The following is a 116,044-nucleotide window of genomic DNA, read 5'->3' as shown; positions in this document are numbered from 1 at the left end:
ACGGAAACTAAACTTTCGGTTTTTATTTGTCAAGTGTTGGATAGCGTTTGCAAATATATTGGTAAACAAATACATAACGAATATAAATTGATTGATTTTAAGCCATTTGATCCGGGTCTTCAAATCAAATAGCACCACCCACTATTTTTGGCAAATTCCATATCCCTCATTGGAATTCGAGAGTTTTGGATGAAACTCTTAGTAGGGTATGGGAGACTCACTACTACCAAGCCCACCTCACAATGATATGATGTTGGCTAGCATTAATAATAATGAGAGAGTACGCTTACTCATTTGCATCACTTGCAAGTACCCATCTTATTTGGCCTCTAGAGAATGTCACCTCACAATGATATGATGTTGGCTCTATTGCACTTAGTTAAGTCATTCCCACCATGCTTAGTTCATGAAGGGGTTCAAGAATAGCCTCACGATGATACGATGTCGGCCATCCTCGTTGCCTACACTCACCTCATCAAGTATGTATATAGACTTCTCCTGAGTATAAGCATGCACTTTGCACTCCCCCATGATAGGGTGAAGGCGGTGTACAAGTCATAAACGATTGGAGCCTACCATGGTGGAAGGCCACGAAAGAGTGTTCAAAGCACTCTCACGCTTATCAACTTAATAATGGTTTGGTTGAGGGTTTTAGGTCTCATCACATATAAACATACATTTTAATCTCTATTAAAACAATTTTGGTCCTATTAAAACTATTGGTCCATATGATTGTTTTTAGTTGTATTTAATACTCCCTCTATGCTTATAAAACGGTTTTTAAAGCAAGAGTATATGATACTACTAACATAACCTTTGCATTCATTTGATGGACTATATAGTTGCCTTAGCGCCTTAGGATGACTATGAACCTTTGTTTAGATTCAACACGAGCCTTGTGTTGAATCTCGGTCTAGGGATGGTGATTGATTTTAGTTACGCGTTTAATCACATTAAGGCATGTTGTCTTAGGGGCGTTGGACCCAACTACTTCATTTTCATGCATATCAAATAAAGCAAGAAAGAAGTACTTCAAAGTAAAGGTGAGCTTATGCTCATTACAACATTTGCATAAAACAAATTACTTTAAAGTAAAGAAGGGCTTATGCCCTTTTACAACATTTGATCAAATCAAATTACAACCAAAATCTAATCTACACATTCCCATGGTTCAAACAAATTTGAAACGGCCTTTCACATAGCTCAATTATATTAGGCTTAGGTTCATAATCACCCTTTAATTAATTAACACTTTAACTAATTAAATTGAATAAAACATTTTCATTTGGTTTTTGTATCCATAAAATTGATTTAAATGGAGCTAAATGAAATGAAAATCCAATTCTCATTTAAAGAGACAAAACAATTTTGTTCTCAACCTAATTTGGGCCAAAATGCAATTACCACAACCTTTGGGCAATATTGAAAAAACATAAACTTTTGGGGTCACTTTGTAAGAACACAAAAGTCCACTACTTCATGTAATTACACTAGAACCCAAAATTTAAACAATGCAAAAACTTCATTAAAGGAGCAAAACAATTTGTCCTTTAGCGTTTTTGGACCTAAACGTAAAAACGTAAACTTTTGGGCCAAAGTGCAAATACACAAAAGTATCAAAACTTTATGTAATTGCATAAAAGCCCTAAAAGTATTCCCACTTAAGGGAGGGCCGGTTTTGGATAGGAGAAATGAGTGATGTGTGTGTTGATTGCTAAGTTAGACATAAAGCATGCAAGTGGTGCAAGTGTGTGAAAGGGAATTAATCCTTTCACACGCACCATAATATCTCTTACATCTCTTACACCATTTAAACAAATATCTAAAACATTTAAACATTTGAAAAACATAAAACATAAACTTTATGAAATAAATCAAAACTTTGAATCAAAACACAAAACTTTTTGTTCTTGGCAAAAATGTCAAGAACAATGAAGAATATTCATGAAAAACTCAAAAATTTTCCATAACCATTTTTCACCCAAAAACATTCCAAAACCATTCAAACTTTAGGGAAATAACATATAACCAAACTAGGGTACATAGGGGTTCCAAAAATCACTTGAAAACACTTTTAACAAGTCAAACAAGAACCCAAAAATCCACCCTTTGGATTTGGCCGAAAATTCCCAAAAACATGGCACCAAATTTTAGCTCCAATATTCATGCTCATATGAACTACATCTACAACATTTGAGATGGCAAATTTTCTAACAAAATTTACATTCAAAGAAACAAGAATAAAGCTTGTAACATATTACAACTTTTAAATCACAAACTATGAACTACAAAACCCAAAAGGATTCACCAACTACTAGACCTAGGCTCTGATACCACTTGAAGGATGATTTTGTGAAAACATGTTCATTTGAATAACATCTATAGCATGCATTTAACAATTAAAAGGCGGAATCATGCTTGCATGCATTCAAAAACAAAACATTAACCATGAAATTCAAAGCCTAGTAGATTGGTGAACCAAGACTCAACTCAAAATCAAAGTGAGTTGAAATTTACCTTTGTAGATTCCTCTTTACCTTCATTCTTTGCATCTAAAATCTATGGATTTGGATGGATGAAAAGGTTTCTCCAAGTTCCCAAAATTGAGAACCTCTAAGTCTCCACACCAAGGAGAGATTGGAGAAGAAAAATGAGTGACCTTGGAGTAGTGGGATTGCTAGATGCACCCTCCAAGGGGGCCGGCCTCCTAGAGAGAAAAGGAGAGACAAGTTCTCACCAATTTTCTCCAAAAGAAACCCTTAATGAATTTAGGCTATAAAGTCCTTTATATAGTCACTTCAAATAAGTGATCTAAAGAACTAAAAGGCCATTCTCTCTAACATGGCCGGCCATAAGGGTTTTATTGGGCTTTTGGGCCTTTGAGAATTAAGTTGTCATACAACTTAAGTCACTGGGCTTGACGTTCGAAGCCCATTGGGCCTTGAGGCCCAAAACTAACCCGTGGTCTTTTAACGAACTTTCTTCGTTTGATTAATTAACATATTAATTAATCCTTGCCATAAATAATTAAACCATTTAATTATTCTTACTCATCTCCATTGTTTCTTCAATCTTCACCTTACACGGTGTACGATCCATTAGGTTCCTTTTAGCAAGGCAGTGGGCGATTAAAACCATTTCACATCAATTGTGAATTGAAACTTACTTTCAATTCTCCCTTTAGTGATTACACACGTTTAGGGCTTCCACAAACCATGAGTGACACCTAGCAGCATATCATGGTTACCCAAGCTAATCAGAAGAGGTGGAGAATCTATTCAGTTTAGGATTACAAATGCAATACGGTCTTTCTCTAATACAATACTCTTGACCACATTGTTTGGTTTGATAGTTTATTTATTCATGTCTACTATCCAATGTGATTCGTGTACTTTTATGATTTCCTTGAATGTGATTTGGAACGACTTCCTAAATCACATTCATACTCTGGCCAGAGATTCTAAATCATATCATAGAGTATTCTCCCCCAAACGGTTTGAAGGTTAGAGATCCCTTGTTGCACATTAACTTGCCTCCATAGCTAAGTGGCTTAACCCAAATGATGCCGTGGACACCCGCGGATAGGGTGACTTTGACATAATCAAAGATCAAGGACTTAACCACAAGACAGCTGTGATGCCTCAGGTCAAATGACTACTTTGCATTATCCAAACCATGAGTTCTCATGTGACATGAATATGAGAACTCTTCGTTGATCGTGTTCAGTGAACTCATTCTTTATTGAGCACCTACGTACTTGTCTTGATGTCACACACACCAATGACTCGAGACTAGTCACTCTCCCTGAGAGAAGACACAGCACGTACTGATCTTAACGGACTGTCAATGCCTAATTGGCAATCCTATGATCAGGAACGTTTAGGATGTGTCTACGAAAGAATGGTCTCATGAATCTAACTTCTTTAGATTGCATTCTCCCAATCACATATTCCTTGGACTTATCGTTTAAGCATATAACATTTATATGAGACGGCTCAAACAATAATCTTTGCCCTTTATATTTAAACTAGATTAGTTTAACATGTGAAATGTCCGTAAAGTATCATCATATGATTGGCTTTAGGGCACATTTCCAACAGAGTGGACATCTTCTTTGTTGTTGATCTATTTGTAAAGATGTAGCACCGCGCCTACATGCAGCCATTGAATTGGTATTAAAGACGTATTTTCGTTACCCTGAAAAAGTACTATGAATTTGGGCTAATCCCAATGCATCCCAAACGGGTCCGACCCCCTTGATCCTCAAAATGATGATTGCCTTATTGTTATGCTAACGCTGGTTACTTATCAAACCCGCACAAAACACATCCCCGAATAGTTATGTCTTTAGCCTTAGAGACAACGCAATATCTTGGAGGTCCACGATATGACCTTAGTTGCGAAATCTTTGAATCGTTCCAAGACTCACCTTACTTCACTATGCCACATGTGAGATGTGGTTGAGAGCTCTCGTTGAGCATATTTGAAGTACTTGTTGTTTTCATCAATCGCTGAGTCCCAACGACAATGCATAAAGATTATGTTGCATGGATCAACTAGTCCATGACATGAAACATCGACAAAGTTAACGCCAAGACATATTGCATCTACATCACATCAACAAAGTATCAGGAGATTGAAGTCATGCAAGCCGATCCTAGACAACCTTGTCGACCTTTACATGACGTCTCTACCGAAGTCAACCTTCTAGAAGCTTGACCGAGGAATTGGTATACCTAACTATTCATATGCAATGCTTGTAGTTCTTATTTGGAAGTTCTGTCAAACTCATGGGGAGTATCCAAAAGTACACTCACTTGATCTTAATGTATTTTTTTCACTAAGATTAGGAACATTTTTCCCATTGCGTTTTTGCTACCTAACTAGGTTTTGATGAGGCACCCATCCTAGGCTAGTCATACCCTTATGAGCTCTTCTACTTGCGTCCATAAGACGTATATTTTTTAATTAATGCAACTTCTCACTTTTCTCCTTAGTCTATGGATTTTTATCCCACCTTGGGTTTTACCATAGCGAGGTTTTGTGAGTTTTACCTTTTATGCATTATTCCGTTGATTTAAGACTCACATTCGCTCATTATGCCGACGACTTCATCAACTGAACTTACTTCATCGCTGAAGACCTGATGTGCTATTTATTTGACACACTCAAGAGGGAGTGTTACAGTCCTATTAGATTAGAAATGTTATTATGTAAATTCTAGTATATTTGGGATATCTTTAGAAGATTCTCTAGGGTTATATATTATCTTATTAAAGTTGTAATCCTATTGGGGTAAAGAATTTACCTTCCCTACTACTATAAATAAAGGCACAATTGGGTGAGATAATACATCTCACAATTACTCATCTCTCTCTTTCTCTTTACTGTGCCGCACCCCCTATCTCTGTCATTATTATAGTTCAGTAAATTAGGCCTACAACAAATAATAGATATTTTAATATACAATATATACGTATACACTATGGCTATTGTATTTTATAGTAATTTTTTTTGGTAGTCTAAAAATTAAAATCATCAAAATAACTTTTTCTTAATATGTCGAAATGAATTACCCGCGTGTCACTCTCGTGTAAACCTGTTAAGGACTCGTTATTAACGGGTTCTTATAGTGTGACCTGATAACGACCCGATTAGTTATCATGTCGATTTGAAACCTGTTATTTTCATGTTGTTTATGTATCGTATTAACGGGTCGTGTAAGAAATGGAAAACTACAACTTTCATTGATGATGGTGTTGATTCTAAAAACTACCAAGCCTACGTGGCGCGCAGGCCGAGTAATTAATAAGCTAACTATGTCCTTCGGTTGTATTCGTGGTGTGCCAACTCGACGACTGAGCTCGGTCGGTGAGTAAAATTTGTTGATGTTACGTTGGGCGCGCTATTGACTTCTGAATCTCGCGACTGCGACCGAGGAAGGAACACGTCTCGGCCTTCGGGTTCTAGAGCCTGAAGACAAAGGTGCTAGTTCTGCGAAGTTCAATATCAAATTCGGCTCCTAGGGTGCCGAATGTAGTAACCTAGTAACACCTTACTTCGCAGAGAAGGCTGATGATATGACCTCTGCCAATAAGGATTCGAAAATCCTTCTCGATCGAGACTTGGATAGATAACCATTCGGCCTCGTTGCAGTGTTGTTTATCCAAACTAAAGGTGTTTCGCAGTCGGCTGATTCTACGGCAACAGTACTGTTTATCCAAACTGAAGATGTTCTCCGGTTGCCTTCATAATGCTGTTTATCCAAAATGAAGATGTCTTGGTGAAAAAGACAATAAAAATCTCAAGGTTGTTGAGAGGTTTCGCGTAGAGCGAGAGTTTGCGCAGGCAGTTTGTGTGCTAAGTTGGAGGGGATTTTCCGTTATCTGCAACTTTGTATTTATAGCCAAGCCTACGTGATCACCAATCCAATAAAGCCTTTTTCCCAGATATACTCCAAAAAACAATATCAAAACAACTGATATTATCTTTAATATATTCTGCCTTAAATCTCGCCAACCTCCTTGCGTTACGTCCAGACTTTCACAAAGAGATTTTGAAAATTCAAAGCATCCTTATGATTTCAAACCCATCTGTCACATCCATCACCAAGCAAAACAAAAAGCCTAGTCTACCTAGGTTTCCTATGCCATCATTATCCATGAATATTATTTTCTTTAGATGATATCAAATCCCTCGTGTTGATCTCCTATCAATCAACACGTCTACAGCTAGCAGACCCAAGTTAATCTAAACTTTGTTGTTACTGCTTCCCATTAAAGATAATGAGAATCCCACTTATTTTGTACAAGAAAACCAAGATAAAGATAATTATTATGATTAAAAACCATAATATTATCTTTTAACAATACCAAAATATCTTAACTTCCTTATCCGACGGTCAAGAATCAAGCTCACTCAACGACCTCAATCGCTTGGGCCGATGGTGTAAATCGAGTCCAAACATTGCCCTCCAGTTTTCTTGAACTTCGGCTCGTAAGCCGAATGGTTAAGGAAATTAAGTTTCTGTGCCCAGCAAAATCTCGAGGTATGGCCGAAGAATACAAAAATTTCTTGGCAAAAGAAAAGCACACCATGCTATTAAGAACCCATAGTTGAACTCAACAGAAGATGCCAATTTGCATCTCGGCCAACTCGTCGACCTCGGTCCGATCTCAATTTTTATCTTGGCTTGGCATGATAATCAAACTTTGACCGAGCTAGGCCTGCCTATATATATAAACACTCTGATAGTCTTCCAATCCCCCACTTTCCTTCTTTTAAAAATTGGCCCAACTTGGCAGCATGGCATTTGTTTTTTATTTTTTTATTTTATATATAGATACTCCACCTCATGGCCGACTCTTATATATATATAAACCAATCTTGGGAAAACCAACCTCTGAACAATTTACTCCATCCAAAGCATGAGGCATCCAAATCAATATTTTAAAAGTACAGACTCCAAAACTACTATCAAATTTGCGGTCTTTATTCGGCCCATCTTTCTTGTGGAAAAACTAAACTCCCTCGGCCAACAGGTTCTAGAACCTGAAGACAAGGCTGCTAGTCCTGCGAAGTTCAATATCAAATTTGGCTCCCAGGGTGCCGAATGTAGTAAATTGGTAACACCTTACTTTGCTGAGAAGGCTGATGAGATGTCCTCTACCAATAAGGATTCGAAAATCCTTCTCGACCGAGACTTGGATAGATAACCAGTTGGCCTTGTCGCAGTGCTGTTTATCCAAACTGAAGATGTGTTGGCGAAAAAGAAAACAAAAAAACTCAAGGTTGTTGAGAGGTTTCGCGTAGAGCGAGAGTTTACGCAGGGCAATTTGTGTGTTGAGTTGGAGGGGCTTTTCCGTTATCTACAGCTTTGTATTTATAGCCAAGTCTACGTGATCACCAATCCAATAAAGCCTTTTCCCAGATATACTCCAAAAAACAATATCAAAACAACCGATATTATCTTTAATATATTCTGCCAAAAATCTTGCCAACCTCCTTGCGTTGCGTCCAGACTTTCACAAAGAGACTTTGAAAATTCAAAGCATCTTTATCATTTCAAACCCATCTGTCACATCCATCACCAAGCAAAACAAAAAGCCTAGTCTACCTAGGTTTCCTATGCCATCATTATCCATGAATATTATTTTCTTTAGATGATATCAAATCCCTCGTGATGATCTCCTATCAATCAACACGTCTACAACCAGCAGACCCAAGTTAATCTGAACTCTGTTGTTACTGCTTCCCATTAAAGATAATGAGAATCCCACTTATTTTGTACAAGAAAACCGAGATAAAGATAATTATTATGATTAAAAACCATAATATTATCTCTTAACAATAACAAAATATCTTAACTTCCTTATCCGACGGTCAAGAACCAAGTTCACTCAACGGCCTCAATCGCTTGGGCCGATGGTGTAAAATCGAGTCCAAACATTGCCTCCCAGTTTCCTTGAACTTCGGCTCGTAAACCAAATGGTTAAGGAAATTAAGTGTCTGTGCCTAGCAAAATATCGTGGTATAGCCAAAGAAGACAAAAATTTCCTAGCAAGAGAAAAGCACACCATGCTATTAAGAACCCATAGTTGAACTCGCACAAGATGCCAATTTGCATCTCGGCCAACTCGTTGACCTCGGTCCGATCTCAATTTTTATCTTGTCTTGGTATGATAATCAAACTTCGACCGAGTTCGGCCTACCTATATATATAAACCCTCTGATAGTATTCCAATCCCCCACTTTCCATGTCTTAAAAATTGGGCCGACTTGGCAGCATGGCATTTGTTTTCTTTTATATATATATTATATATATATACACTCCACCTCATGGCTGACTCTTATATATATATATATATATATATATATATATATAAACCAATCTTGGGAAAACCAACCTCTGAACAGTCAACTCCATCCAAAGCATGAGGCATCCAAATCAATATTTCAAAGGTACAGACTCCAAAGCTACTATCAAATTCGTGGTCTTTATTCGGCCAATCTTTCTTGTGGAAAAACTAAACTCCCATGGCTGAAATGTTGGTAAGGAAGAATGGCCGAGTATGGGTAGGTGTAGAGCATGTTGTAAATATTCTTTTTAACTGCCGAGGATACCTAATTTTATCAGTCGTCCGTGTTGTGGGCTTCGACCGAAATAGTCTACCAAAGACTTTAATTTTTAAGCCGAACACACCATCTTTTGAATTGCCGCACCACCTTGTGATGATCTCCTATCACTCAACACGTCTACAGCCAGCAGACCCAAGTTAATCTGAACTCTGTTATTACTATTTCCCGTTAAAGATAATGAGAATCCCACTTATTTTGTACAAGAAAATCGAGATAAAGATAATTATTATGATTAAAAATCATAATATTATCTCTTAACAATAACAAAATATCTTAACTTCCTTATCTGACGGTCAAGAACCATGCTCACTCAACGACCTCAATCGCTTGGGCCGATGGTGTAAAATCGGGTCCAAATAGATGGCTATAAAGCTTTTCTACCGACTCATTCAACCGATTCACAACAAACAACTAACCATGGTTTACAATAACTCAACTAACAACTAACCAAGGTTATAATATCGACAAACTATTAACCCAAATTAAAGAAAATACAAGAAACTAATATTAATAGACCAATAGAGGATTACCATCTGGCTTCATAACACTTACCCCCTCCTATGAAATCAGCCTTGTCCCCTAGGCGTAAAAGTTGGATATTGAGTAGTGAAATCTCGAAGATTTTCCCAAGTAGCATATGCAACAGAATGTCCTTTCCCCTAAACCAACAATTATGGCACTAGTGCACTGCCATGCTTCGTCACTCTTTTATCTAAAACAGTCAATGGGGTTGCCTCTACCAACTATTCATCTTCAACTACTAGTAAAGGCATAGTAAGAACCACAAATTTCTCAATTGCTTTTTAAGGCAAGATACATAGAAAACTAGATGAATCTTTGAATTGGAAGGTAATTTCAATCTATAAGCAACATAACCAACCTTCGCAAGTATTTCAAAAGGGCCATAATACCTTGGTTGCAATTTATTAAAAGGGTGGGAAGCTAAAGATCGTTGTTGATAAGGCACCAACCTATTCATTTTGGATTGTGCAACTTCAAATTGACTTTAAAAGAGACAACACTCGATTTCTGTCTTGCAAGCTTTTATCAACCAAATCAACTTTAGTTGTCCTCGCTTCGTAAACTAGAATATGTGGTGGTGATTGCCCATAAACAGCTTCATCAGGAGCTATCTTAGAGGTAGAGTAATAGGTTGTGTTATAGCTCTACTCATCGCAAGAAAGCAATTTAACCATTGTTTTGGCTGTAAACTGCATAAACATCTCAAATAAGTCTCTACACATCTGTTTACAACTTTAGTCTGCCCATCCGTCTGAAGATAATAGTCGAAACTATATGTTAACTCTAAAAACTACCAAGCCTACGTGGCGCGCATGCCGAGTAATCTATGAACTAACTATGTCATTCGGTGAATGCAGGGCGTGCCAACTCGTCGGCCGAGCTCGGTCGAGGAGTAAAATTTGTTGATGTTACATTGGGTAGCGCTATTGACTTCTGCGTCTTTCGATTGTGGTCGAGAAAGGAACACGTCTTGGCCTCTTAGGTTCTCGAGCCTGAAGATAAGTCTACTATTCTTACGAAGTTCACGAATCGCCATCGTCGGATTCGATCACAATGATGGTATTTGTCAGAGTAAACTCATGCCGAATCGACACCAAAGTATAAGGGCACAAATACTCAAAGAAGATATAAGTCTTAATAGTGAACGTGGTTTGGCTGTCAGAATGTCGAACTCTAAATCCCACTTGAGAGTATCCAATCAAAAAACAACTCGGGGTGCAATGCGCTGAGCTCAGTAAGCTGGAACACCTCACTTCGCCGAGAAGGCTAATGAGATGACCTCGATCAATAAAGATTCGAAAACCTTTCTCGATCGAGACTTGGATAGGTAACCAACCTTCCTCACCGCAGTGCTGTTAATGCCAACGGAAGATGCTGCGAGATCGGTTGATTTTATGGCGATAGAGCTATCTATGCCAACTGAAGATATCACCGGTTGCTTTCATACTGCTGTTGATGCCAACGAAAGATGTGTCAGGGAAAAGAGAAAATAAAAAATCTCAAGTTGTTGAGAGAGTTTGCGCAGGGCAGTTGTGTGTTGAATTCGAGAGAGTTTTGAACGATGCACAACCTCTTCTATTTATAGCACCAGATACCTTCAAGATCGAGTTAAAAACCTACCCGGATTAGGACTTCTTTTCCTAATCAAACTCCAACTCGACCAGTCCTGTTTTCACTATAATTTTGAACCAGTCCTTTATCGAGTCGGATTCACTTCCGGGTTATTAATCTCGCCGAGACTCCTTATTGCGCTAGGATTTGACTAGTCTTGCAGCTTAATCGACCTAGGTTTGGAAGCCCACGACTTAAACGATCCAGAACTAAATGGTGCATGATAACCTTTTCGTAAGGCCTTCTGGGCCGAGAATGATTCTATACTCGGCCCAAACTAATATTTTGGGCCCAAATGTTTCCCCTTGCTTTTGAGGTCCTCGGCCTAAATTCTCTGGTCGAACTCCGACCTTGAAGAAGCGAATATTAATACTCAGAATCCAAATACTCTATTTCCAAGGTGCATTTATTAAGCATGATTGCACGATATTGATCCTGCTAACCAAAACACCACGTGGCAACCTTTAATACAGCTAATCCCTAATAATGACGTTTAAAGCGTGCGGCTCCCTGAACCGTCATACCATCATGACCTTGTTGCTGAGCACAACCATGCCACCTTGATCCGCGAACCATTCAGCATCGTGCAGATGCCAAAACGTCTTTCTTCATAAACCTCGCCGCCACACGCAATCGTGCGCCCCCAAAACACGAAACCCTCGATCTTCTCAACTGGATTATCTAAATGTTCATAATGATTAGCGAATTCTTCGGTCGATTTTACCCTTCATTTTGAATTTCAAACGATTGCCCTTCCTTCCGTAATTCTATAAATACCGAAATTCTCTCATTTGTACTTTACGCTTTCAAATTTTCTGAAATTTCTTGCCATTGTTCTCCTGTGAATCCTCTTCTTCCAGATCTTCGTCTTCAAACCCCCAACCTAAAAAAGCTCCTCTCGGGTCGCATTTTCAACCCACTTACAATCGCCTCATTCATCTCCAAGCTTTCCAAAGAATGTGACCAATGCCAGAAAATTATCGATCGAAGTTCGATCAAAACCATATGTTTTGAAAGTGACATGAGCACCCCTCATCAAATCCTGGGTCCTCTCTTCAAAGCGGCAGTACCACCAACCATCATTGGACTTCTCAAGGAGCACTGCCTATCACCCTTGCTGCAAGGGTTTGAATGGGCGAAGTAGGACTTGGCGAAGCCTCAAGGTTCTTGGCCTTCGACCATTACAATTTGGGTAGCTTGGGTCGTACGAATGGAAAAACTCTTCGGTGAGCAATGGAAAGCCCTAGGCATCTACGACGCCATTCACCTCTCATCCATGAAAGTTATCTTGGACAAGAAGCTCATCCAGCGGCCTTATGCTTCTGGTGTTCGGCCACCAACAACATGGTCCTCCCTCTCGGCCCCATAGGTCCTACCATCCTTGACGTTACTGCCATTTTAGGGACTTCCCCGACTGGAATCCTAATCGACGTCGCCCTCTGGGTACCCGTCGAACCTCGACCTGAGGGTGCTTTTCGATAAATGAGCCCTTGAGACGTTGAGCAGTGAAGGCCAAGCACCCTCGAAAGAAGAGGTTCACAAACTTTACAAGAATTTCTTCAACTATAACACCCTCTATCTCCATTTTACTGGCCAAGGAGAAGAGGCTCTGCGAGAAGGGGAACATGAGGCTTTCCTCTTCTATTGGTACAACAAATTTATCTGTTGTACCAAATCCAATAAGTGTCTGGTCGAGAACATGCTAGTGGCCGAAGCCCTAGCTAGCGGTCACACTCTGGCACTCAGCCTGGTCATTCTCGCCCATCTCCTATGCTGCTTGGCCAAAACGACACTAGATAAGGTCGACCCGTACCAGACTGGTCCCCTCTGGGTCTTCCAACTCTGGCTGCAGGTCTACTTTGCCTCTCTTCGGCCGGAGATTGCTGATTTCTTGCCTACGGAAGCGTTCGACCTTCAGCTAGCTTCTCGACCAGCACCCCCTCACCAAGCTAAAGAAGTGTTCAAATACTTTTTTGCTCTTGACGATCTTTCTAATGACGAGTTCTTGATCTGTCGTCGTCGAGAATACCCTTCGTCGATCAGGCTTCCTGCCTCAGTGTGGGGCACGGATGAAGATGCTGACCTTCGTCAATCCTAAGGGTCTTTCATGCTTACAAGTGACCTGCCTCTTGGCTGTGATGGTCGCCGAATGGGTTGGGAAGTGTATCATCCCAATTTCCTTACTCGGTAGCTTGGCTACCTCCAAGGCTGCCCGGTCCCCCTTCTCTCCTCACGATCCGTCCTAAGCCGCGGACGCGAACCTGGTTCCTCAGAGAAGGAATGCCATGACTCCAAAAAGAAGTTCCAGGAGCGATGCCAAAAATTCCACCTTCGACCGGTCACTCCAGAATCTCTTAGCACCGATACCTTCGGCGATTGGTGGGAAGAATACACTCATAGCTTATTCAGTGCACCGGTCGAAGATGTCATTAACAAGGTTTTCAGCGATCATCCCCACAAGGCTCCTGCTCCCCAGCCGAAAGAGGCTACCCATGGTATATAGCTTTCCTTATATATTTAGATATATACACCCTTATTGTTATTAACTTGGCTTTCAATTCTCAGGTAGCCGAGATTCGAAAAAGGTTGCAGCCAAGAAAAAAATAATCCCCTCTTCCAAGCTTAGCAAACGACCCCGACATGAGACTGAGACGGCCGCTGCAGTCCCTCGTTTTACAAAACGCGTCAAGAAATCGGTAAATAAGGGCAACGAGAAATTCATGTCATCTCTAGCCAAACGACGGGAACAGCCACTCCCGATGATTCTCCTTCCACCCTAGCCGTATGCATCCAGACGGTCATGCAGTCGGCTCCGACAGGTCAGGCACTCGAAGCTCGTCCTGACCCTTCAATTGTGACCAGGCCAAGGACTGCTTCGCTGGTCGAGCCACTGTATTTTCGGGGTCGGTTGCTGCACCTGTCGTGGAAGAGGCAGTCTCCCTGGTCGAGAAAACTCCCACTGAAAATCCAAAACACGCGGCAGTCGTTCTATAAGAGAGCAACGGGAGCGATAAGACTCTACTGGCGGGTCGCCTTCAACCACACCATCAACCTCCCCCTGCGTTCGAGGTAGTTGTCCAAGTCAGCTCTTCTACAACCGACCGTGGCAAATGACCTGTCGTAGAGCCAGAAGACAGCGATGGGAGCGACGAGATTTCGTTGGCGGGTCGCCTTCAACCCCGCCATCAACCTCCCCCTGCGTCCAAGGTCGCTGTCCGAGTCAGCCCTTCGGTGGCCGATCATGGCAAATGACTTGTCGTAGAGCCAGAAGCGACGACGAAAATGCCCGTTCACCCGCAGGACCATGACTTCAACATTCCTCCCCAAGAAGCCACTTTGGCATTCGTAAGTACCCCTACCGTTTTTCCTTGGTTATTTTCCTGTCTTAGAGCTCTAAACTAGGAAAATATTAAATATCAGATGCTTGCCCACTCTTTTCATCGAAATTTCTATGCGCCGAAGGGTGTTATCTATATTTCTTGGCTGCCTCAGTGGCCATCGAACGTAGATAACCTCCATCAGCCGCGTGAATTAAGAAGCAGTCTAAGATACTGGGTTCGGCCATTGAGTTCTTTAGGTTCGAGCAACGAACCTGAAGACATGGCCGAAGTCTCTTCTTGGTAGGTTTAAAGCAAAACCTTCTTACTATCTTTTTCATGATTTCCTTGAGCTTAAACTGATTTTTATGTGCAGTCTTCATGGGAAGTCGAGTTTAAAGCTCTCTTGTCAAGCACTACCGGAGCGGCTGGCCCTTCGACCACCACAACTGAACCCGCTGATTCGACTGCTCTGGCTCGATTGTAAGAAGTTTTATCTCTTTCGGCGTCTCAAGTTCTTGAGCGAAAAGGTCTTGATTTGTTGGGTGCATGCCTAAACGACCTCGGAGCCGATGGTTAAATGAACGCCGAGGCTATCGTTCAAGCATCGTCCACCTTGGAGTGCGTTTGGGAAACCTTTAGTGTTTTCGAAAAGGCTCTGAGGGCTGAACAAGACCTCAAAGCTGCCGTGGCTGTCCAAGACGCTTTTCGACTGAAGATCGATGCCTTAAAGGCGAAAGAAGAAGCCTTGGCCGACCTCGACCGTCAAATAGCTGAATTAGCAAAACGAAGGTTGGCTATTGCTTTTGAGCTTGCGAAGGACTTCGAGTCGGGCGACAAAGATTGTTTGATCGAGTATGCGGTGAGCGTGAAACGAACCGAGTAATTGAAGATGGACAAGAATAACTAGCAGGCAGAGGTCGTAATGGGCGAGGTGCGGTGGTTGGAGCTGAAGGCCCTTCTCGGCACTCTTCCTCCTTCTTCGCTCTGAATTTATTTAAATGTAAACTGATCGACCTATTCAATTTGTGTATTCTTTTGTCGATCTTAATGAAATGAATTTCTATTCCCGCATTTACCATGTGACCGGATAGTACTTCTTGAAAAACCTCCCATTGATTGGTAATTTGTGAACTAAACCGGTCCGGTCTCTAAAATGATATGCGCCTTTGCCGAGAGCCTTATGTATGACAAATGGCCCTTCCCAATTTGGCGACCATTTGCCGAACCTGGGGTCTTTAATTCCTACGGGCAACACCGTTTGCCAAACTAATTCTCTTTCGCCAAATGTTTTCTGTCTAACCTTTTGATTATAGGCTCGCTCGGTAATCTGTTTCTGTGCCACCAGCAGTTATAAGCGTCAAGTCACGCTTGTTCTAAATCTTCTAACTCCTGTCTCATGGACTGATTATATTCGGCACTGGACAGACTACTTTGTTCAATCATTCGCAACGAATTTATGCTTAACTCGACTGGTAACATTGCATCGTGTTCGTATGTTAGTGCATACGGGGTTGTCCTGGTCGCTAATCAGAGTGATGTTCGATATGCCCATAAAGCCTCATTCAACTTTAAGTGCCACATGCCAGGCCTTTCCTTTATTATTTTCTTGAGAATACCGATCAACATTTTGTTACTCACCTCGGCCTGCCCATTTGCTTGTGGGTAATATGGTGTAGACTGTTCAAGCCTGATTTTCAGACTTGCCGTATATTCTTTAAACCTCTTGATAGGAGCATATTTATGCGACTTAGTTAGCTTGTTCTTGTGCATTTACGTTGTATTTCCTTAGTTATTTTAGTGTTCAAAGTTATTTTTGTGTGTTTTCAGACTCTAAGTACAAAGTATGCAAGAAAATGCATTTTGGAGGCCTTTGGAGCATGTTTTGGGCTTGGAATGGATAACAAATGCATGGGCCAAGTGGATGGACTAATTTGAGAACTAAAGAGGCCAAGAATATGAAGAATTATGGTCCAAAAGATGAAGAAAACATCCCAAAAATCTGTCACCCCAACTTGCATTCTTTGCCATGCAAACCACATAGAATTCCCTTTGGATTCCATGCCATGCTTGATCACTCTTGTCCCCTACATAATTTCTAATTTCATGCTTCAATTCATTTAATTATTACACTCAATTGCTTGATACCTCTTGTTCCCTTCACTCATTAGATTTTAGACAACATTTACATCCATTACATGCACCAATTGATGCTCCATCATTCACATTTGGAAACCAATGCCATGTGCAACACATGTTGTTGCACCTTTGACCCATTTGTTGACACATTTCACCTCCCTTTCCATCTCTATGCAATGTACACAATCATTCATGCTCCCTAGCTACAACACCACTCCATTTTACCCTTCACACTATGCATCATTACTTCATTTTCACCCTTGGACCATTGCACACCACACACACAAATTGCCATGCATTTCATCCTTAACCTAACCTGATTTTCTAAGGTTTTTGGGGCCTATAAATACATGTTTACACCCCTTGGCCAAAGGACAATCCCCCATATTCATCATTTTATCACAAAAATTCGTCCATACACACCCTAGGAAGCAAAACACCCCAAAAACACCATTCTAGTGCCTAGAAAACATAACAGCCACTGCACCTTCTTCCACCCTCTTTGCCTAGTTCTCCACCACCCTCCAACCATCAAACACTCCTCCACACTCACCCTAAACCCTTCCATACCATTCCCCATCCATTCTACATCATAAAACTACCCAAAATCTGTCCATAACCCAATCTGCCGCAAGCATAGGGAAAGGAGGAATCTTGGATGCACTTGCTACCAAGTTGGAGCATTTTAGGTGTTTTCTTTCCTTTGATTTTAATGTCTAATTTTATGTATCTTTGCTTTGTGAGTATGAGGAACTAAACCCCTCTTAGTTAGGGGGTGATTCGAAACTATGTTCATACTTGCAATATGATTTGATTACATCCAGTTGTGATTCATAAGTTGTGAATTCAATTTACTTATCCGTTCATATAAAAACTAATTTGTGTATGTTGGTTAAGAGTGCACGCTAAATTTTCATGCATGAATTTGACGCTAGAATATAAGGGAGTTTCACCTAATCGTTATAAACTTATATTCACAAGTAGTGAAGGTTGCTAGTCACAATCACGTTAAGTAAACTCTTGGCATAAGTTTCATGCAAATCATAGTAACGAGTGCCTCGTCAATGCTTATGTTTTTCATAGAACTTAATGATTCTTGCTTGTATCTCTATTATGCAATTCATGTAGGGAACTTGTAGGGAATGTTTTGGGTTGTCGTATGCAATCATCCAATCCAATAACTTGTGGAAAAACTGAGGGTTAATTAGTGCAATTCACGGTTAATTTGGGGCGTTGAGTATTCATAGCTTATCGAAAAGCAACTGGAAATCGTTTTGTATGCAAGTGTGACATGTGTGGAGAAGAACCTCCTAGCTAGCCTTCCATCCATAAGTTTCATTCAAATTCACTTACAATCTGTTTTGTTTTACAAAGTTTGTTTTGTTTTCAAATTCATTAAAACCAAAATCCCCCTTTTACTTTATTGTTTCAAAGTGGTTAATTTCTGTTTTGGTTGTGTGTTAGAGTGTTTTGATTCACCCAAATTTGTCTAAGAATTTGTTTACTTTGTTCTTGTCTTAATTTAATTATTTTCGTCAAAAATCAACCCCATCTTATTTCTTTGAGTCATATTAATTAGAACTTGTCTTAGATTATGTTTTTAAGTGTTTTAGTTCATTAGAAAACCAAAATTTTTCCAAGTTTGTGTGAGAGTCCCAAAATTGCCCAGATTGTGTTTTTAAGGTAGTTTTGAGTGTTTAGGGGCTGTTTTGAGTCTTTTGGTTTGTTTTAGTGTTTTAAAGTATAGTTTTGCATTCTTTGAGTCTAGTTAGTGTTTTAAACTTTGTTTTCACGTTTTCAAGTTAGTTTCCAAGTGATTTAGCAATCCCTCCTAATCCCCGGCCTAGAACGATCCCTACTTACATACTTTACTACAATTGATAAAAAGAGGGTTTAATTTGTGTGTTTAGTTATTTTACGCATCACCTCTCGGCTGTAAAAATTGTGCCATTGTCAGTTATGATCATTTGTGGCACATCGAATTTGGTCACGATGTGTTCTTCCACAAAGTCACAAGCATCTTTCGACGTTAACTCGGCATACGATTTCGCTTCGACCCACTTAGTGAAGTAGTCGGTTGCTACCAGTATCCACGCATGCTTGGCAGCCCCAGAAGATGGTGTGATTTTGTCGATTACGTCCATAGCCCATCCTCTAAACGGCCATGGTTTAGTGACTGAGTGTAATGACTCGGCCGGGACCCTTTGTATAGAATCATGAATTTGACACTGTATGCACCCTCGTGCAAGCTCGATACAATCCTTTAGTATACTTGGCCAAAAGTAGCCGTGCCGTCGGAGCAACCATCGTATTTTACATCCGGACTGATGAGCTCCGCAAATCCCTTCATGGACCTCTGTGATTGCCTGAGCAACCTCTTGGGGGCCGAGGCATAACAGTAATAAACCATCTTCACCTTTTTGGTATAACTCGTTTTGGTACACGACATAGTTTGTAGCATGAACTCTTATCTTGTGATCGTGTTTGCCATTGGGGTTGTCAAGATACCGCATAATGGGCATTCGCCAGTCATCTGTTATCACTTTGATAGCGCAAACATCAATAAGGTCTTGTCGGTCTAACAACGAAGGTAAGGACATGACTCTTGTGCGTATCACGTTATCGCGTCGGAGGACTTGCTGGTTAACCAAAGTCGGGTATAGCTGTCGTAGCATGTGTATTTCTCGGCCTAGCTTGCCCCCCAGGAGTTGTGCACCGAAGGCGATTTGGGCCAACTCATCTGTAGTGGTATTATGAATATGGGAAATATGTTTAAATGTAATACCGTCGAAGGATTCGGCCAAATAGCTAGCAACCATGTGGTAGGGTGCTAGGGTACAACTCATGCATCGAAAAGAACCATTAAGTTGGTTAATCACAAGTTCGGAGTCGCCGAGAATGAGGGCACGGGTCGCTCGCAAGTCGTGAAGGATTCCAAGGTCGATGATAAGGGCTTCATATTCGGCCTGATTATTTGTGCAATCAAAATCCAGCTTGAGCGAAAAATACCAACGATCATGGTTTGGGGATTGAATGACAACTCCCACGCCAGCCGAGGATGAAGTACTGGAGCTGTCAAAGTACATCGTCCAGTAGTTATCGCGCATTTTAACCATGCTGATTTTGACGTCGTTGCCCCCAAAACCATATGGGGAAGGGTGTTGAGCAAGGAAATTAGCCAGTGCCTGGTCTTTGACAGCTTTCTGAGGCACGTATTGCAAGCTGAATTCGGACAGCGCCATTGTCCATTTCCCAATTCGGCCTTTTACTATTGGCCGAGTGAGCATGTAGCGGATGACGTCGGTCTGGGCAATAACCTGGGTGACCGACGGGAGCATGTAATGCCTAAGTTTTGAGGCGGAGAAAAATAAAGCGAGGCAAAGATTCTCGACGGCAGAATAATTGATCTCTGGTTGGTTGAGATTTTGACTAAGATAAAAAATAGCCTGCTCTCGTCCGGCGTCGTTGTCTTGCGCGAGGAGGCAGCCGATGGACTTTTCGGCCACCGAAATATATAGCTTAAGAGGCTTACCGCGCCTAGGTGGGACGATGACAGGTAGTGTTGTGAGGGAGACTTTGATTTGTGTAAACGCCGCCTGATGCTCGTCTTTCCACTCAAATTTATCTAAGTCCTTAAGTTTCAAAAGCGTAGAGAACCCTTTCATTTTACCCGTCGAGTTAGCTATAAATCGACGGAGAAAATTTATCTTACTAAGTAAGGACTGCAGTTATTTCTTCATCGTGGGGGGTGGGGCATTGATGATTGCGCGTGCTTTATTTTCATCCACTTCAATCCCACGGTGATGCACGAGGAAACCAAGAAAATTACCGGCTGACACACCGAAGGCACATTTGGCAGGATTTATTTTGAGGTTGTGTTGACGTATACGGAGGAAAGCCTGTCGAAGATCATCCAGATGTGTGTGTCGGCGTTTAGACTTGATTACAACATCGTCGATGTAGACTTCGATGATGGTTCCAATTAAATCATGAAATATGGTGTTCATTGCCCGTTGGTATATGGCATCGGCGTTCTTGAGGCCGAAAGGCATGACAACCCATTCGTATGTGCCGAGTGCCCTCGGGCAACGAAAAGCAGTCTTGTGCACATCGGCTTCAGTAATGAAAATTTGATTGTACCCGGCATGTCCATCCATAAAAGATAAGATCGCATGATTCGCTGTGGCATCGATTAATAAATCCAAAATCGGCATTGTATACTCATCTTTAGGAGTTGCCAGATTCAGATTTCGGAAGTCGATACAAATGCGCAATGCACCACTTTTCTTTAATACAGGAACGATATTTGCTAACCATTCAACGTATCAAGCTGTCCGAATGAACCTTGCTTTCAAGAAACGAACAAGTTCATCCTTGATGCCGAGTTGCACTTCGGTCGAGAATCGTCGAGGTGGTTGACGAAAAGGTTTACACCCAGGTTTAATACGTAACTCATGTTTGACAAGAGTGCGATCTAAGCTAGGCATCTCGTGGTAACTCCAAGCAAAACAATCTTTGAATTCTTCAAGCAGAGCACAAAGTTCGATTTTCATAGGTTTGGGGAGCAAAACACTAATAAATAAAGGTCGTGGGTCAGCGGCCCTCCCAAGATTAATTTCTTCTAATGGGTCATTGACTTAGGGCTGATTGTCTTTGAGTTCGGCCGGGGCGACTTGAATTTTGTCAAGAGATAAGACATGACCATTATCTCTTTCGGTGAGGAACTCTACGAGGTTAACGCTTGAATTTGGTTGCTTAGAGATAGTATACCAATGAGCCAGCAGTCGTTCCATAGTAGATGAAACCGCGGCCCTACGTTTTTCCTGATCGGTGTCAGACATCTGGATCGGGGATGAAGTCAGCTAACCCGAGTCTCGCCGAATCCTAGTGGACAGTTTCGACGCTAACCTCGATAGCTTTTTGAACAGAAATCTGAGTCGACCGTCCTTCATCATTGAAACCTTGTAGGATGATGTAGCTGACGTGGTCATCATAATACCGTGCTTGGATCATGTTAGCTTCGAAGGGCTGATTATCGGCCGGGTAAACAATAACCGATTTATCGTCCTAAAAAACGAGCACTTGATATAATGACGAAGGAATACAGCTAGTTTGATGAATCCAGTCTTGACCGAGCAGTGCATTATACTCGGTCTTGGAGTTGACGATGAAAAAGGCGGTCATGTGATTACGTCCGGCGATGTTTACCGCTAAAGGAAGCACCCCTTTGGTTTGAGATTTATCTCCGACGAAACTGCTCATTGTGATCCCAGAAGGGATAAGTTTGTCGTTAGAGCAACGTAACACTTTCATGATGTTGATAGGCATGATATTGACGGTGGCTCCACAGTCGACAAAAACTTTGGAAACTGGATACCCTTCAATATGGGCCGTTACATACAATGGCTTCAAATAATGAAGTTTGGCCGATGATGAGCGAGGGAATAATTCGGCTAAAGCTGCCTTGAGGTTGTCCTCTTTTGTTGTTGACTCGTCTTCGACAACAGTTACAAAATCAATGTGACCGGCTTCCTCGGCAATTACGTCGCCGTCGAGGAAATTCGGTTGAGATGTGCCTGGCTGAAAATCAGTAGGCAAAACATGGACTATACTAATTTCCATGTTATCCAAGACCGACGGGCCCATCGTGTTACGATCCTCCTCTTCAGGCTCTTCTCTTTCCTGGTCACCAACTGTGGCATCTGCTTCCGTCAGGGTTGTACTAAGAGACTCCTTTACTCCTTCTTCGATGGTTTGTTCATGCGGTGTCTCTTCGGAAGTCTGTTGGTTCTGTGTAGATGCCTTAGGCTCGTCTGAAATCGTAATTGTGCCTGGGATTGGTGCCAGGATACGAGTTTGCTCTTGGTACATTATACGGGCATCCCTAGTGTCGAGATAGGCATCCAACCGTGCGACTCGTGTTATTTCATCGGTCGTAAAGCCTTCGAAGTGGTATCGTAAATACTAAAGGTCCTCAAATGAGAAAGGAATGTATGCCGTATCGATATCAGTGTATGGGTCGACTTCAAAGCCAAGTACTCGAGCTTCTCGTATGTGCTGGAACCTAGCTTTCAACCCTGGGTCTGAGGTATTTTGAACAATTCGCTCGGCATCCGGGCAAGATAGGATGAGATCAATTGTATCTTGACATGCTTTCGGTAAACCATATAGATCGTTAGCCGAATGAGATCAATTGTCTCGAGGTTCGGGAGGTTTGAAAGTTTTCTGGCTCTGTGATGATTCCGAGCCGCTAGAATTATGTATGTAATAATCTTTGTCATAAAACGGAGCATCAAAGTCGAGGCGCCGCCTGACTGAAGGTTTCTCTTCAACTCGCATCTTAGGGCCGAGCCTATCAAAAACCCCTTGATGTTGACCTGCGTCGAGCACCTTCCGTTGTGTTACGGCTGTAGGTTGTTCCATCATAGCTGGAGATGACTCTTCCTTCGGCTCGGCACTGGCATTTTCTTTACACTTTCTGCATAAAACCGCTGATCCACCTTCTTCATCAGTGCTGTAATCTGTCATAGGCTTGACAATAGCAGGTCCCGTGAGAGCAGTAGGTGGTTTGTTTGAACGGAAATCAGCAATGAAACGTGGCCGAGAATTCTGATTCAGAAAGCGTTGCGTTGTAACGACCTCTGCCTTCTTTTTTCCTTTGTCCCCAGGTAGACGAGCATCTACCATATTTACTGTTGCCATGGGAAATGGGTCGGTATCAACACTCATTTTATTCTCTGGAAATCTGAGTTTACCGTTATCAATCCAGCTTTGGACGTTATCTCGGAACACGACGCAATTATTTGTCGTATGTTTGCTTGAATTATGGTACTTGCAATATATCTTTCCTTTAAACTCTTCGACCTTGGGAATGTTATGCACAGGCCGAAGTTTGATGATCCTCGCTGATAACAATTGATCAAAAATTACGTCGGCCTTTGTAATATCAAAAGTATAAACTTTTGATGTTTTCGTTATTTCTTCAATGGCCGAGCGGGTTTTGACATCCTTAGAGTCAATTTGAGTCGGCGCCTTGCAAACGTATGGCTTATTTATTACTATCTCAGCTGCGTCCACGCTGACGCATTGAGACTCCCCACCTTCGGTCGATGCGTAACTGACAGTAGGATTTTTGTAGATCGTCCCCCGGGATGGAGCTTTCGAGATATTCTCTTCGCGGAGAAAATAATCATATTGCTCGACATGCTGGGCTAGTTCATACATATCCCGAAAGTTTGCCCCCAAGAATTTCTTTTTGTATTCTACGTCAAGACCGTTCAGAGCAAGTCTAACAAATTCGACTTCGGGGAGAGGTACTTAGCACCAATTCCTAGCCGATTTAAGTCTAGTAAGATAATCCATTGGTGATTCATCAGATGAGGACACTGACATTTCCATCCCTGGCCGATAAAACTGCTCGTGAAATTTCTCGACCAACTCCCCCCAGCTCTGGACGGAATTCGGGGGAAGGTTGATATACCACGCAAATGCTGAGCCGGTCAACGAAAAGTTGAAAAGTCGCAGCTTGTGAAAGTCACTATTAACATCTCCGCATTGCATGGTGAAACGAGCCACATGTTCTAACGAGGATAAGGATGATTCCCCGGCGAACATGCTAAAATCTGGAATTTTGAAACCTTTAGGATATTCGAATTTTTCCACATAAGCTGGATATGGATGGATAAATTTAGGGAACTTCAACCCTTTTTTCATGGCTGAATCGATCATCCGTTGCACCTCGGTCATATCAACGGGTGTTGCTTCTACTCTATGGTCGGATCCGTCTGACTTACTATTCGATCCTCCTCATTTTTCCAAGTTAATTGGTTTGAGCTGAGCAGGGATTGACTCAGCCTGTACAATCGGCAACAGATTATTTCTCGATGGCAAGTGCTGGGAAAGATCGAAAAACCTGCCGTCGCTGACTTTACTAACCAGTATTTCGAGCAATCTGGTTTGTGTCTCATTGGTACTGCGTATCACGTCATGCAGTTTATCGATTCCTCGACTAAGCGTATGTTCAACCGTCCGAGATTGCTCGTCAAGTCGTTTTCGAAGAAACGACCTTGTTGGTGGATCAGATCCTTCACCACCATCCTCGTCACAATCCTCTATTATCCCTTCATTGAGAACGCATGTGTTTCTGTTAAGGATTTCTAGACCGCGAAGCTGACCGTCGAGATTAACTTTTTTTTCTCAACGAGTCGTGCTTGTGGACTCAAGTGTTGCGGCCTTAAGGGGATTCTGCGCCTGTGGCACACTTTGTCCTATGTTCTGAATTGGCAAATCGGTTGTTGATTTTCCCATAGTTGTTTTCTTTTTTACCGATCGCATTTCAATTGGCATGAACTTCGGAGTTTAGCACTAGGTCCCACTGGGCGTGCCAAAATGTTGACCCAAAAAACTACCAAGCCTTCGTGGCACGCGTGCCGAGTAATCTATGAGCTAACTACGTCATTCGGTGAATGCGGGGTGTGTCAACTCGTCGGCCGAGAAGTAAAATTTGTTGATGTTGCGTTGGGTCGCGCTACTAACTTCTGCGTCTTGTGATTGTGGTCGAGAAAGGAACACGTCTTGGCCTCTTGGGTTCTCGAGCCTGAAGACAAAGCTACTATTCTTACAAAGTTCACGAATCGTCGTCGTCGGATTTGGTCACAGTGATGGTATTCGTCATAGTAAACTCATGCCGAATCGACACCAAAGTATAAGGGTACAAATACTCAAAGCAGATATAAGTCTTAATAGTGAACGTGGTTCGGCCGTCAGAATGCCGAACTCTAAATCCCACTTGAGAGTATCCAATCATAAAACAACTCAGCGTGCAATGCACCGAGCTCAGTAAGCTGTAACACCTCACTTCGCCGAGAAGGCTAATGAGATGACCTCGATCAATAAGGATTCGGAAACCTTTCTCGACTGAGACTTGGATAGGTAACCAACCGTCATCGCCGAAGTGCTGTTGATGCCAACGGAAGATGCTGCGAGATCGGCTGATTCTACGGCGACAGAGCTATCTATGCTAACTGAAGATATCACCGGTTGCTTTCACAGTGCTATTGATGCCAACGAAAGATGTGTCAGCGAAAAGAGAAAATAAAAAATCTCAAGTTGTTGAGAGAGTTTGCGCAGGGCAGTTGTGTGTTGAATTCGAGAGAGTTCTGAACGATGTACATCCTCCTCTATTTATAGCACCGGATACCTTCAAGATCGAGTTAAAAATCTACCCGGATTAGGACTTCTTCTCCTAATCAAACTCCAACTCGACCAGTCCTATTTTCACTATAATTTTGAACCCAGTCCTTTATCGAGCCGGATTCACTTCCGGGTTATTAATCTCGCCGAGACTCCTTATTGCGCTAGGATTCGACTCGTCTTGCAGCTTAACCGACCTAGGTTTGGAAGCCCACGACTTAAACGATCCAGAACTAAATGGTCCATGATAACCTTGTCATAAGGCCTTATGGGCCGAGAATGATTCTATACTCGGCCCAAACTAATATTTTGGGCCCAAACACTATAACAAAGATTGGATTCTTGTACTTTGAAAAACTCCTTCCCAAAAGCACTGAGAAAAAAAGGATCTCTATCACTTATTATTGAAGTGGGCATTCCATGTAGTTTGAAGACATTGTCCGCAAAAGTTTGAGCCACTGCCAATGTTGTGTAAGGGTGAGAAAGATGCATAAAATGGGCATATTTCGAAAGCATATCAACCACCACAAATATGACAGTTTTGCCTTTACAAGGGAGCAACCCTACAATAAAATCCATTTAGATGTCTGACCATACCCTTTGTGGAATTAGAAGAAGATTCAAGAATCCTGCAGGAGCAAGTGTTTCATATTTATTTTGTTGATATGGACCACAAACAGCCTCCATTTCCTTGATATCATTTTTCACGCCTTGCCAATAAAAAGACCGAAAAATTCTTTTATAAGTCTTTTAAAAACTCAGTATGACCTGCAAAAGGTGTACTCTAATGCTCATGGAAGATTTTTTTTTCTCTCCAAAGACTAATAAGGCTAAGAACTATCATTCCTTTATATTTCAAAAACCCATTATCAATTTGATATTGCAAATTAGCAAGGGGGATATACTCTGATTCATTTAGTTTTCTCAACAATCCATTCATCATTTTCAACGTGTCTGCGAAATTCATCCAACCAAAGAAGTAAGGATAAGAGATGCTACAAATTTCACCTTCCATTGAGTAATGTTCCTAGATGATAGAGGGAAGTAGGTGGGATAGCAGAAAAATGGATTCTTGAAAGAGCATCTGCCCCTTGATTTTCAGATCTTTTTTATACACAATCTCATAATCAAAACCCAGCAACTTGGACACCCACTTTTGTTGAAAAGGTGTATAGGCTCTATTTTGGAGGAAATACTTCAAACTGTGATGACCTATCTTGATTATGAAATGGTTTCTAGCCAAATATGATTATCATTTCTTCACAGCATGTAAAACAACCATCATTACATGTGTTTTCACAATTTGGCTTGGCTAAAGATACGTTTTTGGATTTTCAATTTTTTTTAATGTATTTTCATTTTTGTAGTTAGATAATTAATTAAATGACAAATGCAACAAACATAAAAAAAAAAAAAAAAAAAAACGGAAGATAGAAAAAAAATAATTCAACCAGAACTAATTTGAGACTCCACTGATTGAAAACACATGCCATGCCAATTTGAATCAGGCAAAAAAAAAAAAAAAAGAAAAAAAGTATGGGCTTAAAATTCGGAAGCATTTCACAATTTCAAAATGTTTGATGTTGCTCCTCTTTGTGACTCCGTACAACACAACAAAATGTTCACTCCCAAATAAAATCACATATTGTTCTCAATTGCAGGAAACGCAAACGATAAACAATACAAAAAAGAAAAAAAAAAGTACAAACTCAAAGACAATGGTACTTCCTGGGTTTAAAGGAGATGGCCAAGCGAAGATATAGATAGCAATCCACCTCCAAACTTGAATTTTGTATTGGCAACAAGGTAAAGTGGCTCCACTTATGTGCAAAAACACAAAACAATGGGTAAGCTAAACAAGAGACTTAGGAAATGATTTATTATTAAAAAAAAAAAAAAACTAACAATTGACATTAAAGCTAAACCAATAGAAAAATGTAACAATCCAATGAGTAACAGAATCAAACTTGATCCCCGACAACGGTGCCATAAACATGTGGCGAAAATTAGATGCCCAAAATTAACTTCATCAAGTCTCAAATTTTAGTGCTCACAAGTATACGTATCATATGATAATATAGCAAATAAGCATGGATATCGTCCCAAAGAGATCGAAGTGATTCTAAAAATCTTATTAATGAAATTGGAACAAATTATAATGTAGAACCTTTAACGGAAAAGATATGATATTTCGAAATAAGCTGAAATTAAATAAAACTAAAAACTAAAATGTAGTAATAATAAATGGAAAACATAAGAAAAGAAGACCTAGGCATCCGAATTCACCAAAACCAATTTTACTTAATTCCCTTACTATCTTATACTCAAACAGTTCCCCAATCTTGATGATTGATTTTCCCTAAATTATTGAACGGCCATGACATCTGGTTGTATCAAAACTATCCTGCATCTATGGCATCTAGATGAATCTAAACAAGTAAGAACCCATTAAGCTCTATGGAAATCGTTGGAAAATCACATAAACCCTAATTGCATGGCATCAACAAATAGGTGTTTATGGTACCAAGTGCAAGAAGCTAAACCCAAATTAAGTATGGCATCTACTCTAACTTGCATCAACTCAACTTAACTAAAATTTAGATGGTGATCAAGTACCGAATAAAAATCAAGCGCAATACTAATAGCAAAAGATACTCAATAAAGAAGTGAAACATAATAATAACAATGCCACAAGACAATTAAGAATTCATGATTAGGCTACATCGTAGCCCTAGAAAAGAAAAAAGAATCGAGCTTTCTTTCTCCTTCCCGCAACCTTCTCCTCCAATATATGATGATTTTTGGTTTTGGTGGCCGACTAACTCCCATAAATCAAACATAAGAAAACCTTACAACCCACGGCAAGGCTTAGAAATCCAACCAAAACCTACTAAATTACAACGAAAAATCCATTAAAAGACTAACACATGGACTTTAAGTCCTTATTAAATAAAAGATAGAAATTAAGTTCTCTCCTAAAATCCATTGAATAGCATTCCCATGTCACTTTAATATCCAAAACTATTGCAATCTCAAGTTCTTGTTGTAATGCACATGTCTTGGCACAATTAGTTAGACTCTAGCTCCACTGGAATTACTCTAGCACCCGGAAAGCTCGTTTTCCATTTATTTGTCATGTAACTCTGGTATTGAATGCCTATAAAATAAAACAATAAAATTTAGCATTTAACCCTTTCGAATATACAAAATCCAAAGAAAATATATGAATATATGACCACATCAAAATGCCTAAGGGAGGAGTTTAATCATGTTTTGATCTCAGAGGAAATTATTTAGGCTCAAAGAGCTAAGGAAAATTGGCTTCAGCTTGGAGACAAAACTCTTGCTTCTTTCAAACTATGGCATCTATTCGAAAGAAAAGGAATGAAATTTCAAAGGTTAAAGACGGGAATGGCTTTTGGTGGTCTGTTGGAGAGGGGTTACAGGAGGTTTTTGTCCTTGATTTAAAAAACGGTTCTCCTGCGATAGCCCCCTTCCACTGATGAGCACTGTGACCTAGCAGATATTATACAACCTTGTATTTTCAGTGATCAAAATGCTAGTCTGATGAGCCCTGTTTTAGATGATGTAATCTGGGAGGCTATTGATGGTATTAGTGCTCTTAAAGCTCCGGGTCCTGACAGCCTCAATGCTAGTTTCTTCCGAGAGTGTTGGGAATTAATTAAGGATTTAGTTATGTGCATAATTAAAAAAATTTCCAAAATGAATCTACGTTACGTCTAATAAATCATACTAATATAGCCTTAGTTCCAATGATCTACGTTATGTCTTATAAATCATACTAATATAGCCTTAATTCCAAAAATTGATAACCCGGAGCTGGTTTGTAATTATAGACCTATTAGTTTGTATAATGTTAGTTATAAAATTATCACTAAGATCATCATTAAACGGTTAAAACCATTGTTGCATTTTTGCATTTCTCAAAACCAAGGGGCTTTTGCTCCCTGTAGGGCTATACAGGACAACATTATTATTGCTCATGAAATGATTACAATGTTTAACAAAATGAAAGGACAGACTGGAGCTATAGGGGTCAAACTGGATTTGGAGAAAGTGTAAGATTTTCTAAATTGGGATTATATTAGGTACATCGTTCTTGGATTTGTCTTTGATAACAAGTGGGTCTCTTTAATTATGGAATGCATCATCTCTACCTCTTTTTTCGATTTTAATTAATGGACATGCTCATGATTATTTTTCCCCCAAAAGAGGTATTAGGCAAGGAGATCTCTCTCGCCTTACATTTTCATCATTTGCATGGAACCTTAATTACACATCTTAATGTGATGGCTAATAGCACTAAATCCCACGTTGGTAACTTATCGTCTCCCTAAGGCCCGAGACGGTTGTTTGCTTTTTGCTAAGGCTACCCCCAAGGGAGCAAGAAATATTCTCTCTATTCTGAACCTTTTTGCTAAGGCGATTGGACAAAATATTAACTTTCACAAGTCATCCCTATATTTTTCCAATAATACTAACTCACAAAACAGAAAACATATTGTTAATATTTTACAAATCCAACACAAAACTAATGTCGGTAAGTACCTTGGTATTCATAGCATTGTATTTTGGAAAGATCAAATTAATGGGAATGAGTTGTTAAAATGGTCAAGCAGAAGCTAGTAGACTGGAAGGTCAACACCTTTTCTAAGGCAGGTAGACTTACTCTCATTAACTCAAATCTTACAGGTATTCCTAACCATGTTATGCCTTGCTTTAAATGCCCGAATAAAATTTTGAATAAGCTAAATAAGGAGTGTAGGGGTTATTCTTTTAGGGTAGGGATAGGAAGATTTTTCCTGTTGCTTGGGATAGAGTGTGTACTCCCAAGAAATTGGATGGCCTTGGAGTTAAGCGTTGGGATCAATTTAATAATGCTTGTCTAGCTAAGTTGGGTTGGAAGTTCTAACGGAAAAGAATAATTTGTGGGTAAGGTTGGTCAAGAGTAAGTACCTTCAAGAGGAGGATTTTTTTGGAAAATAAAGTTCGACAAAATTATTCTCTGGCTTTGAAGAGCATTTTGAATAGCAGAGATATCATTTTTAAGGGTATTAAGTGGAGAGTGGGTAATGGCCAGGATATATTGTTATGGACCCACAATTGGGTTTTTTCCTTATCTTCTCTTCCATTTCTTACTTGATATTGATTCTTGAAATATTGATTGGAACTTGAGAGTGACTGATTTCATTGTTAAACTGTTGGGACATGGAGAAACTAGTCCAAGTAGTCTGTAAATGACATGATGAAAAAAAAATTGCAATATTCCAATTTCTATTCTTCACACCAAAGATAAGATCATTTGGGGTCCTACCATTAACGGTAAATGTTTCACTAAATAAGCAACTTGGATCCAGAATGGCTCTTTGGTGCAGTTAATTAGACATAAGATGATCAATAAAATGTGGAAGCTCAATATCCCTCTCAAAGTTAAAATGTTTGCTTGGTTGTTTATTGGATAAAGACTACAAACAAGGAAAAGACTAAGTCGTTTTCTGTCTAATAATGAAAGTGTGTGTCCTTTTTGCAATATGGATGAAGAGAACCAAATGCATTTATTTGTTAAATGTAGTGTTTCTGTCTCGTTTGGAACTTGGTTTCCGATGCTCCTAATGTTGTTATTAACTTTGCTTCTGTTGTTGAGTGGATGGATTCTCTAAATCATGTGAATAAGGAAGGTCTTGAGCGCAATTTGTTTTTATTGTTATGTTGGCAAATTTGGAATGATAGAAATACTAAGATTTTCAGAGGAGTTATGCCCACTACATGGAGATCTAAATTCTTAGCTCTGTCTTTGTATGAAAGATTTTTTAATTACAACAAGAAGTTTACTAAGAAGAGTTCTTATGATGAATCGACAATTTTTAAATGGCATCCGCCAGATAAAGATTTTGTTAAGTTAAATTTTAATAGTTCCATAGTAGGGGCAATGCGGTGGCTGGCTTTGCCATAAGGGTCCATAATGGAATTCTTATTGCTAGTGGGGCTTTAAATCTTTACAAATCCACTATCTCCAAAGTCAAAGCTAAAGGTCCAAGAGAAGCCTAATGTTTTCCTTAGAAAGCATGTGTTGAAGATCATGGTGGAAGACGATTCCAAGCTGGTCATCTAGGCTGTGCAAGGAGTGTGCTCGATGTCGTGGAATTTGAAGCATACCATTGAAGATATTAAATGGACGGCGACCAAATTTAGCATTATCTCTTGGAACCATATCTTTAGAGAGGCAAACTTTGTTGCTGATGCATTTGATCATCAAGGTCTTTTAATAACTGGTTGCCATTTGTGGAAGCATCATGTTCCTCCTTTTGCTTTAGATGCTCTTCGTTTTGATTATGTTGGGAATGGTTGTATCAGAGGGTTCTCTCTTTTAATATATGGTTATTTGGGCTCATAAAAAAGAAGATATTGTGTAGAGAGAGAAATTGGAGATATTTATCATTTCTTGGAAATGTCTCTATCACTTTTTTACTATGGAAACTAGAAGCTTTGGTCCCTCACTAATATAGTCGGAAATGTTGAATAAATAAACTAATGTCATTTGATGACGAATATAAGTACTACACATAATCTATATAACTTCATGAACCACCTTAGAATTCAAAACCCAACCACACAAAACCAGTCTACAAATTTTGGTATCGCTTAGCACCCACAATGAGCCTCCTTAAAGGCCTTTTAGTTTTCTCCATCCTATGTGCCATTCTCTTCTTTGCATCAACCAATGCAGCTCAATTCCACATTTAAAAAATTGTGCCTACATTGTTTGGGCGTCTGTTGTACCAGGCAGTGGCCGCCAACTCGACAAGCAAATCCTAAGCCTTAAATGTGAGTGCCAATACCACAAGGGCTCGCATTAGGGGCTGGACGAGATGCAGCTTCGATGGAGCAGGACATGGCAAATGTCAAAAGGTGATTGTCGATGTGTCCTCCAATGCCAAAGCTATGGTTAACCACCAAACGCCCTAGCTGAATATGCCCAACGTAGCGTCATGGATTTCTTTGAAATCTCTCTTGTTGATGGGTTTAATGTACCTATGCACTTTACGTCTAGTGTGTGTACTAGGGAGATTAGGTGCACAACTAATATTAACGGGCAATGTCCTGACCAATTGAAGGCTCCAGCAGGGTGCAACAACTCTTGCACCATGTTCAAGACTGATCAATATTGTGGATGCAAATTTCTGCCGTCTTCTCCTTTAATGAAAATGCACCTGTAAAATAATAACACCTAAGATTAAGATCGAAAGTCTCACGAGCCCACAATGAATGAGGGGCTTAGGCCGATGAATCTCTTATGCCAAAGTTAGAATTCTGAAAAGAATGTGTTTAGGAGTTTGTGGGTAGCAAATGGCTTAACATTTTTAAGTGGGATAATAGGGATATTTATAGAGGAGTGGCCAACCCTATTTGGAGAATAGTGTCCGGCCATATATGGTGTAATTGGGTGAATAATTGCAAGATAATATGTGAAATAATATCTTACAATTAACATGGCAATTAATCTTAAATTAAATATGAAATTTGGGAGTTATCTTTTGAATAAGGATTTTATGAGGAGTGATGAGAGGGATTTGAATAAATACCTTTTTGATCACCTTTGACTCTTCCTTAATTGAGCCATCATTGTCCGTTGCATGTGCGTGGGAATCCAGTGTGCTTTGAGGGTAATTTTGTCATTTTTATCCAAAAGTTCACATGTCACCTCCATAATTTTCTTGATTATTTTTTGCTCCATAAATGCTCCCACACCTATTGGGCTGCTTGCAGGAAAAGGTATCAGGTGTAGAGATCTTCCCTTGCTTTAGGAAACATAAGATTGTTTCCTATTTTGATGTAGATTCCCACTTTAATTGGAAATTATATCCTTTTAGGAAAGGTAAGTAAATTACTTCCAAAGTTTATTTTAAGTCTACCTTAAGTAGATGATTAAATAAACTTCAGAGACCAATTTATTTTGATGTAGATTCCCACTTTAATTGGAAATTAGATCTTTTTAGGAAAGTTAAGTAAATTACTTCCAAAGTTTATTTTAAGTCTACCTTAAGTAGATGATTAAATCAACTTCAGAGAGCAATTTATTCTACCCTACAGTAGAGAGAAAGCTAGAAGATATTTGTTCCCCATTCTCTAGCAATCTTCCTATGCTGCCCGTGAGGGTCCGTCTGCAGCCGAGAGGCTTGTAATTGACTTGACTTCTTTCAAGGGAAAGAAAGATAAGGTTGCTAGATTTGAGGCTGTGACATATGCCATGTCGAAGATAGTTAGTACGATTGTTGACATGATTGCTCAGCGTAAAGGTTATGTCGTGCTCACAGAGCCGAAGTTTGTGCCAAGACGTCAGTTTGGAGCTAAGTCTAGTTCACCTTTGGAGAGGCTTGCTACTATGAAAAGCGATAAGGTGGACTCTACTGCTAAAATGGTGCCAAGGCCTATTCTTCTTGCTACTGAGATTGGTTCCCCTGCTGAGAAAGATGAGACTAATCGCGTAAGCAGTTGTTAGAAATCCACCAAGCCTGTTTGTAGAGAGTCTGCTGAAATCTATGCGCTTTTGAAACCAGATCTGCTTGAAGACATGGGCGCGTGTGCCAAGCTTGTTGATGGTGTTAGAGGGGTTGTTTGACCAAGTTCATTTGCGAAGTATACAACCCAATATAGGAGAACTTCTCTGCTTGCCATGATGCAAAAAACAATGATTCTGGCAGCTGAGTCTATGCTTATTGACCAAGAGGATACCAAGGCTACCAAGGAGATAACAACGACTATGGCGGCTGAGGCTTATTCTTCTGTTGAGAGGATCAAAAAGTTGGAGTCTAAGCTTGTCGCTTTGAAGGGGTCTAGAATCTCTACACTCCAAGTGATCCACTTCAAGAAGATCGTCGATAGGCTTGAAACCTATGTGTTGGAACTCCAAGGTGCGCTGAAGATCAATGAAAATCTAAAGAAGGAAGTTGATAAGTTGCAGCACGTCCATGTTGGTTTGCTCGAGGAGAACAAGCAGCTGAAGGGTGAGAAGGTTAGACTCGAGGCTTCGCTTGTTCAAAGTCAGGCCAATTTTTACAAGTTGGGTTATGTAGATAATCTCTTTGGTAAACTGTCTGACTTTAAGTTTGCTAGGAAAGACTTCGAGACCTTTTGTATTTCTTCGGAAGACTTTCTTGCCTTTACTTTTGAGGCTTCCATTGGTGAAATGGTCGGAGAAGTTAGTGCTCAAGCTAGGGTAGCCAGGGGTGAAGTGATGGATGATGCCGCTATTGATAATGTGGAGGCTATTGAAGGTGTGGCGACTGAGTAGTCAAGGGATGTCCAAGCTCTTGAAGAGTAGTCTTCTAGATAGCCTTTAGGATTTTCCTTGTTTTCCTTGTTGCTTTTTTTTTCTTTTCTTGAACTTCATCTGCCTTTGGTATTTGTTTATCAATTTACTAGAAAATTTAATAAACTTGCTTTCTTCGCTTTTTTTTTATCTTTGCTTATTTTGTTTTTACCCAACCTTTGACCTTTAGACCAACTGCAAACATAATGCTTTTCTATAAGAAAACAGGCCCACGTAGCCTATATAGTCGTAGGTTTTAGTGTATAACATTTGCAAAGTTGTTAGCCATAAGGTCGGCAGCAGGATGCCTTACTTGCAGAACTAGACGAGTTCGTGTAGCCACTTGACTGTTAACTTCAACTTTCTTCAATCCTTTGAGTTGTGTGGCCTGCATCACAACATACTAAAGATTTCTGGAGCATGAAATTCGCTATCCTTTCGAATCAAAAGTACGTGGTTGTATGAAATTTCATAGGCAAAGGTTTGAGAGAACTCTTTGCTCTTTATGTAACCAATCTCATGGGTTGCATAGCAAGTGTCACAACACTTTAGGAATTAGTGAAGATCAGAACGATCATTCCACACTTGGCATAGATGAAGCTTATCAACTGTGTAGCATGTCGGTAGTGGATAGAGCTTTGTATATGCACGCTAACTGTTTAACCTTTCACAAAAATGTGTGATTGTATAAGTTTAGCATGGTTTACTACTAGAAAGGCAAGTTGTAGGCTACCTTAGTGTACTTGGTAGCAGCTTTAAGATTCCAGGGCAGCCGTCCATAGGGCGTACTGCGTAATGTGTTTCCTTAATCGCTGAGGCTCAGTTCCCCGTGAATTAGACCAAAGACCAAAAATCCTTCAGTTGGCTAAGCCTTGAAAAAGACTATGGTGACTACTTCTAGGAATCCCGACGTAAGCCATCGTGTACCTAGTTACACCAAGGCAGCCTGACTCATCCACGTTTGGATATTCAGAGTGTATAGTTTATCCTTTCGCATTGGATAGTGGACCCATGTGGGTGTCGGGGGATTAGTTTACCCTTTCACACTGGAGAGCATGGTTGGTCCCCATATAGGTGCAATTCTCGTGATAAGTCCCTAAAAAAAACACGATCTGTTTTTTAAGTGCAGAGTGATCAGTTGTTGTAAGCATATAGCCTAGCCAAGTTGTGAATAACTTTTGAATTCCTCATTGAAAAACAAGCAAAACGAATGAGAACTTAGCTGTAAGGTATGAACTACATAACAACTGGATAGTCTTCGGCTTGCAAGGTGGTGCCCGTCGAGCTGCTTGAGTTTTCGGTCTTTAATGTAACGGGAGGTCACGAATACTACTTCCTCAGATTGTAGGTGTTCCACTGCTTTCCGATCTCTTTGTCATTCATGGTAGCGAGGGTGTAACTACCCTTGTCGCCTACTTTGTTGACCTTCCCATATAAGATCTATTTTTTTGGAGCCTTCTCTACGAGCAGTGATGAAGGCTTTTCTTAGGACTAGATCTCCGGGCTGCAACAGCTGGATTTTGGCCCATTTGTTGTAGCTGGAGATGAGCTGCTGCTGGTAGACAGAGATGCGGGTGATGATCTTCTCGCGTTCTTCCTCTACCAAATGTAAGTTTGTGGCCATCTCATTTCTGTTATGCTCGATGTTTGGCAGTAGAGTGTTGATACTTGGTACGATGGCATTGGGAGGAATGATTGCTTATAAAAAATGTAAATAACTAATTGGGGTTTGAATATGCAATCAGGGTGTATAATTATATACCTCAAAATGCCAAGAAACTAGCTTTTTCTTGCCACGATCAGAATTTCTGAAATTTCCAAAGAAAATAAATCCATTAGCAATTAAGAGACTTTCAGATTCGAGGACCAAATTTAACGAAACTTCTGTTAAATAACCAAAGCTACGCTAAAAAAATGAGATTTCAAAAACATTTCGAATCTAGCCACTTAATACTACGGTCTGGTGGCATTAGTTAGATGTCTTAGGTTTGAATCTCGTGGATGGCGAATTCGATACCAAATTAGGTTGTCTATTGTGTAGCTTAGTCGAACTCCCCCTCGCCCTAGTGTAAAAATATCGATGTACTAAAAAAAAAAAACATTTCGAATAGAAGACTCCTAAGACAAAATGTATTCATTGAATTTTGTCAAGTTTTCACCAGATTAATTGTAGCATGTGATTTTTAAGGGAATATCAAATGTATGCATTCAGATTATGCCAAATTTCCAAAATGGACAAGGGGCACAATCGAGATTTCAATGTGCAATCCAGATTAACAGTCTTGTGACGTAACAACATAGATTAATAGCGAGAGAACATTTGCACAAATCAGGCCATTTACTTATCTTTGTAACAATACTCTCTACTTAACAAGTTATGAAACTTTGATAGTGACCTGTGTGTTTAATTTTGATGATACAAATTCGATGGAAGTAGTTTCTTATCGGTATATAAAGGGCACAACATCCTGTTTTTCGGGGACTCATTGAGTTTAAACCAATGACAGTCACTTACTTGCATACTTTATATAGCTATCCCAGGAACCAAATACACATTGGTCACGAAAGGACTACTCTTGCGGTTTATTGCTTGAAGACATAAAAAGAGAAAGAAGACTATCCAATTTCCTTTAGGACTAGATTAAACCTTGTGGAGTAGGATTTTACTACTCTATTTTGGATTAGGATTTCTTTCCTAGGATAAGTTTATTTTCCTATTTAGATTTAAGGCTCTAGAAAAACCCTTCCTTGTACCTCATAGTGGACAAATGAGTTATGAATAAAAGTTGAGTTAAATTGGCTGTGATAGGAGCTTATTTATGTTGGTTTGATTACCAGTACTTAAGAACCCTAGCAATGCTCTTAAGTATGAAAAATTCACGTCAAATATTGAATTGTTCTTCTCATTAAATCTGTTAAAGGAATATTACAGTTTTTAAAGGAAAAATACTGAAAAACAAATAACAACTACTCTTCCATGATCACATGTTGATTTCGTGGAGATTTTAACCCTAAGCAATGGAAGCAATCCTAACTGTGGTGAACATGCTCAACCACGACTCCTACAAACTAGGACTTAAGCTTGACTAGGTCTCTATATAGCCAGTCAGCATTATTTAATTAAAAAAAACTTAATTAAACTTAACTAAAAACTCTTAACACCCTCCCTTAAACTGATTTCTACTGAAAATAGTTTAGGGTTTAGATACGAACACGAAAGCTTCATCAGCTTCTTCAACCATCACATATCCTGCTAGGTTTTCAACCCACTCATTCTCAAGATGTTTGAGTGAATACACTCCAAGTTGCTTTTCAGTTTCTCGAATAGAGGTTGCTTGAGTGACTTTGTGAGTATATCAGCCAATTGATTTCCACTCTTGCAATACCCGAGCTCAACTACACCATCATTGCACAGATTCCGCAGAAAATGGAAACGAACATCAATATGATTACTTCTTCCATGCATTATAGGATTTCTTGACAACTTTATGGCAGAAATATTATCACAGAAAATGGTTGTTGAACCCTCTTGTTTGTCACCGAGTGCTTCCAACATCTTTCTCAGCCAAATACCTTGACATGCACATGATTCAGCTGCTACAAACTCTGCCTCAGTAGTGGATAAGGTCATAATTTTCTACTTCTTTGAGGACCATGTAATTGCTCCACAGTTTACCATGAAAACATGTCTTGAAGTATTCTTCCTATCATGAATATCCCCAGCGTAGTCACTGTCAGTGAAGCCAACAAAATCTGAACCTTCTTGACTATTGTAGAACACTTCATAATCAATTGTTCACTTTACATATCTCAGAATTCATTTTGCTGCATTCAAATGCATTTCAGTTGGTATCTCTATGTACTTGCTGATGACACTCACTCCATACATTAAATCAGGTCATGTGAAAGTCAAATACATAAAAATTCCCGCGAGTTACTTGTAGAATGAACTATCCATTACTGCTCCACTGATACATTTACACAACTTCAGTCCAAGCTCTAATGGTGTTCCAATCTCTTTGCAATCAACCATTTTAAACTTCTCAATGATTTCCTGTGCATATTTCTTCTGACAAATAAAGTTCCCAGCAGCCTTTTGAATGACTTCAACACCCAGAAAATAACTCATGAGGCTGAGATCAGTCATCTCGAACTCCTTCATCATAGACCTCTTGAACTCTTCCATCATTTTAACATTGTTACCAGTATATGTCAAATCATCGACATATAAGCAAAGAATTAACATCTTACCTCCAGTTTCACTCTTAACATATAGTGAGTGATCATAGGGACATTTTTGAAACCTTAGCTTTCCAAAATGGTCATCAATTCGACTGTACCAAGCACGGGGTGCTTGTTTTATTCCATAAAGCGACTTCTTCAGTTTATACACTTTTCCTTTTTCTCCCTTTTTCTCATATCCTTGTGGTTGATCGACATACACCTCCTTATGCAATTCTTCATGCAAGAACGCTGACTTTACGTCCAAGTGATAAATCAACCATGAATGTTTAGCTGCAAGCGAGATTACCAACCTTATTGAATCTTGTTTAGCCACGGGAGTAAACACTTCCTTGTAATCAATGCCATGTTTTTGCTTGTATCCCTTTGCCGCCAAACGAGCCTTGTGCTTGTCTATTTCTCCTTTCTCATTAACTTTGGTTCTGAAGACCCATTTTACACCAATAGTCTTGTGTCCCTTAGGCAAATGTGTCAGCTCCCATGTCTACCCATTTCAATGGACCTTATTTCACTTTCCATCTCCTCTTTCCACTTCATCTCCTTTGAAGCTTCTTTAAAAGTGATCGAATCAGTGTCTACAAACAGTGCAAAGTGAGCACTGTCATCATCTGAGCTTGTGTAGCTTGTATCGTAGTCCATCATCCAAGCTGACATCTTTCTTGAACCTTCACCCCTTAAATTATATCTCTATTCTTGAACCTTCACCTCTTCTTCAGTTTGAGGTGGGGTTGGAGCCATGGTGTTTTCTTCATCAAACTCATCATCAACTTGTATCTGTTGGTTGTTTTTCTTATTTGCAAACCAACTCCATGTTGTATTCTCTTCAAACACCACATCTCGACTGATAATGATCTTCTCAATTTCAAGATTTGTATAACCTGTAAGCTTTAGACACATCATTTACACCAAGAAACACATACTTTTCACCTTTGTTGTCCAGTTTCTTCCTTTTCTCATCAGGAATGTGTGTATATGCTATGCACACAAATACCTTGAAATGCTCTACGGAGGGCTTTTTCTCATTCCAAGCCTCTTGGGGTGTCATATTTTTAAAAGAAAAGGTGGGACTTCTGTTAAGAACATGAACTACCCAAAGAACTGCTTCAGGCCAAAACTATTTTGGAACTTCTCTCTTTGCTAGCAGGGTTCAAACCATGTTGAGTATGGTTCTATTTTTCCTCTCCGAGACCCCATTTTGCCACTGTGTGTAAGCGCAGTGAGCTGCCTTTTTATTCCACTTTCATCACACAAAGCTTCAAATGCTTTCGAATAAAACTCTCCTCCATGGTCAGTGCGCAACCACTTGATTTTCTTCTCAGATTCATTCTCAACAAAAGCCTTGAAGCTCTTGAATGCATCAAATGCCTCTGACTTCTCATGCAAGAAATACACTCATGTTTTTCTACTGAAATCATCATTAAATGAGATGAAATACCTCTTCCTTCTGTTTGAACTTGGATTAATTGGTCCACATAGGTCCAAGTGAACCAATTCCAAAACCGAGTGAGCCCTTGTTACTTTCCCACTTGGAAATGTTTCTCTTGGCTACTTTGCTATGACACACTCCTCACAAAACTTGGTCTAGTTCGTGATCTTAGGCAAACTAGTCACTATCTTTTTATGATAGAGTGTTCTTAGTCCATTGAAGTGCAAGTGCCCAAACCTGTGATGCCACAGCCATGTTTCATCATCTTCCTTTTGCAACCAAACAAGTATTTTCACTCTTAAGCTTCAACGGGAACAACTTGTTTGGTGACATCTTCACCATAGCTATGGAGCCTCTCTTTGGATCATATATTTCACATTCTCCTTGAAATATAGTGATCATATACCCCTTATCTTGAAGTTGTCCAGCACTTAGAAGGTTTGTTTTCAAATCAGGAATGAAGAAGACATTTGAAATTGTCTCAATGAAGTCATTTTTGGTCCTGATTTGACTCTCTCCTTTTCCCATCACATTCACTATGACTTGTCTCCAAAACTTACAGTGGTACGAAAGCTTTCATCCATATTAACAAATGATGCTTTACACCCGCTCATGTGGTTGCGACAACCAGTGTCCACATACTAAGTCTCTTGGTCAAAGTTCTCCATAACATGAAATGCCATCAGTAGTGTTTCTTCCTCATTTTTCTCAATAAAATTTGACTTCTCTCCCTTCTCTTTAGGAAGCTTGGTGTAGCACTCATGTCTGTAGTGGCCATAGTTACCACATCTGTAACATTCAACCTGTGATTTGCCAAACTGCTCTTTGCCTTTGCCTTGACGATCATCATCTTTCTTGGAAACATAAGATGATTTGCTATCATCTCTATTCCCAAACTGTCCACCATCTCGATTTCCTCGACCTCTTCCACGTCCTCTTCCTTCTCTTGAACTTGAAGATTCAGTGAAGGTGGAAGTGTTCAAAGCTTGCTCTTGGGAGCCTCCATGATTGAGCTTCTGCTAAAAAACTAACAAGGAGCTTTGTAGCTCATCAGTTGACATATCCTCTATGTCATTTGACTCCTCAATGCAGCAAACCACGTAGTCGAACTTAGGAGCCATTGATCTTAAGATTTTCTCCACGACTTCATTATCTTCAATCTTGTGACCATGGATTCTCATCTTGTTAGCCATTGACATAGCCTTTCCAATATACTCATTCACAGATTCTCCATTCTTCATTTGAAAAGTCTCAAAGTCTCTTCTTATAGCTTAAAGTTGTGCTCGCTTCACCTTTCTGGATCCTTGGTACTTCTTCTTCATTGACTTTCATATTTGGTGGGAGGTATCATTCTCGAGAATGGATCTATCAATCGCTTGAAATAGGTAATTCTTTACCTTTAAATCTTTTAGCTTTAGTTCATCGACCTTCTTTTGTTGTGCCGTTGTCAAGATACCTTCAGGTATTTCAATTCCCGTTTCAACAAGGTCAAAGTACTCTTTAGACCTTAGGAAGTTTTCCATCAGCATGCTCCAATGGTCGTAATGACCATCAAACTTTCAGTTGCCTTCTCACTCGACATTGTTTCTTTCTCAGACCCCTAAAAACTGGCCCGTATACCAAATGTTGGTTTGATTACCAGAACTTAAGAACCCTAGCAATGCTCTTAAGTATGAAAAACTCACGTAAAATATTGAACTGTTCTTCTCATTAAATCTGTCGAAGGAAGATTACAGTTTTTTAAAGGAAAAATACTGAAAAACAAATAACAACTACTCTCCCACGATCACATGCTGATTTCATAGAGATTTTAACCCTAAGCAACGGAAGCAATCCTAACCGTGGTGAACATGCTCAACTAGGGGTGGGCAAACGGGTCCTGGACCCGCGGGTCGGGGCGGGTCTTTGCGGTTCGGGGCGGGTCTAAGAATTACAAATACAAAACGGGGCGGGGCGGGCCGGTTCCAGATAAATAACGGGGCGGGCCGGTTCTAAAGATTGGAGAAAACGGGCCCCCGGCCCGGACCGTTGGTCTACTGTGATTACGGTCTCTTTTATTATTAGAATTCGACCCTCACTGTCACTCACCCTTTTATTATCAGGATTCAGACCTAATTCGATCTCTCCGCTCGATCTCTCCGCCTCCCTCGATCTCTCTCAATCTCATCCCTCTCGATCTCCTCTCTCTCGATCTCTTCCCTCTCGATCTCCTTCTTCTCGATCTCTCTCTCTCACAGTCTTTCTTTCTCTCTCTCTCTCCCATCTCACCTACCCTAAACCTTCACAAGCCGCCGTAAACCAGGCATATACCCAGCTCACCCGCCGTAAACCATCTGCGCCAGCCACAAGCCGCCATCCACAAAGCATCACCAGCTGCGACTTTGTCTCTGATCTGTTTAAATTTTCAGGTAACTATTTAAATTTTCAGGGTTCCAAACGCCGTTGTCTCTGATCTGTGTGTGAGTGGGTTGATGTTTTCTCTATTGTTTTCGGCAAAGATGATCTGGTTTCTCTATTTTTAGTATAATAAAGAGTTCTAGCTCCAATCTATGGTTATTGATATGTTTCTCTTAAAGCTTCCTCATTTTATTTTCCTTCTCGGATTCTCGATCGTTAAAAAGTTCACTGCTTTTTGGCGTTTTTGGAGCTCCGGTAGTCTGATAGATGACTCTCTGGTTTCCATTTCCGACTTCGTTTGGTTCCGATTGTTTTGTAGTCGTCTTCTTTCCTGTTAATTTTAATTTTTTATATTTGGAGCTGAGTAGTGGTTTCGGATGAGTTATCGGATTAAAATTTTTTATTTTGGAATTCTCACATTCATATTTGATAGGTACTTCTGATGATCTCATCCATCTTGTTACCATGGAGGCGGGTTTAATTCTTCAATTAGAGGTGCTCGTTAAAATGCTTAGATGTGTTGTTAATGTCAGCCAACAATTGGGAAAAACAGCTTCTGCTATATTTTATGAATCATTAGTTAGTGCACCACTCGTTATCTCAGCTGAGGAAATTACTCATCGCCTTTTGAAGAATTTAGAATCTGGATATGGTTCAACGGTAGCAATGCTTCATGTATCAGAGCATGGACCTGATGTTGCTTTGGAGAGAAACCTGGCTGATAAAAAAAAATTGAGGAAATTTTCTATTGGCATGCTGTTATCTCTTCATTCCTTGCACATGAATCGTACTGTTATTTCTTTCTAATGCAGTGTCACTGTGATTGTGCAGTTGCAAATTGCAATCTGTGCAGTTTGCAAACTGTGCAGTTTTCAAACTGTGCAGTGCAGTTAAAAAAAAAAAAAAAAAAAAGGGTACCCGTGGACCCGGCCCGAACCGGCCCGTTTTAACCGGGCCGGGTAATGTCCGGTTCCTATACAAGAAAATCCAATCCCCGTCCCGGCCCGTTTCGGGTAATGTCAGGTTCCTACAAACTTAGGTTCGGCCCGGCTCGGCCCGGCCCGTGCCCAGCCCTATGCTCAACCACAACTCCTACAAACTAGGACTTGAGCTTGACTAGGTCTCTACATAGCCAGTCAACATTATTTAATTAAAAACAACTTAATTAAACTTAACTAAAAACTCTTAACAATTTGGAGTGATTCCAAATTCCAAGTCTTGGTGCGAGGCCAAGAACAGGTGAGAGGTGCCTGGAGTGATTCCAGTTATCCTTTATTGTTGTTTCAATTTAAATTTTATGTGTTTACGCTTCCGTTAATACAATCAGGCCCGGCCCAGGCGCAGTGCAACAGGGGCAATTGTCCAGGGCCCAAAGTTGAATGGGGCACCCAAAAAACAAAATCCAAATAATTAGGTATAAAAAAAAATTTGTCCAAACCCAAAATAAAGGCTATAGGCGATAACTTGTCCAGGTTTTGGGGATTAAAAATCAATATAACATAAAGGGTATCTGAAGGGGACAAGTCGTCCAGGTTTTGGGCATGGAGGAGAGGCATAAGATTCAAGTTTTTCAAAGGGAGCTCCCTCTCTGCTTGGAGCTTGTCACCCAACTGCCCAAGCCCAAGGTACTACGGAGAACACAAACCCTTCTCAAATTTCAGCTTAATTTTTGTGTTCTAAGTCGGAAGCTTCGTTTCTTTTGCTTGAATTGTTCTGGTTTCTGTTTTCAAAATTGGGGTTTTTTTTGTAGCTATTGAGAGGTGCAAGTAGCAGATTTCAGATGCAACCGCAAATTACCTGCATGGACAATCTAAGTGTTCTGAGCAGACTTCAAGTGAGGGGCATGTTTTTGAGGAATTCATTCCATTAACACGGATTTCATACAACTCCAGATGCACCACTCGAAGAGGTATAAAAAAAAGACTCCACCTTCATCAATTTTAGTAAATTTTGTGACTGCCCCTTTTGTTTGGTTGCTTATAAAATTTGAGGTGAAGAAGTGGAAAGTATTGATTTTTAGGTGTAGGGTAATGGCAGGAGGAGCAAGTTAAAGGCTATAGTGATGGAGATGAAGAGAAATGGGGTGCTTTTCAGCCTTTCCAAAGGAAAAAAAAAAGCATTGGAAAGACAAATGGACCGGTGGCTAAAGAACCTTCTTCGGCTCCGGCTACTAGTTCCACCACGGACACCGTGAGTGGAGACAGTGGTGGGAACAACAAGAACAAAGAGAAAGATGGACAGGGAAACGAAGGCGAAACTGGTCACCGGAGTTGCACCGCCAGTTCTTGCATGCTCTTCTCTTCAACAACTTGGTGGTTCACATGGTATGCAGTTGAGGTTAATTTAGTGGGATATGTTATTTTATATGATTGGATGAATATGTGATTGGATTGTGATGTATTGGATGTGTTTAATGCGTTCTGCGTATATGTGATTTTCCATATGTTTTTAATCATAATTTGGTTGATGTGAAAAATTTTGCACATACATGATAGAAATTGGAAGGCATTTTGCATGCTACTAGTGATGATTTTTTTACACATGCATGTGATTAACCTCGCAAAATATTTATTTTAAACATATGTTTCTGTACTAAAAAGGGCACATTTTGAACTTTCGCACTGGGCACCAAAAAACTCAGGACCGGCCCTGAATACAATCTAATTTCCGCTTCCCCACTCTATTATCCTACATCATAGAATGAAAGAAAAAATGAAGGTTACCTAAGGATTCATGCATTCATCTTCTACAACATGCAACAGAAAAGCACTCATGCATAGAAAAAGGTAGAAAAGGGTGCATGGAAAATAAATAGATCAACTTAAGTGCTTAACAATCAATCAACAAATTGAACATAATTTGAAGTTTTAGTAGAATGAGCTAAGAAAAAAAGAAGTTTGGTTCGCATGAAAGAAAAAATCCACTTGAAATGGTAGTCTTTCAAGATGTTTTATGGTATTTATGCGAGTTCCAAAATGCTATAAATGTAAAAGTTGCCTCAAGAGCCTTTTCTGCGTTGGTAAGAGCCTAACCCCTTAAAAGTTATCTCAAACAATAAATCATTATTAAGAGTATAACCCCTTAATTTCAACAATAAATCTTTATTAAGAGTCTAAGACCGAGTTGTATCCCGCGTGCTTAATTAACAACAAACATAGAAAACAGTTATCATATATCATAAAAATCAAAGTCTTAACTTGTAATATTTCAAGTGCTCAACAAATTTCATACAACAAATTTTTATTAAGAGTCTAAGACCGAGTTGTAATTGTAATTACATCCTTGTGTCTTCGATTTAGCAGTTAGTTTTAGACACTAATGCATGCATTATTTTTTAAATTTGCTTGCATTAAGGAACTGTTTATCCGAAAGTCAACCTAAAACGGCACGAAAAGGTAAATTAACTGTGGAAAGTTGCAAGATGTTGAACTAAAGAGAGTGGAAGCTGAAAGAGCTTCAACTAAAGCTAAGGGGTAATTTGATTGCCTCCTACTTCTTCTAAGTTTGGATTCTGTCTTTTTAAAACAACCAAAAACAAATTGGTAAGTCAGTATTTAATTCTCAAATCACAACCATACAAACTCTGAACTGTATCTCTAATAGTGTAAGTCATGAGGAGAAACATGCATGCAAAAGTGTATCTCTAATTCTCTAAATCGCTAGAGAGATTATTTTCGTACTCCAAATTACTTCTCTCATATTTTTTTAATATTTTTTTACAGATCTCTAACACTTTATAAAAAAATATTAAAAAATTAAAAGAATGTGAAGGAAGTAATTTGGGATGTGTGAATATAATCTCCGTATCACTAAATAGTAAAACAAAACCAGAATCTAAAGGAAAAATTTTAAACGCCAAATAAGCAATAGCTTTGTTACCTTTTCTCAGAAGTAGAAATCCAATATGATCCAATTCTCAATTACCTTAATCAATCTGCAAGTAGCACAAGAAAGCTATGGAAGAAGAGGGAAGGAGAGATGAAGGAGCAGAGCTCCAAATATATTTGTATTTAATTTCTTTCTTGTAAATTCTGATCTGTTTTCAAACCAAAGAGCAAGTGCTCGTATACACAAAGTGTGACTACTGCTAGCTGGTACTTCTAGCAAATTCCCCTAATAACAAGTAAAACCCTCAATTACAACTAACTTGACTCTTAATTTGTGATTGCATTCAATTGGGATTTTGATTCTTTTAATGAATCTAGGGATATTCAATCAGGATTTTAAGTGATTATCTGAAATTCAAGGTGTATTCAATTAAAATTTTAAGATAGTTTATTAAAATCCTTAGAAATCTGAGTGTGTTCAATTAGAATTTTAAAGAAGTTTATAATATTTTAGGTGTATTCAATTAGAAATTGATTTTAAAGAATTTGAGAAAGTTGAGAAATTAGAGGGAATTGGAGAGATTTCGTAATGTATTTTAAGCACCCACAAATCTCACTTCTTCTTATGAGATTTCGAATAAATTGAATCAAAATTTTATACGGAATATCTACAAATCAATTAAACTTTATAAAAATTTATGGATTTATAAATCCATTAAAGTCTCTTAAATTCTCAATTAAATACACCCCCTACGATAATCACAATCCTAAGTTGATAACAAAATGGAAGAAAGTAAGCCAGAGATAAAAACAAAACAGAATCCTAATCCCTCTCCCTCTGCGGGATCTCCTCACCCAAACTGAATCCCTCGAACACATCGAACGAACAACTCCCAACATACCGAAGTTCAAAATTACAAAATGGCCACAATGGTGGCCGTTGGATTTGGAGATAAGAGGGCATACTAGTCATTTGCTCCATTGAAGCCCACTTTCATTGGCAAGATGGATAGTTTTCTTCCCCTACTTTATGCTATGGTAATTTGTATCCTCTATCGTGCAGTCTAATAACTTAACTTTTGTATTCAATTGATAACTTTGAAAACACGCTTTTTGACATCATTTTGTTGAATCCACACTGTTGTTTAAGAAAACTCACTTGGTCACGTCATTTGACAAAGTTTCAGTTATGCCTTGTTCCTATTAATTAAATCGAAAGAAAAAAAAACTACTTCAATGAATAAAAACGGAATAAAGAAACTATCTATCCTTGTGTGGTTGTGAAAGGTAGCACCTTAATTGTCATCACTAATACATAATTTTCCCCACAAAAAAACCAATGACAGATGGTACAAGTCTGATGCTTACAACTTCTCTTCCGCTCGTTGATACCATTGTTCTGTAACTAGTTGGATAGTGTTTCCATCAAAAATGTTATCTGCCCTTTTTTTGGTCAATGCCCAATGCCCTCTTAGTCAGTCAACATTTGGGTTTTCTTTGGCACAAATCAGGGCTGGCAATTTAATTCAACCCTCAAAGTTTTACCATTTAGTAGAAAAGTTTGTCTCATTTTATCTTGTGGAAAATAGTGGAAAGAAGAAATATTGGTCCTCCTATTGCCATAGGTGGAAATGAACAAGCTTAGAAAATGGTGTCGTTTGGTGACCATGTGTAAGTTCATGTACAACAAAATATAACCTCATGAACCTCCTCAGGATTTAAAATTCATAGCCACACCAAAAAACCAATATATTAAATCTAGTGTTGCTTAGCTTCCACAATTTCCACAATGTGACTCCTTAGTTTTTTCTCCATCCTAAGTGCGGCTCTGTTCTTTGTATCGACCAATGCAGCTCGATTCAACACACAAAAAAAAATAATAATAACTGTCCCAATACATTGTTTGGTCTCTAGCTCAGCAAAGGCCAAACTTGGGTCTTAGATGTGCGTCCCGGCACCAAAGGGGCTAGTAGATGGGCTTGGACTGGATACAACTTTGATAGAGCAGGATGTGGCCGATGCCAAACAGGTGATTGTGGGGGTGTCCTCCGATGCCAAGGATATGGTTGACCTCCAAACACCCTAGCTGAGTATGCCCTTAATCAATATAATAATTTGGATTGTTGTGGCATCTCTCTTGTAGATGGGTTTAATGTACGTATGGACTTTAGTCCAACGTCTAAGGGGGGCTCCAAGAGGGTGCAACAACCCCTTGTACTGTTGTTCAAAACCGATCAATGTGGATGAAAACTTTCGCCATCTCTAGCTTTGACGAAAATGCACCTGCAAAACAATCAACACCTTTGATCAAGGACCTAAGCCTCACGCACCCACGAGGTTTGTTTTTTTTTTTGGGGGGGGGGGGGGGAGGGGTTTACGCCAATGGATCTTTGATGCCTAAGTTAGTTTCTCCGAGAAGAGCAAAATGTTTAGGGATTTTAGGGGTAGCAAAAGCTTACCAAAAATTGGTACAATTGGGGTATATATTGGGGAATGGCCGGCCATGGTGTTATGGTTTTACCCTACACATGACGGCATCCTATTGGCCAAGGTTTATGGGGAAATATTCTCAAGATATTAAATAGGAAATAATATCTTGAGATTATGGAGAAATATTCTCAAAATATTAAATAGGAAATAATATCTTGAGATAATGGAGTAATTATTCCTAATTGATTTAAATTGGGATTACTTACTTGAATGGAGTCATATCTTGAGATAATGGAGTAATTATTCCTAATTGATTTAAATTGGGATTACTTACTTGAATTGAGTCAATCTTCAATTGGTAATGTATTAAAGATAGGATTTGGGTAATTAATCCTTATCTTTAACGCTTTGACTTTTCTTTGCCAAGGGCAGGTCAATTGTGGGCAGTCGTATTCAGCTGCTGGGACCTTCAGGGGTGTGAGCTACGAGTGGGAGTATCTGAGGAGCATGCCCATTTATTGAGGGCAATCTTGTCTTTCTTGGGCAAAAGTCCACGTGTCGCCTCTAGAGTTGTTTCCAAATTTGAACTTGATCTCCTTCCTTGATTTAGAGATAAACTTCTTCCAGGAAAAGAAACCAATTACCCTCAATACCTATTTAATTCTGCCTTAAGCAGGGGATGAAATAAATTTTGGAGAACAATCATCATTCCAACAAGGAAGAGAGAAGCCAAAGGAAATTTGTTCCCCCTCCTCTAGCTTTCTTATTCTCTTGCCCTTGATAAGAGTCGTCTCTTGTTGTTGTTCTTCTTCACCGTGCCGCACCAAGGTAAGAAAATTTTGAATTTTCTTCTTTTTGATTTTTTGGGAGCCTTGGTACTTGGAAAATTGGCTCAGCAAGGCCGAGGTGGCGTGAAGGACGTGGCAAGAGTGCCATGGGGCTGCTATGCACAGGTGATGCAGATGCGGAGCTCGGTTGGCGTGGGCTAGGTGCTCGGCTCGGCTTGGACCGAGGTGACAGGTGCGCTGGGGCTCGGAGTTAGGCGAACAGTGAGGCTCTAGCCCATCTGGTTGGGATTGGCACAGGCCAAGCATCAAGCAGCAGGCTCGGGCCTGCTATGGAAGAAAAAAGAGAGATCGGCATAGGCTGGGTCTCTGTTGTTGGTAGATTGGGTTAAGGGGCCTTGGGCCTTGTTGAGCGCAAGAGAGAGAATATGAGGGAGGCGTGGGCCTCCTTTTGTGCTAGGCTAGAGCGACTTGGGCTTCATGTAGGAGAGAAAGTGTGTGAGCTGGGCCCTTGTGGCCTAGTCGAGCTTAGCAAGTTGGGCTGTAAGGCCAAGCATTAGGGCGTTGGGCTCTATGGTCCTCCTTTAATTTTTTTATTCTTTTATTACAAACTACCTTGTAAATATTTTTCTTCATACTTTTTGCAGGGATTTTGAGATGTCTTCCTATGATCGTAAAAGTGACGAATAACCTCCACCTTTGTATCGTCAAGGTGGTTCTTCTAGCAAGGTAGGCTACTTCAAGACAGCACATGTCAAGATTAATTCTAATTAGCTGTTTCAAGATTTTCTTGAGACATACAAGCATGCGATTCTGTCAGGGGTTCGCGTCAAGCGGGTGAATGATGATAGCAGTCATGAACCGTGCGATAAAAGTGCCACTGCTAGGAAGATTGCTATCAAATTCCATCCGTATTACTTTGTGTTGGGATTTACTTTTCTCATGTCGCATCTTTTTTAGGAGGTGTTCTGTCCCATGACATGCGCACCTACTGAGTGCTCCCCAAATGTAGTTTATGCGATGGTGGGGTTTGAGCAGGTTCTTTGATATTGGCTTGTCCATAAATGAGTTTTAGTACCAAAAGGAAGGCGTGGGGCAGCTGAGGTCTCTCCATAATCTGCTTAATGCTTCTTGCAAAGGTGATAATGAGTTGGTAAGAGATACCTTGGAGGTAAGTGGAGAGTGGGAGTCTGACTCCTCTCTTGAGTTGAATATTCCGACTATCTTTATCAATGGTAAGTGAACTGCTTCATTCTCAGCCTGCTTGAATTTTTGTTGAGCTGATCCATGACTTCAGTTTATAGATCGTCTTTCTTACTTTGTGTAGATTTGAAATTTGGTTAAACTCCAAGAACTTCGACAGATATGAAGAAAGTACACATCACCTTGGGCATTCTTGCTAAGTACCATGAGTGGTGCTGGTTGCTCAGTCCACTTCATCTAGAGAAAAGAGGGCTGCTTCCTAAGGAATATATCAAGCAAATAAAGGATGAGGAGTTTGCTCATCCGATCGCTGCTGTAGAGCCTGCTGCCAATGAGGGTGGAAATAAGAGATCTTTCTCACCTGCTTGTGAGCCTTCAGCCAAGAAGAAGCCAAAAGGATGAAAAAAGACTGTTGAGTCTAAGCCTATGAAACCTGTTGCTCCGAAGGTAACCACGACCATTGCTGAGAGGATTGCCCAGCAGAAAGGTTCGATGGTGCCTGAGGTGTCTAGGTTTGTGCTAAAACGCACGTTGGGAGCTAAGTCCGATTCGACTTTTGAGAGGCTCGCTGCTATGAAAAGTAGGAAGGTGGATTCTACTGCTAAGGCGGCACTTAGGCCTGTTCCTCCTTTCGTTGCGATTGATTCGCCTGCTGAGAAAAGGAAGTTTGCTCGCACGGGCAGTTGTGAAAGATCCACCAAGTCTGAGGTTGGGGAGTTTCCCGAGGTTTGTGTGCTACTGAAGGTTGTCCTGCTTGAGGACGTTGATGCATGCTCCAAGTTTATTGATAGCAGGGCTGGGCACAGGCCGGGTCCAATTTTGAAGGAATCGGACCAGACTGAAGTTTAAAAGAAATGGTTCAGTCCGGTGCAGGTACAACATATTTTAAAATAGGAACCAAACTGAACCTGGACCATTTGAAATGGGTCGGTTCGGTTTGGATACATGGGAAAAAAAGACACTTAATTTTTACAAATTTTATTGTTTTACCATTTGCATTTACATATTTAAATACATATTTTACAGTTTGCGCAACACATCTAAACATTACAAAGTTCAACATCCAACTCCATAGAGCAACATTACATCCAAAAAAGTGTAAGAATATAAATATTACTTTATGGTGTAAAAGCAGAATAAGAAGAAAGGTCATAAGACATTAAAAACCCATAATTTCTTATAAATCAGAACCTTCAACAATAATTGTAGCACCTAAAATGAATTAGTCAATGGGGCACCCTTCTCATAATCTCACTGTAATCAACATAGACTTGTGGTACTATTAAGATGACACCTTGTTCTGTCTTTCCTTGCACTTTTTTTTTTCATTAAAGTTGCACATTTGTCTATGAAATAACTGTTGATGCCCCAAGGCATCATCAACCAAGACTAATAAACTACCAGAAAAAAGGAAGAAAAGAAGCAGCACAGTTGGCACTTTAAACTCTTGCACTCCCCACCCTAGACACATGAAACTAATACAAAGACATTGAATAACAAGAAGTTACTAGACTTCAACGCTTGAATAGGAATGGCAAAGACAGATTCTCAACTCTCAAGTCTCAATAAAAAAACAATGACGTCCCTATATCCTAACAACACCAAGAAAAGAAAGAACAAAAAAGACTAGAAAAAGTAAATTTCGACACCAATTCGTTTTACTCTACTAAATAATCAATAAGACGTGTTGGTCATACAATATGCATGACTTGGATATTAGTTATTAATTTTTAGAGAAGCACAAATGCACAATTGCTCCCATCCATAAGAGAAATAACAGTAGATTGTAAACTAAATTGAGAAGAAAGAACAAAGTTTCTGGGTCTATCAACGCGCATGACAAACACAATCAGACAAACACACTCTTATACAACCTGTTAGTACCCATATCTGTAATTAATTTCAACATGTTCAGAAAGTGATATCTAAATCAGAACCAACCTTCATCGGTCTGGGCTGAGTAACCACTGCATGACAACATCACCATTCTTGAAAGTCCCATCTGTGTAGATAGCCCCACAACATGCATCAGAAAACCCAGATGTTTACTATCAAATTAACCTTTACTTATTCACCATCAGGTCCACAGTTGCGTCGAAGGCGAACACTGCTAATAATTACTAGTACTAGATCCATCAAAGAAACAAATTAGTTCAATCCATTCAAGAACTTAGCTTTTTGCTTCACTAAATTACATATGTGCCAATTTAAAGCGAAGGATACTATGAAATATCTGAAACAAAAAAAACCAATACTCAAAACCCTTTGAATTCTTTTTACCCTATAACAATTCCACATATTCGTCCACATCTCGTACGAACAAGTACAGGTTTAATTCAATTAATTTTAGAACAAAATTTGATTAAAAAAAGGGAAAAAGGGATTACAAAGTAAAACATATCTCATTAAAATTTGTAATAAAAATTGAAAAAATATGATAAATCAAGATATCCGAAAACAAGTAGAGAGGAAAATGGGGGTTTGGTTTTTACTTGTGAGACTGAGTGCACCATAAGACTGCGTTGCGGAAGTTGCGAGAGATATGACAAATCGAGAAGATGAGTGGTGGGATGAAGACAATCGAGGTTACTGGGTCGTCATGGTGGTCACCAAGGCTGTCGTGCTGGTCGTCAAGGCCGCCTGATGTCAGGGTGGTGGAGGAGACAACGAGGCGAGATGGTGAGACTTGAGAAATAATTGAGTCGAGTTCAGTGATAGGGTCGAGCTCGAGGAGGAGAGATACTAGGGTAAAACTATCGGTTCAGATTCAATGGTAAGTTCATCTTCAATCTCGTTTGTCCATTGCAATTACAAAGAGTTGGTCCGGGTATCTATTTTTCTATACTTTTGGAACTGGCCCGAACTTAAAATTTCACAGCCCAGCCCTGCCCCATTTCTCTTTTTAAAAATTAGGAACCGGCCCGTATCCACCTTGAACCTTGATTACACTTCCTAACCCGCGGTTCCTATACACGTTTGCCCACCCCTAATTGATAGCGTTGGGAAAGTTGTCGTCTGCTCAAACTCTTTTGTGAAGCGTCCTACCTACTCAAGGAGGTCCTCCCTGATTGTTACAATACATAAGACTTTGTTCCTCACTGATGAGTCTATGTGCATCAATCAGGATGATGTCGAGTGTGATAAGGAGGCCGAAGTGGCACTGACGGCTCAGCTTCGCTCGGCTGCTGAAAAGATTGAGAAGCTCGAATATGAACTCACCGTTTTGAAGGGGTCTGATGTCTTTACCCCAATTTCTATGCAGATGAAGACTGTTCATCAAAAGGTCATCCATTTAAAGGTTGAGCTTAATGTGACTCAAGCAATGTTAGAAGTTGCAGAGAAGGAAGTCAGTCGTGTTGCACCGGTGGTCAAGGAGCTTGAGCGTATCAATTCAAAGCTACGATCTGCTTATTTTACCAAAGACGATTGAGTTTGTCTTCATTCTTTCTGAAGTGTCTTGTCTCAAGGATGTTGCCAGTAAGCTTGAGTCAAAGGAAGTGGATTTGCAAGGTGCGTTATCTGCTAGCGAGAACTCGAAAAATGAATTGGGTAAGCTGCAAGATGCTCACATTGGGATTGTTGAGGAGAATGTGCATCTGAAGAATGAGAAAATCAATCATGAAGTGGCATTTACTTCTTGTCAGGCCAATTTCTCCAAGCTTGGCTATGTAGACCATATTCAGGACAGGGCGTCAGATTATGAGTTTTCCGAGAAGTACTTCAAAACTTTCTCCATTTCTCCAGTAGATCTGCTTGACTTCTCGTTTGAAGCTGCCTTTGGTTGAGTAGCTGAGGGTCAGACAGTCTAGGCAGGGGCAATTGAGGATGAGCTGATGGAAACTTTAGCTACTGAGAGTGGTGTGGCTGCTGAAGGCGTGGCAGTCGAGATACCAATGGTTGTGCAGGCTGCCGATAAGTAGTCTTTTTTCTTAGACTTAGGAATTTTCTTCTTTTCCTTCTTGTTTTGCTTTATTTGAACTTTGATGGCCTTCGAGCTGGTTTATCAATTTGCCAGAAATTTAATAAACAACTTTCCTTGCTTTGCTTCATCCTTCTATTTCGTCATATCTTTTGCAAAACTTCAATGTAGGGCGGGCGACTGGGTGAGCTAAGCAGTCTATCCCACATCGTCACTTAGGATATAATTTCGGCTCTGAAGCACAAGGAGTTTTACCTACATAAGGAAAAAAATGCAAGATTTCTAACTTATAGATCCGACAATCGAACTCATAGCATCCGAAAAAAGCAGGCGAGTCCACGTAGCTATTATAGTCGTGAATCTCGTCTTTAGGTGTTGCACGAACCTAAGGCATATTGCAAAATTTTTAACTTACAAAGCCGATGGCCGGACACGTGCTTCTCGTATAAAGCAGATGAGTCTGCATAGCTGCTATAATCGTACATTTTGGATTTAGCGGCTGCACAAGCCTTGGCCTTCCCAGGGCATGTGGTGAAATTTTTAACTTATAGAGCCGACGGCCGGACACGTGCTTCTCGTAGAAAGTAAAGAAGTCCGCGTAGCTGTTATAGACATACATTTCGGCTTTAGCAGTTCCACGAGCCTTGGCTTTCCCAGGGCATGCTGCGAAAATTTTAACTTATGGAGCCGACGGCCAGACACGTGCTTCTTGTAGAAAATAGAGAAGTCTACGTAGCTGCTAGAGTCGTACATTTCGAATTTAGCAGCTACACGAGCCTTAGCCCTCTTGGGGCATGTTGCGAAAGTTTTAACTTATAGAGTTGGCGACTGGACACGTGCGTCTCGTAGAAAGCAGAAGAGTTCGCGTAGTTGCTATAGTATTACATTTCGGCTTTAGCGGTTGCACAACCCTTGACCCTCCCGGGGCAAGTTGCAAAATTTTTAACTTATAGAGCCGGCGGTTGAGCACGTGCTTCTTGTAAAAAGAAGAAGAGTCCACGTAGCTACTATAGTCATACATTTTAGCTTTAGCGGTTGCTCGAGCCGTGGCCCTCCCGGGGCATGCTGTAAAATTTTTAACTTATAGAACTAGCGGCTAGACACGTTCTTCTCGTAGAAAGTAGAGGAGTCTGCGTAGCTGCTATAGTCGTACATTTCGGCTTTAGCTCTTGCAAGACTTAAACCCTAGACTATCCGCTGAAGGCGCTACTTTTAAATAAGCAGATGGGTTTACGTAGTCATAGTAGGTGTAAATCTCAGCTTACAGATTACCTAGGGCTTTCAGCCATTAGGTCGTCGGTCGGGCGTCTCGCTTACAGAAATAGACGACTCGCGTGACCACTTTAGGCATCGTCTCTAGCTCTCAGAGTATTTTAGGCTTAAGAAGTAGGTGAAATTGCACCTCAGAGGCCATATCATTTCGAGATGCTAGTCTACAGATCTTCTAAGTTTCACGCAACTCGATACGAATATCTTTAGCAGTAATTGTAAATTGATTCCGTAGGTCGCTTAACTAGTATTGCTACACTTTAGAGTCGAGTTACATTCATGAAGGCTTGCACGTCGAGAATGAACCATCTAGTCACGCGAATTCTTTCATGGGCAGGGATCCTGCACTTAGTGTCTCTTCTGGTTAGAGACCAGGGCTCCCGCATAATTGAATCCTTCAGTCGACTATGTCTTTTAGGAAAAAATCTATTGTGGCCAATTATGGGAGCAGTCTGGCACAGGTAGTCGATACATTTAGGGGAAACTGAGCAGTCGTAAAACCCATCCACGTATGGATATCTTGGATCAATTTACCCTTTCCTGATAGGAGAGCAACACGCCATGTCTTCAAGGGCAGGGGTGGTAAGTTTGTTCATGAATAATTCCTTCAATCTTCATTGAAAATAGAGAAATGTATTTACTTTACTTATAGGCAATAATAACATAACAACTGATAATCCTTTGTATGCGAGGTCTTGTTCATCTAGCTGCTTGAGTCTTTGAACTTTATTTGTCTTGAACAGGGTCAAAGGAATGGCGAGAGGTTACACGTAGTACTTTCTTAGGTTTAGGCATTCCACTATTTTTCGATCTCTTTATCACTCATAGTGGTGATGGTGTAGCTACCATTTTCACTAACTCGGCTGATTTTGTACGAACCTTTCCAGATGGGAGCCATCTTTTTGAAGCCTTCCTAACGGGCGATTATGAAGGCTTTTTTGAGGACTAAGTTTCATGGCTGGAACTCCTGGATCTTCGTCCTCTTGTTGTAGCTAGAGATGATCTGCTTCTGATAGGCTGTAATGTGGGTGATAACCTTTTGGCGCTATTTCTCTTCCAAGTCTAAGTTTATGGCCATCTTCTTCTCGTTATGCTTGAAACTTGGCAATACAATGTTGATGCTTAGCACCATGATGTTGGGAAGAAAGATCGCCTCAGAGCCAAATGCTAGGGAGAATGGAGTTTCGCCAGTTGCTCATCTCTTGGTGGTGCAATACGCTCACAGAATTTCGGGGAGCTTGTCTAGCCAATTACCCTTCTTGTCTAAGAGGGACTTCTTAAAGCAATCGAGAATGATCTTGTTGGATGCCTCGGCCTGCCCATTACCCTATAGATACTGGGGCAAGGATATATGCTGCATGATGCCATCTTTTTCAAATAACTTTGCCAAGTCATTGCCCACGAACTACAGACCATTGTCTGTGATGATGGAGTGAGGGATACCGAAGCGGCAAATGAGGTTCTTCCATATGAAGCTCTCTATGTCCGTCTGGGTAGTTGTCGTCATAGGTTCAGTTTCGACCCATTTTGTGAAATAGTCGGTTGATACGATCATCATGCCTTTGCCCATAGTGGCAGGCAACATTGGTCCCATAAGGTCAATTCCCATTGTATTAATGGCTAAGGGCTCATTTGCAAGTCAAGTTTGCAGGCAAGTAATGCGAGCATAGGCTTGAAGCTTTGGCATATGTCGCATATTTGTACATACTTCTTGGGGTTCTGATGCATGGTTGGCCAGTATTAGCTGAGTTAAGAGTCTTTTGCGCCAGGGAGCGGCCTCTAGAGTGGTTTCCACAGATGTCTTTGTAGATTGAGCTTAGAATCTTCTGGTCGTTGAAAGGCGATAAGTAGCGAAAATGTTGTCTTGAGAAGGATTTGCGAACGAGCATGTCGTCCAACATGTAATGCCTTTATCTGGAGCTTTTTGGACTCTAATTTGTCTGCAGGGAGCATTCCGCTAACTATGTAGTCGATGACTGGATCCTGCCAACTCGGAGTTGTGTTAATCTATGCCACCTCGACTACTAGTTCCTCATTTATGCTCCACTTTTCCAAGTACTCGACCAGGATGGAGCACTTGAGCTGATGGTCTAAGGTAGAGCATAGGCCTGCTAGTGCTTCTGCATGAGCATTTTCTGCTCGTGGAACTTGAGTGAGTGTGTATGCTTGGAACGTCGCTAACTACTCTCGTACCTTCTCGAGGTATCGAGCCATCCTTGGATGCTTTGCTGTGTACTCCTCTAAGGTTTAGTTGGTGATCAGCTAGGAATTGGAATAGATCACGAGTTTCTTCATTGCTAGGTCTTTCTCCAATCGAATACCTAGTAAGGCTTCATACTCCGATTCGTAGTTTGACACTTCGAAGCTTAGAGTGATCGTCTGCTCAAACATCGAACCATCTGGGGTAGTGAGAATTAGGCCTGCTCCTTATCCCTGGTAGTTGGATGATCCATCGACGTACAAATGCTATAAATCTCTTGAATGTGGGGCTGGTGCAACTATGATGTGCTCGACTACCTTTGGGGCGTTTTTGGGCTGAGTTGCTGTACTCGTTGGAACGTCCATCAATTTTCACGCCTTTAACGTTGTGCTTTTGGATTGTGCAGCCTATTGCATTATGACGATAACTGTGTATGCCTGAACGTACAGCTTAAGCTTTCAGGTTGCAACAACTAGTGCTAAAATCAAAGTTTTGATTTTTGGGTATCTAGTTTTCACACTAGAGTTTTTGAATTATGGAGTACAGATGGTTAAGCCCACAGCTCATCTCTATGAAGGTAGAGCTCATTGATACTTCAAATACCGCCTTAGATGCATAGGTCATCTGCTACTTCCTGCTTGGACATTATGGGAGGTGATGTTAGGTACTTTTTCAAGTCCTGGATTGCTTCCTCGCACTTCTCATCCCATTTATCTCTTTGTGCCCTCTTGATTACGTTGAAAAAGGGCTTGCATTGGTCGGTGGATCACGAGAAGAAAGGATTGAGTGCAGCAGCTCGCCAGGTCAGACCTTGGATCTCTTTTATAGTAGTGGGGGGCTTCATATCCAGGATCACTCAAATCTTCTTTAGATGTGCATTCGACATGGTCTAACCGCTACTTAGGGTCAAGGAAGATGTGTTCGACGTATTTTTCGAGTTTCCATCTTGATTCATATGCTAGGACATTGTCGACATTGACGCTATCTTCTTGACAAGTTTGGCATGATTTCTATTTGGTGGAGGTAGAATTGTATTTCTGTACTTCAACTGCTACTGTTGGGGTGAAAGACTTATTCTTCGTCTTCTTGAAAACTTGTACAGTGCATCGTCTAGACATGGCCTAGTCGCCTTTGATCTATCTGATTGCTTCTCCCAAGATGTGAAATCAAATCTTCTGATACTCGATCGAGGTCACAACTTTAATCTTCACTAGCCAAAGTCAACCCAATATCCCATTATAGGGAGATGGGTTGCTGACAATCATGAAGGTCTGCGATGAGACAATTGAAGGGCTGGTTACGTCGAACGTGATTGTGCCAATAGCAGTAGATGTGAGTCAATTGAATTCGATCAAGACCTCTGCTTTGCTTTTGATCGTGTTTTCTAGGCCCATCTTCTAGATGACCAATAATTTTAGGATATTGACTGAATTGTCGTTGTTCACCATAATTCTATCAATGATGGAGTGGGCCAGTTGAGTAGAAATCACCAAGGCGTCGTCGTGAGGAAAGTCTACACCTTCAGTGTCCTTCTCGGTGAAGCCGATGATTGGTCCAGGTACAACATCTATGGTTTGAACCTGAAAGACCGATCTCGCTTGCTAAATATTCTTCTTCTTGTAACTGTTGGTGGCCCCTAGATGCTCAAATTAGGCAAAGATGCCATTGATTTAGATCATCTTAGCGGGGGGTTTGGCATCATTGTCTACTTATCGACTTGGTCGGGCAGCTAGCTTGTTGACATACTGGTCGTATTTTCCATTGATTTGATGCAGTCGTTGGTTACGTGTCTTGGATTTCTGTGGAATGCGCAATACTTTGTCTCATCCATCTTGAAGATGTCTCCCCTCATGGGTTGCAACATTTTGAACCACAATTTGTCCTTAGGGTTGCAAATGATCTAATTGATTAGGACTGAGAACTTAGTGTACGTTTTGGGCACTGGGCCTCTATTTGCCAAGGATCGATCCCTGCGTCTATTTCTTGGCTTGTTTTTGTCATTAAGAAGTTTATCATTTGCCATCTTCTGAGTTGGCTCTGCATCTTTGTGTGGCTACTCAGGCAGTTTCTGTGAGCCGTTGGCCTTATCCCATAGGGAGTGTTTTTCTACCAAAGCATAAGAATCGACCAGGGTCAAGTTTTTACTTCCTCCTGGATTTGTGCTTGGTAGGGCAACGGTGCCTTCAGCTGCCCCCGGTGTTAACCTGCTAGTCTATGTTGTTCTTTGGTATGTACTGCTCGTCTGCATCACAGTCACGATGTACGTGGTTCATTATGTACTGCTCGCCGTCGCACTTAGCGAGGGCTGCCAGTGGAACTTGAGTTGGACTACTCTTGTACTCTTCTCAGTTAGTCATGTGGCTTGCTACTCCAATGCATCATAAGAGGATCTCCTTGTGGGTCTAACCTCGTGTGGACGCTTCGCCTGGAATTTCCCGAATGCTCATCGGAGTGTTAACCCAACCTCGAATGCACACTGACTCGTGAACCAAGTTGGGAATGAATGCTTCTCTATGCCCTGAGGAAGCAGAAAATGTTTTCCCGAAGGCCTAAACAAAAGTGCACACTACTTGAACGCACGGTTAGTGGCGGGCTGAGCAGCTCTTTATCGGGATATCGCTCAAATGAGTCACATTCTTGCACCCTTATCCTGCTTTAGGACACCTCATCTGGGGCCCGCTATGTCTTGATTCGCTCAAGGAGCTGGTTCACTAAGGTGGTATGTTGCGTGAAGGTGTTTGTCAAATTGATGACCCGCTAGGGCATGTGGTGCTCGTCAATTGGATTAGAAGAGTCTGGATAATGGGTGTCTCCATGTATGGTGGAAGTGTAATGGATTGTATGTACCAAGCTTGAGCCTAGAGCAAACATTCCTGTAGAAAAGTGGGGTGAAAATAACCCTGGGTCGATCGTGGGATCGGTGGTCAGGATCTGGATCGCCGGAGGTGGCCTAAGATTAGAGTAGGCCAAGGGCCGGGTCGCCGAAACAGGTCACGAGGCGGACCAACCGGGCTGGGTGGTTGGAGTGTGCGCAGGGGAATGTTGGGGTCGTGTGTGAGCTGGCTGACTCTGGGCATGTGCTACGTGCTAAGCCATGGCTTGTTCTTCGCGAGCTTAAGCTCGACTTGTAGTGGGCTGGGCTTAACTGGTATCTAGTTGAGCCTAGGCCGTCTGCCCGTAGGCTTGTAGTGTAACTAGGCTTGCTACTGCAATAGGCTGAGCCTCCTGCCCTGGGCCTCCTGTGGCTACTGTTAATCTTTAGGTCGCCTGCCCGTGGGCCAATAAGTGGACTTGGGCCTTTTGCCAAGGGTTTTGAAGGCTGTAAGGCTACAAGGGCAGTTGTCGAGGAGACAGTGGTGGCTTGGCTCCATAGTGGTGGGGCTCCTCCCATCGTAGCGTTAAGCCTTGAGGATCGTCGGGGCTATGTCCTTGTCTCTACTCTTCGGTCTAAATCCTTGTACGTACAAGGTTCCATTCATCATGATTTTTGAATTTCTACCATTGTATCCTTTCTCCAAGGATTGATCAAGAAACTTTTCTAGGAAAAATTAATTGATACGACGTGTAAGAAATTCAACGCAATAGAAATTCAAGAAACCAAATGCAAGAGGCTTCTTCCAGTATTTGAATCAGCTCTCAATGAAAGCACCAATTTGTCAATGCAAATTTTCGTCGTCTCTAGCTTTGACGAAAATGACTTGCAAAACAATAAACACCTTTGATCAAGAACCTAAGTCTCACGCGCCCACGAGGTGGGGGGGAGTTAGGCCAATGGATCTCCAATGCCTAAGTTAGTTTCCCTGAGAAGAATAAAGTGTTTAATGCTTTTAGGGGGTAGCAAAAGCTTACCGAAAATTGGTAGAATTGGGGTATATATATGGGAGTGGCCGGCCATGGTGTTAAGTGTTGGAATATGATTATGATAACATGGTTTTCACAATATGTGTAATCATATGTAAAGGTATACCATAACATTGGTGTACTAATATACATATGATTGTAGTGAAATAAGTTAATTAATTAATAAAGAAAATAATATAATATAATTAATTAAAGGATATGAACAGTTATATTCTAACCTGAGAAGTTATAACTTCTCCTGAAGAACATAACTTCTCCAGAAAGGTTACTTGCATATCTATATATTTGTAAATCCCTTTCTATCAGAAAGAACATTCAATTCTATATTCACTCTGTTCATATCCTTCACACCATATTGTGATCGATAATCCAACGACATCCGTTTCCGATCCTGTTTCAATTTCCATCAGTGGTATCAGAGCCTGGTTTTCATGAATCAAGACAATTTGCCCAGTTTTCATCCGAGGACGTCTTAAACAAAATCTGAGACTTCCTCTCCGTCAAGTAACGAATCCAACAACGTTCTTTCTAAGTTTCAACTTGAGAAGCATTTAGGGAAGAGGACGTTGGTGACCAAGGAGAATATTGAATCGATTTTGATCGAAAGTTCGAAATCGTCATCAGAGTATTTTCCTGTACAATCCAAAACTCACAAAAATACCCAATCGTTCAAAATCCCAACCTACAACCCATTTGAACCTAGGCCTGAATTAACCCAACAATTTGAACTTTATTCCCCTACACCGTTTCATTCGACAAAGAACAAAATTCTTTTTGAAAATAAACCATTTCATCATACAAATTCATTTAACAATTATCAGAATTCAGAAAGTTTTTACAGTCCCATTAGGCCCTCAGACAACCCATTTCAATCGGGATTTTTGGCTGCAAAAACCGAATCTACGTAAGAAATTGAAACTACAAGTGCAGATCCATTTCCTACATTTTGGTCACCTAGCCCAAAGGATTTACCTGCACCTTTAAGTCTGATTCGAAGTTACTCTCAGATTACTGCAAATCAGAGACTAAACCAACGTTTTTCGCGCCTTTCTCCTCCTTGGACTCACCGCAGCAACTCACTGACCAATAGCAGACAATTGCGTGGTCGTGTTCTTCCCCCGTGGTCTCGTCGTTCAACCGTGGTCTCAGCTTTTAGTGGTAATACACAACACCGACGGCATCGATATCCTCCAAGAAAACTAGTCTCTGTCGTTCGAGATTATCCGCGGGGCTGCGGAACGAAGCAGAAAGAAGAAACTGTTTATTCCCAGAGAAAGTGCTTCAAAAATAAAGAAGAAGGGGGGAGCATTGCTTTGAAAATAAAAAATGAGCATTTGTATTTGAGCCTTCACGTGGGGAGCAAATTAAAAATAGGTGTTCTTTTGGTTCTTTGCATTTTGACAGTGCATATAAAAAAGCTAAGTGTTGGTCACAATCACAAAGTCCAGCTTCATGTGGGAAAGCAAGGTGTCTATCACAAAGTTACAATCAAGAAAGTGCATTTAAAGGAGGTTTTGCTTTTGGTAAGGTTTCACGTGGGGAACAAACTAAAGCCAGCAGATTTTTGGGTTCTGAAAGTGATAGGTGTCCATCACAAATTCAAGAAGACAGAATTTTTGAAGTGGGCTCTTCCTCTAAGCAAAATTCGGGACAGCTGCAATTGGAGCCATTTCCTACTCGTTTGGGTGTTACTATCGAACCAAATTCAGGTTTTATTAATCCCGTTTACCCTAATAATTTCACTCATAGAGTTGATTTGTGGAATAATTTGAATAATAGTGACAAAGATCAAAAGTGGAAGCAAGGGTTTAATTTTCGGAATTCTAGAGTCAAAGTGCTTAATTATTTGGATCAACATAATACCCGTTACGGTTTTATATATCCTGATTTGGCACAAAGAGAAATTTCGACTGCAAGAAATTTAAGGGGGCCAAGACCATTGAGAATTGAAAGAGAATCCAGTAGTCGAGAAGAGACTGCTTTTGTGCACGAAAATAAAGGAAGGATTGATCACACCTGGCCAAGTAGACAAGTAAGAAATCCACGAGCCTTCTATCGACGTGATCGCCTGAATAAGTACTCGTCTTTCACTGATTGGACAAAGCCTCAGTGAGTGTTTGCGGTCTCTGCTGCTAAGAATAAATAAGTCTCTATTCTATTTTATTTTATTTTGTTTTTTTTTAGTCTTTAATTTATTAAGAACATATAGTATTTGTGGCTTGTAATAATTAAAGGTACACTAGTAGTATTTGTATTTGTATTTAAGTTTGTATTAAGTATTGTGTTTGTTTTGTAATTTTCTGAGCTATGGCAACTCAATCTTCGAAATCCGAAGTTTTTAAAATAGAGAGGTTGAATAATGTTAATTATCGAATATGGAAGAGAAGGATTACTTATCTTTTAACCCATGACAAGACTTTGTACACTATCAAGGATGAGAGACCCCTTGGGCCGTCTCGAGTTTATAATAAATGGGTGGAAGATAATGAATTGGCTAAGGCCACAATCCTCAATTACATGGAAGATAAATTAATACCTCTCTATAAAGAATATGATTCGGCCAAAGAAATCATGGATGTACTTCAAAAGAAGTATGGCCCTAAATCTCAAACATACACTCAGTTATTGCTTGAGAAATACAATGGGACAAAAATGGAGAAAACTGATTCTATGGTTGATCATATTACTAAAATGGAAGTAATGGCAAAAGACTTAGCCAATGCTAGCCATCCAGTTTTTGATAAAATGCAAGTTAGTGTTCTTCTTGGTAGCCTCCCAAATTCTGGGAAAATGTAGTTACTTCCATGACTTATGGTCAAGTTAAATTAACGATGGATACATTGCCTGCAATGTTGGCTATTGAAGAAGTTCGTAAAAATTATAGGAAAAAGGAAACTGGACAAGGCAGAGCCAACCTTCTCATAGCAGAAGATTCTCAGAAAAACAAGCAACACATGCACAAGCCACATAGTAGTAACAAGCGCTCGAACTTTAAAAAGTTTGGACACCACAAGCAAAACAAGTTTAAAGGAAAGGAGAGTACATGTTACAATTGTGGAGAGACTGGTAATTATAGGTATAAGTGCCCAAAACAACGCAAAAATAACAAAAATCCTAAAGAACTAATTTTGACTATCTCTGAAGCACTCATTGCTGAAGATCAAGAACAATGGTGGATAGATTCAGGAGCAACTCGTCATGTAAGTAAGGACAAAAGTTGCTTCATCAATTTCAAGGAGAAAGCACTAGGAGAACATCGTCTCTACATGGGCAACAATACTTATGTCGATGTTTTAGGTGAAGGAGATTACAAAATCAACAATAGTAAATCTACCATTGTACTTAAAAATGTTCTGTTTGCACCAAATATAAGAAGGAATCTTGTCTCTGTTTCTATCCTAGAAAAGAAAGGTTTTGAGACAAGGTTCATGAATGGTGCTGTCACTATTGGGAAAAAGGGTTATATTTATGTAAGGGGAATAAGAGTCAATGATATGTACTCAGTTTGTATTAATAAAAGTATTTCTTCCGAGTATGCCTTTGTCTCTACTGTTCAAAACTTGTCATATTTATGGCATTTACGTTTAGGTCCACTACTACAAAAGGGCCCTATAGTGTCAGTTGTTGCGTCGGTTTAATATAATATAGTGGCGCACAAGAGAGTTGCGACACCCACTGAATATGACGTCGGTTTTAGAAAGCCTACGTCGCTTTTAAACGACGTAAACATTTAATGTCGCTTATAACCGACACACATTTTAATAATTTTAATACTGGCGTCGCTTTAAATAAAACAGTGTCGCTTTTAAGCGACATAAAGTATGAGTGTCGCATATAGAAGCGACACTAATTTATTTTTTTATATATTTTAAATCCTACGTCGGTTCTGAGCGACATACATTTTATTTTTTTAAATATTTTGAAACCCAGTAACGGTTGTAAGCGACAGACTGATGGTCTTTATATTCCCTCCCCCGTGTTTTCTTCGTTTTCACTTGCATTTATCTCACGGTTTACAAAACTTCTGCTGTTCTCTCTCTCACCTTGCGAGTTCATCCAAGTTCATTCTTCACACCTTCCGAGTTCATCCAAGTTCATTCTTCACAAAGGTAAGTTTTTCTTGCTTGTAGTATTTTTATTTTCTCCTCTTATGTTTAATGTTTTGATACAATTTATTGTTGTAGGGAATTTATTTGAGCTGGTTGAGTATATAAAGAATTGATCGACGACGGAATTCTTCTATAATTCAGGTTTCTATCACTAAATTCTTTAATTTTTAAATTGTATAATACACAAGTTTATTTATTTAAAAATTGGAATTTAAGTAGTTAGATAAATTTCTATTATTTTTGTTAAATTAATTCATATTTAGGCGAATTAATTAATTTTGTCACTTGAATTGTTATGGGAAAATGGAATGAATATTATTTATAAGCATTTATGTTAAATTAACAACATTAAATATAACATAAACTTATAATATTGAGTAATTTAAGAATATATTATGTTAAATTAATTTTTTTTGCACTGTAATTGTTATTTTAATTTGTTGTTATTTTGATAATTTTTTGTTGTTATTTACTAGAATGGATTAGATGAGAATAATTTGAATTGTTATGAGAAAATGGAATGAATATTTTTTATAAGCATTTATGTTAAATTAACAATATTAAATATAACATAAACTTATAATATTGAGTAATGTAAGAATATATTATGTTAAATTAATTTTGTTTGCACTCTAATTGTTATTTTAATTTGTTGTTATTTTGATAATTTTTTGTTGTTATTTACTAGAATGGATTAGATGAGAATAATTTGAATTGTTATGAGAAAATGGAATGAATAATAATTATAAGCATTTATGTTAAATTAACAATCTTAAATATAACATAAAATTATAATATTTAGTTATATAAGAATATATTATATTAAATTTTTTTTTTTTTTTTTGCAATTTGAATTGTTATGAGAAAATGGAATGAATAATATTTATAAGCATTTATGTTAAATTAACAATATTAAATATAACATAAACTTATAATATTTAGTAATATAAGAATATATTATGTTAAAGAATTTTTTTTTGCAATTTGAATATTTATGAGAAAATGGAATGAATAATATTTATAAGCATTTATGTTAAATTAACAATATTAAATATAACATAAACTTATAATATTTAGTAATATAAAAATATATTATGTTAAATTAATTTTTTTTTTTTGCAATTTGAATGGTTATGAGAAAATGAAATGAATAATATTTATAAGAATTTATGTTAAATTAACAATATTAATATAACATAAACTTATCATTTTTAGTAATATAAGAATATATTATGTTAAAGAATTTTTTTTTGCAATTTGAATGGTTATGAGAAAATGAAATGAATAATATTTATAAGCATTTATGTTAAATTAACAATATTAATATAACATAAACTTATCATTTTTAGTAATATAAGAATATATTATGTTAAATTAATTTTTTTTACAATTTGAATTGTTATGAGAAAATGGAATGAATAATTTAAATAAGCATTTATGTTAAATTAACAATATTAAATATAACTTTTGCACTATAATTGTTATTTTATTTTATTGTTATTTTGATAACTTTTGGTTGTTATTTACTAGAATGGATTAGATGAGCATAATTTTGATAACTTTTTGTTGTTATTTTAATTTGTTTTTACTATAATAGGTGTTGAGAATTAAAGGATTGCAATCGTGATAGAGTTCGAGGGTTGAAAGATAGAAATTGAAAATTCTAATAGTTATGCCTACATGATAGGGATTGCAAGATTGTAGGCATCTTAGTGTCAGCGCAATATTTTACCCTCGTAAACTGGTAAAACATGGAAAAGAGTTGGTTGACGATACCCCGAAATTTTGAAGCGTATACAGCTGGAATTAATTTGTTTTTGGATCAAGCAGTTGCAAATGGTGTTGGTCCTGATAAGTTTAGATGTCCTTGCAAAAGATGTTGTAATCGATATACTTTTGTTAGGAACACTATTATTGAACATCTCATATTGTATGATATGGATAAAGATTATAAAAATGCTTGCTGGCGACATCATGGCGAGCAAAACATTGGAGAGCAAAATGTGGCAATTGGAGAAGAAGAAACAGGAGATGAGGTGATTGGCATGCATGACTTTCTTAATGATGTATTTGTCCAACCATTAACAGAAGAAGGTGTTGGGCCGTCTACTGAACCGTCTATTGGGGAAGGGCGTCCAGAAGAGGTGGAGACTTTTTTTAGGTTGCTTGAAGAGGCAGATCAAGATTTGTGGCCAGGGTGTAAGGAGTTTAAGAAATTAGAAGCAGTTGTAAGACTGTATCAGATCAAGTGTTTAGCGGGAATGCCAGACGACATCTTCACAACTTTACTAGAGTTAATTAAAAGAATGTTGCCTGAAGGGGATTGTTTGCCTGAATCATGTTATAAGGCAAAAAAACTTATAAATGACTTGGGTCTGACGTATGTGAAAATTGATGCATGTCCCAATGATTGCATGATCTATTGGAAAGATACTTCGGATTTGACCGTGTGCTCGGTTTGTGGTGAATCAAGATATAAAATTACCAACGCAGCGGATAGGTCGAGAAAAAAGATCGCAGCTAAGGTTATGTGGTATTTTCCTTTAAAACCACGATTGCAACGATTTTTTATGTCGAAGCATACGGCTGAACATATGAGGTGGCATGCAGTTGAATGTCCTAAAGATGAGTTTATGAGACATCCTTCAGATTCTCCAGCATGGAAGCATTTGGATAATTTATATCCGGATTTTGCGTCAGAAATTCGAAATGTTCGATTAGGGTTGGCCAGTGATGGATTTAATCCTTTTGGAAAAATGAGGAATGATCATAGCACATGGCCTGTGGTGCTTTCTGTTTACAATTTGCCGCCTTGAATGTGTATGAAGCAACCAAATTTGTTGTTGTCTCTTTTAATACCAGGACCGCGCAGTCCTGGTAAAGAGATTGATGTATACATGCGTCCACTGATTGACGAGTTGAATGAGTTGTGGGAGGTGGGCACTCCAACTTATGATGCGTATTCCAACCAAAGTTTTACGATGAAGGCTGCTGTCTTATGGACTATAAGTGATTTTCCGGCTTATGGAATGTTATCAGGATGGAGTACACATGGCTATAAAGCATGTCCACATTGCATGCATGATAAAGAATCCATTTACTTGCCGGCGAGTCGTAAAATTTGTTATATGGGACATCGACGGTTTCTTGAAGATAATCATAGGTTTCGAAGGCAAACCACAGCTTTTAATGGTCGTCGAGAGCATCGTAGTGCACCAAGGCAGTGGACTGGTTTACAATGTCTCGAAGAACTTTGTACATTGAGATTTACTTTTGGAAAACCAAAGAAAAATGCTTCAGTTGGGCAACGCAGAAAAAGAACTTCGAGCAGTACAAGTGGTAACAGTCAGTGGAAGAAGAAATCTATTTTTTATGAACTACCTTATTGGAGGCATCTGTTGATTAGACACAATCTTGATGTTATGCATATCGAGAAGAATATATGTGACAGTGTGGTGGGAACATTGCTAGGTATAGAAAAGTCTAAAGATGGATTGGCTGCACGTGCAGATCTTGAAGTCTTGAACATAAGACGCAGTCAACACCCACGTAGAGAAGGAAATAGAACATTTCTACCTCCAGCTTTGTTCACGTTGAAAAGAGAAGAAAAAACTGCGTTTTGCAATGTGTTGTCTACTATTCGGGTCCCCGATGGATATTCATCAAATTTATCGCGATGTGTGCACGTGAATGAACGAAAAATACATGGGTTGAAAAGTCATGATTGCCATGTTTTAATGCAGCAGTTACTCCCGCTTGCAATACGCCCGGTTTTGCCTAAAGCTGTTACTATGGTATTATTAGAGTTGAGTGCAATTTTCAGACAGTTGTGTAGTAAGAAGGAGTCTGAGGAAGGATTCAAGGAACTGAGTTCAAGAATTGCCTTGACATTATGTCAACTTGAAAAAATATTTCCTCCTGCATTTTTTGATATAATGGTGCACCTTCCAGTTCACTTGGCAGATGAAGCAGCTCTTGCAGGGCCTGTTCCCTATAGATGGATGTATCCAATTGAACGGTAATTAATAATTTTTTATAAATTTTTTACAATTGTAGTCATAACTTTAATTTATAATTATAATTGTTTGTGTTTCGTTTATAACTATAGGTATTTGCAAACGTTGAAGCGCTATGTTCGTAATAAGGGTCGTCCTGAAGGTTCTATTGCTGAAGCATATTTGGTGGATGAGTGCTTGTCCTTCTGTTCCATGTATCTTAGAGGTGTCGAGTCTCGTCGTACCCGTAGAGGCCGAAATGAAGATGGTATTGGACGTGGAGTGTCTGATGGGTTATCAATTTTTGACTCCAAAGGATGTTATATGGGTTCAGGAGAACATGTGGAGCTCGATCTAAATGCTCTTGATCAGTGCCATAGATACATTCTAAATAATTGTGATGAAGTGAACCCATTTAGAAGGTAAGAACGTTTAATCATACGTTTTAATGTTTTATTGATTTTCTTAACTTTGAAAAATTAATTATCTAAATTTGGACATAATTGTGTAGCCAACATGAGGAATTCTTGAAAACTAAACATCGTCGAGAAAGGTTAACTATGCGCCAAATTAAGGAGCTAAGTAAGAAAGAATTTCCAGAATGGTTCAAGCAACATGTGAGTTGATATAACAATCACATTATTTATTTATTGTTTTGCATTTTAATTATAACATGTTATAGTTATTCTGTCAATTTTTATATTCATACTTATTACAGATGAATTCAAGCTATCGTGCTAATGACACGTTGATATCTGAAGACTTGCATTGGCTAGCTAATTATCCTAGTAGGGTTGTGAGTAGATATAAAAGTCACATTGTTCATGGGTTTAGATTTCGTATAAAATCTGTGGATGATAAGCATAAGAATCAAAATTGTGGTGTCTTTGTACCTGCAAATGTTCCTGGAGCAATTGGGCAAGTGAATTGTTATGGCAGAGTTGTTGATATGTTCGAGGTTAAATATTGTGGTCCTACTGAGGCGGGAGATAGGGGTCGAGCTGTGATGTTATTTAACTGCGAATGGGTTAATAGTGAAAGTCCACGAGGAATGAAGACCGATCAATATGGATTTACTATGGTGAATTTCAATCAATTGGGATTTAAAGAGGATCCTTTCATACTAGCATCACAAGCATTACAAGCATTTTACGTGGAGGACACAATTGAAAAAGATTGGCACGTAGTTGTTCGAACTCAGCCGAGGGATTTGTTTGACGTACTAGAGGATAGTGATGCTATTGATGATTATGCCATACCGAATTTGGATGATCGAATTCTTGATAATGAAAATTTTCATACAAGGGTTGGCGTGGAAGAGACTCCTTTTCTTGAATCATTAGCGTTGCCTACCGAGTTCGTTAATCATGCCAATGTCGACGATGAGCTAACAGATGATGACGGAGAATAAATATGTTAATTATTTTATGTATTAATTATACTATCTTTCATTTCGTATGTTATGATATCTTATTATCAAAATTATGTTTCTGTTTTTTTTTTATTAAGTATTATATATATAAGTTAAACCTTTTTTTTTAATATTGGGTTATAAATTTTTTTTTTTTTTAGCTTGTTTCCTGTCGCTTTTAACCGACGTCGGTTTAATTAAAATATTTTGGGCGGCACTTTTCCCGGTTTTTTGCATTCAGTTAGCGTCGGTTTTAACCGACGCAATGAAGCTTATTTCGACGCAACCAAAGATTAATCCGACGCAATGAAGTTTAATCCGACGCAATGTCAGTCTATTTCGACGCAAGATAAAAACATGTTGTGAATTATTTGTATTAATGCCCCTAAAAAACGATCGATCTTCAATTTGAAATATTTACACTAGTGGATATCACAAAATCTTGTGTTATACTTAATGAAAGTATGAATAAACTTTTTAAGTGTTAGTGAATGTATCGTTTTGATGGAATACGATTTCTACGAAACTAATTTCAACGATCGAACCGTCAAACATGTTTGTATATAATTCGAGATCGCATACGCTAAAAATTGCAAAAAAACAACTTTATGAGACAAAGTAACGGGAAAAACTTATTCGACGGTTATTAACGAAAAATCACGATGTAACGGTTATTTTAACTCCGATTTTGATGATTTTTTATATGTACACTCCTTCACCCTATATGAATACGGTGAATGAATGCGATCTTCAATTTGATATATTTACACTAGTGGATATCACAAAATCTTGTGTTATACTTGATAAAAGTATGAATAAACTCTTTAAGTGTTAGTGGATGTATCGTTTTGATGGAATACGAATTCTACAAAACTAATTTCAACGATCGAACCGTCAAACATGTTTGTATATAATTCAAGATCGCATACGCCAAAAATTGCAAAAAAACAACTTTCTGAGACAAAGTAACGGGAAAAACTTATTCGACGGTTATTAACGAAAAATCACGATGTAACGGTTATTTTAACTCCGATTTTGATGATTTTTTATATGTACACTCCTTCACCCTATATGAATACGGTGAATGAATGCGATCTTCAATTTGATATATTTACACTAGTGGATATCACAAAATCTTGTGTTATACTTGATAAAAGTATGAATAAACTCTTTAAGTGTTAGTGGATGTATCGTTTTGATGGAATACGAATTCTACGAAACTAATTTCAACGATCGAACCGTCAAACATGTTTGTATAAAATTCGAGATCGCATACGCCAAAAATTGCAAAAAAACAACTTTCTAAGACAAAGTAACGGGAAAAACTTATTCGACGGTTATTAACGAAAAATCACGATTTAACGGTTATTTTAACTCCGATTTTGATGATTTTTTATATGTACACTCCTTCACCCTATATGAATACGGTGAATGAATGCGATCTTCAATTTGATATATTTACACTAGTGGATATCACAAAATCTTGTGTTATACTTGATGAAAGTATGAATAAACTCTTTAAGTGTTAGTGGATGTATCGTTTTGATGGAATACGAATTCTACGAAACTAATTTCAACGATCGAACCGTCAAACATGTTTGTATATAATTCGAGATCGCATACGCCAAAAATTGCAAAAAAACAACTTTCTAAGACAAAGTAACGGGAAAAACTTATTCGACGGTTATTAACGAAAAATCACGATGTAACGGTTATTTTAACTCCGATTTTGATGATTTTTTATATGTACACTCCTTCACCCTATATGAATACGGTGAATGAATGCGATCTTCAATTTGATATATTTACACTAGTGGATATCACAAAATCTTGTGTTATACTTGATGAAAGTATGAATAAACTCTTTAAGTGTTAGTGGATGTATCGTTTTGATGGAATACGAATTCTACGAAACTAATTTCAACGATCGAACCGTCAAACATGTTTGTATAAAATTCGAGATCGCATACGCCAAAAATTGCAAAAAAACAACTTTCTAAGACAAAGTAACGGGAAAAACTTATTCGACGGTTATTAACGAAAAATCACGATTTAACGGTTATTTTAACTCCGATTTTGATGATTTTTTATATGTACACTCCTTCACCCTATATGAATACGGTGAATGAATGCGATCTTCAATTTGATATATTTACACTAGTGGATATCACAAAATCTTGTGTTATACTTAATGAAAGTATGAATAAACTCTTTAAGTGTTAGTGGATGTATCGTGTTATACCCAAATTAATACAAATTGGTACGTTATATTTAATATTTGTGCATGTTATATTTCATAATTGTATGTTAATATGATGTTTATATGTTTTTATAATTTAATACAACAAATTATTTGCATAAGAAAAATTCATTTTAAACGAATAATGATAAGATAGGATTGGATGTTTATGGTGATTTTAGAATATTTATCATACTATTTTATGAACTAGGTGATCAATTATTTACAATAAAAATCAAAGTTTTAATTATAAATTAACCGAACAATGTTTGATCAAAAGTTTCAAAATTATAAATGTTTGATTAAAAAAATTCAAATATAAGGCATCTATATCAAAATGATCCTAAAATTATATTTCTGTTTTTATTAAGTATTCTGTATAAGTTAAATTTTATATATTAAAATATTATATGAAATAACATATCTGCTTATTTTTTAATTTTGGGTTTAACTATTTTTTTTTGTCTCCTGCGTTTCCAATTTTTTTTTTTAGTTAAACTCTTTTTTTTTTTTTGTTGGGCGGGAATTTTCCCGGTTTTTTTTGCACGGGGAAATGGATTGGAAGATTGGACGTGCGAAGCATCGAAATAATAAATCGTTGCGTCGAAATAATAAGTAGTGCCGTCGGTTTGAACCGACGCAACTACTTATTATTTCGACGCAACCACTTATTATTTCGACGCAACAATTAATACGTCGGTTAAAACCGACGCAACGAGTTATTGTTTCGACGCAGGCATTTATTATTTCGATGCCTCGGTTCATTCGCACGTCCAATTCCGAGGACATTGCAATTACTGTCTGTCAGAATAACGTCGGTTCAAACCGACGCAATTGTTCTCTATTTCGACGCCATATTACCCTATTTCGACGCTAGTCAAAATTGTGTCAGAGGTTGTGTCGCTTTGAAGCGACGTAATGGTTGCATATTTCGATGCCTCGGTCACATTCACACGTCCAATTCCGAGGCCACTGGAATTACTGTCTGTCAGCAGAACGTCGGTTTAAACCGACGTAATTGTCCTCTATTTCGATGCCATATTACGCTATTTCGACGCTAGTCAAAAGAGTGTCAGAGATTGTGTCGCTTTGAAGCGACGTAATAGTTGCATATTTCGACGCTAGGTTTTTTGGCATATTTAAGCCTTCTACGACCTATTTCCGTTTCTCTCATTTCACTCTCTCATTTCACTCCCTTCACTCCCTCATTTCACTCCCTTCACTCCCTTCACTCCCTCATTTCACTCCCTTCACTCCCTTCACTCCCTCATTTCTTCCGTGGTTCCTTTGGTTTTGCTATGGATAGTGGTAGTGATTCTCAACGTGATGAGGAACTTCATGTGGAAGAGGAGGAGGTCGAAGCTGGTTATTTTTCTATATTATTATTAGATTCGTATTTTTTTTTTTGGTGTTTAATCTTCTATTATTCTTATAAACTGAAAATTTACATCTGTTTCCAACTTTTTTGGTGTGTTTTAATCATGGTTTTTGTATGAACAAGGAACATCTCAACGGAGGCGAGGACCCTCAGTTCCCAAATGGACGAAACAGCTTTGTTCTTTTGATATGTCCGGAAAATGCGTTAGTGATAACTCTAGTGCATTTTCCAAATATGTGGCATCAGAGGTTAGAGACCACAGAATTCTCCCATTGGCGAAGCATTGGCGTAAGATTAAGGATGTAGATAAGGAAGCTTTCTGGAATAGAATTAAGGTATAGGTATTTTTTTTTTTTTAGGCATTGTTATAATATTTGACTTGGTTGATTTTTTTAAGCATTGTTATAATATTTGACTTGGCGTAAGATTAAGCATTGTTATAATATTTGACTTGGTTGTTTTTTTTTTTTTTTTTTTTTTTTATGGATGTAGGGAAATATTGTTTTTGAAGATGCTGATATACCAAGATTGCCTTTGATCCGCTTTATGACGCTTAAGGTTGCTGAGCACGCACATAAGGAGTTTAGAAATAAGTTAAAAAAGAAGTATTATACGAACAGAGCTGCAGAGGAGCGTCGCCAGCCTCCTCCTGATGTGAATCCTACCCAGTGGGGTAATTTGTTGGCATACTGGAGTGGAGATAAAACAAAGGTAAACGATGTAGTTTATTTCGTTATAACTATAAATTTGTGTAATAATTTTTTTATTTTTATTTTCAGGAGGTTGCTGAAAAAAACAAAATTAATCGGCAAAAGAAAACAATGAACCATACTACTGGTACAAAATCTTTTGCAAGAAAGCGGCAAGAATATGTATGGATTGTACAATTTGAAGAAATGTTATTTTAAATATTCTATAGTTATAAATTTTAATTTTAACGAGGTTTGCCTAAAATTGTTTGTGTGAAATTTTATTTTTGGTAAAGCGGAAGAAGCATGGGAAAGAAGCCGATCCTGTAACCTTTTTTCGTGAATGTCATACACGAAAAAATGAAACTTGGATTGATGAAGAATCGGAGCGTACAGGGGTAATTTATTTTACTGTGTAACCTTTTTTCGTGAATGTCATTGTTATTCATTTTTATTATCTATAGCTTATTTTTCTGTTTTACGATTGAATTTTTATTTTTAAAAATTGTAATGCTAGGCAACAATGGAGAGCAGTCTGCAAACTTTGATTCAGTCGGGGCAAGAGGATAATGAAGATCTTAGGACCCAAGTGTATGTTGATACAATGGGTCCTGAGAGGTATAATAGAGTCAGAGGATACGGGCATGGGGTGACTCCTGATATGGTGTCCTATGCATCTTCTTCGTCTTCTACATCAATTTCCTCCAAGAGGTCATCTAACAGTGCAATGGCATTGCTGATGACTCAAAATAATGAGTTGAAATTGAGGGACGAAAATAACAATAAACGGATTTCGGACCTAGAGAACAAGCAAAGTCAGATGTTTGCGTGGCTTTTCCAAAGATTTCAGCCACAACCACAACCACAACCACCGTTTAGCCCGGGAACCCAACAGTCAGGCCAGAGTCAGCCTCCTCCTCTTCAACAGTCGGGTCAAAGTCAGCCGCCCCCTGCATTTCCGTATGCTGGCTATAATCAGCAACCTCCGTATCCTATGTATCCGATGCCTATGCAGCCCACGCCATACATGCAGCATCCGCCTATGCCATACATGCAACAGCCTCCCATGCCTTACATGCAGGAGCCGTCTTATCAAGTGCCAGTATATCGACCCGAGATGGCTGCTCCTTGTCCTGAATTTCCAGCTGGGGGGTTTGCTGAAATGCTTGCGGGTGTTGGATCTGATGTGGACTTGTCGAGGATGTTGGCATCAAATATAGGACCTCAAGGACGAGAAGGATCTGTGCCACGTTCAGGCGCAGATTCGGTACCGTAGTTTATTTGGTTCGCTTTCTTGTTGGATAAATATGACACTTTAATCGTTCTATCTTTTTTGTGTTTTTATGTTATGTTTGTAATGTCGGATTTAGTAGTTGTTATGACGGATGGGTTTTTATATAATAAGTCGAATGTTAGATGTACAATATTTGTGTATTTTGGCACTATTTTTATTGTTAATTATTTTCATTAATGTATGTACAATATTTGTGTATTTTGGCACTATTTTTTTTTAATTATTTTCATTAATGTTTATTTTGGCCTTCAAATTTATTAATATAATTATATAATTTTTTTTCTGTTACAATGAATTGAAGAAGAATGCGGTTTGTCTGGTTTTTTTATTATTATTAACAAAGATGGTGTCGGTTAAGACCGTTATTCGTTTGCATATTTTATTTATTTAATTGTTATTTGACGTCGGTTTATGGGATATTAAATTGATTTAATATTATTTCAGTGTCGTTTAAAAGCGACAGTAGGATTTATATTTTACAATAAATTGCTTTTGAACGTCGCCTTAAAGCGACGTAACGTGTAAGTATGCGTCGCTTGAAACCGACGTTAATTGTAGTGTCGCTTTAGAGCGACGCTGCTTAGTGTCGGTTTAAGCCACGAAACCGACGCTAAAGCCCTTTCGTGACGCTAGCAATAGTGTCGCTTTGAAAATGCGACATTACATTGTTTTATGTCGCATTTTTGCCAAAATTGCGACAGAAATCGGATTTCTCGTCGGTTTTTGCTCCGACGGTGATAGCATATATTGTAGTGGTGGTCACATAAATAAAAATAAAATAATACGCATGAGTAAAAATGGAATGTTGCCTCCAATAAATGCACATGATTTTGATACATGCGAATCATGTATTAAAGGAAAAATGACTAGACAATCATTTTCTTAGCATTGGATTTCTACAAATTTACTTGAGATAGTGCATATAGATTTATGTGGACCTATGAGAACAAAAACCCATAGAGGAATGAAATATTTTGTGACTTTCATCGATGATTATTCCTGTTATGGATATGTCTACTTCTTGCAGCATAAAAATGAAGCCTTAGAAAAATTTAAAGAGTTTAAGGCCGAAGTAGAGAACCAATTGGGAAGATCCATAAAGACCCTTAATAGTGATAGAGGTGGAGAATTTGAAGCCTTTGATGATTTCTGCAAAGAGAATGGTATAAGGCATAATTATACTATGCCTTATACACCGCAACAAAATGGTATCGCAGAAAGAAGAAATCAAACTCTAATGGATATGATGCGATCTATGATGTCTTATGCTGACTTACCTCTACATTTTTTGGGTGAAGCTTTGGCTACTGCAGCATATATATTGAATAAAGTTCATACAAAGGCAAAGCCACTAACTCCATATGAATTATGGCATGGGCGAAAACCCGATTTATCAAACTTAAGAGTTTGGGGTTGTAAAGCGCATGTCCTCATTCCAAAGCCATTAAGAAATAAATTACAAGCAAAGACTTTGGAATGTAAATTCATAGGATATCCTGATAATAGTATCGGATATAGGTTTTATCATCCTAAGAAAGGATTGATCGAAAGTAGAGATGCTACTTTTATTGAAACTATTGATTTGTTTAAACCAATACACGAATTGGAATCTTTGGAAGAAGAAAATTCTCCTAAGGATGATCAAGATTTCCATCTTGATTTAGACTTGTCTCATGATGCTGACATTGACAATGATCAAGTGGGAGACGTTAACATGGGTGATCATATCAATGTCGATCATGACATACACATGGATAATGATCATGATATTATCATGGAAGATATAAATAGTGGGAGAAATGATCAAATCAGTGGGAGTAAAAGAAAAAGGGAACCATCTAGAAGATTGAAAGATCACTTTGTTTTCAATCTTGAGGAGGTAGATCATTCAATGGGAGATCCAGACCCACAGAATTATAAAGAAGCAATGGATAGTTTTGAGTCTGAACAATGGCAACAAGCAATGAATGAAGAATTAGATTCCATAAAGAAAAATCAAGTTTGGGAATTGGTTGATCTACCTAATGAAAGAAAGCCCATCGGTTGTAAGTGGGTACTTCGTAAGAAGTACAAATCAGATGGTACCTTGGATAAGTTTAAGGCTCGACTTGTAGCTAAGGGTTATACTCAGAAACCCAGTATAGATTTTGTGGATACTTACTCTCCAGTTGCGAAGTTTACATCCATTCGTATTCTTATGGCAATTGTTGCTAGAATGGATTTAGAACTTCATCAGTTAGATGTCAGAACAGCATTCTTGAATGGAGATTTAAAGGAAGACATCTATATGATTCAACCTGAAGGATATCATGTCAAAGGACATGAAAACAAAGTCTATAAATTAAGAAAGTCATTGTACGGCCTTAAACAATCATCAAGACAATGGTATTTAAAGTTCCACCAAGCCATTATGGAAATGGGTTACAAAATAAATCCATTGGATCATTGTGTTTACTCTTGGAAGTGCCAAGATAATTTTTGTATGTTGTCACTATATGTAGATGACATCTTACTTGCAAGTAACTCTATAGATATGATTGAAAAGACTAAGTCATATCTGGGATCCAAATTTGAAATGAAAGATATGGGAGAAGCATCTTATGTTCTAGGAATTAAAATTACTAGGGATAGAGATGCCAAAACACTCTATTTGGATCAACAAAATTATCTGGATAAAATATTTAAAAGATTTAATATGCAAGATTGCAAGCCAGTGAGTACACCTGTTTGATGTATGCTATGACCAACACAAGACCTGACATATGTCATGCAGTTGGATTGGTAAGTAGATATCAATCCAACCCTGGAAAGCAACATTAGATGGCAGTAAAGAGAATTATTAAATATCTAAAGGGCACCCAAGGTATGAAACTTTGTTTCGGATTAAATGATCTGTATTTAGTTTGTTATTGCGATTTAGATTTCACAAGCGACTTGGATGATAGAAAGTCAACAAGTGGTAACATTGTCTTGTTTGGTGGAACGACTGTTTCTTGGTTAAGTAAGAAACAAGGCTGTGTTGCAAAGTCCACCATGGAAGTAGAATATATATCTTGTAGCACAGCGGTTAGTACTGCAGTATGGGCTAAACGATTTATCAATAATTTAAATATAGGTATACCTAAGGAGCACGTCAATGTGTTTTGTGATAACAAGTCCACCATTTTTCTGATAAAGAGTGGAGCAAAGAGTTCCAAAGGAAAACACATTGATGTTAAATATCACTATGTACAAGATATAGTGGAGAAATGAGAGGTAGAGGTCGACTACATACCCTCCGAAGAGATGGTGGCCGATCCGATAACCAAGGGATTGTCTCTGGAAAAATTCAGAGAGCATGCGACTACAATGGGTTTGCAAAACATGTAGATGTGTTGTAGTGTGAGACGTGCGGCGGGCATCGTTATATGGTCATACTCTAGAGAAACAAATCAGAATAGGAAACCATTTATGTCATCATAATCAAGTGGGAGATGTTGGAATATGATTATGATAACATGGTTTTCACAATATGTGTAATCATATGTGAAGGTATACCATAACATTGGTGTACTAATATACATATGATTGTAGTGAAATAAGTTAATTAATTAATAAAGAAAATAATATAATATAATTAATTAAAGGATATGAACAGTTATATTCTAACCTGAGAAGTTATAACTTCTCCTGAAGAACATAACTTCTCCAGAAAGGTTACTTGCATATCTATATATTTGTAAATCTCTTTCTGTCAGAAAGAACATTCAATTCTATATTCACTCTGTTCATATCCTTCACACCATATTGTGATCGATAGTCCAACGACATCCGTTTCCGATCCTGTTAATAAACAATTTCCATCATTAAGGTTTTACTCTACACATGGCGACATTCTATTGGCCAAGGTTTATGAAGAAATATTCTCAAGATATTAAATAAAAAATAATATCTTGAGATAATGGAGTAATTATCCCTAATTGATTTAAATTGGGATTAATTGAATGGAGTCAATCTTCAATTGGGAATGTATTAAAGATAAAATTTGGGTAATTAATCTTTATCTTTAATGCTTTGACTTTTCCTTGCCAATGGTAGGTGAGCGGTTGGTAGTCGTATTTAGATGATACGACCTTCAGAGGTGTGAACTGCTTGTAGGAGTATCTGAGGAGCATGCCTATTTATTGAGAGCAATCTTGTCTTTCTTGGGAAAAAAAATCCACATGTCCCCTAGAATTTTTGATATTATTTTAGGCTCCACAATCAACATTGTTGCAATTCTAGGAGCTGCGGCCCTGCAGACATGTCTAGGTTTTTTAAGAGACGGAGTGGGGATGCTTATAGCTACCCTAAGGATGACCCAAGCAGCACATTTACATGCCCTGGCGGGACTAACTATAGGGCTGCTTCTGCCTTGATTGAACCATATATATCTGCTACTTTATGGTATGGTCTGAACAATAAGCTTGTGATGAAATAAAATTAGATTGAGGGTTTTCCCAGCACACGTAATTTGCATTATATATGTAACACAACAAAGTACTTGTAATGTTATCCAAGCAACTACGTAATGTCATCCAAGCAACTATGGCTTCGCAAAGTTGTAATCGTTTTCTTAATTACTTGCTTAATTGGCTTTTAGCTAGATTAGCTTATAGCATATCGAGCCAGCACTCCTCTCAAACCAAAAACCTTCCCAGAATTGAAAGCTGATAGGACCCACTTCGACCTTAACCTGTAGCACAGATAGCAACGGAGGTGGAAGTTTGGGGAAGGAGAAGAAGTATTCTTTAATAAAAAGGCTAATGCTAGGGAGATTAAATTTTTTAAATCAAATGATGTGGTTGTAAATTATTAAATTATTAACTAAGTGTCGATTAACGTGTTTTTTCTTATTGGTGACATGTCTTCCTTTTTTTTTTTTTTTACAAATTTAGTTTAAAATTTCGATCTTCCTAACATAACCCTTAATAAAATGATAGTTGGCCAATAGGGGTGGATTGGAAAAACAAAAAACCGGAAATCGAAAAAATGCCAGCCCGAAAACCAAACCGAAGCTGTCAAACCGAATCTAGTTGGTTCAGTTTCGGTTTTTGAGGTTCGGAAACCAAACCGAAATATGAAAATCATATATAAATGCTTAAAACCTGGTGGCTTAAGGGTTCGAGAACCCCTTCCTTCCAAGTTGGGGATACTCGCTTCAAGCCAACTTGATTGTCGGCTTTGTGTTGATATATTTGTACCAATAAAATATTTATACGCATTCTAATCTTTAATTCTTTATAAAATTTCTAAGGGTGTAGTCAAACTCAGATTTGGAAGGATTTTAAAAGACTTTAAAATCCTACTGCAGTCAACCAAAGAATTTTTAGAATCAATGCAAATCTGGGTGTAGTCAATCAAGATTTTAATAGTCATTTTTATAGTTCATCCAAATCTAGGTGTATTGAAAAATTAAAGATTTTGTAGGATTTCATTAAGTTGTGGATTTTGTGAGATTTGAGAATAAGAAATATATATAACCAAGAACAACTAGAATCCTACCTCACACCTAGGATTTCAAATCCAAGAACCTCTCCCTCTTCCTCTCACACTTTATCTTCTTCCTTCATCTCTACAATTTTTTCTTTATCTTTGCAATTTTTCTATTTCACCTATGCAATTTTTCTACAATTCTTTTTGCAATTTTGTGCAATTTTTTCTTCATGGCAGAGAAGGGGAATTGGAATTGGGTTGTGAAGGAAGAGGAGTAAGAGAGAGTCGCAGAAAACATTTGTCACATTTATTTGTCAGAGATTGAATTTTGGATTTTGTTGTCAGGTTTGATTCTATTTTGCATGATTTTTGTTGGTTGAAACTGTTTTTGGCTTAATTGCTTGATCATATCTCAAGCGTTTCGACCACGAATTATTGTTTTCATGGAATTTTATTCGCATTTTCTTAGTTTTTCTAACTCTTTTTCTCTAAAACGTAATTTTAATTAAGTTGGTGGTGGTAGAATGATTTATGTAGAGTAGAGAATCAAATTATCAAAAATTGTCTTTTGTGAGGTGGATACTATTTCGTGCGGCAACTAGGTGGCGGGATGCGAATCTCGTTGATTTTCTGTAGACGTTTAGTTGTAAGATAGCCTTTAGAGACCCTTCATGCTATTTTTCAGAGACCCTTCATGCAATTTTTTCTTCATGGCAGAGAAGGGGAATTGGAATTGGGTTGTTAAGGAAGAGGAGTAAGAGGGAGTCGTGGAAAACATTTATTTCAGCTTCATTTACTGGATTTATGACCTAAATATATTTATCACCATTTGATTTATTTGACGATCAAGATTCAACATTGTAAAATCTATCAAAATCCACATAAATCTGTTATATGAATCTTCTCAAATCTTCCAAAATCCATATGGATTTTGTAGAAGTTTCATAATCCTATGAAATTCGTCACTTAACAAAATCTATTAAAATCCTTTCAAATCCTAAGTTGACTACACCCCCTAAAGTTTACAAACCCTAGCCGTCACCCCTATTTCAGTTTTCATCTCTTCTCAAACACTCTCTCTCTCCCCCCTTCCGATGCTTTCTTCCTCTCAGCTTCCTTAGTTTTCATCTTTTCTCCTTCCATCCTTATTCTTTTCCCTTGTTTTGTAAGATTTGAAGCTCCTACTACTCCGTTAGATTACAATAACTTTGTTGAGACTATGAGGCATCAATTAATTTCGTCTTTAATCTCATTGGTGGAGCTGGAGGAGAAGGAGCTCGAGGCTTGCCAGTGGATCGGCACCCGGAGAGGAGGCTCGAGGCTTACCAGTGGATGGGTACTTCGTTACTTATGATAGCTGGGGAAATAAAGAAGAGGTATGATTTCTCAGACACATTTGAATTGATATGTTTTTACAAATGAATTCCTAGTCTTTGTCAGGCACATCGATTTCTTAGTCTTTGTCAGTAAGACATTCTTCTTTGAATTGTTAGGTAGTTGTCTCTAAAATCTGGGTTATGATATTTATTTTCTTTTATTGAATCATACTTTATTCTAGTAGAATGAAGTTTTATATGGTCATAGAACTAACATTTTGAATAACAAATGAGTAATGCTATTTGGATTCCTAATAAACATTTTTTCCGTTTCCTAAAGACATTGAATGTGCTTGCAGAGGCTTTCAAAAATATTGATAATACTTTAGTGATTGCGAGCTTTGGGGCTGATTGTTAGCTTGTTATGTTCGGAGCTATTGAAGCAAAGGCAATGAATCTGAGGGAAAAAACTGTTGTGGGAAAGGGCCTTAAGATCTTAATTTAATCCTTTGGAATTTATTTGTACTCCACTGGAACATGTATTACAAAATGACTACAAGCTTTGCTTTCTTAAGAATTTTTTTTGCTATTGAAGAAAAACAAAATCTATGAAAAAAAAAAAAAACTAACCGAAAAAAGCCGAACCGAAAAAAATTTGAACCGAGCTAAAATTTCGGTTCGGTTTCAGTTTTGGCAAAAAATCGAACCGTTTTGAACCGAACCCAGCCCTATTGGCCAAATAATATAACAACTCCAAACAATCTATAAGCTGGCAATTACACAACTTTCCTAAACACCAGCAACAAACTCATTATTTAACTAAGTAATAAACTCCTACTGCGATTATGCTAATCTCAATTCATAACATTGCTGGCTTTCCTAAACACTAGCATCGATCTCTCTCATTACTTCCAGCCCATTGATAACACATGTAAACATATGACGACTAGATTCTTTCACAACGGAGAGAAAGGCACTCACAACAGAGAACTCTCGTAACCGTATTTGACCTCACCACATTATATCTCACATGAAGGGTATTAAGAATGGCAAAAAGGATTTTTTTGTATTGATTGAAAGAATCTACACAAGTTACAAGTAAATATAAAAAGGGGAAGGAGTTAAAGCACAGCGCGTGCAACTCCTTAATTTAAGCTTTCGAAAGGCTATACAAGATCCCTTGATTTAGAGGGACTACATGACATCCCTTGATACAAGGCTTCACCGACTTCCATTAGGTTTCTTATATTAATAATTTCAACACTCCCCCTCAAGTTGGAGGGTGTATGTCAAGAACTCCTAACTTGCGTAACATGGTTGAGAATGCATCCTTTCCCAACGCCTTTGTGAACATATCGGTTAGTTGGTGTGAGGAAGAGACTTATTTTGTAACAACGGAACCATCTTGCACTTTGTCTCTGATGAAGTGATAATCAATCTCTATATGTCTAGTCCTCTCATGGAAGACGGGGTTAGCAGCTATGTGTAAAGCTTCTTGGTTATCACAATGCAGTGTTGCGGCCCCTAGATGTGACAAGCTCAGGTCTTTGAGAAGATGTTGAAGCCAAGACAATTCATAACAAGCACCCGTCGTAGCTCTGTATTCAGCTTCGGCTAAAGATAGGGAAACCGTCTTTTGTCTTTTTGATCTCTAAGAAATCAAAGAAGATCCCAAGAATATGCAATAACCTATGGTAGACCTTCGGGGTGATTAGGCAACCTGCCCAGTCCAAGTCATTATAAGCTGTCAAAGCTAGATTGTGATGTGAGGAAAAGAAAAGGCCCTAACCGGTGTGCATTTGATATACCTTAGAACACGAAGTGCTGCCTCCATATGTGGCTTACGTGGTTCATGCATAAAACGACTCAACACATGCACATAATAAGTAATGTCAGGACGGGTGATAGTCAAATAGATCAAACGCCCAACAATTCTTCTATACTGAGACAGATCTTTAAGTAGTTCCCCTTTGTCTGAAAGCTTCAAATTTTGTTCCATTGGGAAGTTCACTGGCCATGCTCCCAAAAGGCCAACGTCTTTCAAAATCTCCAAAGCGTATTTCCGTTGTGAGAGAGAAATACCTTTGTGTGAACGTGACACTTCAGTCCCCAAAAAATATTTCAAGTTTCCGAGATCTTTGATTTGAAAGCGACTGTGTAGAAGCCTTTTAAGAGAGGATATGGCAGCCATATTATTTCTAGTAATGACGATGTCGTCTGCATTAATCAAAAGGGCCGTGAATGACTTTCCTTTTCAATGAGTAAAAAGAGAGTAATCAGCTTTAAATTGTACAAAACGTGCAGTTTGAATAGCAGTGGAGAACTTAACAAACCATTGACAAGAAGCTTGCTTTAAACCATACAACGACTTGTTGAGGCGACACACTAAACTCTCCCCCTATTGCAGAAGATCAGGAGGGGGTGACATATAGATTTCCTCATGAAGATCGCCATGCAGGAATGCATTATTAACGTCCAGTTGGTGAAGGGACCAATTTTGAGTAAAAGCAAGAGCTAATAAACATCGAACAGTAGTCATTTTAGCTGTAGGTGAAAAAGTATCATGGTAGTCAATGCCTTCCATCTGAGTGTAGCCCTTGGCTACCAAACACGCTTTGTAATGCTTAATGGTTCCATCAGAACGCCATTTGATCTTATAAACCCATCTGCAACCAATAGGAGATTTTCCTGGAGGAAGAGAAGTAAGAGTCTAAGTGTGATTCTCTGCCAACGCCTGTAATTCAGAATGCATGGCGGCCTGCCAATGAGGGCTAGAAGCGGCCTTTGTATATGTGCTAGGCTCCTCATCATGAGTAACATGAGCAATGTAAGAAAAATGATTGGGTAAGTAATGGTGATAAGATAAGAAATTACTCAATGGATATCGTATACCTTTACAAAGACTTGACGACGAAAACGACGATGGTTTGGGTGTGGGCAGTGTCACTTGTGAGCATACATAATCACCGAGGTAAGCAGGGGTAGTGCGATGGCGTTGGGGTCGCCCAGTAGAGTCTGGTGGAGCTATATTGTCATCAGTGGAAAGAGGAGGATTTATGGGATTGGGTGGAGAAGTGTCAGAGGTGTTTGTATTGGGTGAATTGGGTGAATAAGTGTCTGAAAGGGTAGGACTAGATGTGTCAGAGGTGTTTGCATGGAGACATGGTGGACTAGACGTTTCTAGAGTGGATGGAGAAAGGATGGATGTAGAAAGAATGGGGTTGACAATAGGGTAAGGATGCAGGTTTGTTGGAGGTTCTACCGTGGGAAAAGATGGCAAAGTTTGAAAGGGGTAGGTATTTTCATGGAAAATGACGTCCCGGTTCGTAAAAATTTGTTTTTTTGTTAAATCATAAAGTTTGTATGCCTTTTGCCTGAAAGGATAACCAAGAAATACACAACGTCTAGCTCGTGCATCAAACTTATGAGAAACATGTACATTGGTGGCATAGGTAAGACATCCAAACACATGTATATGAGAAAAAGTGGGAGGTTTAGCATGAAGTAGTTCATAAGGTGTTTTGTAATGGAGAATAGGGGTTGGGAATATGTTTATAAGGTGTACAGCGGTTAACACACAATCCCCCCCAAAAACGTAATGGAATATGAGCTTGAAAACGCAAAGCACGTGCCATTTCAAGAATGTGACGGTGTTTGCGTTCTACAACCCTATTTTGTTGAGGCGTATAGATGCATGAATGTTGAAAAACAACCCCAATATCCCTAAAAAAATGACGTAAAGAAAGGAACTCCCCACCATTAACGGTTCAAATTGTTCGGACTTGTGTTTGGAATTGTGTTTGCACAAAGGAAAAAAACTTTTTGAGTAGGCTTTGTGTTTCACTTTTATGATGCATGAGGAAGACCCATGTAAACCTAGAATAATCATCTACCACTGTTGAAAAACAATTGGCTCCAGAAAGAGAACTTATCTTATAAGGACCCCAAATGTCACAATGGATGAGATCAAAAGGTTTCTTAGTAGTAATTGAACTAATGTCAAAAGGAAGACGATGTTGCTTGGCCAATGGACATATGTCGCAAGCATCATTCAACTTAAAAGGGATATGCAACATATTTTTTGCCATAAACTCTAATCGAGATGGCGATATGTGACCCAAACGTCGATGCCATAATTCAGTGAAGGAGGTGACAAGGTTGCATGAAGGTTTGACAAAAGATGTTGGCCTTTCTGAAACTAGCGTCACCAAGTAATATAGTCCTCCACGCTGTTTACCCAAACGAATCATTTTCTTCTTAGCCAAATCCTGCAAAATGCACCAGTAGGGGAAAAATGTTACTGAACAAGCCATGGCGCTAGTGACCTTGCTTACAAACATTAAGTCAACTTTGAAAGTTGGCACACATAATACATCTTGCAAATGAATTGAAGAATTTAAAGATAAATTCACAATGGGTGTGATAGGAGCCTCATGTCCACTAGGCATTTGAACAAGTGGTAAGGTGACATTCTTGGTACAATGAGTGAGTGAATTTGGTAAAGATGTAATATGGTCTGTCGCACCACTGTCGATTATCCATCAACGAAGGCACTTCAGAGGTTTTAACAAACCTAATGAGTTTTCTGTGGCATTGGCGGCGACATTGGCTTTGGGAGCATTCTATGTTATCTCATTGTTGTTCATAATGGATAATATCTGCTGGAATTGAACGTTAAAGAGACCAGGCACAACGGAATGCAGTTCTTGTAGAGAAACCCCATTGGTGGTATTGTTGGCAGAACTTCCATGGCGTTTATTGCATCCACCACCATTGTTCCCACACCCACCACCTTTGTTGCTACAATGAAGACGATGTTCGAGAGGATATCCATGCAGTTTGTAGCATGTGTTAATGGTATGGTTGGTGGTGTCACAATAAGTGCAGTGGAGTTGTTTACGGGAAGATGAGCTGCTGCTAGTTTGGCTGCCAGTTTGCGACTTGTGCCATTGACGAACAGCCATTACTGATACCTCTGCAGCTTCACGTGAATCTCTCACATCGCGTTGTTTTTCTTGCTAGACAATCATGGAATACACTAAGGGCGCGTTTACGTAAGGGTAATGGGAATCAAGAAACGGAATTGAATTCTGATTACGGATTACACCGGTGTTTACTAACGCGAGAGGAATCAAAAATTATGTGGGACCCAATTGAATTCCGGAATCACACTCCGGAATTTCCCGGAGTCGGATTCTCTAGCAACAGGTGGTAATTGAATTCCTTGTATTGTTGTCTTCCAGGAATCAGACTTTTGTTCCTAAATTACCCTCTCAATTCGTCTTCTGCAAATCCACCTAAATTGGGAGGTGGCAGGGGTGGTGGGAGGACATGTGAATATGGGAGCAATGGGAGGATCTGTGAATATGGGAGGTTGTGGGGGCTGGGGAAGAAGAGGATATGGAGGATTGAGGAGCGTGGAGGACCTGTGAGTATGATGGGTGGTGGGAAGGGCTGTGCGGGCTGGGAAAGAAGAAGGCAGCAAGGATGAAACGAAGAGGCGTGGGAGACTGAGGGTGCTCTGGTGGTCAAAGAAGTTTGCTTTTTTTTTTCCATGGATGAAGCAAATTAGGATGATTCGAGACGGCAACGAGAAAGTCACTGAAAATGGAGAAGAGAGGTTGAACTGTTCTTGCTGCGGATTGAGCATGAACAAGTTTTACCCTTCTTGTATTGTGATTAAACCCTCTTGGGAGGTTTTGGATTATGCCCAGAAACAGAATTTGAGTTTGGAAATAGGGGATGATCATCATACGAAAAAAGGTGATCATTCGAATCGAAGCGGATCAAATTTCGAGATCGGAAACGAAGAGGGAGTTGAAGAAAACAAGGGAGAAAATAGGGGTTTTGAAGCAGAGGATCATGAGAGGAAACGGAGAGGCATGGGAGATTGACTGGGGGTGCTCTGGAAGAAGGTGAAGAAAAGATGGGGATGAAAGGAAACGGAGTGGCATGAGAGATCGACCGGGGGTGCTCTGGAAGAAGGTGAAGGAAAGATGGGGATAAGAGGATGGGAGAAAGAAAAGATCAAGTTTGTAAAGATAAATTTAATTTTATATAAATAAACTTAATTTTCAATAATTATAGCATAAAAATCATTTATTTTCAACAAGGACAATTTAGTAATTACATTACTTGGAACAAGGGCATTTTAGTAATCATATTGGTTTATATTCCGATTCTGTTGAATTAGTAAACAGTTTTATGGAATTCTATTCCGATTCCAGACAGTTTTAGTAAACAACTTCAACAGGAATCCGATTCTGATTCCGCCTCATTTCATTTCCTCCTCAATTCAATTCCTCCCAATTTGATTACGGATTAGTAAACGCGCCATAAATGCACAGAGGGCAATGGACTCATCATCAGGATGTTGCCACGAGCAGCACCATAAGACTCTTTGAGACCCATGAGGAATGACATTAATCTGGTTCTCTCAATTTGATCACCTTACTTCTTTAATGTACCACAGGTGCAAGACTCTTGATCATTGTAGGATGCAAGTTCATCCCACAAACTCTTCAGTTTTGTATAATTACCAACAACAGATAATTGGTCCTGAGAAATAGAAGCTATATCTCGTTGAATTTGATACATTCTAGGTGCATTACCTTGGCTAAAATGATCTTCAAGATCCTGCCAAATTGCTTGGGGTGTGGTGTAGTAGATAATGCTATCATGGATAGTTTGGTCAACTGAATTCAAGATCCAAGAAACAATCATGTCGTTGCACCGTTTCCAGGAAGCAAAGTCATTTGGTTTCTTGCTTTCATCAGGAGCCTTCAATGTGCCATCCACAAAACCCAGCTTGTTCTTAGCATTCAAAGAAAGCTTCACAGAACGACACCAAGTGGAGTAGTTGTCTCCGTTGAGAAGCTTGGAGACAAGAACCATAGCCGGATGGTCGAAATGATGAATGAAAAAAGGACTGGAAATGTCTGACTTATTTCCATTTGAACTTTGTTCGTCAGCCATGAAAGAACAATGACACAGAAGAAAAAAAAGCAGAAGAAAAAAATGCAGCGAGAAAAAACTAGGGTCTGCTTGGATTTCCTTAGCTCTGTGATACCATATTAAGAATGGCAAAAAGGATTTTTCTGTATTGATTGAAAGAATCTACACAAGTTACAAGTAAATATAAAAGGGGGAAGGAGTTAAAGAACAGCACGTGCAACTCCTTAATTTAAGCTTTTGAAAGGCTATACAAGATCCCTTGATTTAGGAGGACTACATGACATCCTTTGATACAGGGCTTCACCGACTTCCATTAGGTTTCTTATATTAATTACTAGAAATAGAAGTTATATCTCGTTGAATTTGATACATTCTAGGTGCATTACCTTGGCTGAAACGATCTTCAAGATCCTGCCAATTTGCTTGGGGTGTGGTGTAGTAGACAATGCTATCATGGATAGTCTGGTCAACTGAATTCAAGATCCAAGAAACAATCATGTCGTTGCATCGTTTCCAGAAAGCAAAATCATCTGGTTTCTTGCTTTCATCAGGAGCCTTCAGTGTGCCATTCACAAAACCCAGCTTGTTCTTAGCACTCAGAGAAAGCTTCACAGAACGACACCAAGTGGAGTAGTTGTCTCCGTTGAGAAGCTTGGAGATGAGAACCATCGCCGGATGGTCAAAATGGTGAATGAAAAAAGGACTGGAAATGTCTAACTTATTTCCATCCGAACTCTGTTCGTCAGCCATGAAAGAACAACGACGCAGAAGAAAAAAAAGCAAAAGAAAAAAATGCAACGAGAAGAAACTAGGGTCTACTTGGATTTCCTTAGCTCTGTGATACCATATTAAAAATGGCAAAAAGGATTTTTCTGTATTAACTGAAAGAATCTACACAAGTTTCAAGTAAATATAAAAGGGGGAAGGAGTTAAAGCACAGCACGTGCAACTCCTTAATTTAAGCTTTTGAAAGGCTATACAAGATCCCTTAATTTAGGGGGACTACATGACATCCCTTGATACAGGGCTTCACCGACTTCCATTAGGTTTCTTATATTAATTATTTCAACAAATGGCGCATCTCCAACCAATTTTTATAAACACGACTCTTCACACTATTTTTAGTTTCTCACACTCCTCTTTATATCTGAAAATCATATTGAATAAGTGAAACCAAAAGAACATACAAAATTAAACACGTGAGAGGCTTGAAAAAGTGTGTGTCATTTGCCTCAATTCAATTCATCTGCACTAAATTAGTAAACATGCCATTAAACGGGAACAACCCTTTTTTATTTTTAATATATTGATCGAGTAAAAAAATCAAGGAACAACTTTAAACATGTTTTGCAAGAGAAAAAGGTGTGCAAAAATTATTTCTCTTTCACAATTATACAATGGAAACTCTTGTCACACGAGCCGGAGAGTAAAATTCAACCAGCCAGTTTAAAGCATCTTAATCATAATTAACAGTTTAGATCGACATTTCCATATATTAAACTTGGTAGCGAACCAAAAGTTAAAATATAAGTAAAATCCATTCACCGAATCCCAGTAAAAAGAAAAGAAAAGGAAAACAAAACGCAGTCACATAGTAATTCATAGATTCTCACCCACATGAAGCTCAAAGTGCAACCATGGCGAGGGCATGCATGCTCTGCTCATCCAACTCCAAGGCCTGTAACTGTCTTTCTTGAGTCACAGTGTGTCTCAGCAGCCTCAGAGCTCGTTGCAACCTAGTAACTGGCTGCCGATGACGACGATTTGCATCGTCATCCAAACCAGCAACTGCAATCTGATTGAGCTGGAAAAAGAAGAGCCTCGATGCATGGCTGAATTCGGAGTAGGTTTGATAAAGAAGTCTGAAGCTGAAAGAGAGTTTGAGAACAAACGGCCAGATCAACCCAGTCAGCACAGCGTTGCCGTGAGAGGCGGAAATGGTGACGACTTTGAGTTTGATGAGTGCTACAGCTGCCATGTGAAAACCCATCTATATATGTAGAGAGAGAGAGAGAGAGAGAGAGAGACTCTTAATGAGCAAGCTAAGTTGAATCAGAGTGATGAGCTTGAAAAATATTAAAAGGTTTGGGATTATATGGAAAATTAGGTTTTGGTTTTTGTTGTCAGCAGCTAGAAGGATATGAGGAAAGGGTGGTGTCTTTATCAGCATATGTGTCAAATTCCTAAGCACGATGTGTCTTTTCTCTGGGCACCATGTTTGCGCAACGACTCTATCATGGATGATGGTAACAGAACAAAAGATAAGAGTTTAATTAACTTGTATTTTTATATTTTTTATTCTTGGTGGATTGTCATTGTGTTTAGAATATCTCCAATTTACTGCGTTTAGTTCAACCCTCTTTTTCCTTTAGAATATTGCTTGGACTAAACTAGCATTGGGAAATTGTCTCTTGTAAATGTTGTTGTCCTACATTTTTATATGGAAAATAATTTTTACACTCACTTTTCACTACTCGCACTCTTTTGTTTCAAACATTAAATTAATAAATTAAAAGAGAATCAGTGGCCAAAATTAAGAGTTGTATTATATAAGGTTAAAATGTAGTGTGAAAATCACTTGCGTTATACATAGTTGTTTTGCCACAAATTTTCCAAAGATATTTTTGAGAAACCCTATCCTGAACAATAATTTTTCACAATGGCAAGTCCCTATTGCATCATATCTTTTATGAATAGTACTGATAATCTCAACACACATAAAAAAAGGAAGAATAACGAAGTCTTTTTTTTTTTTTTAAGTGCAACAATATATTTTACATTAAGAAGAGAGAGGAATTCAGCTAAGCTACATAATGGGTAACCTAATTTAGTACCAAATTCGTCATTTACGATATTCGAACCTAATACCTCTTACTTATAAATAAAGAGAAATATCATCAAACCGTAGTACTGAATGACTTTTAGAGTTATATTAATACTATTATTTAAGTAGGGATTTTATTTTTTTTGGGTTGTATACTTTTCTAGTAGGATTTTATGAGCCACTTTGCATGCAGGATGACAACCGTTGAATCATCATAATGCACATGAAGTTACGAACTGAGGGGACCTATATGGCTGTGCATAGGAAATTTCCAGGAACTTTCTCTCCATCATTATGGCCTCGTGATGTGTGGAGATACTGTATACAATTCTTGGGCAGCAATGCATACGTTGAAATCTTTGGGAGCATTATGTCGATTATTTTCTTTTGTCTCTATACTTTTTTTTTTTTTTTTTTTGAAGAATTGAGTTAAATTAAGAAACCCAAGGCTAAGAAGCCAAACAGAAGCAAGAGAGCCTACGACAAGGCAAACACAACGAAATAAAGACCAAGCAAAGCAGTGAGCAGGGATACAACAACCGACACAATCACTAAGAGATAGTGTCACCCCAAACCCACCACAACCTGCTAATGAGGGCAAGGCAGTCCGTCATTACTTAATACATGAACTAACGAAGATGGGGGTCTGTCAACCCAAACAAAATCACACATCTCCGTAAAATCAGCCGACGCAAGAACATCCGCTGCCAAATTGGCTGATCTTGGAACCCAAGACCAGCGACAGTTCTGAAAAGCTGATCCCAACCTTTGAGCTCTAGCCAAAATGGGGAAAGCCTCCCAACTGCCATTTTCAAGAGAACCATTTAAATAGGAAATAGCCTGAAGAGAGTCAGATTCAATGAGAACAGAACTGAAACCCAACGAGGCACCCAATTCACAACCACGCAGGATCGCAAAAGACTCAGCCACAAGAGAAGAAGGAGCCAAAACAGAAGACCTTACCGCAGCCCGGAAACGCCCACCGTCCTGTCTAGCAACCACCCCCGCAAAACCCATCCGAGATGATTTAGACCAACTAGCATCTACATTGATTTTAACAAAAGGAGAAGAAGGAGGACACCACCTGACAGCAACCTCCTCCCGAGAAACCGAGACAGGCTGAGCAATACCCACAGAAGACATAGCAAGCAAAAAGTTCCCAAAGGCGGTCGACAACGAAAAAATAACCTTAGATGGATTCACAGGAACCTGGTTGAACACAAAATCACAGCGAGCTTTCCAGATGAACCAACAAGAGAACGAAACATAAGCTTGGAACCACTGCCTGTCAGCCGAAGAACCCCAGTTAGGAGAAAACACATCCTGCAACCACCGATCCCACGAGACAATACCGGCAGCATCCACTTTGTAATTCAACGCTCCACCAAACCAAACAGCCGCCACCCAAGGACAGCGAAGGAAGACATGCTCCACAGTTTCATCAGCATTCTAACAAAGAGGACAAGAGGGAGAGAATGATAACCTTCTTGAAAAAAGAGCCTTACCAGTAGGCAGGCCAAGATGCAACGAAACCCATAAGAAATGCCGAATTTTGGGAGGAACAGCCAACTGCCAAATGCATTTCCATAGAGTTTTAGAAATCGAACGAACAACCGGCATCCGATGATCCCTCACCTCAATAGAGCGAACTTGCAGCCATCTGTACCCCGATTTCACCGAGTATTTGCCATTCCGGTTAGCAGCCCAAACAAGCCTGTCCTTCCACCTCGAGTCTCCAATAATTGTTTCCTGAATAGCCCTTTGATCCGCTAAAGAAAGAAACGGTCTTAGAAAATCAAAATCCCATTGCCGGGAAGAGGAGTCAATGAGGGAGCTGACCCGTAAGTTCGACGTAACAGAGACAGAACCAAGCGGCATAGGGTGCCCCGAAGGGAGAGAGAGCAGCCACCTATCCACCCAAACCCTCACCTCCTCCCCACCCATGATTTGCCAATGAGATCCGCTAGTAAGAAGCTCCCTGCCCGAGAGAAGACTGGACCAAGCCCAAGAAGCCCGAGCCCCTTTTTTAGCCTCCAAAAAAGAGCAATGCGGGAAGTACCTGGCCTTAATAACCCTCGCCCACAATGAATTCGGCTCCGTAAGCAAACGCCAGCATTGCTTAGCAAGTAACGCATCATTAAACTCCTGAAAATTTCTAAAACCCAGGCCACCCATATCCTTGGGAAGGCCCAGAACCTCCTTAGACACCCAGTGGATCTTTCGGTTCTCCCCATGGCTTCCCCACCAAAATCTCGCAACCAGGGCATCCAACTCATGACAGACCACAGAAGGAAATTTAAAAATGCACATAGGATAAGCAGGAATGGCCTGGATCACAGCCTTAATCAGAACTTCTTTGCCCACCCTCGACAACGCACTCTGCTTCCACCCTTGGAGCTTTCCCAAAATTTTGCCCTTCACATAAGCAAGGCCACGCTTTTTGGACCGACCCCAGATGGCTGGGACACCCAAATAAGTGCCAGGATTATCCACTACAGACAAACCAAGAATGCCACCCAAATTGGCAACCACCCCTTTCGGAACATTTGCACCAAAATAAATACTGGACTTCTGGAGATTCACTTTCCGCCCCGAAGCTTCATAGTACCTATCAATAATAGAGAGCAAATTTCTACAATAATTATCCCCCGCACGCAAAAAAAGAAGAGTGTCGTCCGCAAAGAACAAGTGGGATATAATGGGCTCCGATACACCAATCCTAACTCCCTCCAGCTGTTTGTCGTCAATCGCAGGTTGAATCATGCACGAAAGAACCTCCCCCAGAATGATAAACAGATAAAGAGATAAAGGATCACCCTGCCTGAGACCTCTGGACGAAGCAAACTTGTTGCCTGGCTACCCATTAAGAAGGACAGCGAAATTAACTGTAGAAACACAACCCATGACAAGCCTTCTCCACATACAACAGAACCCCATTCTCTCCATAACCGCATCAAGGAAATCCCATTCAACTCTATCATAGGCTTTCTGCATATCCAATTTGACTCCCATTTCAAACTTCCGTTTCGCAGTTCTCCCTTTCAAAAAATGGAACATTTCATGAGCAATCCCGATATTATCTTGAATTTGACGACCCGCCACAAAAGCATTTTGGGAGGGAGATATAAGCATAGGAAGAATCACCTTTAACCGGTTTGCCAAGACCTTAGACAACACCTTGTAAGAATAATTACACAGGCTAATAGGCCGAAACTGCGAAACCGTCTCCGGGTGCGGAACCTTTGGGATCAGAACAATATACGTAGCATTAAGAGAAGTCAGGCTAGACGACCCCTGCATTAACTCCCCCACCAAAGCACAGACATCCTCATAGACATGCTCCCAAAATGATTGATAGAATATGCCTTGAAAACCATCCGGTCCCGGAGCTTTAAGACCACCCATTTTAAAGATCGATGTCTTGATTTCATCCTCGGACACCGGCTTAAGGAGCGCCAGATTCATATCCTCCGTCACTCTCGGGCTAATACAATCCAACAAAGATCCCCAGTTCCGGGCTCCCCCAGTAGTAAACGTGTGAATAAAATGATCCTCCACCAATTTTCGAACACGTCCCGGTTGCTCCACCCAGTTCCCAAGCTCATCCTTAATTTTGATAATTTGGTTGCGTTGTCTTCGTTGCAAAGTAGAATTATGAAAGAACTTTGTATTGGCATCCCCATCACGAAGCCATCTAACTCTAGAACGCTGCATCCAATAGCTTTCCTCCTTAGCCCTCAATTCATCGACGAGCTGAGTTTTCTGCTTAATGACTTCAATATTAGAGCGCCAATCCTTTTGAAGCTCCTGCAACTGATGCAGGAGTTCCTGATTCAACAGACCTCTCTTCTTGAATTTATTTTGGCTCCACCGAATAAGACTAGATTTGCAATCGTTTATTTTCTTCGTCCACCTCACCAAAATCTCACTCGGAGCCTGCCTATTCCAGCAAGAGCGCACCACCTGATCACAATCAATCTCTTTAGCCCAGAACGCCTCAAACTTGAACACTCTTCGCCCCTGCATACTCTCCGACTCGGTTTGAATAATGAGAGGACAATGATCAGACCCCATAACCGTCCCATGCGTAACCAAAGAATTCGGCCACAAATCCTGCCAAAGCTCGTTTATCAAAGCCCGATCAATCCGTTCCTCCACCAGATGACCGTGGCGCATACCATGCCAAGTGAAAGCAGGACCATTAAAGTCCAAATCCCACAAATTGGTAACCTGCATGAAAGTCTCCAGATACCTAGGCCTGTTGTAGAGAGCCTCCACCCCCCCAGACTTCTCATGATCCCAAAGAAATTCATTAAAATCCCCAGCACAAAGCCACGGAATATCAGCAGGAGAAAAATGACTCGACATCCACTCCCAAAACTCAGCCTTATCCTCCCTGTAGGGAGTTCCATACACTCCAGTAATATGGACCCAATTACTATCCCCACCCTTGCGCAAGATAACATCAATAATATGCTTAGAAGAAAACAGAGATTGCACCTCCACTGAATCATCCTACCATAAACTTAGCCCACCTGCCCTGCCAACCGGAGAAACATTAATACCATAATGAAAACCCATACGTCTCCTAACACCATTTAATCTATGATCTTTCATTTTAGTTTCAGATAAAAAGATCATAGAAGGTCGTTTGTTTCTAATAAGCCCATGGAGGGCCCTAACTGCCGTGTCCGACCCTAGACCACGGCAGTTCCAAAACACCAGAATCATGGCGATCTTGCGGCTGTTGAGGGCCAGCCGCCACCACCCCGAGCCAGATTGCCCGCACAAACAGTCCAGACACAGCTTCCATTCTCTCCCGCATCAGCCTCCACCTGATCCCACAGATCACTTACTTCCATAGTGCCGTCCTGTATCACTTGTCTATCAGTGTCCGGGTTGGGCCCTCTAGTTTTCTTTTGGGGGGATGGAACTAAGTCCATACTCGATGTCTCCACTCCTCGCTTAATGCCACCCACCTCATGCCGCAACAGGCTTGAGCACAATCGAGAGGTAGAAGCCAAAGTCCCCGTGAACCCCTCGAAATCACCAACTGGTGGAGTCCCAGAATCTGCCTCACTAACATCCCGAATCCGAACCGAATGCTCTCCTTCTCCCCTCTGAAAGACCAGTTGATTAATTACTGACGGGAAACTCCCATCATCGCACTCCCATCTCAGGTGGCGACGCAGCTGAGGCACTACCACTTGAATCTGACTAGCAGGACAAGCTTGGCGCTGAAACCTACGCCATTTCTTCTTGTCACGAACATGGGAACCAAGCTCCCCAGCAGTCACCCCAGAAGTGTCTTTCCTGCTCGGAGCCTCATTGTGGATCGAACGCTGCAACCTCAACTCAGGACGATCACTGCCCCTAACCATTCCAACCAACCTCCGTTCGCCTACTCCCAATCGCGACGGGCGCACATGCTCCACAAACTCGCGCACATGAGGAGCTTTGATCCAATCTCCAAAGCCTCCCGCCCCACCCATATTCACCGCGAAAGAGCACTCCGTATTAATATGATCAATACGCCCACAATGATAGCAAAAATCTTGAAGCCTCTCGTATCTAAACTTCACCCAAGTCTCACGGTTCACCTCCCTTTTCAACCAACATCCCAGAACAAGCGGGTTCTCCGAATTAACTAACACTCTCACCCTTAAGAAGCCTCGAGCTTTTGCTGGATCCTCCATCTCCATAAAAACACCAGCCGTCTTAATGAGCCGAGTAACATTCTCCTTGGAAACCAAACTTAAAGGGACTCCCCGGATTTGAACCCAGAAAGGAACAGTCTTCATGTCAACCTCCTCCAAAGCAAGGTCCGGGGGCCAAGCTTTTACTACAAATTTTTTCTTCATGACAGCCCACGGCACCTGCGCCAGGATTTTCTTAGCCACACTCTGATCCGGAACCGAGATAATGAACACATTCTCTCGGACCCATTTAATTCCCACTTCACCTAGATCCTTCCACACCGAGTTAAGGATGTTTCTGATACCCCACCTATTCAGTGGCTTCTGCGTCAAAGCCATACCAACTAACTTAACACCAATCTCCATCGTAGACAGATCCAGCGAGCGATCCAAATGAACAACTAGCTCTTCCACACCAGAATTTTCCATAAGTAGCAGACTCCACACTTTCGACAGCCCTATAGATGCCGCAGAGTACTTGGAATGCTCAGAATTTGAACCCAGAAAGGAACAGTCTTCATGTCAACCTCCTCCAAAGCAAGGTCCGGGGGCCAAGCTTTCACTACAAATTTTTTCTTCATGACAGCCCACGGCACCTGCGCCAAGATTTTCTTAGCCACACTCTGATCCGGAACCGAGATGATGAACACATTCTCTCGGACCCATTTAATTCCCACTTCACCTAGATCCTTCCACACCAAGTTAAGGATGTTTCTGATACCCCACCTATTCAGTGGCTTCTGCGTCAAAGCCATACCAACTAACTTAACACCAATCTCCATCGTAGACAGATCCAGCGAGCGATCCAAATGAACAACTAGCTCTTCCACACCAGAATTTTCCATAAGTAGCAGACTCCACACCTTCGACAGCCCCAGAGATGCCGCAGAGTACTTGGAATGCTCAGAAAAAACCCTATGAGCTTTCACCGGTGACAGACGTAACTCTTGAATCTGCCTCAAATCATCGGTAATAGCAAAAAAAAGTGCAATAACTATGTCAATAAAAGCATCAGCCTGCACATACCTACCATTTTGGGACAAAATGGGATGGGCTCTTTTAACGCTGCCAACCAACATCTCATAAGACCCATAAAGACCATCCCAGCATTCAATGCTTTGAGATTTGTCAGAACCCACCTTAACTCCATCCTCACAGAGGCCAAATTTGTGCCATACTGTCAACCCCACATCGAAACCAATCGTACCTAGATATAAGATCTCAACCCCCAAATTGACCACCCAGTATAACCCTAACCCCCAACTCAGAGAATAGAAGGGATAAAATCCCTGACCACTCTCCTCCATTCTAACCCGCCCCACCAGAAGAAGCTCGAACCCAATCGCAGAACACAAGACGAAATTAAAGCTCCACCAACCCCAATCTGACAACCCCCCTACAGAAATCCAGAACCACAGCAGACAAACAGGACATGGACAGACAGCCCTACCAAAGCCCCACCACAATCAGAAGAGATGCAATCCCGAACAAAGACAATCGCAGAAAAATAAAGAGCTCTACCTACCCCTCGAAACTTCGCCCCAAAAGAGATCCACCCACCCCTCGCAAACGACGCCCTAACGGAGATCCATCAACACCAGGTGAGCACCCAGAACCAGCAGGAAAGAGCACCCACACCCACACTGAAACTCGCACAACGGCGGATTCTCACAGAGGAGAAAAGGCTCTCACGACGGAGAGAAAAAATACATTCTTCCGATCTATTTTTGTCTCTATACTTATGTAACATGTTTTATATATATATATATATGATCAACTACTTCAGGTCACAATCTTATATACAAAATTAAGATATGATCAACTACTTCGGCTCAACATTCAACATTGTACACCTTCTATGCCAGTGATATTGTTCCAACTCACATCTTATTAGCGGTAGGATTTTGTGAAGCCAAAAATAATTATAAAAAAACAAAAAAATCCTAGATCTGGCACGTGGATTTTTTTTCCAATTAACGGAAATGCCTTCATTAATTGGCAAGGCTTACATTCGTCCCACGTGCAGTTCAACCACCAAGATGACCTGAGTTGCTAATAACAATTTCTCTAAGCTCCTCTGCCCATGAAAAGGAGATAAGGCAAGGAAATTAATGGTAGAATTAATATCTAAATCCTACCTTTAAGATTTTCCAATTAAAGACATATTCTTTTCCTCAAGGAAGCAGATTCTTCAAGATAATTTTTAGGATATTATTAATTAACTTTAATAATATCAACAAGGATTGCCATTGAGTACTATGGTCTAGTGGTATTCCTTTTCAATTGAAAGAAAGAGATCTTAGGTTCGAATCTCGTGGATGGCGAATTAAATACCAAATTAGGCTACCCATTGTGTGGTTTAGCCGAATTATCCCTCCCTTTAGATCCTCGATACTACCATGCTCCATATAAATACCTTATTCTACACACTTCTCAAGTAAGTTAAAGTGAACTCTATACAACTCAATCCTAAATTTCTCTCTTTTTTCAGAGAAACTTAGGCATCATAGGTTTATTGGCTTAAACTCCCTTTTTATTGGGCGCGTGGCTTTGGCTATAACCAAATGTGTTTATTTTTTTGTGTAGGTACAATTTCATCAAATCTATGATGACGAAATTTTGCTACCACAAGTGGGTGCTTCATTGAGAAATTGATTCAAATCTCAAAGAAGTTCTTGCAATTCTCTTCGAATTTCTCTCTCTTTGAATTTTTCTAACATACCCCAATCTTCGAATTTTTTAATTCCTTGATTCATTTGCCCTAGAGAAAGGAAAGCTTGGTTAGGAATTTCAAAACTATGACGAACGGCACTCTCAACGTGCCTAGATTTGGACCAGACAATTAAAACCACGACGTGGCCCCAACCCCATGCCGCTATTCTTCACGATTAAGCAGCCTCTGCCACCAATAACATTAGCAGTTGTAGCAGCAGCAACCCAGAATAAGGCTCAAATGCTGGGCTTGTTTCCTAGCCCACGGTCACGCTGCATCACCATTTGCTACCATCCAAAAGTCAGGAACGAACCGAACAGGCTGTTGAAAAATAAATTGCTTACTAATTTCTTGTTAGTAAATGATTTCTTAGTAGATTTTCTATTTTGTCATTTTGTGAAACTGTTTTCTGTTGAGATAGCTTGAGCTCATATGCCAAGTGTAGGACTTAGATCAATTTTCATTTTCAATGGCTCACATGCCTTGTAATTGCCATGTGTCATAATCACAATGGCTTATGTATTTGAATGGTGATGATAACTGATGTAAGGGATGAATGAATATATGAAAGTGGAGCATCATTCTGCAATGGTTAGAATGTTGCAGCTGTGAAATATTCTCTCTGACTATTTCTCTAGCTTCTTCTCTTTCATTCTTCTTGCTCCCTTCGAAATCCAAGTGATCAGATCAATGGTAAATTACTAAAATCTCAACATGGTATCGCGAGCCTAGGTTCTATATGGAATTAGGGTGTTGGATCTGTGAGTGATGTGCTCAGAAATCCAACGTGAAATTTTCAACTACGTTCATCGATTCAAGTCTCAAATGGCTAGGTCAAGTAGTAGTGATCTTTGGGCTCCAATATCCAATGGTGACAACTATGAATTTTAGAAGATCCAAATGAGAACTATTTTCAAATCACATGGAATCTGGGATTTAGTTGAAAAGGATCTTGAAATTCCAGAATCGAAGGGTAAGAAGGTTGAAGATGAAGGCTCATCAGATTCAAATAAAGCTTCCATGAGTGATAAGCTAATCAAGGATGCTAAGGCGATGGGTATCATCCAAAAAGCTATTTCAGAGGATATTTTTCCCATAATCTCGAATGAGGAGACCATAAAGGGCGCTTGAGATATTTTACACCAGGAATTTTATGGTGATAAACTAGTGAGATCCATACGCCGATATTTCGAGTATACGAGATTGAAGGATGATGAAACCTTGTATGTGTATCTCACTTGTCGTCTCGAGCTGGTGAATCAAATGAAAAGGTATGGGGAAGATTTACCCAGAGAGTGTTTGGTTCAGAAATTGCTCATAAGCTTAACCAAAAAATTTGATCATGTTTGCTATGTGATCGAACAAACTAAGGACATTGAAACTATTGAGGTGCAAGAGGTTATTGCTGCATTGAGAGGATTTGCACAGCGCCTTGATAGGCATGCTGAGAGTACCCCTGAGAGAGTTTGCAGTAGTATGAGTGTGAATCCAAAAGGGACTCAGTCAAATCCCTCGTTTGGTAACTCTAAACCAAAGAAGAAATGGAAATCGAAAGGAAAGAAATGGGACCCTAAACCTTAGAATCTTGCTAATCAAGGTGGCAAGTATGACCAAGGAGGAAATTTTGATTAGGCTAAAGGAAAATGCAAGCATTGTGATAAGCTACACTATGGTGAGTGTTGGTTTAAAGGGAAGCCAAAATGCCATGGATGCAATCGTTTTGGTCATCTCATCAAGGACTATGATAAACCAAACAAGGCTGGAAAGCTTGTAAAGTTACAAATCAGGTAACAGAATCTGCAACCATGTTTTATGCCTATCATTTTGCTACTATTGGAAAAAATATGAACATATGGTATGTAGACAGTGCATGTAGTAATCATATGACCTTTCATGAATCCTTGCTTATTGATGTTGATAAAAATATGAAGTGTAGACTTAAAATGGGCACTGGAGATTTAATGCAGTCAATAGGCAAAGGTACCTTGGTTATAGAAATGAAAGGTGTGACTATATATATTAAAGAGGTTATGATTGTACCTGGATTGGATGAGAATTTGTTGAGTGTAAGGCAGATGGTAGAGCATGGTTATTGGCTTGTGTTCAGTGATTACACGGTTGATATATATGGAAGATTTGATTGAAAGTGTTCCAATGAAAGGAAACAGATGCTTTCCCTTAATTTAGGAATATGTCAATCCTCACATGGCTAGAGTCATCTTGGTTGTGGCATAAAAGATATGGACATCTAAACTATATCAGTTTGATTCTTCTGCAAGAGAAGGAAGTGGTGCAGGTTTACCTAGACTACAAGTCTATGAGCATGTTTGCTCTAGATGTGCTACAGGGAAGGGTCACAGGGAACCATTTGACAAGGGAAAAACTTAGAGGGCATCACAACCTCTAGAACTTATTCACTCTAATATCTATGGTCCAATGCAGATAACCATTGTTGAAGGCAACATATTTTTTCTCACATTTATTAATGATCACACTAGGATGTGTTGGGTATTTTTCTTGTAGCACAAGTCTCAAGTCTTCAACATTTTCAAACGGTTCAAATCCATGGTTAAGCTATAAAGTGGCTACCAAATTAAGAAACTCAGAAGCGATAGGGGTGGAGAATACATATCCCTAGAGTTTTCAAAGTTCTGTGAAGATATAAGGTTAGAAAGGCAATTGACTGTTGCCTACTCTTTACAACAAAACGGTGTTGTAGAGAGAAAGAACATAACGGTGATTGAAATGGCTAGAACTATGATGTATGAGAAGAAAATTCCCTTGAAATTTTGGGTTGAAGTTGTAAACACAGTCGTGTACCTGCAAAATCGATGTCCAACAAGTGCTTTGAACAACATAACTCCATTTGAGGCATTCAGTGGGAGGAAGCCAGGTGTCAAACATTTGAAGATATTTGGTTCTTTGTGTTATATTCACATTCCTTCATAGAAAAGGCGCAAATTGGAGGAAACTAGTGATAAGGGAGTATTTGTTGGATATGGCAATTGTGCAAAAGGGTATAGAGTTTTCAACTTGAGAACTCAAAAGGTTGAACTATCAAGAAGTGTAATCTTTGATGAGAAAGCAATATGGTACTGGGAATCTAATGAGGTAGTGCAATTCTCTATTCCTTTGAATGATAATGGAAGCTCAAGGATATCTGAGCTTAATTCAGAATCAAGTGACTCACCTTAGTCTATGCAATTTCCTATGAGATCACAAACAACTAGAGACCTGCAAGCATCTTAGGAATTTGGTTCACTTGGTTCTTCAGTTTCAATCTCAAAAACCTATGATCATACTCCACAGAAATGGAAGAATTTGAGTGATGTATATGCTCAATGTAAGATGAGCATTATTGAACCTAAAGATTTCAGTGAGGCAGTCAAAGATGAAGCTTGAAAAAAAGGCTATGACATAAGAGATGTTGATGATAGAAAAGAATTCTACTTAGGAGTTAGTTGATAGACCATGCAACAAACCAATTGTAAGAGTGAAGTGGGTCTACAAAACAAAGCTGAATTTTGATGGTTCCATTCAAAAACACAAAGCTAGACTTGTAGCCAAGGGCTACACACAGAAACCTGGGGTTGACTTCAATGAAATCTTTGCTTCTGTGGCAAGGTTAGATACCATCACGACACTCATTGTACTAACTGCATATAAAGGTTGGAAACTGTGGCAATTGGATGTTAAATCAGCTTTTCTGAATGGTGTTCTCGAGGATGAGGTATATATGGACCAACCTGATGGTTTTGTGATTAAAAGGGCTGAAGACAAAGTGTATAGGCTGAGAAAGGCCCTCTATGGTCTAAAACAGGCACCAAGGGCCTGGTATAGTGAAATTGACACATGCTTAATTCACTGTGGCTTTCACAGAAGCTCAAGTGAAGCAAATTTATATGTGAGAAACAAGGAAGGTGTTGGTACTTTGATTGTGTCAATCTATGTTGATGACATAGTGTACACAGGGAGTAATGCAGAAATGATGGAAGAATTCAAGGATGAGATAATGTGCAAATATAAGAAGTCAGATTTGGGTTTACTTCATCATTTCCTTGGAATAGGCTTAACTTAAACTGAAGGGAGTATATTTATACACCAGAAAAAATATGCTCCAACTCTCTTGGATAAATTTGGGCTCAAAGACTGCAGGCCCAAACCTGAGTGGTCGATTTGATGCAATTCAAATCGAGTGTTTCATCAAAAGACCAAGCACATTGGCAGGAAGTTTCATTTCATTAGAGATGCAATTCAAGAATGAGTGGTCGATTTGATTTACTGCAGGAGTGAAGAACATATTGCAGACATTTTTACCAAGGCTCTTCCCAAGGACAGATTCAACTATTTGAAAAGCTTACTTGGTGTGAAATCAGTTAGCAATTTAGAAGGGAGTGTTGAAAGTAAATTGCTTAATAATTTCTTGTTAGTAAATGATTTACCTAGTAGATTTTCTATTTTGTCATTTTGTGAAACTGTTTTCTATTGAGATAGATGAGCTCATATGCCAAGTGTAGGACTTAGATCAGTTTTCATTTTCAATGGCTCACATGCCTTGTAATTGCCATGTGTCATAATCACAATGGCTTATGTATTTGAATGGTGATGATAACTGATGTAAGGGATGAATGAATAAATGAAAGTGGAGCATCATTCTGCAACAATTAGAATGTTGCAGCTGTGAAAAATTCTCTCTGACTCTCTCTCTAGCTTCTTCTCTTTCATTCTTCTTGCTCCCTTCGAAATCCAAGTGATCAGATCAACGGTAAATTACTAAAATCACAACACAGGCCCAGGCGTCTCAATTCGCACGAGTCCAACGTGTATGCCCCAAGACCATGAGGGTTGACTCGTGTCCGAACTCGGATCCGCACCCTAGTGACCGACCTGGTCAAGTAAACCAGTCCAACACTGAGTCGTTGAACCAAAGTTTTCGCGCCATTTTTCTGCAGATTTGAGCCAACCCTGCTAAAGTTTTGTGTCTGATGTCCACTACACTTCCACCACTCGTGGAGATGCCTATTAACCTAGCTCCTCCACTCGAAATGGCGATCCAAATCTAAATCATGTCTGATGTCCACTACACTTCCACCACTCGTGCATTCTTGACAAGGTATCCTGAAGAGGGACAACAATGAATGATGATATTTCTTCAAAGGCGTTTCAACTGATCAGTGCTGTGGCTGAAATGCTTGTTTTCAGATAAAAGATACTGCTGCAAAATACTTTCAGAGGATATTCTAAGTGTATGTCTTTGCCGCACTTTCTACATGGCCATGGAATCATGAGGGTATAGCTCGGTTCCAGTCTATTTATTATCTTTTTCTCCCTTCATTTAATCGATCGTCTTCAATATAATTATCGTTACTTTCGCTAGTAAGACTTTTGATGCCTAGGGAGAAATTTAAATTGAATTTAGAGAGAATGTCATTTTATTACTTTGTACAATTTTGAGTGTCTGCCTGTTACTTTAGGTTGCATTTTGTATATCTCGACCATTTTTGTAGGCTTGCAATTTCTTCCGGCACAGCGATCCAAGAACAAGTTTGAAGTTTCAATGATTTGGAGAGACAAGGGAAGCAAGAATTAAGGGAAATGAAAACATGGAACATGTTATGTAGGAAAAATTAGACAATTGATGTGCGCTTGGTTCATTCGGTTTCAACACATTTTTAAAACCTTTGAATTGCATACCTATCCGAGACCTATGTTTATACATCTCTAAAACGAAGTTTGCGCCTTATAGTTGAAGGGATCATATTGAACAAGCTGGTTTTGGTCAGGTTCTTGGTCCATCTGTTTTATTCTATTTTATTCTTTTCAACAGACTCATCGGGAAATTGATGTTTTCTGGGTTTGATAATTTGATTCTTTAACCCAAAGTTTTCTGGCGATACAATTATAGCTTTGGTGGATGATTTCAAAATTACATCAATTCCATATTCCCTCCTATGTTTTTACAGAATAAATATAAAATCTTTGATATTATTCATACTAGCTTTGCAAATATTAAAATTTGTTTACTAATTGCTTGTTCTTTAGAGTTCACTTAGATATAATAATTTTTTCTTTTATACAGTATCTTTTAGAAATTTGAGTTGCATCGCGGGGGCCAAAAGTTAATTAATCCTGTAAGCATTATCTTATTATTTCACTCTTTATGTACTTTAGATGTGAGTTTCTATTTTTGACTTTAGTCAGAGGTTTTCTACCTGTTTATGTGCCATTTCATTCTTTCACTTGCGGATTAGAAATGCTTCATGTGTAACGTTTAAAGAGCCACCGGATGTGTAAAATAGAAAACTGAGGTTACATGTTGTCATATGTTTAATTGTTTTTGGAATGTTTTCTTCTTGTCATTTGTCCATGGCTCTCTTAATATCATTTTGGAATGGAAGTAAATTCAACTCTATATTACCGGTATTGCCTAAGTTTAGGCCTAACAAGGTTTCGATCAGTTCCTGATGGCTTTACATGTAGATTTTTCTGTAGAGGCATTTGGCTCCTGTGTTTGCAACTGGAGCATTCCTAATTCCGACATCAGTATACTTCTTAGTCAAGGTTACTGCGTATTTTCTTTAATTTTAGCCAATCTGTTTTGAATATGTTATTCTTCTTTTCATCTCTTTCTATTCATAATTTATTAGAATGTGAATTATATTTAGACTCGGGAGCATACATTAAGCGAACGAGTTTCTATTTGGTCTTGTGCTTGTAACTTGAAAGTAGTCATTAAAAGAATGAGAACTGTATGTTCTATGCTCAACTGTTTTTATCTGGATCCTAAAGTAACTACAGAAAAATGATTTTGTACATCCATCTGGTGGCCAAGTTTTCAAATATCTGTCCTCCTCCCACTATTTATTTTTCATGGTCATTTGATGTTGTGTTTCCATGGTCTTGTGTGATTTAGCATCTAAGATTGGTGGCATCATTAGTTGATTAGTATATTAGTTTATCTGCATAGTTCCGCTGCGAACACTCTGCATTTTTAATCCAAAACTTCTAGGTGATAGATCAACTATTAGTAGGAAGAAAGAGTCGTTGCTTCTCTTTGAAAGCGGACTTCTTGAATATAAAAGTGACGTACGAAAGAAAAGATTGAAGCTCATGATCTAGGAGGATCTCAACATATTATTAAGTTATAATAAATAATTTAATAATTTAATTAATTATTAAAATAACCTAAAGATTTGGGGTTTTTACTTTGTCCGTTCAAAACAGTTCTAAACTAAAGGCTTTTATTTGTTTGACATTTAAGGCCATACAAAATGTTTGGCTTAAAAATTTTTTCCTTATTTTTAGTTATTTTAGCAATCAAACCTTGTATAATTAATACCTAGTTATTTATTGAAATAAATCAAGCAGAATTCTTTCCTTTGTTTCTCCAAAAGTTCAAGTTTCCCTCTCATATTAAAAAAGTCTCATTCAAAGAGAAGTGCTACTCTTTACTTTTAAAGATTAGGAATTAATAGTTCTATCATCAACAAGTTTTGGATCAAGTACTATCTGAGCACAAAATCCCAAAAAGGTGACGGTGGTTAATGGTCTTGACACGCGACCGACTAAAAGCTTTGGCTGAAGATCTTGGTGGTCCTTTGCCTTTGCATTGAAAGCCAAGATCAAAGAAGGGAGAAGACAAACATGAAACATATGGCGGAGAGGAACGAATCACCAGACTTAAACAAGAAGTCCAAACTTTGACATAGTGAGTTGCTAAACTTGTTGATGGCTTTAAGTCTAGAAAGCCCGTCAGTGCATCCACTTCACATGAGACTCATTGGAAGCTTAAGAAGAGGATGTATAAGGAGACAGAAGACGATGATGACAACAATCCTGTAACAGAGGATAAATAAGAAGAATCATCAAGTAAGAATAAAACTCCCATAGATACCTTAAAATTTGATTTTAAGGTTGATATCCATGTTTAAAGAGGGGATGTTGATGTAGAAAAGTTAGACAATTGGATAGATATCTTATAAATTTACTTCTCTATGTACCAATACTCCAACTCTCTGGAGATCAAATTTGCAAGCTTAAAACTAACAAGTCATGCCCTTACATACCAAAATAGTATGATATATCTTATTTGAATTGGAAGGAATTCAGGAAGATTTTGAGAAAACAATGCTATTCAATTGGCTATGAAGAAGAAAGATGGTACAAGTGGCAACACTTCCGACAAAGGTTCGGGCAAACTGTCCAAGAGTATACTACTGGGTTTCATAACCTAGCTACGGTCTTGGACATCAATGTTGATGACCACGATGTGTTCATTAACTATACCGGAGGTCTTGCCAAGTACATACGGAAAGAAATAAAATTGTTCACCGTAGAAACTATTGAAGAAGCTACTGTAAGGTCATCGCCATCAAGGGCAAAAACAAAGAGCTGACATGAAAGATGACAAACAAAAACTTGGCAGTAATTTGATTGGAGTAAAAAAAGGGAAGGAAAACAAGGAAAGTCCAATGCGGAAGAACTACTGTGATCATTGTCAAACAAGTAGACACACCACAGACAAGTGTTGGATACTTCATTCTGAGTTGCGATCAAAGCAGGTGAAAAACAACCAGGGGAGATGAAAAAAAAAAGGCTGCCTTGACTATGCATCAAGCAAAAGAGTTTCCAGAGCGGAGGCAGCCTGATGCTACTCTTGACCTTATGACCAAACCAACAGATGTTGTAGATTCCCATAGCCGTCAGGAGTGGTTTCATTTGACTATCCAAGTCAAAAAAATTCTTGTGCATGCCATTATTGATCCAGGAAATCAAAAGAATCTAATTTCGGAGGCCTTAGTAAGGAAGATTGGGCTTAAAGACAACAGCTCAGCGAAAACTTTACCCATTGAATTGGATACATAAGGACAATGATATGGAAATTACAAAGCGATGTACCTTCAAGTTTGCAATCACTAATTATATCGATGAAGTGACATGCGAACTGGTTCTTTGGACGTATGCCAAGTCATATTGGGTGGTCTATAATTATAAAACTATGATGCAATTAACTACAAGAAGCTTCGTAATTATCGCTTAGTGAAGGATATATGGGAAGGAGTTTTGCATTAATCCTTGCAAGCCTTAATCTACAGATAATCTCTTTACTGCTAACCAAGCCAAGAGACTACTTAATTCATGCGAGCGATTCATTTTGCTAATGTTTCAACCTCAAAACCAGATTCAAAAGATGTTACTTTTGTAGAATTTTATGTTCAAAAATATATGTATTTCGTATATCTTAAGAGTTAACAACTAACTCATATATATGAGTAGTAAAGAACCGGTTACAACCAACCATCCCTATACAAAACTCTTGGGACAACGCAAAGATAAAAAACTGAGAGGACTTATAATACTAACAGCTCCATAACCATCTCCATGCTGCCCGTGCTTGTCTTTGTCGAAGACCACACATGATGTGGAGATAGAAAGCTGACAGAACAAGAGATAAAAAACTGAGAGGACTTATAATACTAACAACTCCATAACCATCTCCATGCTGCCCGTGCTTGAGTTTATTATACAATATTCAATGTCCATACTTCTTGGTTCCAACAACTTTAAATTCATTTTCTATCTCCCACAAAAAATTTCAAAATTGAGAATGAGATCCATTTAGTAAGAGATTCACCTCTACCAAACTTGGGTTTGTATTGTACTTCTCTAACGGAATCAGAAGACATCTTGAAGCAGATCCAAGAACTTCTTGAGCAAGGAGTTATGAAACCTAGTAATTCACCAAGTGGATCGCTAGTGTCATTTGTGCCTAAGAAGGATAGAGGTTGGTAATATTGATGTATAAATGTCTTTGCTGTGTTAGGTTCATTATAAGCTTTGTGCAGTGTTTAATGTAAGCCATTGGATCATATTCCATATGGTATTTAGATTAGATTCTAATGAGTCATATCTCATGACAAGTGTAAGCATCTTACATGATGGCTTAGAAATGAATGGTTGTGATGTTTTTGTAATGTTGTGAGAGAGAGAAACTGCTTCATTCTCCTCCAACGGTAAAACATGTTCTTTGGGTTCTTTGCTTTTAGAACAAGCTGAATATATTGATATTAAGTGAAAAACCTCTGTTCTTAGTGTATGGTTTTACTGTTCCATTGAATCTACCCAAAATCAAACTCTAATATGGCCTCAGAGCCAGGTTGGATCTCAATCTGGGCGTGAATCTGTGACAAGGGTTGTAGCTAAGGAACTCGACAGAGAATCGAGTTTGCTGCGATTGAAGAACAATCTGAAAATAACTGGGTAACTCGATAACAAGTCTAATATGGCTGGATCGAGTGGTGCTGATCTTCGGGCGCCGATTTTCAATGGGGAAAACTTTGATTTCTGGCAGATAAAGATGAAGACCATTTTCAGATCTCATGATCTGTGGGATATGGTTGAAACGGGGTATAATCCTCCGATGAAGAAAGAAGACGAAGAACTCACTGCCACTGAACTAAAGCAGCTGAAGGAGAACATGATCAAGGATGCTAAGGCTCTCGGGATTATTCAAGGTTCTGTGTCCGATGAAATTTTCCCACGAATTGCCATACTGGAGACGGCAAAGGAGGCTTGGGATGCACTGAAGCAAGAATTTATTGGGGATAAACAGGTGAGATCTGTGAAACTCCAAAGTTTAAGGCGAGATTTTGAATACACTCGTATGGGTGAAAATGAAGCATTCTCTGTGTATGTTGTGCGATTATTTGATCTTATGTCACAAATGAAAGGTTATGGTGAAGATATAGGAAATCAAAGAATTGTGCAGAAGCTATTGATAAGTTTGCCTAGGTCTTATGATAGTATTGTTGCTGTGATAGAAAACACTAGGGATCTGGAGAGTGTTGATGTGCAGGATGTTGTTGCTACCTTAAAGGGGTATGAACAACGAATTGATAGACACTCTGAAGATAGAAATGAAAAGGCATTTGCTAGTTTAAGTATAGCTCCCAGGAAGACTAACTATAATGCCAATCAAAACTTCAAACCCACAAAGAATTGGAAGTCTAAGGGTAAGAAGTGGGATAACAAACCTGTGCATCAGCAAGGGAAATTTGCTACATCCCCTGATGGAGCTAAAAATTCCTGCAAATATTGTGACAAACTCCACTTTGGAGAATGTTGGTTCAAAGGAAAACCAAGGTGCCATAATTGTGATAAGCCAGGGCATTTTGCCAAAGACTGCAGATCTAAGAAAGCAGTTCAACAAGCAAATTATGTTGGACAAGTGGATAATACTCCAACTATGTTTTATACGTGTATGACAGCTGCTGTGAAAAAGCATGAAGATACATGGTATATTGACAGTGGTTGTAGTAACCACATGACAGGAAGAGAAGATCTATTGGTGAATTTAGATAAGAGAGTAACTGCCAAAGTAGAAATGGGTACAGGACAACTAGTTGATGTGGTTGGAAAGGGTGACTTAATGGTTGAAACTATGCAAGGCAGAAGATATATAAGAGAGATTATGTTTGTACCTGGTTTGAAGGAGAATCTGTTAAGTGTGGGACAGATGATGGAGCATGGATACTACCTGGTTTTTGGAGGAATTGAAGTCAGAATCTATGATGATGCTACATGCTCAAATCTAGTTATTAAAGTTCCAATGAAAGGCAATAGAAGCTTTCCTTTGAAATTACAACCAGGCATTCATCTTGCTATGAGGGCTAGTGTTGGTCAATCTGCTGAAATATGGCATAGAAGATTAGGACACCTGAACATGAATGCTCTAATGCAGCTTCAAGAGCATGAAATGGTAACTGGTCTGCCTGAGATGGAAGTGAACACCACAGTGTGTGAAGGCTGTGCACTTGGTAAGCATTCCAGAGAAGCTTTTCCCAAGGCAACTAAATGGAGAGCTGTCTTACCATTGGAATTGATCCACACTGATATATGTGGACCCATGCAAACACCTACCAAGGCTGGAAACAAATATTTCATCACTTTCACAGATGATTGTACAAGAATGGGATGGGTTTATTTCTTGAGGAATAAATCTGAGACATTCAGTGTGTTCAAGAAATTCAAAGCAACTGTTGAACTTCAAAGTGGATATAAACTGAAAAAATTAAGAAGTGACAGAGGAGGAGAGTATACTTCACTTGAATTTTCTCAGTTTTGTGAAAATTTTGGTTTGGAGAGACAGCTCATAGTGGCTTATTCCCCTCAGCAGAATGGTGTTGCAGAGAGGAGGAATAGAACCATTGTAGAAATGGCTAAGTGTATGATGTTGGAGAAGGGTATTCCATTTGAATTTTGGGCAGAAGCGGTCAACACTGCTGTCTATATTCTAAATAGATGTCCCACCAAAGCTTTGAACAAGAAGACTCCTTTTGAAGCTTACAGTGGAAGGAAGCCTGGAGTGAAGCATTTAAGAGTGTTTGGATCTCTATGCTTTGCACAAGTTCCATCACAAATGAGGCAGAAATTGGATGCAACAAGTGTCAAATGCATTTTTATTGGTTATGGATCTTGTGAGAAAGGTTACAGGTTATTCAATCCTGAAACCAAGAAGATTATTATCTCAAGAGATGTAATCTTTGATGAGAACTCTTGCTGGAATTGGAAAACTCATGCTGAGAAGAATCTGTCCATTTCAGTCTCTAATGAAGAACATTGTGATGAAGGGAGTAATGTTGAAAGTGAAGTAGATGAGAGGTGTACAGAATCCTTACTGGAGCAACAAAATCAAACTGTTGGTTCTCATTCAAGTCAAGAGGAACAAGTAAATCTTGCTGAATCTCAAGAGTTTGATCACACACCTCTAAAATTCAGAAGTGTGAAAGATATATATGAAAGGTGCAATCTATGTGTGATAGAACCGGAGTGTTTTGAAGAAGCATCAGGTGATGAAGCTTGGAGAAAAGCTATGTCTGCAGAAATTGAAATGATAGAAAAGAATGATACATGGGAGTTAGTTAATAGGCCGTTTGATAAACCAGTAATTGGTGTCAAATGGGTCTATAAGACAAAGCTTAACCTGGATGGATCAGTGCAGAAAAATAAGGCAAGATTAGTGGCAAAGGGCTATTCTCAGAAGCCTGGGGTTGATTTTAATGAGACTTTTGCACCAGTGGCAAGGCTCGATACTATTAGAACCTTGATTGCACTGGCAGCTCAAAAGGAATGGAAATTGTTCCAATTGGATGTTAAATCGGCAT

At 39.2% G+C, this 116,044-nt stretch overlaps 3 protein-coding genes, 2 long non-coding RNA genes and 1 pseudogene across 7 annotated transcripts; 3 read left to right on the top strand and 3 right to left on the bottom strand.

The window, feature by feature from the left end:
* Window positions 1-18,649: 18,649 nt before the first annotated feature.
* Window positions 18,650-20,392, bottom strand: LOC139194969 (uncharacterized). The gene has a single exon (XM_070820131.1). It carries the CDS (start codon window positions 20,390-20,392, stop codon window positions 18,650-18,652), a length of 1,743 nt encoding a protein of 580 aa, XP_070676232.1.
* An 8,938-nt stretch (window positions 20,393-29,330) lies between these two features.
* LOC114824481 (protein P21-like) lies at window positions 29,331-82,383 on the top strand (annotated as a pseudogene).
* LOC103433013 (uncharacterized) lies at window positions 44,756-45,954 on the top strand. 2 transcript variants are annotated; one of them, XR_011579943.1, is made up of 4 exons: window positions 44,757-44,940; window positions 45,066-45,224; window positions 45,342-45,639; window positions 45,916-45,954. It is a non-coding gene; the product is annotated as an uncharacterized lncRNA (long non-coding RNA). The 2 variants fall into 2 exon arrangements; XR_529062.4 differs by lacking the exon at window positions 45,916-45,954 and having other exon boundaries at window positions 44,756-44,940; window positions 45,342-45,789.
* Window positions 82,384-86,916: 4,533 nt separating the features above from the next.
* LOC139195256 (uncharacterized) lies at window positions 86,917-93,894 on the bottom strand. Its single transcript, XM_070820468.1, has 2 exons — window positions 92,035-93,894; window positions 86,917-88,962 (listed from the first exon to the last, which is right to left on the bottom strand). The coding sequence occupies exons 1-2, from the start codon at window positions 92,396-92,398 to the stop codon at window positions 88,952-88,954; spliced, it is 375 nt and encodes a 124-aa protein (XP_070676569.1). The 5' UTR covers window positions 92,399-93,894; the 3' UTR covers window positions 86,917-88,951.
* Window positions 93,895-95,060: 1,166 nt separating this feature from the next.
* Window positions 95,061-100,597, bottom strand: LOC114824480 (uncharacterized). The gene is made up of 4 exons (XM_029101625.1): window positions 99,266-100,597; window positions 97,422-98,921; window positions 96,108-97,328; window positions 95,061-95,921 (listed from the first exon to the last, which is right to left on the bottom strand). The coding sequence occupies exons 1-4, from the start codon at window positions 100,595-100,597 to the stop codon at window positions 95,061-95,063; spliced, it is 4,914 nt and encodes a 1,637-aa protein (XP_028957458.1).
* A 7,266-nt stretch (window positions 100,598-107,863) lies between these two features.
* LOC139195254 (uncharacterized) lies at window positions 107,864-109,242 on the top strand. 2 transcript variants are annotated; one of them, XR_011579940.1, is made up of 3 exons: window positions 107,864-107,994; window positions 108,084-108,171; window positions 108,389-109,242. It is a non-coding gene; the product is annotated as an uncharacterized lncRNA (long non-coding RNA). The 2 variants fall into 2 exon arrangements; XR_011579939.1 differs by lacking the exon at window positions 107,864-107,994 and having other exon boundaries at window positions 108,037-108,171.
* Window positions 109,243-116,044: the final 6,802 nt, after the last annotated feature.

Source organism: Malus domestica, chromosome 04 (genome assembly GCF_042453785.1).
Source record: "Malus domestica chromosome 04, GDT2T_hap1".
Taxonomy (NCBI): Eukaryota; Viridiplantae; Streptophyta; class Magnoliopsida; order Rosales; family Rosaceae; genus Malus; species Malus domestica.
The sequence above is the reverse complement of the archived record's forward strand: the minus strand, read 5'-3'. Positions and strand labels throughout refer to the sequence as shown.

Excerpts from the sequence above, each read along its gene's own strand:
- LOC139194969 (XM_070820131.1), bottom strand. The coding sequence starts at position 20,392 with ATGAAAGGGTTCTCTACGCTTTTGAAACTTAAGGACTTAGATAAATTT.
- LOC139195256 (XM_070820468.1), bottom strand. The coding sequence starts at position 92,398 with ATGGCTGACGAACAGAGTTCGGATGGAAATAAGTTAGACATTTCCAGT.
- LOC114824480 (XM_029101625.1), bottom strand. The coding sequence starts at position 100,597 with ATGGAAAATTCTGGTGTGGAAGAGCTAGTTGTTCATTTGGATCGCTCG. Across the intron at positions 98,922-99,265 it reads ATGGAAGCTGTGTCTGGACT|GGTGGGGATAGTAATTGGGT; the intron begins GTTTGTGCGGGC and ends ATCTTGCGCAAG. Across the intron at positions 97,329-97,421 it reads AATGGGATTTCCTTGATGCG|CCAGGCAACAAGTTTGCTTC; the intron begins GTTATGGAGAGA and ends CTTAATGGGTAG.